Below are 144,179 nucleotides of genomic sequence, written 5' to 3' on the forward strand. Positions count from 1 at the left end.
GCTAACACCTCCAGTCAATTCACTCTGATCTTCTAATCAAACAAGCCTGCAGAGAATCTGCCAGGCAATTTTTCTGTAAAGTGTTTGAACCTTCCAGGCATATTTCTAGTGCCAAAAATCATTACAGAATTGAAAACCTCTTAGTCAGGTACAGTCAAGTGTGAATCTTGGTCTCTGGGTATATAAATTTTTACATTTAGGGCATGTTAGTGTTAACAATTTGACAGCTTGTCTGAAACAATTAATTTTTAAACCAAAGGGTCTCTCCTGTCAAAACTTTTTACCATTATCATAGAAGTGTTTGAGTTCAGCCTGGCAGCAAGCCATCTGTTTTCTTTAAAGTAAATGGCATTATTATTATTATTACAATTATATTATTTATTTTGTGAAACAGGCACCCAAAATTTGACTAACTTCTGCCAGATTTACACTTCCTTTTAGTAGCGTTATTTTTAAAATTATTTTTTTTCTAAACTTCTGTATTTTTCTGTTGGAAAAATTCCTGCTGATACTTTATATGTGTGCAATCAGTGTGCACATATTTATTCCAAATTTAACAGATAATCAACACTTTTCCGGCATGAAATTGTGTCATCTTGCTAAAAACTTTTCTCATCACTCTCTGGCTGAACATCAATGATAATAAATAAATCTGGTGCTATTGTCAGGTAGCTGTTTGCAACCTTTGTTGTTTTAGAAATGAGACTGACACTTTGGGGCTGTATCAACTATCTGAACAGATGTTTGGATCTTAAAGAGAACTGATGGAAAGAAATATATATCAAATTTTCATTTATTAAGATATGTAAAGTTTTGTTTTATTTTAGTAAGTCTTTTTTTTTTCATCAAGGATGTTTAAATAATTTTCTGAAATCGGCAAATTTCAGTGTTCATATTTATGTCATATCTATGTCAGGTAAGTTCACAGAAACTCAGGCTTTTTAAATATGAGCATTTTCTGAATTTATCTTGTTCTTTGCAGGTTTGCCATGACACCACTGCCTCCTTTAGCCTGGATGTTGTCACCTATGGATTTTGACATGGTGTATCTTTGCATGAATAATTTATTAAGAAATGAGGCTTGCCCCTCAAATCTCTTCTGATAAAAACCTTACTTCCGCTGAAAACAAATTCAATTTCAACAAATACTGAATTAATTTTCCAATTTAATCTTTTGAAAAGATTTTTTTTCTTAATGTTAAACTTAACAAATTGTATAAGTTTACATACGTAAAAGAAAACATAGTGAAATTAAGTAGTCTGGCAGTGTTTGCTTCCTTCAGCTTTCTGTGGAAGCTGTTTCTTATCCTCTTTTACTCATGTCATCTTATTTTTAATGCAGATTTGCAAGACAAGGATATTGTTAGCCTAAATTTGGAGCTCATTGAACATTCTATAAACAAACATATTACTAAAACTGGAGAATTAATGGCACTGACTTAATAGATTAAAAGTGGATCGAGAACAGAGGTGCTGATGTTGTGCATTCCTGTTCCTCTGCCCCAATATACGTCTGTTTTCTGTGAACACCTTTGTACCCATTACTGTAAAGTCCATTCAGTTCCTTTTTCCCTGTGCCAACACACTCCATGTTGCACTCCCCAAGGCCCTTTTCTGACTATTCCCATTCTCCAGTCTTCCTTTCATATGTGTACTGACAGTTCTTTGGACCGTTCTTGCCTCTTTCAAAATCTGGTTCAAGAGGAGGGAGCAGCTTGACCTGCAGATATGCTCACATTCCTGGTTTTGACAGGATTGACTTCCACTCATATTAACTTCATTGACATCTGTGGACTCCCAAAACTCTTGCTAGGGTGCCCAAAATGCAGAGTTAGGAACTCCTTTGTAGGGACTGTGGTCAGTATTTTCTTTCACGACTGACTTAAAGTCACAGAGGGCTTTGGTAGCAAACACAAGCTAAGAGCTGCTCTCTGGGTGTTGCCTCCTCTATCACTCTGTCTCTCTTGCTGACGGCTGTAACTATTGGTTCAGGATGATTTCAGTGGCCTTGAGATCAGCAATATTTATCTCTGACAACACTGAGATGTGAATTATTATTGATGCTGAGGCAGACCCTGCATTTGTGGGGGGAGATTGTTTCAGGGTTACACCACTGTAACAATGAGAGAGTTGTCAGACAATATGATTTCTGATGCATCTTAAGTTCTCTAATTGTTTATCATATTGACCTTGGGAGATCTTGCAATCTCCTGTCTGTAACATTAATCAGCTGACATCATCCTGTGCTCTGAAAGGACATTATCAAATCCAAAGACAGGAATACATCTTCAATGAGAAGGGCAGTGGGGCTTGGTGACCTGAGAAAGGGGATTGAAAAGACCTTTACTTTTTATCTTTGCCATGTGACCTCAGATGAGTCACTCCCATCTTTGCACTGTCCTGTCTTTTGTCTGATGGGGAATTGTCTGAGCTGGTCTGCACACTGCTGGTACACAGGCTGTGCCTGCTACTGTGCCTAACACTGCTCAAACAAGGAGCTTGCACAGGTCAGGTCCATTCTAGGTCCAAGTTATCACCAGAAGGCACCTGCTGTTCTGCAGACAGGCTGAACCTAGGCCAGCACTCCAATTACAACATTCTAGTCATCTCACCATGTTTTAAGAATTATTGTTAGCCAACAGCTATTCCTAAATGGTCTTCAGTGGGAAGATTGCAAAAAATAGGGTTACTCAAAGGTTTAGAGCATTTTTGTTTGGTTGATTTGGGCTTTATTTTTTACTATTTTGGTGGGGGCTTTGTCTTTGTTTTCTTTTTTTTTTTTTTTCCCCGCTTGGTTTCTTCTCTCTTTCCCCCCATCACATTTGTAATGTGAGTTCATATTTGATGGGAAGAAAGGCTGAAGCTCAGTGGAGTCTGGCTAATGAAATACTTCTGCCACAAAACTACACTGCAGCATAATGAATATATAACAAATAACATAGCACTGGAAGGACAAAAGCATTGTGCTTATGAAATGCAAATTATTTACTTAATATTTAAAGGAATATTTCAATAATCCTCACTTGGTTAATGAACTGGTTTTGTTGTGGGATGAAATTCATAAAAGGTGAAGCAAATGTAACCTGCACAGAGATCAATTATTTGATTTCAGCGGCAAATACAATACCTTTCATAAACGGTTTAAATTCACTGGATCCCTGGGTTAAACTGATGGATGTTTACTTTGTATATCAGTAACACAATCCTTTCCAGACAATGATGGATAAGATTAAATGGCCTAGGGCTCTACTGGAAGCAGATACAAAATAATTCTTCAAATTCTCTTTGTGGAATGTAACACTGTGACTCAAAATATTTGACATGACCACTGACTACACTCTGCCCCATCAGGTATAACGTGGGTCTTTGTGTTCCCAAAACCAAGTCTGACCCTTTAGGTACATCAGGAATGCTCAAACTTGTGTCAAAAATATCACTCCCATGGGTTACATTTGGGAGCTTTTTGGAGAGGGTCAGTCCAGGTAATTGTATGGCTCAGGCTTAGTGTAGGGGTTTGACTGAGTCTGACCTGAGTCAGGGGGTATTTGGGAACATCTCCAGCAGGTCTGCAGGGTTTAGGATCATCCCAGAGCTAGGACCCCAGCTATGCTTGAGCTACCCTAGAATAGCAGCATGAACAGAAAGAAATGTTTCTTAAGGCATGAGATTTAAAAAAAAAAATAAAAATCCTAAAATCATACCCAAATTGCTGAGTTAAAAAAATAAACATAAAAAATTCCTTATGTTGGCTTCAAAATTAGCAATTGATCTGACAATTGGTTTAATTTGGGGTGCCTTGAATATGCGATAGATGCTAATTTATGCAGTAGGCCTGAGCTCAGGACTGTGACCAGTGAGGAGCCTTCCAGCTCAGTTTTTGTGCGGTAATAAGCTCCTCATTGCCCAAGTACAACAGGACTGGTGCCATCAGCACCTACTAAGCAGTTGCTTTTCAAACTGAGCTGTTTGGTAGGAATGACCTTCGGTCCTTCAAAAACACAAACACCTGCCCCCTGCTCAGATTAAAAGGAGAAGAAGAAAAAAAAAAAAGAAGAAAAAAGAAAAAAAGAAGCCGAGAGGGAAGGTAGACAGAGGAATATGTACATCTTGATGGGAATCTTTTATTTATTTATATTTTTCAATTAATAAATCCCTGACTACTGCTACAGGTCTGAACCTCTATTCAGGAAGAGTGAGACTGGCAAGATATTCATAAGATAAGAGTTAGCGAGGAAAAAATCTATTAGAAAACTATTCAGCTATGTTGACGTGGTGAGTGGAACAGTTTCATTCCATTAACATGCATTCAACAAAGGAAACTTAATTAGTTCTGAGAACTTCTGATATTTCAGTAAAACTTTGGACTAATTTTCAGTTGGATTTTTTTGCCTTCTGGGGATCCTGTCAGTATTTTCAATTAACAGATTTCCCTGCACAAGCTCTTCAAAGAAATGGTGTTAGAAATAGAGGAGGGCAAGAACTGCATTTTTCATTTCATGGGAAATACACAATTCCTTTCTTGTTACAAAAAGCATTAAAAAAAAAGAAAACAGTCAAGTTTTGGATATAAATTAAGTTTAATAACTCTGAACCAAGTTATACAAATAAATTCACTGTAATATTTTAATATATAAGAACTGAAATTAAAATTCACTGCAACTGCCCCATTCTACCCCATAGTAAGCAACATTCAAAGTCATCTATCTCATTTGTTCCTCTACCAAGCAAAAATTTCCTTATAATTCTTTCTGGCAAAATCCTACATCCTTTGTTGTTTTTTAAATACTTATAAGGGTGTATGTTACCTTCAGCGTTTGCTCTAGCATTAATTAAACAGATTTTTTTGAAAGCATGAAAGCTTTACTGTAGTATTTGTAACCAGAAACTCCAGTCCACAGTGAAAAAATATAGTTTGTCTTTCTTTGCAGGAGTAATCTGATGTTCTTTTAAAGTTATATGTAAGTAATAGATGCTTATGTTCCATATCAGCATTATACATTTATCTACAGTAAACGTGAACTTTGATCTATTATATTAAATGATGACACAAATGCATCAAACAAATGGATCTTTTGTCAACCAAGTGTCTAGTGAACAAGTAATGTAGCTGAATGATCCCTGGGTCTGGTACAAAGGAATTCTTGGTATAGACATTAGACATGTGTCCAGCTTGCTTTTTTTCATGTTTACAGTTAGCCAACAGTACTCATAGGCTGCAGCTTTACTGGCCTGTTTCTGTGTTGGTTTGTCCATCCTGCAATATTGGATTATCTCTTGAGAAGAGCCTGCTATTCTTCAGATATGGTTTTCACTGAATTATGATCATTCCACCATAAAAATCTTGATTTATTCACCAAAACTATATTCTTTATCCTTGTTTCCTCTGCCTCAGTGACAATGAGCTTTCCTCAGCTCTTAGAATTGTGAATATCATTCTCTTTTTCTTCTGTCTTTGGTTGTCTCTTTTCCAGACAGTTATTTTGACTTTTTCTAGTCTTGCCTTCAGGGTTTAAGTTCACTAAAAACTTCCTTCCTTTCAACTAAGGGTTTGTAGCAATTATCAAACAAGTCATAACTCCTAGTTTTCTGTACTCTAAAATTAGTATGTTGGGGCCTATAGATTTATTGTTTTTTCTTTCTTGGTATTTCTAAACAGTTCCAAAGAGCTCTGCTCATAACACTGGCCAGTTCTTCTACACTTGTTCCATCACATACACTCTGAATTACAAGTACATTACTGTTGAGTGCCCATTTCTTCCCTGATTGTGCTTTTGAAGGACTCTAAAAAGCGCATTTGTAATGATTTTTACCTTAGGTATTGTCTAGTTTCAGGTTGTGTAGACTAAAGAACAGGCAAGGAAGGACTGTGGCTCTCATGTGAGATCTGAGCCTCCTGGCTTTCCATAAGACAACTAATTACTGGGCATCTGGAAGAGTTTTTGAGCGGTCTTGGACACTACTCAACCATTCTGCTTCAGCTTCACCCCTCTAGAGGTGAACAGCTTTTGGTTCTTTAGAGAATCTGATGCAGCCAAACACTAGCTTGAAAGAAAATATATGACCTTTCTTCAGGAAAAGACACAGACAGCTTTTGGCATGAGTTTGAAAAAAAATTAACCTTTGCATCATTATTGTGATTTTGGATCATACTATAAACACCACACACTAATGTCATCTCAATCAGTGGAAATAATAGAGCTTATTTATTTCATGTGGTCTAATTTTTGTGAGAGTTTTTAAATAATTAATACCAAATTCTCAACTAGATGTTATGGTAAACAGCTGTAGATTAAGTCAGTTTGTATATATTTTACATTCTCTCTTATCATTTTCGAAGAAAAATGGTGCTGTTGAGAGCAACAGCAATAAAAGAAGATGGGAGTCATACTGTATATAACAGAACTGTTTTACTTTGATCTGTAGATTTGTGCTGTGTGTGGTGGAAAACAGCAATGAAGAAAGAGATACTAAGAAGAAAAGTACTTATAGGACTGTTAGCAAAAATAAATAAACTCCAATATCAGATCAAGCAAAATAATGCAAAGTCAGTTTGGGGGATTATCATGTGAAATGTCAAATCTGATACTCCAGTAATAGAAATTGGTTAAAGGAGATCAAAAAGTCTCCAACAAAAATTGTCTGACAGAGCTTCTAACATCTTTAATGAAAATTGCTTTCTACGGAATGTTTTAATTTTCTAGGACAAATCCCATATATAGAAGCTGGTGCCATAGAATTTTTCAACAGCTTTACTTCAGTTATTTAACACTGATTTGACACTACAAAGGCATAAAGACACCTTTCCCATGATGCTCCCAGAGAGTGAGATGCACGATACGATATCTTCCTTTCACACAGCACAGACATTGATTCATCACATGAGTCAAATTAACACCGAAAAAAAAGTTTAAGGCACCTACTACAATAAACATGATGTGTTTTTAATTCAATTTTAAATCAAATGGATTATAATTTTTTAAAAGTTTCAAATTATCTCTATTTTCTCAAAATTATTGCCAATTAGAAGTATTTTTTCAAAAACTTTTGCATCCTATACTACATCTTATTGTTAAACAAACAAATGAACAAACAAAGAAAACATACCACAAGAGTTTTTGCATTAATTCTGAAGGGAGAGTAAGTTCTATTTCAATTAGATGATTGGTAAAATATAGATTTATCTTTAATTTAAAACGAAAATTTTTAAATGCTGCATATTACCAGAAATAAGCAAAAGTAATTGTCTAATTCAATTAAATTCTCAATACACTGCTAGTATGCATTTCTTTTGAGAACATATATACCTTCCTAGAGGATGGGTTTGGAATTCTGACTCAATATATCTGTTTTTTAGTCTAGATTCTATTTTAAATTTATACCCATATTTAACAATTAGAAATATTTACTTGCCTATATGTATATTTTATGAATGTTTTAATTCTTACATTTCTAAAGCTAGACATTTATATTCACATTTAGAAACTTAAGGTCTAGGCTTCCAAGTCTGAAAGTTTTGGCATAATGAGGATTTCGCAGTCCCAAATGAAGAAGATGGCAGTTCAAAATACAGACCATGCCTGGGATGTTGCAAAATGAGCAGGCTCTTTGTGCCAGGTTTGCCACCTGGAATACAAGAAGAGAAAATCCATGTTTTTTGATTTGACTCATATTGACCACTTGATATAGTTGTGAGCAATTTTGTGGTGTATAATGACACACATTCATCAAATGGTAAGAAATATGTTGGTGCTTTACTACACTGAGAGTGTGACCATATTGGGACCCCAATACAAGACAGCTAAGCCTCAAATTTTTGCTTTGCTTTGCTTCAGGCTTTGTCCTAAACATGGTCTGATGTCGTAACAGTTTAAGCATTACAACAAACAAGATGTCCGACTGCAACTGGGGTTTATATTGACTGATTATTTCTTTACAGAACACTTTGAATGTCAAGAGAAACAGAGTGGAGGTTAAAATACATGCAGGGAACACACATAAAAATATTTTTTGGGGACAAGTCAACTTCAGAAACCTCAAGTTTAGGTGAAAAAAAACTCCAGTGTGGTTCAGTTTTGTCTTCTTTTCCCATGAGAAGTCTCCCAATCTATAGGTGATCTTTGCATCCATCAGTATGGGGAAACTCAAGGTGGTTGTATGTGAACGAATTTGAATCCAGAAGAATGATTACCATGATCATGTGGTGTTACACTCACATTGCTGCCATATCAAGAGGGTCTGCATGCAAGCTGGTTCTGACACACTGCAGTGAGCTCTGCTCTGCTGTTATAGATGTAATAAGTTGGTATCTATTACTGCAGACAACCCTGTGTCCCTTCTGACTGCATATTGCAGTCTTGGTCATTTTTCCTCTGCTAATTGGGAAGCACATGAAATCCTTCAGACCTACCTCTGCTTTCTGTGTGTGTGTGGCAGAGAGAGACAAAGTGAAATTGGATTGCTCCCAAAATGTCAGGTATTTTAATTCAGGTTTCTCACAGGCCACCTTGAGTCACATACCTCTAACACTAATATTTCAGAAGTGTTTTATGCCGTGATTTTGGCCCAGCGCAGCTGCACCTTTCCAAAGGGTTCCTGGATAAGATTTAGCAATTAGACTATTCTAGGGATCCCAGTAGGCAGATTTCAAGCTGTTGAGCTCTTTGGGTGACTGACAGGTCATTAACATAGATGCAGGACTCCTTGCCAGCCTATCTCAGTGTCTTGGGAATGCTTCAGGTTACACGTAGGTTATTGGTGTAGATGTAGCTACAGTGAAAAGACATTTCTCCCTGGATTTCAGATACCTTCCCATGAAAAATTTTACTGAAATATCTATGTTTCAGTGGAAAAGAGCAGTAACTAATGAAACAATAATTTTTTTAAAAAAGAGAGAGAAAAAAGATAAAAAATACCATTGCTTTGATTATCAAATATGCTTGTGACTACAGTAGATATTAGGGGATTATTATGCTCTCAAACACTGAGACTGTGGAGATTGCAACCAGTTATATATCTTTGATAGACTGGAAAAAGTAGTGAACTATTGACTGAGAAATGAGATAATTTTCCTGTGTTACTTAAACTTCTTCAGGGTTTTCTTTTTACTCTGATACTTTGGGTATATGAGGAAATAAGACCTTTTCTGTGTTGTGGTGGGGGAAAGAATACTTTTGCATGACCTGGCTGCAATATGGTGTCCCTGAAGTGTCAGATGATGGGTTGGATTATGGGAATTACTGTATGCAAAGGGGTTTCCAGATTTTCAAAAGTTTTCTCTGTAATAGGACCAACATAGATCAAAATAGTGAGTACTTCTCAAGAACAGTAAGTATCTGTTTTCTCTGACAACTTTCCAGCAAGTCAGAGACTTTCTCTCCAGCTCCCATTAAGAGTATCCATTTGGTAGCTATTATTTCACTTGTTCTGGGCTTCTTTCCTTTTTGCTATCCAAGCTTCTTGGCACCCCTCTGGGTTGACTAAATCACTAGCTTAGTGCTGACAAATAAATATCTCAATGTATGGAAACAGAAGAGGTATAATTTATTTTAGTTTTTCCTTCCTACCCTAGAAAAAATAAATGTGAAAGGTACATTGGGAACAGAAGTTCATGGGTGGAAACAACCCTAAATTGGCAGCTGTTGTTATTTTACTCTGTTTATGCCTCTCTAATGAGGAAAAGTCTATATGACTGATGCTATGAGCAAAGTAGATAATGATTGTAAAACAAAGCACAAAATAACTGTAATATAAGTTACTCTTTCCCTTGTGACAGAATGTAGGATTTCTGGGCATGGATCCATTGTTCATTATATTAGGCGTTGTGCAAACACAGGCCTACTTGCTGGTCCCTCTTTGAAAAGTTTCCAGCTCTTAGAAATGTATTCATCTTTATTTTCATCTGTGTAAAGGGAAAGTTGACATGACATGAGGCTTTGTCAATGCAAGTCAAATTAGGAGCAGACAACTCATTGTGCTGAATTGGTGGAGGCAGAAACCACATGATAAGTCTTTATGCTCCAAGTTTTCCCTCTTGCCCTTGGGATCCTCATTGCAATCAGTGGGTGGTAGGGCATTATCCTTTAGAGATACACCAATCTGCCCAGAAATAGTTGAGGGATCCCTATATGACACTTTATTGTGTTCTGCAGGTACCTTTGTGCCACTGTAGACTTCACTAATGTCTTTAGTATTAAGTGTAATGGGCCTCTGCAGTGCTTAGTAAAGACACTACGTGGTCCTGTAGCATATTAAGAAATTTGTGAAATGGAACCTGTTCTGTCAAGGCAAATAACATCCACAGTATATTCCGAAATATCACTGCTAAATAGAAAAAAAGTCAACAATCTCAGGAGTCTTATGCAGTGGCTCAGGAAACCTGGGATGTTCCTGTTGTGGTCTGTGAGGCAGCAGTTACTTTTCAGCACTCTGCTGGTTGCTAGGTAGGTTTTATTGTCTCCTTAAACACTTCTGTATCTGTGTGCATTCAGCACAGCAGATGCTTCATTACAGTCATGTGCTGACAAAGGCTCCTTCTGCTTTCAGAAATTTTGTCCCATGTTTGTCAGGGATTCATCTTGATGGTGGGATGAACTGCATTAAGGTGAAGCTGGATTTGTTGCTACTGAATCTCATCCATTTTGTCCTGCTGTTAAAGGACTTCTCTGTCTGTCTTCCCTTACTTTCTTTCTCCGTGAGTCTGTGAATCTGTCACACTCAGAAGCCTCACTCCACAGCAAACCCCTACCAGGATAAGGTGACTGAAGTGAGAGTGATGCCAGAAAGCAAAGACTTAGAGAAGTACATTCTTCAGAACAGATGTATTTGTGAGTTTGGAGTAAAATAACAGTAAATAATTGAGCTTGGAAAAAACCTCTGGAGCTCACCTTGTGTAACCCCTCCATTCCAAGAAGTTCAAAATAACCATGTCTTTAGTTCCATACAAACATTTCCAAAGATCTGTATTTGAATGCAAAACATTCTGGTATATACATAACCTGGCAGAAAACAGTACAATCCTGCATATAAGTAGTGTAAAGTCCTCAAGGACTAAGGTAATGCTTCTGGGGAAACAAAGACAAAAATAGCTGCTTTCCAAGATAAAAAATCTTCCAACCAATATTCCAATTTTTTCAAAGACATATGAACATTGCTCTCCTGATTTCTTGGGTAGGACTCTAAAATGATGAACATTTATGCAAAACATTTATCCCATTTATTGTGGGAGCCTTAAGCCACAGGTGTCTAAAGACACAGTGCCTGGAGGCATGTCTGGGTTTAAAATAAAGAGATGGAAGGAAAATGGAATGGGAAAAATGTGATATCTTAGTCATCAACATTTCTTCAATCTACCTCTCTTTAAAAAACAAGTATATGTCTTCTACTCTAAAACAAGAGGCCTCACAGATTTCTGTTTAACAGAACCTCATTTGAACCTACTGATAATTTTTCCTACTCTGTGGGTTTACTTTTTTATCCTTTCTCCTTTTGTCTATCTCTGCACTGTGGTTGAGGTTTCATTAACATTTTAATAGCTGAGACTAAATTAATAACATGAGCTTCTTGTCTCAGAATGCTCTCAGACTTTACAAGTATAGCCCAGCCACATGGTTTGGGTTGGCTGCTCTTGAGTGCCAGTAGTTGAAAATAGGACCAAGAAGTGAAAGTTCACACTTTTTTCTAAGAGCATCAGTTGAAGTTCCATGTCATTAAACTTCAATTAAAATCTGGTCTGATTAGTTACTAAACTGGGCTGGTGATGATCTCAGCTTGTCTTTGGAGACAGAATATCACTGCATCTTTCTTCTGAGATACATAGTGCTCATAACCATATTTTTTTCAGAAAGAGCTGTATTTTCCTGAAGTTTTATTGCTGTTCCTCTTGTTCAGAGTGTGACTCTTTTCACTGGGCAAAAATCTAGTCCTTCAGAAAGTCTTTTTATTCAAGTGCTAAATTTTTTCATTGAGGAACAATTTTCTTTTCGGTATTTACACAAGGTAGTCTAAAGTGTCATTCTCAAGCAGAGGAAAAACAACAACAACAATAACAATAACAATAGCAGTGAGAAAAGAACAGTGAAGTATTCAGGTTAATGCTGTTCTGAGCAAAGTAACATTGAACTCTTCTACCAATTTGAGTTTTAAAGATGAGGATTTGCAGACCTCAGCTTTTATTTCCCATGTGTAAGGCACTGACTGTTGCTTCTTACTTTTACATGTCTTCTTATCAGAGCTTTTTGGTTACCTTTTGCATCTCTAAGCTATGTGAAGAATAAGTTGAACAGCATCGGGAAGTGTCCCATTTCAGTCACTGAATTGTTAGATTAGTCCTTGTTATAGTTTTAGCTCTGGAGAACTGGCACTATCTTAATAAGCTTTGGAGCACAGTTTAGAAGCTTTGCTGGATCTGAAAAGATTCCTAAATATGTTTGGATTTAGCTTTACAGTTTTAGAGTTAAATGAGGTGGATGCAGACGATTCTGTGACAGATGATCTCAGTATCACAGAGTCATCCTGGTAATGTTTAATTTACTAATACCAGTATCTCTTTTGAGATTTATTGTGGTCTCATTCAATTCCCTCTCTTGAGGTGAATGGATTTTTTGTTATAATTTTTATCTGTTTTAATATAATGTGCAGAATTCTATTAACTGATTATTGTATTAGCTTGTATAGAAAAATTAATCCACTGATAAATAAACTAGTATCCCAAAGAGCTTTCAGTCCTGAAAACCAGGAACATAAGTGAATGAAAAACAGAGTGGGAAGGGATGAAGGAGTAGGGCAGGAATATGAAAATAGTACAGGCTAAATTCTTAAGCCTCGGTCATACAGACATTTACATATCTACTTTCTCTTTAATATTATAGTGAAGTTTATGTGTCAGGAATGAGCCTGATTTGGCAATCAAAATAAATGCGTCCCAGAAAATCAGTGGTAGAATAATTCCCTTTTTGAGTCTAGAAGGGAGATGCTGAAACCCTCATAATGCTTTTGGTTTGGTTTCAGTTTGTTTGGGTTTTTTTTCATAGAGACAAAGCATGGTGTAGGTGTTAAGATTATTAACTGGGTTTGAAATATACAGATTCCACTTCTTACTTCACTGTGGATTTTGTTCTTGAGCATGAGCATTACTTACTGTCCATCAGAGAAGGAAAGGTAGGTACTTGGCCAAAACACATAAAGCCATTTAAAAGAAGTACTAAGATGTATTAGTTTCTTCAAATAACCAAAGAAAGAATGTCATCTTTCATAGAGGATGCATCTAAACCTGTGCAAAAAAGAGGTAAGAGAGAGGACTATACTTAGTTTTGTGGAGCTTAGGTATCCAAATAGGTTTGCACGAATGGGCAATTCTGCCTACTTAGGATTCAGACACATCATCTCCTGAAAACAAGTGGTTAATTTGATAAAAATGTTTCTCTCTAAAAGATGACCAGAGGAAATAACACTGAAAATATTTGCTCTATTTAATTTTGCAACTTAGGAGCAAAGATGCTTCTGAGTTCCAAAGCAGTAAAAGTTCCAAGGAGAACTCCTTCATCGCCTGTCCAGGGAGTATGTTGAGGAACATACATAAGTCATCATCAGGGTGACTGGGGGAAACACCTGGAGAACAGAGTGATACAGACAATCAGAATGTGGGTCTGTATTTAAATTCTCCTAAAGTCCAAGTTTAGGTAGGCTTTGAAGCATCAAGAACTCTTGAGTTTCCTGTGTATTATGGGTATCCACCTTCCACAAAGTTTGCTAAAGAAATGAAGGCCTCATGAAAAGCCAAGTACACTTCTAGCCGATCATGCTAAGCACAAGTGTGTCCTCTGTAGGCCTTACTGCTTTTCATATCCTACAATTATGTCCATTTTGCTTTCTGGAAGCTTTCATTTTCACCCCATTTATCGTGTCAATGCCTGATGTGTTGCATGTGCTCTCTTCAGTTTCACACCAAACTTTTGCTTGGCTTTGTAGTTGGCTTCAGCTGTATTTCCTCCACAACAATCCAACTTGCACGTAGAGAAATAGTTCTCAGTCATTTAGACAAAGTAACAATGAATGGGACATGGGGACCTATTCTGAGTATTTGACTTCTCCAGGGGAACTTTCTTCTTCTTTGTTCAGAGTTATCATTCTCTTTATCATTGAACTCTTTTTTGGGATTTGAACTTTGTGCCCTGGTGAAGCACTTAGAAAGTAAAAAGGGATGACAATCTATTGCAGGTCACTGCAGTACCAGAAACAATTCTGACTCCTGCAGATGCTAGTTTGAGTTCCTACTATGAATCAAACATGAAGTGATGAATGTCAAAAAACTACCTCTAAGAAGTGTCTCATAATCTCTCTTTTAGGTGCATTTCTTGGTCAAAAAATCTGTGAGAAGATTTCATTTCAAAAATATTTTTTTGCCTTCAAGTAAACAGTTCACAATACTCCTGGATTACACTGTGTTGGAATTTGGCTAGAAATCCTGCTCTGTTGGACTGGAGACATTATCTGCTGAAATGCCATATTTTGCATGAAATGCAAAGCCAAACCAAGATCCAAGTCCATAGTCATCACTGCAGAACTTTACTCTCCCAGCAAAAAATACAACCAGGACTAAAACATTATGGCCAGAATCCAGGTTTTGTTAATACATTGTGTCAATGTAAATTATTCTTCATGTTCATTTGCTTGCAGGATATCTATGTAGCATTACTGAGAGTTATAAGGCAGAGGGAGGTGAAATTACTCTTATATTTTGGTACCCTGAAATGGATTATAAGTATATAATATGTACAAAACATGATTTTGGTTATTAAATGAGTTTAACATTGAAGTTTTTGTATAAAGATAAAGAAAAAGAAAACAAACAAAGAAGGAAAGTAGGGCTTTTCTCATTGTAGTAAAAAGATGTGTTGTTTAAGATTTGCTGAAAACCAAAAAGACTCCTGCAAAGCAGCAAAGTTGTTCCAAAGAAATCCACTACTTTGATCTATGCTTTCCTTGGTAGCTTTTATTTCAATTTGGTGAGGATGGTATTGGACACTTTTTTGGAAAGTTGTGCTCAGATTTGACTCTCTCTTAGCTGTGGAGACCAGAGTGCCACTGATAAAATGTAGAAAGAAGGTGATGGGGAAGAACAAGTGCTGGAGGGAGTCCTGTTTGCACTGTGCTGTTTTCTTTCAGAGTGCGTAAGGAGGAATAGCTCAGGTAGCAAGTGAAGAGGTAGAATAATGTCCTCCTGGGGAAAAAAAAAATATAGAAGTAACTAGAGTTCTGTGACCTTGGTCCTGATGCAATATAAGAAATGGTGTCAGATGCACCTCTTGATGCAACGTTAGAAATTGCCTCCGACCTTCTCCATCTCTCTTCAGTTTTTCCATCAGTGGTACATCAAAGGCATCATCAAAGCCTTAAGTTTTAATGGGGAGGAAGAATGAAAAATAGGTAATTTATCACACTTATAACTACCAGTGGAGATTTTGATTCCAGTGAGAGCACAGAGAATTGGTTGCAAAGTCTTCTTGAGACTGTCAAGGTTGGCTCTGTGGAAAAACAATTTGGTCTGTCTTTTTTTTTTTTCCCTATTTAGAATGTAAAATCTCTTTGTATGATAAAATCTGCTACTGATTCATCTCTATAAGAAGCAAATATGTTCGTTTCATATATAACTGGAAATTCCCTTAAAAAACTATTGACTCCCTGGGTGTTCACTTGTTGACATTTGGTCATGAAACCATTCTATCTGCATAGTGCCCTCAGTCTGAATATCACTGAAACCTCAAGCACAAAAGCAAATGCCTTTGTTAGAAAGCTGTATAAGCTTTGGTATAAAAATAAGAAAATAAAACTAAAATATTTCATCCAACATAGCAATTCAGAAGGGAGAAAAAAAAAAAGGGAAAAAAAGCCATTACCAGAAATGATTGTGTGTTCAGGACCGCTTACTTCATTGGAAAGTAAAATGGGCCATATCCAGCTCACCAAGCGTGTGGAATATATATCAAACATTAGAACCTGACATCCTCTATTGTCCTGGTTGATGAGAGCATGTGTTTGAACAGAAAGGTCATGCCCAGTCATGTGTGCTAAGTGTTTAGCTGGTAATGCAAAGTCAACACTTTTTTTTCTCTTCCTTCTTTCTTTCTTTAGGCACTGACACAATACTGAGCATTGCTTTGATCTAAAATCCTCAGCTGCAGAATCTTAAAATTTATTTAGATTTACCTTCATGGCGAAACATTTTCTAGCACTGTGTAATCTTACAGTATTCCTTTGTCCAGAGTGTCAATTTTTCAGCAATAGTTTTACTGAGGTACTTCCAGACCCAAGGAAAATCTGTGATGAGGGGCAGTAAATATTTTTGTACTTCATATATAACTACATGTCTGGTTTTGAATCGTCCAGATCTACATGTATTTCTGTTACTTATGCAAACAGAGAGATTGAAAAGCAAGGATGGTGTAGGTGAATAATACTTCCTTCAAATGATAGCAGATAAGAAGTCAGAGAAACAGACATTTTTCCCCCTCCAAACGAAATATTTCTGTCCTTTTACGAAATATACGAAAACTGAGTATTACCAGTAATATAACCCTTTTGACAGGACAGCTGTCTTTCCCAGAAGAAGGGGAAATACTGGGATTTGACATTTGAGACACAATGATCAAATTGAGAGACCATTTGATTTCTGATGGAGCAGAAATTCTATTTTCTCCAATAACAAGTGTTTGAGCCAATGAATTATTATGACCTTAAGCAATTCCAGTTCTGTCACTGATGCTTGAATAGTTCTATGTCCTTATTTCCCCTCCTGAGTTTTGATCATCTCGTCTGATCAAAAAAGGTGAATCTGGACTGTCCTGTATTAAGTATGCATACAATGCTTAGTATAATTAAGTTATTCTGACTCCTAGAATCACAATTCCACATAAATGGTAACAACTCTGACAATTTTTTGATGTTGGTGCTCATTGGAATGATGCAGAACAGAGAAGAAGCTTTGGCCTTGAAAATTGTGATCATAGTTTAAATTATAATTCAAATCTTCATAGATAATGTTCATTTAATCCATTTATTAAGATGTCTTTCCATGGGAAAGCCACTAGGAAGCTTATATCACTCTCAAACCTGTTTGGGTAATAAAGTCTTCTCTTTATTTCCTGGCAATTGCCATCTGTCACCTGAATGTTTTCCCTAGAAAAACAGAAAAATGAAATTTATTATTTGCCATATCAGATGGCAGAGTTCTGTGTTGTGTTCTGTACATTCAGTTACTACTGTTTTTGAAACACTTGAAAGATTCAACACTCATGGAAGAAGTAGAATCTTGTCCAAGTCTTCAGTAAAAACAAAACAATAAAATCTCCATAATATTGAACACTGCTGATTGAATGTTCTTTCTTCATGTTAACTTTTAGTTTTCAGAAATAAGATGTGTAATGCAGATGTGTTCTGTGTGACAGGGGGAAAAATCACTTAGGCATAATTTTGACACAAAAACATTGATTATCAGACATTTCATGTGTAAAGTACCTCAAAGAAAGGATTAGATATTTAAGTAAGGTACTTGAATGGTATTTAAGTTAGAGTAAATACAGTAAGACTTGGTCATTCTTAGTTATTATAGAACAGTGAGCTGTGGTCAACAAGTCTTTTTTGCATTTCCTTTTTCTGTAGGAAGCAATCTCAGAACTACACAGTGCAATAGAAGCCAAGTGTTGGAGAACAAATACCAATTAGGTGAATCCCTGGGAACTCAGATCTAATCCTTATGCAGCTGTATGTGTTTCCTTTGTTTATTGTGTAAATGAAGGATTTATCAATATCATCTCAGTCTATGTCTGTACAGGATTTGGCTTGTAGCTGTCTCAGAGCCTTTGGTAGAAACTGTAGAGCTGGTCATGCTCCTTTCACCTGCCTATTTATCCAGCATGATTTTAGTTACAATTTTTTTTCTACTGTGAACTAGCAAGTGATTTCTCGTTTCCCACTTCTATACCACTCATGATGTTTTGCGTATTTTCTTTTCTATTTGATGTTACTGCTCTGTGTGCAGAATGCTATAACTGAAAGAGTCAGATCTGAAAGCCTCTGATCACTGCTGAGCCCCAGGTAGGCTCCTTGCGAAGGCATAGGGTACAAAACTTTTCCTTAAGGAGGAAAAGTCAAGATATATTCTTGGCATGTTTTATACCAATGCTAAAACTCTTATAATCCAAAGCGTGCTCAGATGAACACATCTGCATGTTAGCTTAAAGTTTGCAACCTCATAAGAAGGAAACAAGCTACTATAATAACAGCAATAACAGCAACGTTACATATTTATATTTACACCAAAATTCAGTGTATTTTACAGTTCTGTAACTTCTTTTTGGAAGCAAACAGAACAATCTGCTCAGGAGGAAATAAATACAGAATGGATTCACTAGGCATAAATTGATGCAAAATGGCTTCTCCAATCAAGACAAAAAAACTTTCATTGTTTTCATCAATAGATGCTAGTAAGCCTCCATTAGGTGTTGTGCATGAGACTTATATCCAAAGGAAGTATTTAATATCACAGACTGGACTGCAAGAATAAAAAAAATTATAAAAAATGACATAAGTTTTCATTATTATAGAAGTAGCAGAAAAAAGAATGAAGAAATCTGAAGAAACAAACTTCCTGGCTCTGATATTTTTCTGTCTTTCCTTTGGTATGTTCTTACTCTTGCTGGCAAAGTTAAATATTAAAGCAGATCCAATTAGCAGTAGGATATTTGTGTATCAGGAAAGGCCATCTAATTGGCCCACACTTGGCAACAGAAAGGTGAATGTTTGTCCAATGCTGTAGAAAACAGATTTTCCAAAGAAAAATGACTCCTCAGTCCACAGTTACAAGATAGAGGTGCTGGAGTGTGTCCAAATGAGAGTAATGAGGCTGGTCTGGAGCAGGTGAGGGAGCTGGGGGTATTTAGCCTGGAGAAACGGAGACACACAGGGAACCTCATCATTCTCTACAACAATCTGAAAGGAGGGTGTAGGCAGGTGGGTGTTGGTCTCTTCTCCCAGGTAACAAGTGATGGTCAAAAGGAAACAGACTCAAGTTACACCAGGAGAGCCTTAGATTGGATATTAGGAAAAAATCCTTCGCTGAAAATGTTGTCTAGCACTGGCACTGGCTGGTCAGGGCAGTGGTGGAATCACTATTTCTGTATGTATTTAAAAGACATGTAGACGTGGCATTTGGGGCCATGGTTTAGTGATGCACTTGGCAGTATTAGTTTAATGGTTGGACTCAATGATCTTAGAGGTCTTTTCCAACTGAAACAATTCTATGATTCCATGATTTATACTCTCTTTGATCAGAGCAAAGGCTAGGAAAGGGGACTCATCAGTGACAGAATATGGTGGGTTTCCATAATCATCACTGGAAATCATAGCCCTCTTTAAAAGAAAAAGTGTGTCTCTGCCAGGCAAATACAAGATTTTCTGTGTTCTTACTGAAGTTGCACAAACACCTCATTTAAAAGAAAGGAAGGAGAAACAAGAATTCAATCTTTAGTTTCTATCTATTTCAATTATGAACCATGTTCTGTTACTCATTTGACTTGTATTAATATTTTCTTGTTCAGCTCAATCACTAAATTCATTCGGACTACATAGTGAGACACTTCTGTCTGAGTAAGAGTGATGTATTTCATCCAGTGGACTAGGTTCCAAAACAGCACACTGATCTCAAAGGGAAGCAGAATTTACCATCTAGATTAATGAAGGACTGAGGTTAAAAGCTTCAGTTTGAGTAGAGCTATCAGCTAAAGCTTCGTACATTGACACACACACACGAGTCAGGAGAGGTTTTGGGAACAGTTTCATGTGTACCTTGAGCCTAGAGACTTGTAGTGGGTCTGGCTGGACCAGAATTTATTTCCCCGTAGTAGCTCTCACAGTGCCGTGCTCTGCATTGGTAGCTAGAGGAGTGTTGATAACACACCCATGTTTTGGCCACTGCTGAGCACAGCACTGTAACATTCCTTCTTCAATCAAGGGCTAGATCCCGGGAGGGGACACAAGTAGGCCAGCTGACCCACACTGACCAGGGGGATATTCCATACCATATGACGTCAACCCAGATGTAAAAGCTGAGGCAAGGACCAAGACAGGAGGCACTCATTGTCTCTGATGGCTGCCTGCTGACAACCCTACACGTGCTGGAGCCCTGTTTCTCAGAGAAGTGGTCGAGCATCGCTGCTTACGGGAGGTAGAGATTAACTGCTGGCTTCTGCTTTGTGTGTGCACACGCTGCTTTTGCTTTCTGTTTTTTGCATAAATATAAACTGCCTTATCACAACCCACGGTTTGTGTTGTTTTCTTTTTCCACCTTACTCTCTCCCCTGTCCAGCTGGGAAGGGGAGGGATAGAGTGGCTGTGTGGGCACTCGGCGTTCAGCCAAGGTGAACCCACTACAAGACTACAACAGCAACTGAAGCAAATCACGTACTAAAATAAATTTTCACTTGACTAATTGTTCTCATCTCAAGTCCTTAAAGAGCTTCTGGTAATGAACAAATCTCAGCATGCGCAGAGTCTGCATGAGTGCAGAAAGCGTCTTATATTGAATTCTTGACATGAGCCTTCAAATGAAGATGACTCACAAATTAGACAAGGAATTCAAATAGGAATTTGAGCTTTACAGAAACACTTCTCCATGCCTGTGAGCCAAACTGTTCTTCCTGTCTGTGTTGCTAAGGGCTATACCTGTCCTACACAGTGAGGCAGACTTTCTCCACTAAGATGAACTGTGGTCATTTTAGTATGTATTTCATATATTTTACTGCAGACGTAATTAAATGCTTCAGGTTGTTGATCTTATAATTACAGAATCATTTAGTTTTTGAATTCATGTGTGAAAGGAGCCACACTTTCAGCATAGTGGCCTCTCACATGTTCAGTGGAAGTTCTTGCACTGTCTTAGGTTAATGCTGAGTAAATGCAGTACATAGAAATATTAGTGTTTTTACATACACAAGGGTCAAGCTGTTCTTCATCATAAAATGACATAAGAACATGGAAGGCAGATTGGGGGGGGAAAAAAGTTCATACTATGCTTTACGAATATTTAGATGATGTGAAGTTACATATAAAAGAATATCAACTGATGTTATAGTCAACATTCCTTCAGATGATTAAGCCACCTAAAGTGCATAAAAATTGTTGTTGTTATTATTAGTAATATTAGGATAAATTTTGTAAAATGTCTGTTTCTCTTTAATGACTGTATAGGGAGACCAGAGAAGTGGTTTAACAGTTAAAATCAGTGAGATGAATCCTACAATAGTGCTGAAGGTGCTGTTGACTATGAAGGGCTTGCAAGAAGGAGACATGCTAACCTATTCAAGACTATAAATTACCTTTAATATGCATTAAAATAATCATAGAATCATTGGAGTTGGAAAAGACCTCCAAGAACATCAAGTCCAAGCTTTGATCAAACACCACCTTGTTGACTAAACCACAGCACTAAGTGCCACATCCAGCTGTTTGTTTAAACACTTCCAGGGATGGTGATTCCACCACTTCACTGGGCAGCCTGTTTCAATACTTAAATACCCTTTCAGTGAAGGAATTCTTCCTGATGTCCAACCTGAACAGCCCCTGGCACAGTTTGAGGTTATGAACTCTCGTCCTGTTGCAAGTTACCTGGGAGAAGAGATCAACTCCCACCTTGCTACAACCTTCTTTCAGGCAGCTGCAGAGAGTGATGAGGTCTTGCCTGAGCCTCCTTTTCTTCAGGCTAAACAGCCCCAGCTCCTTCATCCGCTCCTTATCAGACTTGTGCTTCAAACTCTTCCCCAGCTCTGTTGCCCTTCTCTGGATCCATTCCACCACCTCCATGTCTTTCCTGTAGTGAGGGACCCAAAACTGAACACAGTCCTTTTCTGCTGGGTCTCTTTCCAGCCGCTTTTCACTGAGCCTGGAGTGCTGCCTGGGGTTGTTGTGACCCAAAGGTAGGACCTGGCACTTTGCCTAATCGAACCTCATGCTGTTGGTCTCAGCCTACAATCCAGCCTGTCCAGAGCTTTCCTGCCCTCCAGCAGATCCACACTCCAGCTGAACTTAGTGTCCTGCACAAAGTGACTGAGGGTGCATGTGATCCCCTTGTACAGATCATCAATAAAGATGTTAATCAGGACTGGACCCAACACTGAGCCCTGGGGAACCCCACTGGTGACCGACCACCAACTGGATGTGGCACCATTCATCACCACTCTCCAGGCGTGGTCCTCCAAATAAATAATTAATTATTAATAAATAATGAAACCTTTAATAAAAATGTATACAGAACACATCTCAAAGCTAGGGCAGTTGATAAAGCTCCATACCTTTTGATGACCGTGGCAACTGAAGTTTCCCAATAATTCAGCACCTCTAGGAGTGATTGCAAGGGCAGTGAACAAGAGTCAGATGGCCTGATTCCTCCAACTTTAGAAAAACTAAATGGAAAATCTGATCTACGTTTTTCTTTTGTCAAGAAGTAAAATCTGATTTCCCTGAGAACTGGTAGGATCATTATTGACCATCATTTACTGGGTAACCTTATATAGCAATTTTACATAGCATAAAGGGCTCTTTGGTGGCCTAAACCCCTATTTTTTGAACAAAATAAATGACAAATCTGATAGTATAAATAAAGAAATGGAACTAACATATGTTTCCTTGCTTTAAATAACTCCTTAAGTGAATGGTAGTGTTTCATAATAAAGTGAAAGGTTTCTGTGCTGAAAAAGAGGGGGGGGGAAAGGCTTCAAGAAAGCAACCTCCCTTGACAGAGAAAGAACAGTCTGACACAGAGAAAGAAAATAAAAAAAAAGACCTGACACAATTTTTCCTTAGTCTGGTTCTAAAAAGATTATTTTAATTACCTACCTCTGTTAACGTAAGATATATTAATACAGGAAGATTCATTCATCCCACATACTATCCATTCATCTAGTCTAAATTTTCCCTTCCCTATAATATATTCCAAAGGATGCAGAGTAAATGGGTTCTTGGTAATAGGATCAAATAAAGTAGTATATATGAGAATATTGTGAACAGATTATTTTTCAATTAAATTATCTTTCCATTAGAAGGGTATCTGCTGGATATTTTTCACCTTGGCTTTAATGTGTTTCATTTATTTATTTAATGAAGATATGAATGACAATGCATTCATTCTAAATTTCAGTTTTCATAATGGAGTGGTCTTTTCAGACCTCAGCAGGACCCATAATTTCCTGTGCTGAGGGCTGTACAAACATACAAAAAGGAGATTGCTCTTGCTCTGATTTATTATCTAACAGATAAGCCAGTAGAATACACCTACATGGGCTCTTGGCCTCTGAGCAGACATGAGCTCATTCTGTTTGCATCCAAAGCAGATGGAAATTTTGTCTGCCTGTGCTTCACATTAACTACAAGCCTCGTGAATACAAATAACATGGTGTTTAGTCCAAGCTACCAAGTGCTGATGAAAGATGTTATATCTTGTGTTTAGGGTTTCCTACAGCATCCGCTCAGGAGCATAGGTAAGGTGAGGTCTAGTTTTCTGGAAATTGTTATATATATAACTCTGAAGAATACAAAATAGCAACATGGAAGAGCGTAATATGATCTTTGGAGATGTCTGGACGGGTAAGATAAAGGACAAGAGTAGCAGTTTCTTGGGGAAGGACTGAGTAACTGCACATTCAAGCACAAGGCCCAGTCCAAGGCAGAATCAGTGTGCCTGTGTCTGCTCTAGAGTTAATCACGGTTGAGAGTCATTTAACTCTTGGAGTGAGCATTTAACTGTCTAATTATTAGCTTTATTAACTCAGATAGTCATTTGTATTCCCTCTGGAGTGAATGGAGACAAGTAGACACTCCCAGACAAGTTACCTGCCCAATCATCTCAGACACTTAAATTAAAATGGACTGAATGATCTGCAGATGCTGTTTTTCTCTGTCCAACTGATTACTGAAAAAAGGAAGGCAATTCTCATTTTTAGGTTACAGAACTGCTTCCCCTTGATTTTTAAATGCTTGATGTTTCCTTGAGTCGGCAAAGTCTCTCTGTTCTGACCTAAAACTACATTCAGCTCTTACTGGACACTATTCTCATTTTCCTTCAATTACCTTATTTTCTGGATTTTTTTTTCCTTATTTTCTGCTTCTCTGCTCCGTAGATTCCCACTTGGTTCCCACCAACCCCACTCCAAAGAAAATAAAAAAGAAGCAAGAAAAAAATCAAAGAATAAGAATGGTGAGAAAAATAAAAGTGATTACAAATCCATTTTACACTCACCCTCACTCCAAGCTGAAATTATCCTGTTCACTGAGGCACAGGTGGTGATTTTCCTAGCTTGATTTGGTCATTAAAAATCCTCTAGCTGCTTCAATACTTTCTCCCTGAGGCCCCTATCAGCACTCTCTTCTCCAGTGATTAGAATAGAGCCGATTGGCCTTCTGAACTTATTACAACCCTTTTTCTAATGATCTCATAATGACTGCAAACCTGAGCCCAGCAATCTGACAGATAATGATGTCAATTATGCAAAACTGAAATGAAGGCTTTGAATCTAATAGACTGTACTGGGGGGAGGGGAGGGAGGAGGTTTATTTATAGTTTCACTGAGTAACTGTCATATTGCAAAATATGTCAGTAAAAGTTAACAAAGGAGGGATTGGGTAACACAGAAAGAGATGCTGGTTACGAGACCTTTGAAAAATTTTAAAAAGACAGTAGGTTCTTTTTCTTTCCTTTTTTAAAAATCTTATGGTAGCTTTTGACTCTTGTGCTAATCCAATGAGATTTTACAACTTTAGTCCCCTCTTCCTCTTTTCCAGTGGAATTCCTATGGGAAATCCCAAAGCTTGTAGGTGCATCCACAGTTAATGTCAGTGAACTTGGTTTTAATAACCACTTATCAGTAAAATCATACTCTATAATCACTTAGATATGAGATATTTTAAAAATATTGGTATGCATCTGCTATAATAATTATTATTTTTAATATTTTTTTAATTGTGGCCTAATGACACACAAAGATTTCCAAATCCTCTTGGTTGTGAACAGGAACCTCAGGTCTGTGGCATGTTGCTTTATCATATCCCCACTTGTGAACTAAAACCTGAGCAAGCACCTAAGACAACACTGAGGGGTTTAGCTTTCAGCCTTGAATAACCAAAATTTGTTCTGCATTCTTGGAAAGCTTCTGTAACTTTGCATGAGAGCAGTCTTATGTGAGGTGTGCCAAAAAGCTGAGTTTGAGTCAGGACATCACATCACATATCCAGTGAAAAAAGTGGATTTCATGTCCTAGCCCAGTTTTCTCTTTACTCATCTGCATTGTCCTAGTCCCAATTATTTCCACCTTTCAGTGATCCCCAGAAAACAGCAACTTCCAAGCTCTTAATTCTAGTGGTATTTTCACTACCCCCAGTGAACTGTTCTTTTTAGACCTCAAAGGTTACAGAATCATGGAATTATAGAACCTCAGAGATCACTGAGTCCAGTCATTAACCCAGAACTTTCCTGTTCACCACTAAATCATGTCCTGAGGTGCCACATCCACATGTTTTTTTTGAACATTTCCAGGGATGGTGATTCCACTTCTTCCTGTGCAGCCTGTTCCAATGCCATTACCCTAAATCTAAACCCCCGGTGCTACTTGAGGTCATTTCCTCTTGTCCGCTTACTTCTTACCTGGGAGAAGAGACTGATGTTCCACAGTTCAAAAATGCAATAAATTCTTATCCAAATAGGAATCTGTCCCAGAGTACCTAAAGAAGTCATAGGTTCAGGACATTTTGTGTCATTTTTTGTGTGCAAAAACAGAGCTGCACAAAGGAAATTGCAGTCTTACAGACTTGAAGAAGTCAATGATATGGAGAGTGACACTTATATGATGGGAATAATGGCATTACAGAAGGGGGAATGTGCTTTGGAGTGGTGTTTCTGTATAAGGCTGGACCTGGGAAGTATGGAAATTACATCTTTTTATTCCTAACTTAATATGACCAGGAGGCAGCAATCTTTCAAACTGACATGCTACATTGCCCTTTCTAAAAAAGCAGTGATAATACTGTTGCCAGTTACAGGAGTGGGAATAAAAATACCTGTAATCAATGCAAATAAATGCATAATATTCTGCAGGTCTGATCCAGTACATAATGCAATTGACAGAAGAGCTCCTATTGATTTCCACAATGTTAGACCAAACCTCAGCTGGCAGAGATGTATCCCAAAAGATGATTCAAACTTGGTTATTTTTCTCACCTTATGAAAAAATAAATGCATGGATTTTTCAAAATCAGATGCATTTCACAGGGCTTTAGGATCTAATAATTTGTAGTGAATCATAAGTACTCTTTATATAATTTATTAGAACACATGTTTGCAGATGAATACTTAAATGGTGTTATTTATAGTAGCATAGGAAATGTACTTGTAATGATCTCAGTATTTACCGGTAGAGAGAGATGGTGAGAAATCCTGCATAGAGGCAAACTCAGAAATCAGAACTGAAAAAAAAAAAAGTCTTCCAGCTATCCAACTGAAATAGCTTCTCACCATAAATGTCGGATTTTTCTTTACAGTGGTGCTACTGTGCCATTCGGGTTTTAACATGAAATGTGACAGTTTTCATCACTGATACACACCACTCTCATATGATACTACCTGTCATGGAGAGAAGTGCCCCTTTACTGTGGTTGATCATAGTTCTATTCCATACCAGCCCCACCTTGTGACACTGAGCAGAATATCTGAGATGGGTGACTTCTCAGGGAGATCAACCAACAAAAAACATCCCCAAAAACAACAGACAAACAAAAAACCCCACCCCAAAACACCAAAGACAAGGAAGAGATTAAAAATCTCCTGACCAGGGAGACCAGTCATGGCTATATCTTTATTGCATTGTCAGTAATACGGGAACTTAATACTCCTCTCTCTGTGTATTTTTTCCTAGAGATTAATGGGTGTTGTAAATCTTTAGATGATTTTACTGAGCTCATGGATTTTTGCATATGTTGCCCACAAGTCATCCATTAATAAAACAAACAAGCCAAATGAAATCCATTGTTCTGTTACTCAGCTTGTATATAGATACAGTAATAACAAGGTATTTTTTTACTCTAAAAATATTTTCCTTACTGTTAGATCTCTTTAAACTAAGAGTATTCTTTTTCCTTACTGTATCTCCGATTTTATCACATTTTCCATACAGTGATGCCTCCACCAACGCCTGGGTATTTGCAGGATTTCCTGGGATCAAGGAATATAATTTACCTCTTATTGGTGGCAGCAGTGGGATGGATGACAATTATTGAAGAACTTGCTTTCAGAAAGAAGTTCTAGAGTAATTAACTGAATGGGAGATTATAGATTTTGTGTATAGCTTCATGTTTTTTTCAACTAGAAAACAATTTCATTTTTTATGTGATATTTTTGTTTTAATACTTGGAATTGGATTTAAGATTCCAGAGATATCCTCAGTCATAAACCATCAAGTTACTGCTCATATTTTCATGCCTGCACCCAGTAGAGTGCTACCAAAGGTTTTGTGCTCTTGTAGTGCATGTTCATGTCTAATTTGCTCTTCACTACAACTTCTTAGTGTTTCACTACAATAAGCACACTGACCCAGAAGGTGCTTGCTTGTACTGCAGTGTTTTGGATTTGATAACATCTTTATTTTCTATAAGACAGACTACTACTTTTTGGAGCAGCACCACTTTAAAAAACTTTGACTCAAACACTCCAGTGCAATGACAAAGTATGGCACACACAATAAGTATTGTAGCACTTCAAAAGCAAAGATATTTAATTTCCATCTTCCATTTAACTGATTGTTTAATATTAGCACTTGTTGCTGAGGGGTATGTTGAAAGGAGAATTGACAGTGAAGAAAATAAATTGAACTGAAGATATATCTGTAATATCAATGCTTTTATGTTCTCTACATGCAGTTACATCTTGTGTGATGGACAGGAGTATTACTCTTTCTGTCCGGAGAAAAAGCTGTATAGCAATAGTTATTAAAGAGCAACAGGGGAAATAGATATCACATACTGAATGTATTTGGCACTTTCATATTGTTGGGAAAGAAAAGCAAAATCTCAGGTACCAGGTATAAGTAATGTTCTAGTTCAGTTTCTGTACCCACTTCGCTTAATGTTTTATTTCCAGCTGTAATAGCTTTTTTTTTTTGAAAATCACAAAAGGTTATTAGTTTTCCTATAAACTGTGAAGTCTATCAGGTTTAGGAACAGACCTGTATGTCTCTGAGTATGTGACCAACCCAGACATGGTTTTCTTACCATTTAAAAAAACAGTTGATTGTTACTTACTATTCTCTGTATGCCAAATAGTAAAAGTCCAGGACTTTTAAAGTAAAAACCTACTGTGTTTTGCACTTCAGAAACACATATCAACAGAAAGCCAACCCTGAGAAATTTACAATGCAAAGATAAAACTGAACACAGCAGGTATATATGACAGACAGATGGTGAGAACACAAGGTACCAAGAGGACAGTGATTACCGGTGTCATAAGCAGCAGTCATGACCCACCAGCTGCCTACCTGCTGCAAGGAGTTTCATAGATACCCTTACAGAGATCAGAAGAGGAAAAAGAGTGAGGTGGATGTTGGCTAGAAGTATTACAGAAAGACTTCAATGGGAATTTTGAAATGCTGTTGTATCTCATGACTTGGCAAAGCCCTTGGGCATGGGGGTAAGTAGGATTCTGGATTCACCTTCCCTTAGATCATCCATGGACTGACTGACTTCATGGATTTTGTTTTTCTTGCCTCCCAAGAACAAGACAGCATTATTTATGAGGTACATGGGCATTTCAAATACACCTCACTTAAATTTCTTGTTTGTCAGACTAAAAAAGACATCTGGGACATGGAAAATTGGAACCTTGTAACCAGCAGCAGACACAATCATGAACTTCGAGGGGGCAAAGTACACTACATTCGCTGCTGCTCAATCACCACATGGTTTTGTTATTCTCCCCCCATGGCAAATCCAGACCTTCTGGTGTGTAGAAGAAAACATCTGAGGGTTCATAGATGTCAATAGACTTCAGGGCATGTGTGCCTGGGCAGCTGACTGTGCACTGCCAGGATAGCCCTGGTCCTGGCTGGGCAGTCTCAACAGCACTCCAGCACTCAGGTCATCACTCAGTCCAGGTCAACTATTGAAACTTGGAGAAAGTGTGAGTGACAGTGAATTTCCTTCCCGTATGCTTGCCAGCAGCTAATTATTTCCTCCCTCCTCCAGTCCACAGTGAGAAATGATACCTTAAGCCACAAATAAGAGCAGTTTAATAATAAAAAAGGGAAGTTGGTGACCACAAGTTCTTATGTGGCTTTGCCTAGTGGGATGATAGCTTTTTGAGACAAGCTGCCCTCTAAGAGCTGGTCTTCGTGACAGTTAATTACTTTTGCAATGGAAGTGAAAAAATGAATCAGAACATGCATATAAAAACTCCCAGTGTCTGCTCATGCAGCTCCCTCATATAGCCTGAGGTTATCAAGGAAACTGTCACTTGCACAACCCTCCTGTTGGGAAATGTGCTAGTAGTATAGAGCAACTATTTGGGAAACATATTTTGAGAAACATGAAAAAATGTGCAAAAAGTACTGGAGAATCCACACCCTTCCATCACCATTTTTTTAAGTTCAAGGATGAGATCATCTAGTACTATATTTGCCATAGAAAACATTTTTTTTTCCTGAAGGATAAGTACCTTAGTATTATTTATCATCCAAGACACAAGGGAAAAAAAGTCACTAGTCAAAGGTCAAAAAATAAAAATTGTCTTTGAGTCAAGGTTTCCTTGATCCACAGTAAAACACTGAAGGGAAGTACAAAACACTGAAGATAAAATTATAGCAAACAAACAAAAAGTTGGTTTGGAGGTCCTTTCATCCAACTTCCTGCATGCGTGGAACTGCTGTCCTCAATGGATTTCCAAAGGCTTGCTTAGAAAAATCTGGAAGACTTTCAAGGAGGAAGATTCCACAAGCATGGTTATTTGATCTGAAGAACTGGTTTTCTTTATGTTCTTAGTTTCATAAGTATGACCACCATTTACACAGAGAATATGGGGCTATATGGAACTTTGGTATGACCTAGTAGGACTATTTGCACATTCTTACATGTTCTTCTTATTTTACTTCATTTTCGGTTTCCGTCAATAGCAATGAATTCTTACATTACTAAAGATACTCATTTCCTTTGTCTTTTAATCAAAAGCTCTCTTTGATTTTTAGCTTTAAAATACAAAATTTCAATTGCTCCTTTGATAGAATTTGCATTGAGCTTATGTGTCAATGCTTTGGTAGTGGAAGGGATGCAGGGGTGACTTCTGTGACAAGATGTTCCCATGTCCAAGTGCTGTTCAGAAATAACCAGTAATCTGAAATTTATTTTTTTTTATAACTGTTTTTGCAAAAGAATAAATTTTTCAAAGGAACCCTAAATTATTACAACAACAGCAGTTAAAAAGGAAAACAAACAAATCCGCTGCTAACAATAGTAAGTCAGTATTTCCTATGATCTGCATATTTGGCAGTGGGAATGGGATAAACGGATCCTTCAGTTAAATGAAATAATACATGGTTTACTACATCCGTGAATTAGCTGCATAAAGACAACTGAGGCAGGTAAATGCTGAATTAAACTGGATGATGTACATTAGAGAACCAATTGCGTCTGTTAGCAAATATCCTTTCTATTAGGGTGCCCACTAAGCACTGATGCCAAGCCAGCACTTGAAATGAATGGCTGCAGATCCTAATTTGATAACTGGTATAGATATGCTGAAAGCAATGGAACTGTTGATTTGGGGTACTTAGCAAAGAATAACCGATGCCTTAAAACAGAAACATTATTCTGTAAATGCTGAACATCTGTGTTCTCCCTGTGACTGCCACAACTGAGATGAGATTTTCTTAATCCAATTTTCAGGATGTATTTAAATTGGACAATTAGACCTTCCATCTACTCCATATGGGCCTAAATGTTAAACTTTGGAACCTACAGTTTTTTAGATAGTTAAGGCTATGACACACTCTGGATTACATTCTGAGCCAGAATCTCAGCACAAAACTGTCCAAATTAGAGCTTTGAGGGAATTCCTTTGCCACTTTAACTCAGCTATCCTAAATAAAACCCATCTTAGATGACATCATTGCCCTATACTATCCAAAGAAATTGGGTTTGCTATTAATAGCATTTTTTCCTTCATAGTTTCTCTCTGAGCCACAATGTGGCTGTTCCTGTCACAACCTTGCTGTCACAGAAACCACCATTTTTCTCTTTTATAAAGCATCAGATTACCACAGCAATTTTTGTTCCTAAATACAACAGATTTGTATTGCTAAGGTAGAACAGGAAGTCAGAGAGAATGAACATCTGGGAATTATTAAATGTTGTTTTAAATTAAAAGCTGAACAAAGTCATTTTATGGTCACAGGAGAGAGGCCCTGATACAAGCATATACATATTCTTACTTTTAAATTAACTCCGCCACAAGGTTGTGAGAAGCCTGGCTCCTTTTTCCGGATGATCTCCTTGTGGTTTACTGGGAGCCTGCTGTCAGGTCCTCTGTAGGTGTCCCTTTTTCAGGATGAACAAGATTCTGTCCCTCTAATCCTGATCACCTCAGTGCTCCCCACTGAACTTGTGTCTTGTAGGTGTCTTTCTTGAATGACGGAAGACAAAAGCAGATGCATCATTACAGATGCAGTCTAAAATGTGGACTGATTCCACATGCTTTTTCAGTCAAAAAAGTGATCTGAGACTAAAACTCATCAATAGAGAGTAAGTTTGGGTTGCCTCTCTAGCTCACTGGAAAAGATGCAAACTCACAAATAACACATCACCTGCACTAGATACCTCTCTTCTCTTTCCACTGACTGTAGAGAGCAGTAGAGACTGTAGAGTCTGGTGGTTTAGTTTAGTAGGGATAGGAAAATATTCAATAGTTAAAGGCAAGGAAGATGAATATCATACTTGTAGACTTCTTTGTAATTTCCAGTAAAAATTGATTCTTCAAGTACAAAGTTGAGGGAGCAACTGAAGACTCATAATGGCACATTTTGTTCTTGGTCTGTTGCAGGAATAATGAGAAACCATTAGTTTGCAGTGCTGTCAAGATATGAACCTTTCACTACGATGAAGTTGATGTGGAAACAAAAAGAGTATTTTCTCTTTTTGCTTCAACAAAGGAACTTTGACTTTCAACTCGTGATTCAACAAAGGACTTTGTGTGTCCAGTGAGAGGGATGGACACAAGGAAAACCCAGATTAACAAAGTATCACTTATAATTTATGAAATATTTTCATAACTGAGAGTACAGATCTAGAGATCTCTGTAATAAAACACAGATATAAAATGAAAGAAAAGGAAAGTTAGGATTTCACGAGGTAAGAGATACTTTTGCAGAGAGTGGGCATCGTGCAGCTGACCTGCAGATGTGGAATATCTCTACTGTCTAAATCCCTAACTCTATCTCTTGCCAACATGCTCTTTTCTTCCATTCTGTATTTTTTTAATTTTCTGCTCTTATCTAAAACTGAATGTTTACTCACCTCCTCAATATGGTCACCACTAGCTCATAAGGCTCATAGAACACTGTCAGCCCTCAAAACACTGTACCATTTTCTGTAATTACAAGGTTCCATGAACCACCTGGGAACCACTTACCATGGTTCCATGATCCACAAACACCACTTGGATTTCAGTTAGGGAATCAGTAGTCTGTGTCATTGCATCTTCCATTGCATCTGGCCCAGATTCAGCAAATATTTGTGAGTTCACAATTTGTTAGACTTCAGTGGGCTTGAAGATTGTTTTTAAGGTGGAATGATTTGCTTAATAATGGTTCCATTTTTGTGGTTATGATTGGAGTTTTTTTGTTTGTTCTTTTTTTAAGATTGACTCTATATTTTTCATTTCACTTGAATTTTCTTTTTGAAAATAGTTTCTCCCAGTTTTTGTAAGTACAAAACTTAGAGAATAAACTGGTATGTATAAAGTTCATAAAGACTTAATTCTGCAGTCCACAGGTGGAAAAAATTCAAACTTGTGATACAGCTTATATTTTATTAAAAGCTATGAAGACCACAATTAAACACAGAGAGACCTCTAAACATTCAGTGATTTAATGGAACAAAGGGCACAAAAATCTTTTGAAATAAAGTCATGCCCATTCATTTCATGTTTCAGAAATCAAACTCTCATCTTATTTAGGGGTGTTCTGGAAACACATTCACTTGTTTGTCAAAAGCATATGACCTATAAACTCTATTAAAGAAATCTTTATTCTCATCCACTGTTTCAACATAAAGTCTTTTCTATCCTCAGTTCTCACTCATTGCTCTTTAATCAAACCTCCAATCTTCCCAGTCTTGTTTCACCTTTACTATTGTTTTCCCTCTAAACCAGAAAATAAACCAACCACCCAGCAATTCTTGGAGTTCTACCTGATTGCTTCAACTCTTGGAGCCGGATTTATTCACTCTCAAGACAATCAAACTCACTCAGCTCTAAAAATCATCAGTCTGAAGTAGCAAGGGTGTTAATTACTTTCAGTGTTTGTTGGAGGCTATTAAGAAATTAATAAATTAAACTTGATCATGTTTCCAGGAAATGCTACAGTGCTGATTAACCTCTTGTTAAAATAAGGAACACAGATGAAGCATTTCCATATAATTAATCTTTTCTATTCCTCATTTCTCCCTTATTTATTGAGTAAGATATGCTTCCTGAAGGCAGGATCTATGCCTAGGAACAACAGTGACACAATATCTAGAACTGAGTTAAGCACTTTGCCTACAGATATGTTGTATGTATTTCTTTCTGAAGCACTGTAGAGAGGGATTTGAGGAACAGAGAATTAATCATATTTCATTCTCAAAAGTTTGCAGGTTGGTTAGAAATATTCAGACAAGACATAGAAGACCCAAACAGTTTTGGATAAAGTCAGATCTCCACCTACATAAATCCCCTTCACCGGACCTGCACTGCACTTTAGTATCTCACCATACTTTTTTTGAAGTTCAGCCAAGCAAAGACCAGCACATTTATCTCTGCTATACCCCTAACTCAGAAAGAAGACCTTGTTCCCACAAAGACTTTCTATTAACAATGAAGAATTCTAATTACTCTTTGAAATATACCAGAACTTTGGGATTTACCTAACTTTGATTCAGTCTTTAGGAAAGGTTTACTTCCAGTTATGAAGCCATGGCTTGGGTTCCAGGCTTTCTATGTTCCTATTCAACTTGTCAGATAAAAGCAGCATCAGAATACTCAGAGGAAAGCTTTGCTACCAGCTAATAACAGCCTGGTTATGGCCTAGTGATTCACACTGATATATTGAGAGGTCTTAGATCCTCTGTCAAGCTTCATTTACAGTGAAAATGAGCCAATGACTTTTGTCTATTTTCCTTTCCGGGCTATCAGAGCAGTCATCTCTTGACCATGTTTCCTATCCCTAGGGAAGGGCACAATTACGCTGATAATCACTTTCTTGATTCAGTCTGACACACAATTTCTCTTCTTCTTCTAATCCAACAAGTCCTTTTTTAAACACACTTCTTCCCAAACATGCTTAAAGATTATATCTCCCACACACAGACAGGCATTACCTAAGTGATCCTGGAGTTCATGAATACACCTTTGAACCAACTAAAAAAAATAAAAATTGATTCTCTGCTAGATAATAACATAACTCTGATTGTAGTGTTCCCTCTTATTTCTATCTCCTTGCCTTTGCTTGGGTTTTGCCTGTTCCAAATAGGAGTTCCTCATGACAAAGATGACTCACTTCCTCTAAGTCTGTAAGGCACCTAAACAGCTGGAGTGACAAAAATGATAGCTACGTAATAACAACTAATGAGCACTGCTGGTGTGGGAGTTTTATTGTTGTGTCAGTTTTAATAAATAGAAACAGTTGAAAATTGTTCCACAGAAATTATTTTAGACAGAAGATTTTTTCTTTGACAAGAGGGACATTTTCATGTAATGGGAATGTTTCCTCTAAGGAGAAAAAAAATCAAAAAAAAACAACCCAACAAAAAAACCCACTGTTTAATTCCTGAAGAACTGAACCCCTAAAGCTCTGTCTGAAATCATTACATTCATTCATTCATTCATTCATTCATTCATTCATTCATCCTTTCGGGTTTTGGGTGTTGGGATGGAGAGTAAACAAAATTTGAGATTCTGAGTTCTTTTCAACTTTTAATTAAACAATTGAATATAGAAAGTTTTAATATCTGACTCAGTTGAGACACTGAACTTCAAAGCTGTTGCGTTGCTTTGCCCAATCAATAATGTATGCATACATATATATCTATATGTATATATATATTTGTACACATCTAAAACATAGTGGAGTTAAATTTGGTTGTTTTTCCTCTAATATATGTTTTAAGTCATACATGTACAGATAAGATACCTACTCTTATGTCACATCTGAGCAACCTGGTCTAGTGGAAGATTCCCTGCCCTTGACAGGGAAGGTTGGAACAAGATGATCTTTAAGGTCCTTTTCAACCCAAAATATTCTATGATTCTATATGCATTCTGTCGCAGCAATTTGAAATCTTATCTGTACTAGACTGAGTGGACAAAGTTATTGCAGCTGTTACAGTTGTATACTGTCCCATAGCTCGTTCAGAAGTGATGGTGGTAGCCTGTACAGTCAGTTCTGAATTTCATAAACCCTCATCCTGTCAGCACAATTTAAGTTAATTCTAAAACCTCAAAGGAGGACTTGGGTTTGAAGAGACCATGGGGAATTCCCTTAGTTTTTGAGTTGAAACCATGTAAACCCATCCACAAAAAGAAATTCACCTTTGCATTCATTTAAAACTTGCACCATGTTCCGTTATGACTTTGAAAATACTTGTTGATATCTAAAGTGACACTATTTTATCTTGGGGTTTTCAATCAAAATAAAAAATCTGAAAAAATTTTACTGATTAACGGTTGGCTTAACTGTAAAGAGACATAAATGGTCCCAAACCTATCCATTGTTCTTTTACTTTTATTTGCAGTTACTGGAGCACACACACATGAACAATGCACATTTCTATTTTTCCCTCTTCTTGCTTTTCTGCACCAAATAAGCAGCTGTGTCAAGGGGGATTTCTGTCTGTCTAACCTAAGTTGTTTACGAAGCAAATATCAAAACTTAATTTCTACCTCTGTACTTTGCAGGAAACCTATTTTATGGAGATGACAGTTCATTTCAACTCTTAAAGGTAATGTGGGGGATACATAGATTTTGAAGTCCAGACCCTGAAGGACAGACTTATAAATGGTTTGTAACCAACAGTTTTGTTCACAGTTCACACCATTTAACAGCTCAGCATGAGAAGGGTTGTGTAGTAAGGCCAGGGATAATTTGTTGCAGAGACCTAAGATTAAAATTTTTATTTATGAAATATGTCTTTGCTTCAGTTTGCTCCTACAGGACTTCTAGCTATTGTAAATGTGCCTTTCTGGATTAGCCTGTAATGATTGAAATTATGGCTCCCACTGAAAGTAAGTGTTTAAAACTGAATATGAAATTAAGTACTTAAAATTTTCAGAAAGAAAATTCAATGATAATCACACTTTATAGCATAAAACTACAGGGCCCGATTAAGTCTGACATTAGCACAAACTCTAACAAGACATTACTAAGAAAAATAACACACTCAAATCAGACGATTCAGTTCTTGCCACATTAAGGATGTAATAAACTTCTAATATCCTTACTGCCAGACATAGCAAAAAAAAAAAAAGAAAAGCATCTTTCGTGTCAGATACTTTTTAACATAAAATCTAAACAGATAAAAAAAGAGAGGAAATGTAGTTTAAACAGAAGCAAAGCAAGAATAGCCAGAGGCTGACCTACGTTTGAAAAATAAAAGAACCCAACAGCAGTGCTCACTGCAGTTCCAAGTATCCAATTTCATGTATTTTCCATGCCTTTCTATGAAATGGTGATGATTCAGCCTGAATCAATGCAGCAGCTGCTACAATGCTCTATCGGAATTATCAGCAATAAGTCCAAGAAGAGGTTGAAAATATGTCCCCTGTGCAGCTGAATCCTTCTCACCTTCTGCTGGACAGCAGATCCTTCTTACTCTGCTCCACATGCCCAGAGTACCACAGGGCAATGGAGTTGCCTTGTTATTTTTCCTGATGTCTGAGCAGTATTATTTGATAATGAACTTCAATCAGACTTCATGATTTTTGCAAGTCTATTAGTCAGAGAACCTGCTTTATCTTGCCCCCTTGTAATGGGATTTGCAAAGCAATTATACGTCGCCGTCTCACTTGATGTGCCTCGGACTAAAACCTTACACATGACTGCATTACTTTATCACAGTAACACACACACTCTATAACACACCTCTGCTACATGTCACAACAGTCAAAGAAATTAAAGAAAAAGAGAAAACTGGAAAGATCCCAACTGTTGTTGCTGTAGCCATTTTTCCAGTCAGTTTCAATTAATATCCTTTAAGGGTGAAAATAATCTGTGTTTTCATCCACAAATCTCCAAGTGAATGTGAAAGGTTGGGGATGTGCTGATTATTTTTCTTTTCAGAATAACTGAGAAGAAATAAATTATTTTCTAAACAAACAAAAAAAATCTGAGTTCTTCCGGGCAGGTATCTGGTCCAGCTCCATGCACAGTAATTGACTGCACCCACAGAGCAGTGGATATGTGTGACAAAGACCATCTGTAGAGTCAGTATTTCAGCCAGAGTAACTTTACACACTAAAAAAGTCAAGAAAGATGCTTTGTTGAGCAGTTATTAGGTTTAAATGGAAGTGGAAGAGGTGCTGACTAAACTGATGATGGTTTTTATGAGAGCACATGAAAATAGATTCAAGCAATGAAAGAGTAGTTTAAAGATTTTTCACTAATCCTTGTTCCTTTCAGTCAGAAAAAAAAGCAGTTTGTCAAAAAATGAAATTCATCTTATGTTTTTTTCCAGTTTAGTGGAATGTCTGCAGAGCAGGTTTCTGAGGTCCAGATGGATCAGAGAATAACACAGAAGAGAATATGTCCATGAATGACCGACAGATCAGGGATGTTGAGTCCCAGGTAGTAACCTCTGAATTAGGGAAGAATCAAACCAGATAGAGCCTTGATCCTCAGTTTACTATACTTGTAGACTCTAAATATCTAAGCCAGAGCATAAAGCTTTTTAAAACTATGTTTCTTTTCTCTTTTAACTATTTTTTATTTAGGAGGAGAATGAGGATGAAAATAGCTCTGAATTTATAATGTTTAAAAGTCCAGGTGTAGTAACTTCCTAGTCAGTGTATTTTTCCCTGCTCTCTCTTCTATATGCTACTGTACATCTGTTCCCTTTGGGTTTTTTCACTACAGGCTGGCAGGATTTGTTCCTCCTCCAACATACCAAGTTAAAAAAATAAATATTCCTGCATGGTGTATAAAATGCATTCCCATGAGATCAACCCTTTCCTAAAAAAGTCAGTTGTTTTATTTTTTTTCATATACCAGATCATTTACTGTGAGATGACATTAATTTGCAAATGGAATCACAGTTGACACCTGGCAGTGCACTAAACAATATGGGGCTTCCAATCTGCATCATTAGTTGCTCATGCTTTGCTGAATCTCTCCTCATTAAACTCCAAATCCTGTCTCCAATGAAGTCTCAGCAGCTTGTTGGTCACTGGAGAGTTCCTACTGAAACGGAGACACTTCACCAATGCCACAAAAATCGAGGACTGGAGCAGCTGTCCAAAAGCCTGTGCCTCTGTTTTCGTCTGTTGTGGCAGAAAAGTCTGGATGATATGCATAATGGTAGATCCATCATTTATACTTTCCATTTCCCTTATTTGCACCAAATCCTTGATGCATGTTGGCAGACTCGGCTTTAAAGATGAGTTGGGGATACTCATTACACACACGGTCACCTCCAATCAGCAGAGACGTGTTATCTGTGGTGTAGGAATAGCTATCACTTCCAACAGAGATAAGGACCAAAGGGAGATACTCCCAAAGCTATAAAACCCAAGTTCTTTGATTGTGAGCCATAGAAATACAGCTCTAGAGTCAAGCATCTGTAGAAATCTGCTTTCCTGCCTTACTGCTTTTCAAATTAGCTGTGGACATAATGCGAGTACAACTCAGATCTCAACCATGGGACAAATCTGGGGTACATCCATAGGGGCTGGTACTGTTTCTGTACAAGTTTTGTGGCCATGGAAAGAAACAGATGTTATTTCATTGGAAATTAAGCTCCCTGCTAGATAGGCCTTGTTAGCTTTGTGTTCCAGTATTTGTCTCTGCTGATTGCTTTTGAGAGTAGACCTTGCAGTAACATCAAATCATTTCTTCCATCTGAGAGAAGTTATTGGCTTGGTTGAGAGGTAGTTATGCCTTCACTCATCCAGCAGAATTTTTGACTGTGCACACAGTGTTGCTAGATTAGGTTTACATGAAGGAATATAAAAGAATTACTTATGAAGAAATATAAAAGATCTACTTATGAAGAAATATAAAAGATCTACTTATGCCAGTGTTGACTATAGTCTAAGAAGCATCTTTCCAGCTTAAGCTCTCTCTGGTGTTTTGTACCACTGGGCAGATACAACATAAGTGACAGTAGAAGTAAAATTGGATGAGACTTATTTAATGTGCCCAAGAAATTCTTATTCACAGTAAAAAAGGTAGTTGTATAAAAAAAATAGGAAACCAACAAGAAATTATCAAATATTGATTGCTAAAGATTAGGTTTACATGAAGGAATATAAAAGAATTACTTATGAGGAAATATAAAAGATCTACTTATGTCAGTGTCAACTATAGTCTAAGAAGCATCTTTCCAGCTTAAGCTCTCTCTGGTGTTTTGTACCACTGGGCAGATACAACATAAGTGACAGCAGAAGTAAAATTGGATGAGACTTATTTAATGTGCCCAAGAAATTCTTAATCACAGTAAAAAAGGTAGTTGCATAAAAAAAATAGGAAACCAACAAGAAATTATCAAATATTGATTGTTAAAGTGAAATGGGATTTGGAATGTAGACAGAGGAAGTTTTGAAAGTGCTTTCAATAGCAATGGAGTTATTTGAGGACTAAAGACAACCACAGGTGTTACACTGGCCACCTTCAACCTTGTAAAACTCATCTTTGCAGCAGAGAAGAGACTGGTGATGTTAACTGGACACAGTTCTTGGAAGAGGAGAGAATGGTACTTTGATTAGATTTTGCAAAGAAGCCACAAAGTGTAGGAAGTGAGATGTTCTCTCTGTCTGTGTACTAATATGGGCTGGGAGGAATTTACACGCTCCTGTAATATTCAACAATGGCATTCAACATGGAAGAATCAGCATTGCCTACACTTATAAAGACTGAATTAACTGTCACTGGACTTGTTTTCACTACTAGAAGAACAATAGAATTACTAAATTAGTTTGGGATGAACAGAAAAAGTCACAGATAAGGAAAAAGAGTATTTGCAAGGCTAGTATTCCTTGTGATACTGATAGAAACTGTTTGGTTTTCAATCAATGCTCTGCAAATTCCATGGGGATATAAGAAGTACTTCTATCAGACTCTTGAATGCTAAGAAAATCAAGATTTGTGCTTTTCAATGAAATTTTTTAGGAATCTGTGTACTGAGAAAATGTGGAATAAATTGGTAGGGTAGTTTGATTACAGAAAAAATTGGCTGTAGAAAAATTCCTTTTTTGATCACCTCTTATATTTATTGGTTTTAGAATCACAAGATCATTTGATAGGAAGGAGAAAGAAAGGTTGTTTTCTGATTGTAATACAAGTTTTGCTTTGGCATGTCTTAAGAATTCTAGAAATTCTTACTTAAGATGAATTTCATTATTTGTCTACCTGAGATACCTGTATAATTGCTCCTGACAGGAAAAGACTGGTTTTCTTTAGTTTGTGAATGAATATAAGACCTTGGACAGAGGATGACAGAGGAATGCCCATGCCCATGGCCTTATCTTAGTTCACACTTGCTCAAACTCTTCTGTTTATTTTTGTTATGAGCACAACTGAAAGTTGAAGACCTTTGTTTAATCGACTTTACATAGAGTTAGTTGAATGGGAATATTTTACTTCGGGAAAGAATAAGGACAGCATGGAATAAGAACAGGCAAGATTTTATAGGTGAAGAGCTGTGAGTTATTGATAACTGGACAATAAATAAGTCAGCCAAGACAAGTAATGTTACTGGTTTGGGCTGACATAGTGTTGATTTTCTCCACAGCAGCTCAGATTGTGCCACATTTTGAATTTTTGACCATAACAGTGGGGCTGAGCTGCCTATGGGGTTAAATGACAAGAGTAATCCAGTAAGATAATAAAGAAAACTGCGGAGCAGAACTGCTGCTGGGACTGAGCAGAGATGTTTTACTTACATGGTCATCTTTTGTTACCATCAGTTTTCCATTCCATATTTTCCATTCAACTTTGTGGAGCACTCAGAGCTGTGCCTGGCAATTGGTTCCAGCCTAGTTCTCCGCAAGTAGCAGAGCCATCTGAAACACTTGTTACATACAAAGTGACAAAGATTATAGTTTCAAAAACCCACGGTGGCAACTGATACATTCTCTCTCAGCAATTTCAATTGTTGCTGTTGATGTCAATAAAATGGACTCCTATTGTGGCATTTCTTTCTTTTCTCCATCAGTCTTTGTCTTAAAAATGGGAGTTAGAGTCCTTACATGTCACAGTCTCTACTGTGCAGTTGAAATAACCTCCTATGGATACTGAGATTTAACTGCCTATTATGGCAGGCCTTTTAGGGCCTCTGAAAAGAACCAAGATAGCAGCACAGGTTTCTAGAGAGAAGCTTTGTTCAACATCAAGTTATGCAAGACTCCTGTTATATACTTCGGATCTCATTTGAAAACAAATACTAGCAAGGGAAATTGAAGTAGGCTAAGTATCTTGAGATCTTTATAATCATAACCAAAGCAGTAAATAAGGAGTGAATTTGGCTCTTCCTTTCTGTAGAAAATGTCTCTTTTGAAATCCAGACTTTCTTGAGAGACTTTTTTATAAAATTTAAGAGCTATCTCATAGTCAAATGATTGCTGCAAATTTTCAATAGATCTTACTTCTCTACTCCTGTGATATGGAAATATAAGTAATCTATTATGAATAGCAACCCCACACTCCCCAGACTAGACATGTCTGAAATAATGGGGTAAACAAAAAGCCAAGCCAGAACCTTGTTTACTGAGTTCTGCCTGACTATCATAGCCTGAACAATCATAGCTGATGCAATAGGAATTGTTATTTTGACTTTTTTTAATCTTTCCAGGACAGAATATATCTATTCAGTTCCATAAAGTACCATGTATGATGGGACCTTGACTTGTGAACAACAGATCTGGTTACTATTTCAATATAAATAAACAAATTTTATCCTTTTTCAGTAAGAAATCTTAGCTTTTTTAGAATCTTCCTCCCATAGGATGGATTTCTTTCTAGGTGTGCTGACATTTGATGTGTGATTCACCCTTTTTCAATCATCCAGTTTTCATATTTTAATGCTCTGGTGATGAGCTTTGCTTGCCCATTTGCCACTGTGAGACTAGATTTGAATAACATCCACACACATACTAAAGAGTTATACCTGCACTCACGTGAGGTACCCAGACCTTGGCTCCAGGAACCAGTATAAGTGGATGCAGGAGGTACGAGTTAGGAAGAAATAACTTTCCCTTGAACAAAATGGAAAGGAGGAAGGACTGGTGTTTTGGAAGACGGTGGGTGTTTTGTTCTGTTTTATGGAGGCTGTCTCTAGCCCTTACACCTCTTCCAGCTCCTGGAGAAGTCAATGGATATTTGCTTTTGTTTGCCTCTTAGTTTTCCCTTTCCTGTGTTACTGAGTTATAACTTTAGGATGTATTTTAGAACGTCATGTTCCTGACCACAGTGGTAGAATCTGCATGTAACCTCTCATAATTGTTATCAGTAACAAAGTCTCTGGATGCTATAGGGTATTGTCGGTGTGAAATTGTCTTAGTAAAGGGAGTTACACCGTGTATTCTCGTCTACCAAAGGACAATGTCTTTCACAGGAGAACTTTCTGCACATAAATGGTGTGTCAGAAACATAAAGAAACAGCCAGTCCACATCAGTTAGTTCAGGTTATATTCCAGTGGAACTGGGCTCAGAGATGTGATTATCTGATTGAGAACGTCAATAATCACAATTTTTGGGTGAAGGCAGAATAAGGGTCACAACATACAGCTTACTAACTGCAGCACTGTGGATAAAATATCTAGACTATAGAAACCAGTCAGAAACAGGATGACGCTGACATAATCAAAGACAGTTTTTGTTAATTAGGATTTCTGTTTACATAATCACGCAGGACAGGCAGCACTGTGCTCATCTCAGATTCGGAGGGTGCATATGCATCATAGCCTTTAATTTTTTTGTGTCTTTTTTTTATTGTAATAAGACTTTTTTCTGCTGTGTCTGAGAAAGGCCCTTCCTTTTGAATGATTTAGTTGAATCATAGAGAAGGGGGAAAAGTCACACCAGGTGTGTGAAGATCATTAAAGTACACATTCATGAGGAATGAGGAGTGTAGTTCACTTAAGCACTTGGCTATTTCCTTTTCTTTATCCAACTTTGAAAACTGTTGCAGGTAACAGTTCTGCATTTGAAAATCATTTGAAAGTAATATGAAAGTAATTTTGTCACTGATACTGGTGGCTTGGGCTCTATGGTCTGCTCACTGTTAACAGTATTTCTTGTGATTTTTGTTATCTCTGCCTTGCCCTGTGTGCAGTTGCACAAAAGGCCTTTTGAAGCTCTGCCATGGAGCTTGGGCTCAGTAACAAATGAGTGAGGTTTTGTCATTTGTGTGCCAATATGAGAGATACAATAGCATGCCTCCTTCTGCAGCCATTAGATCTGAAGGCTTCTACCTGTGAGCTGCTCTTCTCATCACAAATGCTTTATTCATATGCTTCTTACTGAACTCCCGATCTAGATTTTCAGGAACCCTCTTACAAATAAACTTTTCTTTAAGAACTCATCTTTGTCTGTATTAATACCCCTGAGTATTCATGCCTCTTCATCTTGTCTTACCTGCAAATGAATTTTTAGTGTAGTTTTCATATTTCATTGTTTCTTTATAATAGTAGCTTAGCTAGTATAAGCTGTGGTGAGCAGTTGGACACCCTGCCCAATATTAACACGGTTTTTGTGTTAGGTGAGTGTCTAGGAGAACTGTCTTTTTTATACCTGTTTTGTTTGCTGATGTCATTGGAACATAACAACCTTCAGTGGTAATAGCAAGAAGAAAGGAGCAATAGAATTCCATATAGTCAGCTTTCTGATGTTCTTACTCATTCAGTAGAAGTACCCAAAGTCCCAAAATTACAGCAAAGTGTTCGTGTGTTTTGCCTTGTACAAATACACAGATCCTAAAATGTTTTGTGTTTGGTTGGTTGGTTGTAGTGTTGAGGTGTGACTTTGTTTTGGGTTCATTTTGCTTTGGTTCATTTTTTAGGGTTTGCAGAATCGAAACAGCTGAAGAAATAAGTAGGGAAAGGATTTTGCCTTTTGAGCCAAATTTGATCATAAGGCTGCTAAAGCCCAAAAACCTTTTTAATTTCTTTGCAGGGGCGTAACAAGGGAGAGGTGAATTTGTGGACCATGGAAATACAACAGCAGCTGTTTCCTTATGGTTTCCTTTTACATCCTTTATCCCCTGTGCAATCAAAATACCTTCTTGCCTTCCACATGTATCAAAATCTTTTACCACTGTTTACACAGGGTTATGTATCTAGAAAAATTCCTTGGGTACCTCACAAAATGTGACTCCTTCTTCAAAATTTTATTTAATTGTCCCTCTCTAACCCTCATATCACACATTCTTATAGGTCAAGAATCAACAAATTACCCTAATCACAGAATTAAATTGACTCAAATTAACTATTTGACTCAGTCTCTACAGAGCCAAGGGGACATAAGTATGTACTTACATTTAAGGACGTACTCAAAAACTTCACTAAATCAGGGACACAGTTAATGATGTTATTTCACTCTTACTGTTTAAAAAAAATACCTTTTCCATAAATCATGGAATCCTGGAAAACCAGGAGCTTTTTTTTTAAATTTCTGTATATTTCCTTTACATGTAGAACACTCTCTTTGTAACTGAAGAGATGAATTACTGTAGAGACACTGATCCTGCTAAATTTCCCTGCAGATTCAACACAACACTTTGTTCTTTAAACAAATATCTCCTTTGAGCTGAGAAATGGCACATTTATTGTTATTAAACTGCCATTGCTCTTGCAGTCACTGCAGTATTTTTCAGGTCCTTGGCCTTGGGACATCTCAATGTATAATACATTGGATTATGGTTCTAACATTTGAGCTACTTACCCCATAAGAGGATATCTGCTGCAGCATTGTGATCTAGGAACAGGGAACATTCTCACAGTTCATAAACAATTATATGTGTCTCTTGCTAAACATTATCACCTCAGGGTATTTGGATACCTAATTTTTTATTATTGTTGCTGTCATTGTTTTCTTCTCAGAAAGGCAATCACCATACTTAAAATGCATAATTAAAAAATAATAATAACGCAACTCTTCTGCCAGAACTTGACTGGCAACCAGAACTAGGTTCTAATGTGAAGAAATCAATATTAACACGCTCATTAGAGCCTCCACACAGAAATATGAGAAAACTAAAATAAGATTTCTGATGCTCAGTGATCTAGTTTTCCCCAGTCTCAAAGATTAATTAGTTTAAGAAATAATATTTGTGTTAAATGACGAAAACAAACTGTCAACAAGAGAGATAAGCAAGGCAACATCCAATCACAGGATCATACAATTTTAAAGGTTGGAAGGGACCTTAATGATCATCTGGTCCTTATTCTCTCTGCCATAGGCAGGGACACCTCCCACTAGACCAGATTGCTCAAGGCCATATCCAACTCAGCCTTGAACACTGCAGGGTTGAGATTCATAAAGTCTAACTGTGATATTTTTCAGACTTTATCCCTGGGGAAGCATCAATTCTGAAGTCTTCTGTTTTTCCTGTACACAGGAAGTCTATAGAGATCTTCTTGGAAGAATCCTATGGGAGACAGTCATGGATGAAAGAAGGGTCCAGGAGAGTTCATTGATTTTTAAGGATCACCCTTCAAGCTCAAGCATAATATATTGGGATTTACAGGAAGGCAAGTACAGGCAGCAGGAATCCTCTACAGATGAAGAAGGAGGTCCTGAAGAATGTCTAATATAAAAAGAAACCACAGAAGAGATAGAAGTAGAGACAAAAGTTCCTGGAGGTATGTATATAAGGGGCAGTGGTAGGGTTGGGAAAACCAAAGCCCAGGTGAAGTTCAACCTGGTGAGAGATATGGACAGTGAAAAGAAAGATATCGAAAGGTATATCAATAGAAAAAAAAAATAAAAAAATAACCAAATTAAAGAAAAGGTGGATCTGCTGCTAATGGGACAGGAAAAAGAACATGGAAAAGGACAAGGAACTCAGTGGCTTTTCTGCCCCATCCTTTACCGGTAAGACAGATTCAGGAATCCCAGGCCACTGAGAGCAAAAGGGAAGTCTGCACTAAGGAAAGCCTACCCTTGGTGTAGGAGGATTAGGTCATATAAACAAACTAGACATACAATATAGTCCATGGTATGTAATGGGACACAGCTTTAGGTGCTGAGGGAGGTCAATTTTGCCAGTGAGATGCCACTATTAATCATATTTGAAAGGCTGTGTCAGGTGGAAGGGATCTATGGAAGAAAGAAAACGTAAATCCTATCTTCAATAAGGGAAAAATAGTAGCCAAGGAATTGCAAGCTGGTCAGCCCCACTTCAGTCCCTGGGAAGGTCATGGAAGTAAAGAGAGAAGGATTCACTGCTTTAGGACTTTATGCAACAGAATTCTCCACACTGGTTAATTTGCACTAAATTTCATAGCTTTATCAGTAACTTTAAATTAGCCAGCTGTTCTCTCCTGTTGAGCACTATCAGAAAGTAGCTGATTGCTTAGTAAATCCAGATTTTCTCTGAATAGATTTAAAGAGATGGATACATTCACTTGCAAAGTTGGCTGTATATTTGACAAGCAATTGGCAGAACTTATTGATTGAACAATGTTTTTTTTCCTATCACAGGAAGAAACAGTCTTTTCCTCTACGCCTGCAGCGTTCTTACACCATTTCTTTGTTACCTTAAACAGGGAAAGACTAAAGGAGGCACCAAATTCTGTTTTCTCTGTCCAAAACCAGAAAGACAAAGCACTGAGGCACTTTGTAGAAACAGGGAGACACTGTTCCAAGGTTAACTTTCTGACATATATAGGTGTGCATGTGTGTGTATCTGTAAAGTGTGCAGCAGAACACTTAGTAAGAGAGTTTAAATATGTTATAGCCTTCAGTGAGACTTTAATGTTGTCTTCTGGCTCTGTGTTTCAGGGCTCTGTTATCCTGTTTCTAATAAAGTGTCCATTCCAGCTGCAGCTTTTCCTCTTGCTGTTATGGGTTGTCTGAAGTGTTTTAATTTTGTTGTTGATCAAAAACTCTGGATATTTCCACAGTGGGATCACTATTTTACATCACTCCCCTTTGTTTGTTGGCTGTTTTAATGAAACTTCTTTGTCCTTTAGAGCTTTGAGATATTTTCACTCTAGATGATTGAAATAGAAAATTAAGTTTTAAAGATATTTGAAGTGAGGACAAGAGAATGATAGACAGATAACACTCAAACTGATCATATAGGCATCATTTGCCTAGGAAAAAGGTTGAAAAATATGACTGTTTTGAAAAAGAAAATTCATAACAACATCACAACTTTTTCAATAAACCTGAATTAATATTTTCAATAGACAATAAAATATGCATAAAACAGTGGCTGATACTTCACTGGGAAACTTGAGACATATAATCTAATATGAACATTGTCTTATATGCTTTTATAGATATATTTGTATTTGAATTTCCTCCTTTTTCCTTATTCAACTCATCTTAAGGTAGACATCTAAAATGGGTTGGATACATTGCATTCTAGAATTGGGCATTTAACACCTGAGATAAATGTCAGGTTCTGGTTGCTGAAACACAGGCATCTTGTGTCATTTGATACTCTTATGAGCATCCAAAAAATTTGTGTGGGGATGGCAGGTATGTACAGAACTCATGTCAGAGTCATTTGTGTTTTTCTGGTGTAAGGTGCTGAAGACAGGTATTTCTGAGTGGACACTAGATGCCCATATTAAGTCATTGAAATCCTACTGCAGGGGTGGGATTTAGCTTGAAACTCAAATATTGAAATGAAGTGTCTTCAATTCAGGTGTCTACACATGAGCCAAGTGTTTAAACTCCCGTCATACTCAACTGAAATTTAGCAAATGCAGTCAGTGAAGCCTTAGAGATATATTTAGCTACAATTGAGATATAAAATCTCCACTTAGACATGTTAATTTTTCTATCTGCATTCTGTCCCAAATGTCACTGTTTGCATGATAGATGCCTCAAGTTTGATCAGAGGAATTTTCAGTTATGGGTCACTGCAGCTGTTGTAGGCTTCTCATGATCTGAGGTCATTCTTCTTCTGTGTCTAAGTAAAGGATGTCACTTCAAAGGCTGTTTTTCTCCCAGCACAATCAGCCAGGATTCCTACCTAACCTCTGAGAAGCCTCTCTGTCTTCAGGCAGTACCCAGTAGTCCTTCCTAACTTCCACAGGATACTCTGACATAAATATCAACTACTATTTTTCCGTAGTTCTTCTCCAAAATCAGCTGTTGTAAACAGAGATCTTCTCTAAAGAATGCATTACTTAGGAAACAGCCTTCCTGGTGCGTCTTTGCTAGCTCATATATATTAAAATGAACCCAATACAACTGACTCCGCTTTCCAAGTGGGAGAGGATTCCCTTTGAGCACATGGATACCTCATGAGGTTCAACAAGGCCAAGTACAAGGTTCACAGTTGAGTCAAGGGAACCCCTTTTGTCAATACAGGCTGGGGGATGAACAAATGAAGAGCAGCCCTGCCAAGAACTTGGGGGTGCTGGTGGATGAGTACACAACAACACACAACAGTGTGCACTTGCAGCCCAGAAAGCCAAACATATCCTGGGCTGCATCCAAAGCAGTGTGGTAGCAGGTTGAGGAAGGGGATTCTGCCCCTCCACTCTGGTGAGACCCCCACCTGCAGTACTGCATCCAGCTCTGGGATCCCTAGCACAGGAAAGACATGGACATATTGGAATGGGTCCAGAGGAGGCCACAAAGTTGATCAGAAGGCTGGAAAACCTCTGCTACAAAGACAGGGTAAGAGAGCTGAGATTGTTCAGCCTGCAGAAGAGAAAGCTCTGGGGAGATTTTCCTGCAGTCTTTTGGTAGCTAAAGGGGGCTTATAATAAAGACTGAGAGACTTTTCAGCAGGATGTGTTGCCATAAGACAAGGGGTAATGGTTTTAAACTAAAAGACTAGGTATAAGGAAGAGGTTTTTTACAATGAGGATGGTAAAACACTGGAAGAGATTGCCCAGAAAAGTGGTAAATGCTCCATCTCTGGAAACATTCAGGGCCAAATTAGACAGGGTTTGAGCAACTCGATCAAGTTGAAGATGTCCCTCCTCATTGCAAAGACCTTGGACTAGATGACCTTTAAATATCCCTTCCAACCTAGACCATTCTCTTTCTATAAAAACTTCTCAAGTCAATGTATTATAGATACTGAAATTACTTTTGCTATGATGCCTACAACATAACTGAAAAGGGCTACAACTCTATTTAGTGTGGAGACTACATAATGAAGCAATGAATTCTTTTGTACTATTTTCTTGTGTTCTCTCTGTTGGAACCTGTTTCTTACCTTGTGTCTTAGATATCAAAATTTTGAGGGCAGGGCTGCTGCCTTGTCCAGCGTTGGTAGAACAAAGGATGCCATCACAGGTTAGCAGGAGGGGCTATGTGAATAATATTGAATATTGTTTTGAGTATTTTTTACGTTGAGTATTGTTAAAAATATGGTTTAAATAAAACAGTGTTTGTTATCATCGAAGTTCCGAAAAAAATATAGGGATGAAGTTTATCTGTTTTGTCAGAGTAGTGAATTATCACGTCTTACAGATAAAGAGGACAAAAAAAGAATATAGGAGGTACAGCAGCACTGGTAAATCCAATCATGGAAGTGTTATTTACTGGGAATTATATCATATTATAAGTTGTGGTTTTCCAGTAGAGTCTACAGAGGTCTCATGGTACATATAATTGTAATCCATTTTCTGTTGATCCTTCTAGTTTTGATGTTTTGTAGTCTCACCATTCCTTTTAAGGATCCCTAATGATGCCCCTTGCTGGCTGCTGGCTTTGAAGTGTAATCCACTTGTTAAGCAGCTCTGCTACTAACCTCCTCTATAATTCAATAGATTAATTTGGTGCGGGATACTTTTAGGTTTCCACCTTTATGAGATATTTGGCTTGGCCAATATCTTGCTTTTTCATCTGGTATGAGCTTTTTCACCTGGGTACCCTGACATTCAGCTGGGCTGCAGCTTGTTTAGCCTCATTGTGCTGGTTGAGATTCACCCCTCCTTCTTTCTCCATTTCACACTTTAATTTAATAGTCATATTTATTGTTGTGTTTATGTCTCACGGAGGCTTTTGATGCAGTTCAGCAGGAGGTGATGCTACTTTTAGCACAGTGTTTGTCTGGTAAGTGAAGCTTGTCTAGACTCCAAAGTTATGCTAAATTTTCCCCTTACTGAGGGTAGTTCTACATTTGCAAAGGCAGAGGCAGGCTTAGGTTCTGAAGTGTGAGCTCCCTTCTTTGTTTCCCTACTCTTCTTGGATCCTCATTTGTGTTATTCTTGTGCTGATTGGACTTTTTGCAGTATATTTGTTTATTCCGTGGCTTATAAATAAGTCATTTTTTCTGAAGTGTGGATGACAAGCTTTTGCAAAGGCCTGATTTTGATCGTAGCACTCTGTATAAAAGTTACTTTGCAAGTGAAAATGGTGCTTGGAAAATGAGCAAAACATACATAAAAACTATTTTCCACTTTAATGTCCGTGCAGAAGAGATACTCAAGGGTACAACCCAATGAATGTGGGACTGTATGAGATCAACTGTAATGCACAAACCTGCCACTTGTGGACTGGGAGAAATGATGTGCTAAACGGTTCATTGCCAGGAGCTGTGCATAAATATTGGATTTAGGTCAATAGTATCTGCAGCTGGTATTTTAGAGGGCATGGTGAATCTGAGAGGGTAGAGGATAAGAAGAAAATTAGAGCTGATAAAAGGAAATGTCTGACCAGCCTATGAAATTTGTGGTCACAAGAGACCAAAGCAAGGGTTTGCAATTAAAACTAAGGAGCCTAATTTTCAGTCAGAAAAGAGACTGACCCAGAAGTTGGAATGTGTGTTTTTCTCCATAACACACATAGAAGAGACTTTTTAACTATTAGACCTGTTTCTTTTGCCAGCTTTCCCAGAGCAGGACTCATTTCTGTCTGCTTTCCAATATTATTTTGGCACAGCTTAGCAGAATTTTTTCTAGGTTTGCATTTAAATTCAGGTTTCCAACCAATGAATCTTTCTCTCTCTTATTTGAGTCCCCACCCTACAAGTGCTAAATATTCCACAACCCTCAGATTCAGTAAAGATATATTATTATGCAGAAAAATGAAATTAAATTAATTCTCCCAGAAAGTCTGTGTTGAGCAAAATTTAATAACAAGCACTTGAAGAATGACATTACACCTGTAATGGTGAGTAAGATTGGTGGATTGCAGTACAGTCCTCCAGGTGAGAAGTCATTTAGAGGGCAATGAATGTCCTTCTGTTGTCTGCTTTGAAATGAGCTTCTTCCTTTTGCTGAAAGGAGATTGGAGAATGTATTTCCTTAAGATGTGAAGATATGGCAGGACCTACAGGCAGCCCTTCAAAGGAATGTACCATGAATGACAATTTTTACAAATGGCTTTCTAGCTGATGTGGTCAGGCAGACAAGGGTTCAATAAGAGACACAGACAAGATTAATTCCTCAATGATATATTTTGGTATTTTGTGTGTTTGAGTCAACAGTTCACATATTTTTCCACTAATAATATACATATACATATACATATACATATACATATATATATTTATTTATTTACAAAAAAGAAAAAAATCCACTAGTGAAAAAATATTTATAATACATTGGGTTTTTATTGATTATTCTGACACATCATTCCCAAAGGGAGAAAAGAAATTATCTTATGTCTTCTACTTGTCATGGTTTTTGTTGAAATGGGTTGAAATATTTATTATGTCTGTTTTATGTGATAAATATTTGATACCACTATGGCATAAGTCTTAAATTTCTGTTTTTCTATTGAAATCCACTATTTTTCAGCCCAAAATTTATTTTAATAGTCTATTTTTTTAAAGATCTCTTAATGTGTTTTCATTTCAAACTTTAAAGAATTGTATGAGAATGTGATTTGTTAAGATAGCTCAGAATATTTGGAGGTAGCTGATTTACTTTAAATATGATTTATAGGTTTTGTTCTGTTTTTTGTGTCTGTGCCTCTAAGGTAGCTCTCATAACATCTGGAGAAGAATTTGATCTAAGAGGTTATTTTTCTTCCAGAATTTGTTTTCTCCTGATGCTTTACCCTGCCCTGTCCAGTCCTTTTTTTGTTCTTCTGTAATGGCAAAGAAAGGGGGAGGTGACACTTACACTGTAAGTGCCATATGCTGCTTTTTATTCTATTTGATATGGAGAGTAAATATCCACAGCACAAACCCAATAGTTGTGTTAAGGCAAATTAGACTGAGAGGAACAAACCATTTCTCAGTGATTTCCATACTAATGGAAAACATCTGGTTGGGTCACAGACCATATACTGCTCCAGCATATGGTACAATTCAGGTCAATGAGGAAGCCCAATATATTGTGCCTCTCTAGACAGCCAATACAGCAGACAAGAAAATGTGGGAAAGGTTCAGGTGCTGGTACTTCAAGAAAGGTGGATAAGATGGTTGAAAACATTGCATTCACTCTTTGGCTGGTTTCTGGTTTGCAGAGGGTGTCCATGTGCCCCTGAGAAGAGGGCAGCTGTACTTGTAAGCTCTGGAAAGGGAAACAGATTATAAAACTGCCAAAGAAAATCGAAAAAAAATAAGAGAAGGAGTTTGCAGCACATACATAAAATAAAATAAATCACATAACAAATTACAAGATCCCATATGTTCATACTCTTCCTGACCCATTTTTGTCCAGTCAACTCTTAAAAATCACTAGCAATGATGATTACACAAGAGTATTCCAGTGCCTCACCATCTCTACCCTTCATCTTTTTCCAGTGTCCAATGTTTGTCCTCCTAACCAGAGAGAGTTTTGTTCTTATGTCCTCCTAACCTGAGTTATGTCCTTTATATTACCTCTTATATTCCAGGTGTGTTTATGTCCACTGTCAGTCTTTTTGTGTTTTTTTTTTTTTTTTTTACTAAACTAAGCAGTTATGATTTCTTCAATCTTTCATTGCAGTTATGATCTCTTCAATATTTCCTCACAGCTCATATTCTCAAGGCCTCTGAACTCTTCTTGCTCACCTCAGACCATTGCCCATCAGTCCTATAACCTTCCTGAATTTTTTTGCACAAAGCAGAACACATAAATGAAGACTCATCATATGGACTTGATTTTACAGACGGAGAAGTGATCATCGAAGCCCCATGCAAAGCAGCAGTGCCAATTTTAGCTACCCACACATATGTGTCCAGAACCAGGCACATAGGCATGAAAAGTTCAGATAATGTCAAATAGAAACTCCCAGTGTCACCCTAAGAACAAATCTTTGCCTAATGTAGATTAACATTGTGCCATTAAAACAATTAATTCAGTGAAACTTTTTTGATTTGTAGCAGTTGAAGAGCTTGCTCACAACTTTCTTTGGCATCATTAATCCTTGCAATCATTTGGAAAATGTAGATAGACCACCTGAACTAAATCCCAGATGAAAGAAATTTGGAAAAAGTGTTCAAATTGACAGGGAGCCTACCTTTATTATTGCAGTGTCCCTCAAACTGTTCAAAGAAATGCTTCATGTCAGAATTCCATTATGAACTCCAGTTTCTGGGTTTAACACCAAGGCTGTTTCAAATTGCCTGTGTGTGAAATGAAAATATACATGTCAATCCATGTGAAACTTTCTTTAATTTAAAAAAAAAAAAAATCTTTAACTCAGTCTTTGAGCAAACAAAAAGAGTGCCCTGCACTCTTCAAAGTGGGTTTAAGGCTTTCTTTATGTCATATCCTAAATCAGTAATAGTCTTCCGCTAGGTAAACTAGAGAGGAAGTGAGCCCTTAATCCTTTTCAAGTCTTTGCATTCTCCTCCAGTTAGTGACATTGCAAAAAAGACAAAAGGGCAAAAATAACATATTTTGACAGTCCTCAGGGGGTTGGTAACTGCTGTACTTTAGTGCATCATTACTGCAACATCAGAGCAGCTCAGGCTGTAGTTTCAGCTGCAGAATCCTTGGTGCTTGGAGGTCTTGAAAAATGCACAGAGTGGTCCAGTGAGTTCCTCATCACTGAGCAGCAACTTGGAGATGATTTTGACACATGGGTACATCCAACCTGTGGCATCCAAGGATATATCTCTATAATACTGGAATCAGGGAGCAAAGCATGGTCATTGGCCCAAGTGGTGTGGAATGCATATGTCTATAAATGTCCTGAATAATCATATCAAGAAAACTAATTAGTTCCCTGTACCTGAGCTAATGTATTCATGGTGTAGGTGATGGGTAGAGTAGGCACACTGGGTGAAACGAGTTCCTTTTGGAATACAATTCTGAATTTCTGTTGGGCAAACTGATGTCATCCTACTATAGCTGGTAGAAGCTATATGGTTTTACGCAAGATAAATAGCTGCCCCAAACATTGGCATTTACTAGTATTTATTATTTATGACTATTTGTATTTATTATTTATCTCTGTAGCCAAGAGGTTCCTGTGCATTTTCCCAGAAAAGGCCACAGTGTTTGATCCCTGCCCCAAGGAACTTGCAAACTGATCTGTAATTACTAAGAAATGGCTTAGTCTGGCAATTACTAATTTTGTGCAAGAGGTTTGTGCAGTCCCTGAAGAGCTTCACAAAGGGAGGTAACAGAGATTGGAAAATGACTAATCCTGAACCATTAAGTATTTAATTCTTTAAGTGAAGTTGTGGGTGTGTGTGTTGCAAAAAGATAAAGTGATTTCTCTATACATTTGGTATTTAAATCTTTTACTTTTTTTTTTTTTTTTTCTGGCTAGGGGGTACCTTCCTCATCATTTGGAAGAGTGAAGTACACTGTGATTGCTAGTATACATGTCAGCAATACACAATTTGTCTCATTTTAAGCTTCAGAAAACAAAGTGAGAGAAGCAGAGAAATGCCTGGCCCCAGACATCTCACTGTGATGCCTTAACTAAAAAATAATACATCTCTGCTCTTATCCCAGAGTGAAGTCTGTGACACTTAGGTTTGCAAAGATCACTTGAAATAACCATGGCATTTCCCAAATTATATTACAGTGGAAAAATATGAATAATGAAAGACTTGGTTTTTTAAACCAGCCAGAACCTTTAGCCAGAACCTTTTGAGGAAATTCTGGCTAAAGGGACACAGAATCTGCGGTCACATCTCAGTCTTCATTAAGTCACCTGGTTTTGATATGAGCAGATATACATGGGCTTAAAAACATTTATTTTTGCAATAGAGGGAAAATTTATATTCCCAGTCTGTGGTCTAACCCTTCAAACAAATATAGGAATATGCTAAAGCATGAGTATAAAACCATAGCAGTATAGCCAAATACGGATGGTTAAAATTTGCTATATTATGCTTTATGACAACTGATAATTGCAGAATTTGTAGAGATTGGGTCTCATTGTCTTTCCACTGTTCAAACACATAAATGTCCATTGTTACAAAAAATATCATTAGGGAAGACTAAGAAAACTAATTTATTTGGGTGTGAATGAGAACAAAACAACATCATTCTGTGTGCGAGTTTAAACATCATTCTGTGCTTTGTTTAAATAATAAGGTCACACATTTGTACAGCCTCTCTTTTTCTCTTCTTTCTTACTGTTTTTGTTTTTCTTTTTCACTCCTTACCTTACATATAAATACAAAGACATGTAAAATGAGACAAGTCTTGATTACCATGAGTGGAATATTATGTGGGACACCGTAATACAAAGACATGAATAATACTGTGACACAAAAAACGACATCACAGATGGAAAACTTTCCAAGGAAAAAGTTAAAAGCTGGCAGAGGATTTCTCCATGACAAGAACATGTAAATATAGTCAATTAGATTTTAGTAATATTGTAATTTCTAAAGTGAAAACACATGAGGTTGAACACAAGCAAGGTGGGAACTGATGATGAGGGAAACAGTAAGCAAATTACAAGAATGTCTCTTGTTTTATAACAGGAAGCTTGGGCAGTGAAGTCATGAGCAATTTACTCATCCCCTATGCAATGTATATTGATTTTTTACTTCACTTTATTTAATCTGAAAATAAATTAATGTATCTCAAATAACTGGAACAGACTAGGATCTCACTTATTACTGTTTGTCCATATAAAATTGCTGGCTTAACAAATGGATGAAGTTTTATCTCCACTCTATAAATAAGGAACTTGGGCACAGAAAGCTAAAATATGAGCTTATACTGCTGCCAAAGGTCCAAGAGAAGCTTAAGTAGTTAAATTTGACCTAATTCTACCTAGCAGAATGCTACTTTTGTTGTGTTTACACAGCTTTTGACGGCAGCATAAACCAACCTTTTGTGATTTATGACAGAAGCTGCCCATAAAACTTCAATCATTTAAAAATCAGACATTTATTGTAAGCTTATTATCAGTGGAGAGGGACATGAGTATATCCCAAGTGCTAGTCAGTTCAATCTAAATCATCACAAGCTTGTACCACAATTGAGTCACCTAACTTTGCATGTCTTAAATCAGTTGTGTCCCCTCCACTAGGAATTTAACTTATCTTTTTAAAAAGATAAGTACTTTGTTTCTGGTGGCAAGGTTTCCAACACACTGTCATTCTCCATATTATATATGCTTCAAGGCTGAATGAAATTTGGGAAAGAGAGTTGTTCTACAGTGCTGCTGTGACTTCCCTGTTGCACTAACACAGTGTGTGTCAAGTGGCCATAGCAAAAGGACTTTTCTGCCTTTGGTTCCTGTCTTTTCCCCATTAAAAAGACCTCTGAGGCTTTCAGCAAGATGAAAGCAAAAGTGCTTTGTGTTCTGAGCTAAATAATGCAATAAACAATGTCTACCCCTTGACCTCTCTGACTTCAGTACCTTGATGGCACTGCATGAATTCTAAAGGTAGACAACTTCATTCCCAGCTCAGTTACAGTCTTCTCAGATGTTGAGTACAAGCAAATATTCCAAGAATTTATTTTTATTTGAAACTGCATTTGTGAAATACCACTACTTATATAATTATTTTCATCTGTGGTTCAGTTCCTGTCACATGGGCACTACCAAAATGTGTCAGGCAAAGTCAGACTCTCTGCTGACTATCAACAGATAGAAATCAACAGATATTGGGACACCTGCCTATACATGCTTAAAGTCAGGCTCCAGTCCCTAGACGTGTTCAAGGCCAGATTGGATGGGGATTTGAGAAGCCTGGTCTAGTGGAAGGTGTGTCTACCCATGACAAGGGGATTGGAATGAGATGATCTTTAAAGGTCCCTTCCATTCCAAACCATTCTATGATTCTATGATTATGATTCAATAAAATAAATTCCATTTTAGAACTTAATTCAGTAACTGAAAGGCACATTTTTACTTCCCTGAAGCACTTGGAATACCAGTGAAAGGGCTGGCAAGTGTCACACCTGTTTTCACTTGGAGGGTTCCTCAGTGTGCCTGAAATGTCTGTGTTGGCACATATGGTACAGGACATTCTGGGGTGGCAGCCAGAGGCTAGGAGAGATATTTTGAGCATCCACATCTGTATCTGGGCAATCCTAGCCCTTGTACACAGTGACATAAGGGTGTGATTCATCTGACCAAATATTTGCATTTACTTTAAGGTAGGATGACTTATACCACGAAGAACATTGCCTTTATTGGCCAGCTCTCCTCCTAGCAAAAGGAATCCAAGAGGGACTTCCAAACTACTACACTGTAAATGCCCACATTTAGCCAGTCAAATGTACCCCATTTTAGCAATTTAAGCATCAGATTTCTAGATATAAGAAGGAATCCTCTTTGGTCAAAAGGCAGAAGCCCAAAACACAAACCCCGTGGTCAAAAAAAAGGAGGAATATATCTGTAAGTGTGGTGTTCTAAGGGCATAGCTCATTATTTATTTTTAATTCTCGGTTCCATTTCCTTCAAATGTCAGTGGGATTTCACTGTCTCTCAAATGTGTCTAGGCATCTACTTTCCTGCATAGGCTCATGATTCCCTACCGGTGTTGTAAGTAAATAAAAATTGTGCAGTACAGTGTTTGGTGCCTACCCACTGTTCAATCTAACAGTCTGTGGTGACCTGCTCTTTACAGAGGCTCTCCCTCTCCTTGGAAGTATTCATTCTCTTGTTTTTGCAGTTTCCTAGTGAAAGGCAAAGCACATTGAACAAACACAAGATTAATGGAATCCTTTCAGTGGGCTTCAACAGGAAATTGATAAGGTGTGGGTAAAGGATAGATAGAGGATACCTCCTGAGCAGAGTTTGAGTGCAGGCATTGGCATGCAGTCTCTTAACAGCAGATAAAAAGAAAAGCACTCATAGCATAGCACCATAAAAAAAGCAGAGTGATGCCTTTACATGTTTGTGTCCTGTTTCCACAAGAATTCACATGCAGAAAGACAGGAGTCTTATTGTGCATGAGTAGCAAAAGTCCAGCTTCCCTCTTCCCAGTTTCCATCCAGCAAATCGGAGCAGCCAGGCAGATGTTAACACAGGGTAGCCAGAGTCTCTGGGGTGTGAGGATGAGAGCACAGTGTTGCAGCTGCAAAAGACCAAAGCTAGGCAGTCAGTGAGTGTGGAAACTGGACACATCTGCTGTATTTAAAAGTCAGTATGTTTATCCTTTCACAAAGAAATTTCATAGAATCTTAAAATCAGAGAATGGTTTGGGTTAGAAGGGACCATAAAGATCATTTAGTTCCAAAACCTCTGCCATGGGTAGAGACATCTTTCACTAGGCCAGGTTGCTCATAGCCCTATCCAACCTGGTCTTCAACACTTCCAGGGATGGGGCATCCACAGCTTCTCCGGGCAACAAATTTTATGTGCTCAGTAAATTTGTGATGTAGCTACCAGAGGAAGTCAGAGAGGCACTATATGAACATGTTTTATGTGCATATTTAAATATATATTTATATTTATATAAAATGTGTCCGCATATATATAGATAGATACACTGTGCTCATTTTCTCAAATATCTGTTTTTCAGACAACAGTTAAGCTCCTGATTAGCAAACCTGACAACAGTTCCTCTTCCATATACTTTCTAGAGGTTGCCTCTAATCAGGATTGCATTCAAAATAATAAACAGTAACTTTCCACTCTACTAGCTAAAACACATTTTTACACAATCTATTTTAAGCAAGTGCGCATACGTAATTCACACTTATTTAAATAGCTTAGGATTTTGTCTAAGAAGTGTTATGCAAAGATTGCTCTGTGACAGATCATCTGTTTTTATGGTATAAATTAGTGCGACTGTTATGTTAGCCATGTAATTATACACCTTTGAAAGAGAAAATTGCGACAGATAAATCCGTGCACACTATAAAAAAAATGTTTTAATGCCTGATACAGTTGCATATTGCTAGAAATCCAAACATTTACACTTTTTTTTTTTTTTTAAACAAAGAACTTTTTGAAATAGAAAGCAGAGATTTACAGGGTTGGTAAAAGTTATGTCTGCTGTTACAAACATTTTAAGGTACTTACATGCTTTACTGTGAGGTTGGTGAGTCACTGGAACAGTTTGCCCAGAGAAATTGTGGATACCCCATCCCTGGAAGCATGGAAGGCCAGACTGGATGGGACATTGAATAACATGGTCTAGTGTAAGGTGTCCCTATTCATGGCAGGGGCTTTGGAACTAAATTACCTTTAAAGTCCATTCCAACCCCAAGCATTCTGTGATTCTACGATTATTCTATAATTACAGGTATTTTGTCATCTGACAAATGATACTACTGTTGAGAGAAAAATGTTGATTGTATTGATTAACTTTTCCAAGACACTATGAGCCATATGCCATTACACTGAATTGTAATTTATTCTGAGAATAAGGTTGTTATTTAATTTTGACTGCTCCAATACTAAAGTAATATGGTGTGTGAGTTGCACTCTGCTGTTAGTTGATTATTTAGCTGCTACTATAGTTAGCATAACTTCTGTTCAGGTTGAGTGTATAACAGCTTTAAATGATAAAAAACTATTGAGCATTTGAAGGAGTGTCCTGCACTACAAGGGTATGATCTCAAAGAGAAAGAGGGAAAGGGAGGGGGAAGGGGAAAGGGAAAGGGATAGGGAGAGCGGAAAGGGAAAGGGATAAGGAAAGCGGAATGGGAAGGGGAAAGGAAAGAAAAGGAAAGGAAAGGGGAGGGGAGGGGAGGAGAGAAAGGAAAGGAGTTGACTAGCACAGCAGTGATCTCATTTATTGTCATGAGCATTTTTGCATTCCATATCTTAAGGAAAGTTCAGAACGTCTTGCTGCTCTATATTTTTTTTTTACCTCAAGAATAACTAGACAATAAATTATACTCCAGGTATCATTATGCTTTTGTTCTCACTGCTGATCAGGTCTGCAGCTGAAACAACTTTGAGGCCACAATCAGTTCTGGGGACTCCTGAGTGAAGCTGTCATCTTACCAATGGCTGTGTGTTTGGCTTAGCCCCAGCAGCACTTATGGGCTGATGCGAGGATCAGTGAGGGGTTTTGTAGCAAGTGTTTGTTGACTGACTCAGGTTCATTCAGATCTTCAAGAGAAGAAAAATGCAGTTGAAACTCACGTAGATTCTCCAAGTATTTTTGCTCCTTTTACACACTAAAGCCTGTCTTTCCTTACAAACTGTCCTTTCACTCTCCAAATCTCAAATGAGAATGACTATTTGCTCTATATTATTTTCTGTTAAATTAACCACACATTTTTTTTTGTAATTTATATTATGTTCTTTATTTTCATTGAAGTCTTTAATAATCAGATTTCTTTGAATTCAAAAAATTTGCATTATCCTCCGCAAATACCTTTACATCCCTCAGACTGTACCTGTGTCATCTTTTAAGTGCCTTTTGGCAGAAGGGTGTAGATGCCTTGCTATGATTTTGTGAAAATAGCAGTGAAGGTGCTAAATGCTATACTGTAAAAACAAGTGAAAGGAACATATAAAAGCACCCATTTGATTAACTAGCATAGTACATTTTAATGATTTTTTCATAAAAGCCTAGTAAACTATTTCTGTTCTATGTCAAGAACTAATAATAGGTATATTGGATATTAAGATGAGTTATGGTAGCTGGAATTATATACAACATATGCCATTAAATGTATATACATACATTTCAAATCATGGTAAGATCTTCTGAAAATCTGAATAAGATTAGGTCACCTCTATAAAAATGAGTGCAAAGTAGAGAGCTGTAAATCTAAAATAAAGATGCTACAGAGTGTTCTGTTTCCAAAAATTTCAGTCATTGTAAATGATCAGTTCAACAATACACTTTTTTTTAAACATGCTTGATGAGGACTCAGCACATTTGTCACAGATGGTTTTAATGGTTCTGAAGAACAGAAAATGCAGATGACAGCATTTCAGAACTACTAGCTGCTGAGAGCAACTATGGCCTGAAGTCCAAGCTTCCAATCCTGATTCCACTGAAGCTAGTAGCAAAATTCCTCTTGACATTAGGAAAGTTGGAATTCCGACTTTAGTGTGAGTTCTCCATAGAATAAAAATATATGTTGTTACATATTTCTTAGAATCATATATATTTTAGGTATAATCACTCAAAGTTCTGGAAGATTCGACTTTTTTTTTTTTTTCTTTGCAGCAATGGGTCTGCAAAACATTGGTTATGTTCAAAACATGACAGATTTGGGTGGATTTGAGGATATATTCTCTGGATACACACATCGGTTTCCCATAGGAGTGCCTTGTAGACTAATTTTAGAGGGAACCAGCTGTGTTGAGGCAGAGGGACCTAAGGTACCCTTGAAAATGATCAAGTATATATTTCCCTATGTAGGCCCTATAATACTGTGCTTGACCAGTCTTATATGTCCCATTTTCTGTTACACAGACAGCATAGAGAAAAAAGAAAAGTAACCAAACTCAAACACGATGTGAATCTCTTCCATGATAACAAACAAGCACTGAAGAATGAGGGCTTAATGTAAACCAGTAAACCAGCAAATCATATTACTTCATGTTACGATTAGAAGACTTTACCATATCATATGCAAAATTCAAAATTTAATAACGTTATCTTAAATAATATCAGCTTTAACTAAAAATGAAATATTGTGTTCCTACTGTTTTGCTGAATATAGCCAACACAGAAACATCTGCTGAACCTGTGACAAACCAGAACTGTAGCTCACAGGGATGTAAAGTACTCTAATTACTTTTAATAAGTTAACATCTCTAATATATGTTGATCAAGAGGTACAACCCATCTGTATTTTCTCCAGGGAGTAGGAAAATAGGGCTGCCATTGCTAAAGAAACATGATTTTTCTGAGATTGTCCTAAGGGTAGATCAAGGATAAATTGTCTCTTCTCTCAGATATTTCCCAGCTGACTTAGAGATGGCACAGGAAAATTTGCACAGAGAAAAGGTATAGAAATGTATGCACAGACATGAATGTTCTCATGGAAAAAACCCATGGCAGAAACTGGTACACACCTTGGTTTGTGTCTTTATTTACATTACTTGATCTTGTGTCAATGAACTGCTAATGTCAATATTCCCTTAGCATTACTTTGCAAAGTAACATTAGAAATCCCTTATTATATCCAAGGACACTACATACTTTACCTGAAGGAATAAGAGACCCTTTCACAAAACAGCTCAAAATTTTTACACCCGTTTTATAGGATATCACATAAAAAATGAAGATTTAAAAAAGGCTCATAATGCTCCCAAGACATTAATTTTCTTAAGAGTTTGTTATTAATATCTGCCATTAATCAGCATATACTTTTTTGTAACACAGATGATCAATAATCTAAAAAAATACATACTAACAGAGGTCAGTAGCTGGTCATTCTTAATTAGGTGTTGCTCATTAACTCACAGTCATGAACAGAAATGCCTAATCTATGTTTTCCCCTGCTATTCTTGAATAATCCCTGCTTCTATTAACTGACTGTGATGAACTCTGCTGCTACTGAATACAACTCTGTGTTTAGATAGATGCAGCTAGGAACAATGTTGGAAAGTGAGAGAGGCAGAGTCAAACAGTATAATGCAGATGAAGGCTGGAGAACATGGAGAGGAGCAAACTGGCAAGTGAGATCAGATTTGAGGATGAGGGGGAAAGACTGGGATGTGTACAGCTTTTGTCTGCGACTATCCAGGTATTTTTATTTGCTACTGAGAAAAAATAAGCTGAAAAAACTGTTTCATGTTGCAGAGCTGGCACTACTTAAAGCAAAGAGTGTACTGCTGGGAGGCTTTACTTGAGTTTTTTCTTTTTATTTCCCTGAAGCATTGTAAGATGTCAGGAAATTTACTGAAGACTAACAGATAAGCTTCTCTTGCAAGTCACAAGATATTCTGCACTTTCTGTAAAGATAGCATGTAAATAGGGATATTAAGATGTCCAAGGAACTTTTTAAATTGGTAATGGTCCCACTCTTTTATCCTGTTGCTATAACAAAAAGCCATTTTGAGGTTGTCTATTTCCTGAGATGTATGATGACACTTACCTAAAAAAACTCCCCCCAGAATCCCAACAAGCCATTTAATGAAATGTGAAAATTAAAAATAGAAAACAGATGTAACAGATTTTGCTATTGCCCAATAGGAAAGAGAAAAGAGGAAAGAAAAATGTCCTCTGTCTTTATAAACCAATTCTCTCTAGGAGTTCCCTGATTCACCATGAATTAAAAAGCAGCTTCTGCCCATAACTGACTGTTGCAAAAACGTTGTCTGAGTTTGGGCAACACGGTCCAAAGTGTCATTGCTATTCTGGTAGACATCTAAATAAGTACAGGAGTGTGGTTTGTCAGCCTTAAGGGGAAGGGAGTACCCAAGATTTGTAGATGCTCATGGTCAAAAAAGCGACAAAAGTCTGAGGGTCTAAGTTTTATGAATAAATTATACACTTGGCATGGAAATTTTGGTATGTTAGTCCCTGGTCTTCTGGTATAAACACATGACAGTGTGATTTGAATTAAAGGGTCGGGTGAAAGGGGAGAGAGAGAAAGAGGAAGACATGGATTATAGAGGGAGAGAGTAAAAAAAAAGAAGAAAGGAAGAAAGAGAGATCACCAGTCCTGGCTCCAGCATTAATCTAGTTGATGGGGTGTCCAGGCTCTCCATGCCTGGGCTTTAAGGGGGTACCTTTTTATAGGTAAATTTTCCCCACTCTAGAGATAAGTTATTTGCTTTCTATGCAAATTAGTTACCATGCACAGTCTGTTCTTCTAGACCTTGTTGGAAACGGGTCAGGGGGCTTCAAGATTCTTGATTCCCACCTACAATCCAGCCCTGCTTCTTGGCCTCATTCCTGTGCATGTGCTGTGCTGTGTTCTGCTGATCTTCAGGAACCAGAACAAGGACATTTGTCTCACATATGGCCCCTTCTCCAGCATATCCTATTCTTTCTCACAGCATGTTCTTTCCAACAATCCTTGGTGGGTTCCACAGCTATGCTGTCAGTGCTTGAGACATACACAGGAAACCCCCCCCCATATTCTAGGCTTATACAGTGAGATAAAATTGTCTTCAGCTGGTTTGACTTCATGTCATTCTGTATGTTTTTGATAGAAATCACAGTCTTTACTGGGGTAGGTACTTCTCTGAACAGTCATCTCCAAGTTCTGTGTGGGTCTGGCATTCATATGGTTGGTCAAAACTATAGTGCCATCAACTATGGCCATGTTCCACTTCTAGTCTGTGTCTTTCTTACCTTAAATCCTTAATAAAATTCTTATAAATGTCTTCAAAGAGAGGATATCACTTGCCTTGTTATTTCCCTTAACACTATGAATGAGGTTTTATTTCCTACTTCATCACCTAGCCTTATTTTGCAATGTTTTATAACTTACAAGGAAAAATGAGGAAATGGAATAAAAAGTCGTACAAATAGATTATAAAGATCAGATTGCTCTCAGTTTGAGAGCAAGAAAAATTAAGCACTTGATGGTTACCAGTCAAAAGTTATTCAGGGCATTACGAGCAAATACGTTAAATATATCCCTTACAAAAGCAAAAATATACATGTTTGTTTAAAAATGGGTCTTATTTGAATTTGGCTGAATATTTTTGAAGAATGCTATATAAAAATAAGCAATTTGAAAGTAGAAGAGCCAATATGTTTGTTAAAAAAGAGAAAATGTTTTAATTTTCATTTTGGAGGTAGATTATAAAGACAGGTTCATTTAGGAAGACAGCTTATCAAACTCCACAACATCTGGGCTGTGACTTATGTGGAAATGAAATGAAAAGAGAACAGTTTCAGGAAAAGAGATACAGATTGGTCTTTGGGCTGCTGTATTAGGATGTTTGGTAGCTATATGCCACATCTTCAGGACAGTTATTCTCTGAAAAATAGTAGTTAAAATAAATATTCTTTAGATTTCAAGGGTGTGGAAAATATATTCTATGGGTAGGATTCAGAAGACATGATAGCACATGAATCCAATCTGAAAAAGGTATCTTGGCTCTCAATTAGAATCAAAGAATGGCTTGGGTTGGAAGTGACCTTAAAGATCTAGTTCCATCTAGTCTAATGAAAGACTACCTATTATTAAGGACAATGCTTACAGTCCAGGTGTAGGCAGTAGAAGTTACAGGTATGGCGTTCAGGACTGCGAAACACCAGCAGTATTTTGTGCTGCTTCCCTTTGTGCTGCTACAGAACACGCGTTGCTCTGGTGCACCAGCTGTCAGTTGCTGATAGTCTGATGCTGTTTTGCATCATAGGGAGCTAAATGCTAAGTGCCATGATTTGAAATTTGCTATTGTATCTGTCCCTCAGACCTAACCTCACAAATAATGCAGTCCTCAATGTGAGCGTTTAAAAACTGAGGTCAATTAGGAAAGCTACATTTTAAGTGGATTTTTTTGTTGTTTTATTCCCAGTGAGAGGCTGTTGAAATGAAGCATATTTGCTTCCAGAGAAATCCTACTAAAGCAAAATTACAGTACTGCTCACTTTTAAATTTCACAGCAAAGTAGCACTTAAGGCTTACTGCAGTGCATTAGATTTAAAACCAATTAAGTACAATGCTAAATCAGTGTAAACCACATTTCTGAATTTATCTACAACATAATGAATAACATCTGCATCTGCAAAGAAAAGATTTACACTGAGCAGCAAAACAAAATGTGTTGACAATTTGAGCAGTTTTCATTCCCTTATGTCATATGTCTTCATTATTTGGTAAAGCTTTACTCCAATCCTTCATTGTTAGAGCAGTAAAAGCGGAAAACATCCAAATCGCAACACATTGAGGTAGAGGCTTCCTCAGTTCATTTCCTCTTCTCAGCAGACGTACATCTTTTTTACCTCGGGAGCTTTTCCAGTCTGAAATGTATTCAGCATTTGACAAGGATCACCGTTCTCCAGGTGTGTTGGAGGATCAGGGGTTGTCTTCTGACCTCCGATGGACATTTCTAGTACTGCCCTTTCCAGAAAACAGACTTCAGTAAAGCCAACCCATTCCATTTATCTTCCTAGATGATAACAGACAGAAAGTATGACAAGGGAACCAAAATGCTCCTCTACTCTTTAAGGCACCAAATACCATCTTCAACATCCCTGAGCTTTGTTGCTAAGCCTGCCTGAAATTTCATGTGTGACCTTTAAGAAATAACTTCAATAGTGATCTGAACACAGTTTGCACAAAATTGTTTTTTCAGGGTTGACTGTTAAAACTTGCCTGCTTCTTATTCTCCACTCTTAAAAGAAGGTAGGAATAGTAGTCTGTTTTACTTTCTTGGCTTGTAGTGTTGTTACCTCTATGTGGCTCCTTCATATTACAGACATGTACAACGCTTGAATCAAGGGAAGGGAGTTTGGTCTGAATATCTGAGCCCTGTGATGCAGGAGGAATTATTTCATGGTTATGAATGTTTTATGAATGTTCTGACAACACTACAGACTGTCCTATTTATTGGTAGTGTACATATTGTAATACACAGCAGACCAGCAAAAGCTTCCACTGCTGCTGCCCTTCAGCTCTCTGGCAGCAACATATTTCTTTGGGTAGGAGAGCAATTTTACTGCCATTTAGTTCTTAGTGTCTGTTATGTTAGAGGGCACAGAAGGAGAGTTGTTCTTAATGCTGAGAGGTTCTGTGAGACAGAATTGATGTCCACAGAGAGGTTACTAGTAAGAAAATATTTGTAAGGCTACCTCTGTGTTTTAAGGATTAGCCTTTTTTGTTCACAAAGCTGAGTCCCAACCTCAAAGAGGCTTTTTGTTGATAGTGCCCTTATTTATTTTCCAAGTTGAGTCCTGGTCCCGTTGTTCTGGGCCTGTAGTCCTCTCATGCTTCTAGAAAATACAGTGCTCTCTGGTGATAATTGAGTTGCATGAAATTTGACCAAAATTGATGTGAAATATTGTTGCAAATCTAAAGTCCTTCATCCTTGATATTCTTACATCTGGAATTTCTACTCTTCAGTGCTGGGATGTAGCTCAAACTCCACAGTGGGAGTTTGTGTTTTCTTGGCATGAAGTAGAAGATGTAATGTCAACAGAAGGTTCATTTAGCAGTCTATTCCTCCTGAATGGCATCCTGTACTGGAAATACATGTCCAAAGAAAAAAGTAATTATGGTACATCTGAAACCCCTGGGGGGTTTCTGAATCTGTAGGGACTAGTGGGCAGGGTGGGACAGGGGTAAAGATCAACCAAACTGTCTTACTAGGGACATTGATTCTTCCTTAGGTTTGAATGGGGAGCAGAAATTTGCTTTTTCTAGTGACTTTTCTTGAATTACACTCTGTTTTATACCTCTGGGGCTTAAGAATTGCTTCATTTACCAATATCAGGTAATTGCTACTGCAGCAATTTGGTACCATAGAAATGAACAGCTGGAAGGTATTGATGTGTTGATAGAAGGTTGTTATTGGTGTTAATTTTCCCTCCCTCGTTTTCATTTTTGGCCAGCCAAACTTGGTATCATGTGCCATTGTTAATGGGTATGTTACCTGAAGCTGTTAGAAAAGTCCATGCCAAGTTCATCCCAATGAATTGAGGAGTAATGTAGTTTTAATTTTAACTCCAATTATATCCAGGAAGATTAATTGTTGGGGGCAAATCCTTGTGTGGGGCCAAAAGGGAGTTATAAATCATTCAGTTAGATTATCAGATAATTTTCAAGCTCCTGTGGGTTTCAGAAAATGGACAAGAATAGCTTAAACCTGTCTCTTTCACAGAGAACTAGTAGCTTGTGATAAATTAGAATCTGTCTTTTTCCTCTCTCCAGCAATCTCCCTGGATGTGGGTGAAATGTCCACTAGTGCTAATTTAATTGCAAGTGGAACCCTCTGCTGCCTGCAAGTAATTCACATTTTTCAGTAACAGATAATGGCAATAGTGAAAGTGTCTCCTTGCTATCAGGTCATTTTATTTTTAAGTCAATGACAATGGAACTATTATGTACCAGCTGATGAGAGCTTAATTTGTTTAAGTATAGAAGAGGATTTATTAGCAGTCATATGTTAGTACTACTATGGCCCTCTACTCATAGCTCTTACATATGCATTAGACAATTTCATCTAATCTAAGCAAACGTAAACTAATCTAGCTAGATGCATAAGTATGGACTTCATTTTCCTTCCATGGAGACAAATGTTAATTAGAAGACACTACCAGACCTAGAGCTGAGTAACTTAGCAGAGAATCAGACCTCATATCTTTTGTCTAATCTGAATACTGCATGAATATGATCATGATTCTAGGCATAATTAGGGTCACGAAACATGACTAATTGCATCCATGAAAGTGAACTCTCCCCCTTAGCAAGGCGTACATCTGTGTCAGCTGTTAAACAGCACTGCTAGAGAGCATCTGTGAATCAGCCCCTCTCTATTACTGCATAAACAACTCTTATTTTAACTCACTTAAATAAATACGAACCAGAAAGAATCCAGGAAAACCTAGAAAAGTTGAGTTGGGGCTGTAATCTGTCCCTCCCAGCCCTTCTGGGCTACTTCTTCCTCCATCTGTCTACTCCAGCGTGGGCCCTTCCCTGGGCTGCAGCTCTTCAAGGACAACGTGTTTCAGTTGGGACCAGATGTGTCTGGTACTCGAAACAGGTTCCTCTAACCTTTCTTGAGGTTTTGATGGTTTGTTTTTTTTCCTTCTGTTTTTGTTTGTTTGGTTTGGTTTGGTTTGTTTTTTTTATGAAAATGGTAAAAGATAAGTAGGAAAATGGAGATCTGGGAGCACAGAAAGCTCTTGAAAACATTCCCACTGTCTGGATCACCAAAACCGCCGATTTGAAAGGAACTTCTGGACACGAGAACAGTTTTAAACAAGACGTAGAGGTGCTGAAAAAGGTACTGACTACTCCAGAGAGGAGTGGATCCATGTGTTTTGACAGTTTGTACTCCTGGATCTTGTTCAAATAAACTTTGAAGTTTTGTGGACTTTTCTAGGCAGAAGCCATATTTGACATCATATTGTGCAATTCATTGTCTATTTTCATTTCAGTTCTCTTTTAAGAAAGTCTGAGCAGTTATAGCAATGATTAAAGGATATATATACAGACATATACATTTATATAGTCATATTGAACCAGTCTTATGTAACTGTACACAAACATACACTTTTGGTTATGAATATTTTATCATATGCTTTTCACCTCAGAATCGAGGTTTGTTTTAAGTGTTGAAACCTAGCCTCTATTGGAACTGTTGTTCTTGAAAATGAACTCCAGAGAGGCTGCTAAGGAATCCCTGAGGCTGATTTGTCTCTCAATGACAGATGACCGATGCAGAACTGGGGGACATATTCTGATATAATTTACTCTCAAGTGAATTTGCACCTTGCTACTCTTGCAAAAATAAGATCAGAATCTTTATCCAAATCCTCTTGTCAATGACTATTTTAGCCTTTTCACAGATGTTTTTGAAGTTACATTGTTGTGTCTATTCAGTAAATAAAAGAGAAGTTCTTTATTCTGTGTTGTCATTTCTATCTTTCACACAATAGTAATCTAAAAGAAAGGAAGGAGGACAAGTAACATCTTGCTAGGCTGCATTCCTGATCCTTTTTTTGGTTATACAATAGATTTTAAAGAGCAACATACTTATTCTGATGTAAAAAGAAGCAAAATTACGAAGTGATTTTTCTAGGTATTCAAACTTTTGAGTATTGGAACATTTACAAGATACATAAAAATCAGACAGTGAATTCTAAAGAAGTAATCAATTTTAAAAGTAAATTGTATGATGCAGTGTAGTAAATTTCTCATTTTCGCTTTTATTTAAAAGGTTTAAGTGAGAAAGCAATACAGACAGGTGATCTTAAATGAATAGACCCCCCTGCTTAAATCTTGATATATTTAAATATATTCTCAGTTATAGATGGATATAGGAGAATGGGCATGGGCACCCCAACACAGTACTTTTTAGTTAAAGGTCAATATTCCATATTCATCTGATAACCAGCTTTTCTTGTTCTTTTTTGCCTTTGCCATTGTTTTCCTCATTCAGTCACGTAATATTTGAATTATCCAATTTCAAGTAGAGAGAGTAAAATCTGTACATTTTTAGGGATAAAATTAACACCAAAATCTCCATTCAGGTAGTCAAATAGGCTTTTTTGGAAGCCTGGCTTCATATTCACACCTAAAGCCCTCTGAAAAGGGCTTTGTTCTTAAACACTCCTATTTATTTAAGTCCTTAAATACTAAGCATTTGGAGAATGAATGTGTGGATGTGTGACTTCTACTTCACTCCACAATCACCAAGAACAGGTATCCCTTCTTTCTGAAAGGAAAAAAATGGAAATAATTTTTAAAAGCTAATTGATCTCTTGTCTATAATTAGAAGTTACTGACCAGTGCAAAGAGAGTCCATAGGCAGCAGAGAAATTGTCTGGAGGATTTCAAAGCTTTTCTTTGTTGAGGAACACATTAGAACAAGAACGCTTTGCATACTGATCCCTCTCTTAAAGCAGACTGGTCAGAGGAAAATCATAGTTTTGATACATCAAAGAATGATACTGTTCCCTGAGCAATGGTGATAGTTGGTAGCTCTTGGGACAACTTGAGTCCATGATTCCCAAGTCTAAATTCAATTTCCTTTCATACTCAAGTTCATACTCCAGGATAGATCAGAATTTCTCAAACTTTTTTTTTTCTTTCCCTTTCTTCCCAATTCAAAAACACACCTAACCACCTAAAAATATATTTATCTTTAAATTAGCAGCTATAGAAATAAAAGTCTGAAGACCATTTTTTTGCACTCTGTTCATTCACATTCAGATAATTTTTTTAGCCATTAAATAAGAAAAGAGGGTCTGAGCTGCTATGTGATGTGTTTTTTTTCTTTCAATGTCTATATATATATATATATATATACACATGCATATTTATACATGGATCACCCTTTGTTGTCAGTGCTCCATGAGTAACACAATGACAAAAACTAAGTAGACTGTAAACCTTGAGACCTTCTCTTATGAATATTGCTCTGAATTGTTGTGACGAAATATGCTGCCTAAAGTTGCACATTTGTTTTTAAATGTCTGTTCTATTCCTAAGAGCACTAAAATGGGTAAAAATAAACCAGGTTAAGGGTTTCACACAGATCCTTTGAATGTCTTAATGTGCACGACAGTTGTGTCACAGCTGACACAAAAGCTTGACCTGAATTCTTATTTTGTATATGCGTGTCAGTTGGACAGTTTTAGCTTTGTCTTAACTCCAAAATTCCCTTTTTTTTCTTTTTTTCCCTGGGCTGTTTTAAGGTCAGTCTTGGCACAAAGTTGGTTATTTTTCCAAGAATGAGTTGCAAATAAGTGCAACTGGGAGAAATCGTATTGCATTCTCCTCGTGCACTGCAGTCTGGGAATCCCAGTGTGACAAAGTGCACAGGGGAAGAATAAAAAATTCAGAGCTCCCTGTTTGGGATAGCATTCTTTGGATTGATTTATATATTCATAATCCTCTTTGGAACTGGGTGAAGTGTGGCATATGTCTAATAGGGGAAGATAAAATATGAAAGCTTTTTAAAAGGATTGAGATGATACACTAAAATGCTAGGAATTGCCACAAGCATAACTCATATTTGCAAGCATTATAATTTCACACTCAAGTCCATACTTCCATGTGGGTGAAGGGAGTCATCCCTGATCCTGCTTAGGAAGCTCTGATACATGTTTAGGACATCATTCTTCCAAGTCATGACAGAACAGAAATGGTTCAGAAGCAGTATTATGTGAACCAATAGGAAAGTCCAGATTTCAAAAGCACAGAGTGACTGTATGAACATTTTTGGCCAAGAAAAAGAGCATGTTTATTTGAATACTTCTGCTTCATTACTTTTTACATGCATTTGTTCCAAGTTTTATCAGTGCTTGTAATCATTTGAACCTAGTGGGACGTACATCAAGATGAGAGTTAAATATTGAAAGGATACGTCATTTTCTTTTGAAAATATATTGCTTAGATCTTTCTTCCTGAAAAGCTTTAAATACTTACATAATGATGTTTACATAATTTTCTTTGGGAAACAAACAAATGAACAGAGGAGACTTTTATCTTTCCCCCCTGCCCCCCCCTTGTTCTTCATCCTGAATGAAATAATTCTGCTTTCTCATTAGTAAGATGATACTTTTAGGCTATCCTCTTACCAATGCTTCTTAGTCTTCATTTATCCTCTTTCCGAATCTTTAATCCTACATTTAAAATAACAACAAACCATGAAATTAATGGACATCATGGGAAACTTTTGCTTTTTCAAAATCCATCTATTTTGCATGATAGAGTGTATCATAGGTCCTCTGATTTTAAGCAGGAAGATTCAAACTATTACAGCTCTGCCTTCAATTTTATTTTTGTTTTCAGTGCCCCTCCACTCCACAAATCTCCTACTGATTTAATTACTTGTTTTCTTTCTAAATTCCTTCCAGTTTTTCCATTTTTTTTTTTCCTCAGAAGGGAAATGTCCAAGTATAGGGGCAAGAGGGGGCAGGATGCACTGCACATGTTCCCCCTTGGTACAATGTAGATCTTTAGACAACTAATAGTTGCTGACGAGAGTAAAATGTGTTAATGAGAATTCTTTGTGTAGACTGAGAAGTTTAAACTGATTAAAAAGTAGCTAATACAGCTAATCAAATCCAAACAGAAAGTTTAGATTTGATTTATTGCAACAGGCAGGGCAACTTCATTATCATATATGCCAAAAGCAGATTTGGGCAGGTTGTTTTGTGAGTAATTTCTCTGTGGAAGGTGGTTGCTTGGCTTTCTTACCAAGGAGGAACTACTTTTTTTTTTTCTTTCTGGTCCATGCTGATCTAATGTCTCTATTTATCTAAAATCAGTAGTGGAATTTGAAATCCATCCTGTTCCTGATGATTTATTAGCAAAAGGAGAAATTTCAGCCCTGAGATTTGGGGATCTATCCACATCTTCAAAATAAGACACTGCCAGGCTGTGACTTAAAAATTAACTATACAATATCAGTCTGTGAGCTGTGGTTAATCTGCTCTATTAACTCCACTATGTGTTCACCGATGCAAGAAAAAAAAGCAGACTGACCGAACTTCCATGACTACTTTGTGGTGCGGATTTTTGTGACACAGAGAGAATTGGAAAGGAACATGGTTGCTCAGAGGAGTGAGAAGTTGAGGTACAATTTTCATTTTAAGAACCCTAGGGAAGCTTTTTTGGCCTTCAGCTGTGGCACCAGAAGGGTATGGCCTTCCATGAGCCTTTATCAGCATCCTGCATGTTAGATACCCCAACTGTCTTAAAAAGCCACTAAGTTTAACCTAATGGACTGATCTTAGTAGTAGGCATCGTCTACTTTGAAATTGAAGCTTAAGATGGAAGTCAAGTCAATAAATCTCATCCCAAGTTGTATACCATACTCACGTTTACATGTAGTAAAGGCTGAAATCATAACATGACCAATCCATATTAATTCCTTTTGATTTAGAAGGTCACTTTGAACTGTGTATTGTTAAGGGAGCTTTTACGTTGTGCAAAACGCAACACAGCAGAATGTCTGAATGCCCCTGGGTCCTCAGCACAGGAAGGACATGGACCTGCTGAATCAAGTCCAGAGGAGGGCCAAGAAGATGATTAGAGGGATGGAGCACCCCTCCTATGAGGAAAAGCTGAGAGAATTGGGATTTTTCATCCTGGAAAAGAGGAGGTTTTAGGGTGACATAACTGTGGCCTTCCAGTACCTGAAGGGAGCCAACAAGAAAGATGAGAGACTATTTACAAGGGCCTGTAGTGACAGGAGAAGGGGAAATGGCTTCAAACTGTAAGAGAGTAGGTTTAGATTAGATATTAGGAAGAAATTCTTTACTGTGAGGGAACTGAGATTGCCCTGAGAATTTGTGGACATCCCATCCCTGGAAGTGCTGAAGGCCAGGTTGGATGGGGCTCTGAGCAATCTGGTCTAAAGGAAGGTGTGAATTGAAACTAAATGATCTTTAAGGTCCCTTCCAATTCAAGCCATTCTCTGATTCTGAATCTGTATGGGAATAATGACTATTAGAACTGGGAAATACTTTGATGAGCAAATACTTCTTAGTTTTTGGGAAAACTTTTCAGGATCTTTATTTATATTTTTCAATTCCTTAACAAAAAAACACAGACAAAAAAAAATAATCAAAGCTATAACGTTACCCATATGTTACTTGAATACAAAAAAATATGGGAAAAGGGCGTAAGGTGAAGTGAAAATCATTGGGTTTTTTTTCCACAAACAAACAAAAAATAATATGCTTTAAACAACATTTCTATTGGTAGTTCTTCCTGAAAACCAAAACATTCTTATTTAAGGATAACATACTCATTTGTAACAGGAAATTCACAGCAAGCACATGACCTTTTTGTATCTACTGTGTTTGATGTTTTTATCATCTTTAAACATAGTTCATAGGAGCAACATAACTGGAAATTTCTGTGAAAGTTCTGAGAGGTTTTCTCAAGGAACTTAAATAAAACCATGATCATTTGAATTTGAGCTCACAAATTTCAAACTTAAATAATCTTATTCTAGGAAATATTTTGTTTGCTTATTTTAGTCATAAAAATAAGTTTAGGAAAGGAACTCAATACTTTGTCAAGTTCCTCCTTGTTCCCTAGGGCAGGATGAACAGTACAAGTACTAATCCTGACAGATGTTGTCTAACTTGTTCCTTGAGACGTCTAAGGAGAACTCCACAACATCCTGAGGGAGTTTCCTTCAGCATTTTATATTTCATCTTAAAAGCTTTCTCAATGTCTGTTCCTGAATCATTCCTTCTTCAGTTTAACCTCACTGTTTTTTATTCACCATAGGCACATAAATCAGGATTTTAATTCCTTTTGTAGCAACAGATATTTTGAGTCTATTTGCATAGTCTCCATCCAGTCTTCTCTCCCTAAAGCTGAGCAGCTCCAGTCATTTCAGTCTTTTCTGGTGGTGAATGATTAACAGTCTGCTGGAAAATCCTTTGCTCCCCCAAACTGATTGACACCTAAATCAAAAAGTGAAGTCCAAAGTGGAAAACCTACTTCAGCTGAAAGCTAAGAACACACCATTAGTGGGACATGTGACTCTCTTGTAAACCATGTTCTTGTTTGTGTCATCCAGTGTTCACTTCATGGACTGTTCATAGGTTAGAACCAGATTTATCAGTTTATAAAATCATTTAACTGTGTTTTATTTTTTATTTATAGAATATTTAGGAGGAATTCAAGGAACTGTTTTTATTTTACCCAAACAGAGTTTTGTGAAGAACTTCTTTAATATCCAAGTTTTTGAGAGGTCTTTTATTTCAGAGTTTCTGAATACACAGATCTGAAATATAAGAGGTCATATTTTTGGATATCAGTCTCCACCCTTTACAAGGTTATTTTTTTTCATTAATTGAATCACTCATGGTGACACTGATGAAATTTTTGGCTTGCTGTGGTTTTGCATTCACTCTGTGAAGCTCTAGCTATAGACCCATGTCCTGAGGAACCTTGACTTGCCTTCTGATGACCTGTAATAAAGACTAAGGAGTTACATTTCCATCACTGCATTTTTGTTATTTGGATCATGTGCACTTCCCTCACATAATGCTGGGGAAATCCTCTCAATTATAAAATACAACCCCCTCCCCCCCAGTAATGTTGGTCTAACAGAGCTCTAAATATAGTCCTGTCATATTCACAACTGTGGAAAAGTTTCCATTCTTCTTTTGCTGTCCTACACATGCAGAAAAAGTTGTACAGCATCCATCTTATCTTTTCAATAATTGTATTTTAAATTATGGTTATTTGTCAAATAGTTTTAAACCTGTAGCTGCAGATCTATAAGTACCATGACCTGTCTCCACTGGAAAGGGCTGATGTAATTAGAAAAAGGCCTATATCAATCACTGAGATAATGGGTGTTCTCTCTCTGTCCCTCTGCCCCTCTCTCCTTCTCTCATCATCAATTATCCTGACTACTTTAGACAAAATATCAGGCAAACCTACCTTCTTTTAGCTACACTGCTCCCATTGCTATTAATGGAATTGAAATTCTTCCGATAGGCGAAAAGTTCCTATGGAGACTATTCTGTAACTGCCAATTAAGGAAAGTCTAATTTATGTAATCTCACAGAATTAGCAATGGATTTAATAAATGTAGTAAAAATTGACATGTCAGATATGGAGTGATTCTTCTGGAAATAGGTATCTGAATTAGGAGTGTTTCCCTTTTTGACTTATTGTGTCTGATATTAAACATCATCCATCAAAATGCCAATGTAAGGTTAAAATAACGTTTACTATTACTGTTATTTCTAATAATACTCCTAAAGATGTTGAAAACTCCAGGCCTAGAAAGTTACTGCATGTCTGCTACTGTCAAGAGGAGATATCCTATCAGTAGTTGCCAGAAATGACTCTTCAACTAACATCTCTCATAAATGGCAGTATAGTAAAAGCATGTTAGAACTGAACCTTTTGCAGAATAAAGACAAATTTAAGTAAAAATTTAAACAGAGTCTCAAGAGAGAAAGTGCTCTTTTCAATATTTAGCTGGTGTAGCCCTGATAACATGAGAGAGAGTAAACAGGACTGTGTTGAACAATTTTGATGATGCGTGTCTTTGAGTTCTTAGAGAACTGGGCCCTGCTACAAGATAAAAAAGGAAAACCTATTGCAGGAAATTATCAGCTCTTCTGAATATCAAAGGCCAAAGAATTTTACTCTGGATTTCCCACATCAAGTCTTATCACTTACAGATAGATGTCTTACCATTTTAATAGAACATAAAACAAATACCACACAATTTGTGTAATGGTTGTAGCACCATGAAAATTGCTTTGCCTAAAAGTTAACATGACTGCAGTCTAATGAAATGAAAACTCTTGTCAGATCTTACTTTAAAGTATGAGTAGGTTTGAATATATTAGTACCAGAGTAGATTTAAGCTCTGGTATATTGTGTGGGGTGAGCCCATGCAGACTGGCCGTGGCCAGAGTCTACATGGAGGTAGTCCAGAAAATGAAGAATTTCCCCCAGGGGTTCTTCGGATAGAAATGGTGTCTACCAGGTGGATGAGAAGAGGCTTCAATTTACCAGCTTCTCTCTGAATTCAAAATACTGCCAATGGTCAGGTATTTGCAGGTCAAGAAAACAAAAGAAATTGATGATTTCTCACTTCCCTCACCCATATTTATTTATTTCACAGGAATGTTCTTAGGATTTGTATTGATTCCGGGATTATTTTCATACAATGACAATATTTAAACAAAGGCACAAGGAAACACTTTCTTCAGATAGATTTTCTTTTTGCAGAGGCTAGGCAAATAAATAGAAATTTCCCTACATTTCTCTGGCTTTAGTTGTCAGCTCTTCAACAGCAGCCAAAGAGATACCTTTAGACTGTTGGCCTGTGTTGGCTCCACTGGTGAGCCAAAACAATCCTTTGACTATGATACAGATTTATTCTTCACACTCTTAGGAGAACAAGGGTCCTACAGCTGCATCATTTTTCAAGAGTGATTTACTCATTGGTGAAGCAGTGCTTGACTTTGCTACACTTCTTATCTTTTGAAAATGTTCTACATTGGTAGGAGTCTTTCCAGGTATGCAGAGGAATGCAAAAGATTAAGAAATACTTGCAGCAGAAGGCTTCTGAATCTCAACATTTCAACCTTTACCAGACAACTGCTACTTATCTCTTACTGATAATGAGCACATTTGTTATCAAACTGCACAAAGGCCACCTTATAAAACATGGTGCAGATGTGTCAGAAATTTGCAATTTGTGGCTTGGCCTATTGACCTTATCTCACTTGGATGTTCTAAGCATTTTCCCCAAGTACAGTGCTATTGATGGTAAATGGATTAATACAGCACTATTTCTCATTTTGTTACTAAATGTTATTTTTTTTTTCATATGGCTTATAATTACATTCAAATAAAATTCAAAACTGATTAAGAATTGGAAATCCTGTGTCTCTTTCCTGAAGTCTGTGTATATATGTGTCTGGGTATGTCTGCATATGTTTCTACAGCATCTGCTGCAATTTATTAGGTTATAAAAACTCCAGCTTTCTGTAATGAACAGAAATAAGCCAAGGGGAAGCATTCAGTGATCTCAGCTTAGCTCTTACTGATATTTTGCATTGAAAAAGTATTAATGACAGTTTCTCAGGACCACAGCACATCTGGAGTATGGATTCATTTAGCAATTAATCTGAATTTCCCAGCTTGTTTTCATCTTACAAACAAGGGCAGTGGAAAACTGTGATTTGAACATCTCCTGGCAGAATTCAGTGATCTGGAGACTGTCAAGAACAGAATGGGCTGTAACCCTAAGTCTTGAAGGTAAAAGACAACTGCCTGGTGAAGTCATTCACTGTTTATTAGAAAAGGGCTTTTCTGATAAATTCCAGTTTAGCTCTTTGTTCACAGAAAGTGTTTTTGCCTACATTCATATAATGGTTTATTAATGAACTTTGACTCTGGATATTGGAGTGTTTTAATGTTGCTTGATTTGAGTGCTGCTCTCTACACTTTTGATTATAATAGCATCCTACTTGATCATGTTTAATGTTCTCTGGGATTAACTGGCTCTACATTTTGAGTTCATTTCTATCTTATTTGTCAAACACATCAGGTTTTTGGTTTTTGTGTTGTTAATTTTTTTTGTCTTTTCCATTAGGAGAGTTCTTTTTGTCTCTCTACTTAGAAGATATTTATGGGAAGGTTCTTTCATCAATTAAGTTCTGAAAACTATATGTCTCTTTTTACATTATTTTCTCTCGATATCTCACTTTGAGTCCACTGACTTTAACAACCACGTGGCTTTACTTTGCATGGTAGTATGATACATCAGCGTAATTCATATTCTACTTGCTGTGTCGTGGCTACCTGACTATGTATTTGTGACATGCAAGTGTCAATTACAATCAATTACAAGAACTCCAGCACACTAACAGAATAAAGAATTTCCAGTAATTTCCAAGGGAAAAACCTACCTTCACAAAAAATCCTAAGAACCAGGAAATAAAAGACAACTGGAAAAAAACCAGAAAATCTTGCCAAGACTGAGGATTGTTATGAGTGAGACAGCAGGAAACAAAAGCTTTCTTAACAGAAAAATGTTCTTCACCCAGAGGGTGGTTGGGCACTGGAACAGGCTCCCCAGGGAAGTGGTCACAGCACCGAACCTGACAGAGCTCAAGAAGCATTTGGATGATACTTCACATTTGGAGGCACATGGTATGACTCTTGGGGATGGTCCTGTGCAGGGCTAAGGGTTGGACTCAGTGATCCTTGTGAGTCCCTTCCAATTCAACATATCCTGTGATTTTGTGATAAAGCAAAAAAAGCAGTATATCACACCTGATACACAGGTAACAAAAACATAGAGACAGATTTTCCTAACAGGTAGATCATAGCTATGTCTTCCTGTCAGGAGCAAGAGACAGTGGTTGTGCTTGGACTTAGGCCAAAAGCCTAAGGGAGAAAAATATGGACACTCTTGACTGTTGTGCAAATAAATGGCTTATTGCAGTCCAGAACCCTTAAGGATGAGTTCAAGCCCTCTACCCTGACCATAGAGTTGTATAACCATAGAATGGTTTGGGTTGGAAAAGACATCTCTGTTGGGGGCAGGGACAACTTCCACTAAACCAGGTTGCTCAAAGCCCCATCCAACCTGGCCTTCTTCTTATTTCAAGAATGGGGCATCCACAACTTCTCTGAACAACCTCTGTCAGTGCCTCACCCCACTCACAGTAAGGAATTTCTTTCTAATATCTAATCTAAACCTGTCCTCCTTCAACTTAATACCATTCCCCCTTGTCCCATCACTACAATATCCTTGTCAAAAGTCCCTCCCAACTCTCTTGTAGGTCTTTCCAGATACTGGAAGTTTCTCCAAGGTCTCCCCAGAACCTTCTCTTCTCCGAGCTGAACAATCTCAACTCTCTCAGCCTTTCTCCATAGGAGAGGTGCTAGAGCCCTTTGAATATTTTCATGACTCTCCTCTGGATTTGTTGGAGTGTCCCATGTGGGACAATGTCAAAAGGTTTGCACAAATCCAGGTAGATGACATCAATTTTTCTTCCCTTATCTACCAATACTGTAAACCTATCATATGATTTTCACCAAAAAAATTATGGGGAGCACAAGGAGAAAGAAATTTATGATTTCTAAAGGGGTGTAAGAGTAGGGTATACTTTGTTTTGAGTTTAAAATGTATAAGGACATAAAGGATTTTATTAGAAAGAGTATGAAATTAATCAAATGCCATATAGCAGAAAATGAAAATTATGGCTTTTAAACATGTGAAAATAATCTAGAAGTATCAAGTCCCTTTCAAAGCTATCCCATGAAACAACTTTGGGTTCAGAGAAATGGATCAATAGACAACAGGCAGACAAGAAAATTCAAAGTCAAGGTACGAGATAGCCAGAATGAACCTTGCCTTGTGATCTGTACTGCATCAGCAAGACACGATGACATGCTAGATAACTGCACTTCTAAAAGGGATTAAATCAATGTGATTTGATCAGTCCTTTGAACTTTTTGAGGTCTTCCTACCTTTCTTTAAAACACTGTCCACACCATGGGAATGATGGATTCTTATGTCCTAATGAATTTGACACTGATGTGTTCCAGCTTTATTCCTCCTTACCATGCTAAAGAGCAGGCTGGGCCCAATTTCTGTTCCCTGGAACAGAGAAGGGAAGGACCACAGTGCAGTTCCAAACAAGTCCGTGTAAAGATATGAGGAGAGGCTACAATGGAAAGTAGGAGGGGATAAAACCCAGTCACAACATGAGATAGACAGTTCATTGCACTTGGCCTCCCATTTGGGTTAACATAAAAGCAGTATTCAATACTGGAATTATGGAGCAAAGGGTCTGAGGGGCTTTGATGCATCTGTGCGGAGCAATGGAATCTTCCCCATGGCAAGGGTGTTTAGAGGGGAGAGAGTATTTCTAAATGTCTCCAATCTTTTTGGAAACTAGTCTGTCTCTGTTTCCCCAGGCTGCCCAGTGTAACCTGCTTCATCAGAGCAGTCATGCATGAGGCTTTCCTCAGATTACTCTTGTGACTGTTTCTCCCTTCAGGTTTTCTAGTTCAAAGATGAACTGAAATTAGGAGATAAAATCAGAGTAAATTTTCCCTTTGAAGGCACAATTAATAGTCTGCTAATGAATTAGACCTGCTTTTAAGCACCTCTGATCTCCACTGTCCTCTTCAGTTTCTAGGTGGCCCAGAAAACTATGCTCCATGGCTTAAGGTGCCTCTTGCTGAGTGAAAAAGGCTTTTGGCACAACAACAGCAGATTAATTTACTGCTGTATTTTCTAGCTTTGTTATTTGCAAGGATAGTGTACAAGAAACTAGTGCAATATGCAGTAGAACTGTGTCCTTTGGAAACATTATTTGGTTAGTTCCAATAATGGTTTGTGCGACTTCCTAACAAATGCTGAATCTTCTGGAGGAATTCACTGGATAAAATACATTACCCTATTTTGTTCTGGCAAGGTTGACTCTGAAAGATGTTGTTTTGACAGTTAGCTCTGTAGGCAGCAAAGTTTTGCAGCGCCCAGTTTCCTTCCATTTGGATTTACTACGCGTCTGATAAGCTTTTTCTGAAAATGGTAGTTTCTTATTTTCTTCCTTTCAGATGGGTTCAGTGCAGAGTGGAACAAAGCTGAGGTACAGCTAAGGCTTTCCTCATGGAAAGCATGAGTTTGAGACTCCTCTCCACAGCAGTTTATTTTCACAAGATATGTAGGAATACAGTATGTTAGAGGACTTTTACTCTGGTTGCATTTGTCAGAAATTGGACAAGGGGATGAGAAGTTGTTAGGAACTGATAGGAAAAGAGCATGGGTTGGGTTTCCTTAGGAAATCAGTCTAAAAATTTCCCTGAATTGCATGGCAGGGGAATGAACTTGTTTATTTTCAGAACTTCTTGTAGTGCAATGTTTTCAAACAGAATATATGATCCTTCTCACAGCCCTTTTTACTGTGTGATTTAGGATAACTGTAACTAAGTGTAATGGATCTGGCTGAGATGGATTTAGCTTTCAAGATGGTAGCCTCACAGCCTGTGCTGTGCACTGGTAGCTAAAATGGTATTGATAACACACCAGTGTTTTGGCAGAGCTGGCACAGCATCAAGGTTGTCCCTCCAACATTTCTCCCCCCACCCAGTAGGTCAGGGGTGGGAAGGATTGTGGGCAGAGACATAGCCAGGACAGGATATCCCATATCATATGGTGCCTACTGAGCAATAAAAGCTAAGACAAAGGAGATAGGAGCTGGAATTCATTACTGTATTTGTCTTCCAGAGAAATCATGATGTGTGCTTGAGCCCTGCTTCCTGGGAAGTGGCTGGACATCACCTGCTCATGGGAAGTAGACAACAAATCTTTTGTTTTCCTTTGCTTTATTAACTCTTAAAATATTACGGGGAAAGTATGTAATGCAGAAACCACATAATTGAAAGACTGAAAATCCTCTGTTGAAAGAACACTTTTCTTAATGCCCAGATTCCTCAGTAATGTACTGTCAAGAGCCACGATGAGATCCTTTCTCTCCTTCTTGTGTAATGACTATGGAATTCAGACATCATCTCAAGTACTTCCCTGTAAGTCAATGTCCAGTGTGGGCAGAGCAGACGACACAACCAAACTCTGGTCCAAACACAGCAGACCTGTCTCACACGTGGTCACGTTTGCTTGCTTACACCTAAAAGCCTCAAGCAAAAACAGGTTAAAACAAGACAGAACACCAAGGAACTGAAAATCAGAAAAGACAGAACATCATCCCCATTTTACGGTGTGAAGACAGAGAAATTAAATTGTTTGTGGTAAAATGAGGACAGAAAGGGCACCTTTGGCAGAGGTAGAAATAAAATCACAGATCACTTTCTTAACCATTAGATTAGCCCTTCCTCCTGGCTTTTTCTTAAATCCATTTGACAGCAATTGACTCAATTATTCTTTGTAATTAATTTCCTGCATATGTAGCCTCTTTTAAATTTATTTTTTGCTCATGTACTGTTTTCAGACCAATCACAGTGTCAATAAATGCATTTTTATTACCATTATGTGAATAGCTTTGGTCAATAATGCTGAGAGAGTAGATGGTAATTTAGTATGAGACAATTAACAGAAAGTGGGAGCTATCAATCCAGCACAAGGTACAGTGTTGCCTTCTTACTGGGGAGGTTCATTGTGAAATGTTAAAACTAAATCAAAGGCAAAGAATAAATACCTCCACTGCATGGGGATCCCTTTCTTTGCATATGTCTTTAGCTATGCACATGTGTACATAAACATCACTGTCTATTCATGAGATGCATGAGAACCCATACCTTTATTTTCCCAGTAGCTCAAAAAACTTGTGGCAAACAGATTCTTATTTAAAAAGGTCATATTGCAGAGTTGAGAAGCATATCAGCTGATGGTGGTGGAACAAGTAGTTTGCACTATCACATATACTAACTTGCACTTGATAGGTTGAAGTTTCCCAGGATAACCTGCAGTAATACTTTGTTCTCTTTGAGAACCTTTGAAAAATACAAAAGGGCACCTAACTTGGATGAATGTCTTGCACATTTCTTAAGGTTCCTGCCAGCTAAGGATGGATGTATGGAATATTTGATCATCAAACGCGAGGCTGAATGGACAAGATTATTCATATTTTCATTCTCCAAATAAGGGGTGAAAAGTATTACATGGCAAGAATTAATCTGATTGTGATTGTATTAAATCAGAATTTTAATTAATTTTTTTGCACAGGAGGCTGTTTGCACTGGTTTGTTTTAATCCACTGTGAGGTTGTAAGGGTTGTGTACACACCTTGGCAAGGTGTCACCATGCTCTTGGAAAGTCCTTCTTATAATTTCTAGTGCAAAACTTTTGCTTCCTGCCGCCTTCTCTTCCTGCATGTGCATGGTCTCCAGCCATTCACCTTCCCTTCCTTTCCCTTCCCTTCCCTTCCCTTCCCTTCCCTTCCCTTCCCTTCCCTTCCCTTCCCTTCCCTTCCCTTCCCTTCCCTTCCCTTCCCTTCCCTTCCCTTCCCTTCCCTTCCCTTCCCTTCCCTTCCCTTCCCTTCCCTTCCCTTCCCTTCCCTTCCCTTCCCTTCCCTTCCCTTCCCAAGCCTTCCCAAACCTTCCCTTCCCAAACCTTCCCTTCCCAAACCTTCCCTTCCCTTCCCAAACCTTCCCTTCCCAAACCTTCTCTTCCCAAACCTTCCCAAACCTTCCCTTCCCAAACCTTCCCTTCCCCTCTTTCTCTCAGCAGGGAGTTTCACAATCTGCAGCAGTTGCAGTGCCAGCACTATGTAAATATGGACACTGTTGGCACCAAGGGAACGTGCCTGTCAGTGGACCGTGTTGTGCCCTGTTAGCAGAGGGAGTGCCCCCAACACACCCAATTCAGTTCTAAAGGAGAGATCTCCCCCGTGTGGGCAGGTAGTTACTGTTGCTCGCTCCCACCCAGAACCTCAATTAGCTAACAGCAGCTTCAGGATATTGCACTTAGTCGCCACCTACACCAAAAAAGCAAAGCTGCAGTGGGCAGGAGTCTGGGTGCTGGTGCTGTTTCCTGGGTAAGTGGGTATAGATCCCAGTGTTGTACTGTTCCTTGACACTTTTAGACCTAGACTTTCCGCTCTTTTTGTAGGTTTCTGGATGTTGAGCAGAACCAATCTCTGCCATCTTCTCAGACGAGCTCTGTCGTCTGCTGTGGACAACAGATGCTGCTCCACCATTCCTCCTACATGCTGCAGTTTTCTATCTGCCCAGTCCACTTAGTGACAATTTAAATTAAGTAATGCATCACCTGTTAGAAGGACGTTCTTTTTCCTCATTTTGTTGCCTCCAGACAGGTTTTTGGGGGTCGACTGCACTACTTAGTAGCTGTGCCTCTCCCCAGTTCTCTAAAGCACTGACTGTACTGCAATATAAAGCATTTTACTTCACACTCACACTCTTTCGCAAAGGATGTGGGGGAATTTCCATTTGTGATGGGGGAAAAAAAAAAGAGAATCTGGGGACGAAAAAGAAGCCACTACCACAGACTTTGCTAATCAACAGGTCACTATGAAATACCTCAGCCCCAAAAACCCCTGTTCAAGCTCACAGAGAACAGATGCCTTCCAAGCTTACCAGGAAGGCATAATGAAGCACAGAATAAAATCTGTCCACAAACTGGTGAGGTACTATATGTGTGAGGAAAGCCCTAAGGTTCAGCCACTGAATCCTCTGTAATCCAAAAAGTAGTAGCTGAAATACCACAGTGAATGAGTTAAAATGGCTTTTTGAATAAAGCAGGAAGAATTGTGAAGAACATTTGTAAAATCAAGACGTTTCAAAAAAAGTTCAAGCATGCAGTTTTAAGATATAGCAAAGGTTTGTTTTGTTTTTTTTTTTTTAATAGTCAGAATTTTTACCTGGGGTATCATGGGAGAATAAAACAGATTAAAAAAAAAAAGCTTTGTTTGGTCACTGCAAAATATCTTGGTGTTTGCACTAGTTTTGGCTATATGATGGAAAATTAATTCCAGTTATATATAACATTGTCAATTAGTTTGCTTTTAACCCCCCAAAATATGAAATGGGTTTCAGCATCAGCAGCTGAGATAAAACTACTTCCCAATAGAAGGGAATAGAAAAAAAATGTCCTTAGGCATTTTTGTTTTGTTTTGTTTTATTAAATTTCTTTTGTACCTCTTCAGGGGAATAAAAAATTAATCTCATTGCATATCATAAGCTACTGGTAAAACTACTTAGGACAAAAATAGCCACTTCATTGCTGAGAGTAGCCAGAATACATAAATGATTCTGTATTTAATTTTAAAAGTGATTATATGACATGGTTCTACTTATGCACAGGAAAATATTTAAGGCAGAAATTATTGCTGTGTCCCCATTTGATGCCTTTCCCAGAACAGCTAACAGCTCCAGAAACAAAATTCCTTTTGCCAAATAATTACAAACTTTAGGGATGGTTACATTAAATAACCAAAAAGCAATTCAGACCTTTCTAATTAAGGAAACTGAAGCTGTCTTTAAAGAATAGCTGTCTTCTATGGAGAAAAGCTAGTAATGAAATTATATAATTACCACAAAGATTAATACAATTTCAAGATATTCTTGGCCAGCAGCTTAATATACAGACTAGAACTGGAAAGTAATTATCCGGCTCCAGAAATATGTACTAGCCTTGTCAAGAACTATAACATGTCAGACATGGAACTAAATGACAAAGGCTTGGAAAAAGCTAAATGCAGAAACAAAAAAGCTACGTATTTTCTAGTGGCGGATGGTTCCTCTTCAGGGCCAGAATTGATACAAATGACAACAATCTGATGTAGGAAAAGCATTTGAAGGGATTTGTAAAGCACATTTCTTTCAGGTTACCACGTGAATTTGTTTCAGTTAAATGCTTGCAGTTTATTTCAGAGAATTTCTCAACATTACCACAGTAATATTTAGTTGAACACTGAGGTAATCACACACCAGCAAATGTATGGGCACAAGTCTTGCTGTTTGTACATAAGCCAGCTCATCACATAATTATTGCAAAGATAGGTTAAACCCTGCCTGTTCATAATTCTAAGGAGGGGAAAGAGGAAGAGGATAGAAGAAAGCAGGAATTTAAATCCTTAACATGTTTCAGAGAAGTCAAAGGGGAAGTGATTAAGAGAGAAAATAATCACCTGATTTTAAGTAAAGCTTAATAGGGATGCTGCTTCCCCCTTTGAAGTGAAAATAAATGGCTACAATTTTTCAAAGACAAAAGTTCTTTTACAGGGAAATTGCTGTCCAACAGGTAGTAGCAGGGTTGAAAGAAAAATTGGCAGTTGTTTTTCCTGAAAGAGCAGCACTAATGAAAGCAGGTTCATGGAATATGTATTATACTAACCATGTGATTACTGGGGTTATAGTGGTTATGTCTGAGGACTGTTTTAATGGTCATATTTAAGGAGCATTTGGGAAATGAGATGCTACATCAGAAAGCTTAGTTATTGCATTACATCTTACATAGCTACCAGCGTTGTACTTGCAGACAGTTGAACTCTACAAAACCAAATGATCAGGAGAATTTATTTGTCTTCTGACATCTTTGAACATTCCTGAAACACTTTAAAGTTCATTTCCTTTTTTCCCCCTTACGTTTATTTTATATAAGGAGAAATACGGATGTCACTGCTCTGCATTCCTAGCAAGCAAAATGTTATTTTGTTGTTTTATGATGTCACTGCTCTGCATATTGCAAAACTGTAACACTATGTAGAATAATATACTGTTGTTTATGACATCATCGGCTTGCTGTTAATTCAATCAGCAGATAGGCTGGTAAATAAGTACTTATCTGTCTGCCCTCCTTATGGATTTATCAGCCTTATTTGAGGGAATCGATCTGCAAAGCTGGGGGTTGTTTCTACAGACACCTCCTCTGATCAAATGGAGACACACAAGCTAAAATTCTCAAAGCAGCCAACTTCTGGGTTTGAAATGCATGGCATTCATGAACTTTATGGGAATATGCACTGCCACACTATAATTTTGTTTGAAAGGTGAAAGCAGAAACTCTTGCATATGATAAGATAGTGTTAGAAAAGCCCTCATATTAGATTTTTGTCTGCGCCTTTGGAGGCAAATGCAGTCTGATCTTTACCTCTAAGTCAGATTTATATTTACCTCTTACATGCTTATTTTTCCCCTGCTGTTTTTCAAATATCATCAGTTGCCTTTACCCCGTGCAGGAGGGTGGTGTGTGTGTATGACTGATACAAGCTATTAGTCTGACCCACAAAGACTGGCAACTCTGGGGAGAAAAAAATTACAGTTTTATTTGGTCTGAGTGATATTCTCTTAGTTTGAACATGTTAACAGTGGTTCTCTTGAAATGGGCTCAGGTGTTCCCTTTATTGTGTTACCAAACAAGTTGTTTTTGAGAAGTTTAAAAGAGTCCTGCTGGGAAGAAGAGGAACATATAAAATTAAAACAAACAAACAAATAAATAAACAAGGAACCTTTTGTACCCTTGGGGTCAACATTGTATTCATGGTTATAATTACAGAAACTATAGGCATCAGAGAGGATTGAAGCCTCATGCACTTCAGGAAGGAAATGACATGGCAACTGAGAACTTGTAGTTGACTGTATCAATTGCTATGGGCATCCAAGAGATAAGAACTATTCTATTTTGAAATTTTCAGAAGAGACCAGGTGGGGTTTTTCTTTTTCAAGAAAACTTTGGGGTTTTTTTAGTAATTTGTTGGACAGAAGTGTGACTTCCCATCGAAAATTCCAACATTTCACACCCAGATCATCTAATCTGAAAGGATTTTGGTGAAAGAAAAAAATGATCCTGGGAGGAGAAGGAGAGGAGGACAGATAATGAAATATTTTCCTAAGAAAATAAGGTTTAAGAAAAAAAAATCTTTCCCACTCACCCCTTGCTCACACATTGGAGAATAACTTCCAGCTCATTCTCTTATCTGTATTTCTAGATCATATTTATTTGCAGTGGTGCCCTGGGGGCGACCTCCAGCTTTGGGACTCCTTCATCCAAAGCATACCCATTGGATAAATCTGATTTGTGTCAGCTCAGACCCACCTGGTTCTGAGAGGTGTAAACACACAGTATTAGCAAGAGACTGGGGTTTTATATCACAGATAAAATAGCAGATACTTGCAAGCCCCTTCTTCAAAGAGTCATGCGAGAAAGTGCACTCTCCAGATCCTGCCTAGAAAGGTGTCCTTCCAAATACTTTCATACTCCCATCTTCTGGTGGATGGTATGGCATCCAATGAGAGAGAATAGGAGGTCTGGAGAGACTGGATATTTTAGTTCTATAGGACACCTTTATTCTTATCTAGATCTGAAGAAAAGAGAGACCATGGCATCCTTTGAAGTAATATTGTCTTGCATTCTTCTGGTTTTTAATAGCACTTAATTGTAATAATTTCTATCTTATCTGAAAAGTGAAATGCCTGGGGTATTTAGTCAGGCAAAAAGAGCTGAAACAAATTAAAACAACAGCAACACACAAACAATTATAGGAGGAAAAATAGAGAAGCTCAGTTCATCAGAAACTATTCCCTGAGCAGCACAACTACTTTTGTTTCTTTGAGGATGTTTTTTTTAATGAAAAGACAGATGCAATCCCATAATGGAAATGGAATGGACTTAGAATATAAGTGATATCTGGATAAAACTATCTTTGCAGTAACGTTATGGCAAATTAGCTAACCCTAATTGACAAGAATAACACTTCCTATCTCATTTTTGCAAATAACACATTTTACCAGGACAAATTTCCATAACTTACCTACATGAATATGTTTGTACCACCTAGATAGATAGATAGGCAGATAGATAGATAATACACTAATTGACTAAGGAAAGAAAATTCATTCTGTTGTGAAAAAAAGTTTTCTCACCACTTAAATTCCATTATCTTTACTGTGACCACATCTCCACAATCTTCAATAATGTTTGAAAAATACAAAGTCATGTGTACTGCTCCCTGAAATCAGAGTCATCTTCAATTACAGTAAAAATTACCTTCACAGGCCACTTGTCATTAAAAACTTAGAGTTTTTATGATAACAAATCTGAGGCAAAATCTTCATCTCATACAAAACAGTTTCGAAGAAAGAAGGGGGCAAAAAAAGGTATTTCTGTGTTGTATTTTAGCTTTTCCTCCCAAACCATAAGCAAAAAAAATTAGTGAAAACAAAGCCACCAAATAGTTATAATTTCCACTGGAAAAGTAAACCATGGTATTGTATCATCTCTAGTGCCATTGGTTTAAATGTCTATCTGTGTATCATCGTTTTGAAGTAAATGGGTGTAAAATGTGAAGCCTCCAACTGAGACTACAAATTCTGGGCCAGGTTCTGTAGTCACACCAACCAGTTTCAGATCTTTTTGAGAGAGAAAAAAATAGTAGTTTTACATGCATTTTCAGTGTATGGAAAAAAAATTCACCAATTTAGCAGATTACTTGTGTTGCCTTTAGTAGGTTCATTGCTATTGTTGTAATTTCTGAATAAAAGAGCATTTCCAGAATTTTCCAGTTCTGAAGCTGCCAGGGGCAAGTAGTTGATCTAGTAAGACTTGTAATTCAGTAGAAGTTCTGCTTGTGATTCAACTGTATAAAGAATAATCCTTCATCCGATTCCATTTGAGTCCAAATAAACTTCACAATAATAACTCATGTTAGGTTCCAATAGAAGAAAAAAATAATGTTGTATTGGTCTGAACTCTTTAGGATTCCCTGGCTATGAGAAGCAGCGTATTAAAGATGGTGAAACACTGAGACTCCATGGCAAGGGTGAGGCCTCACGAGTTCTGAAAAAGGATGTAAAGCTGAAATTGGAATTCGCCAGCTCCTGATAAACAAAACGAGGAAAAGAGAACAACAACAAACCCCAAACACCTTTGTTGTCTGTCAGAAGCACAACAGAAATAAAACAATAGTAATGATCATGTCCAGCAAAGATCTCCTTTTTTTATACATGCACTGTTCTCTATAATATCATATAAAACATTTATACCAACATTTAGGCATTTTGAGAAATATTGTTGAATTTAAACTGACTTGGACAGATGGAATAAAAAAAAATTGCTAAAATGCTATGATTTATTTGGTTGATAGATTCTTTAAAAGGCTCCTGCCTGTCCATGAAAAACAGATCAATTTAGAAATGGAAACAAATAAACAAAGGAGTGAAAGTTGGCTTAATGAACATTTCAGGGATACTTTATTACAATGGATCTAGTTCTCATAGTTTTCTCTCTTTGTGCTGTTTTTCTTGAATAAGCAACCTTTAATTTCATTCTCAGGCTTTTAAAGAAGGATGCCTTCCTCTCCCAACCCCCTCCCCCTCGTTGTTTAAAGGATTGTAATTCCATTAAATCCTAATGCATTTAGTGATTACAGTCACTTAAAAAATCCTACATAAAACACTCATTGTACACTTGGGGACTTGAATGATGGTCATTTAAATCCAGAATATATCTCTTTTATTCCTTTGAATACCTGAGACACAGGCAAAGTGCAACAAACACATAGAGCACCCAAATGAATAGCTTATATTGTCATTACTTAAGATGGTTTATTTTAACAGATGAATTTTTTTTTTCAGTCATTCCCAACCTTCCAGACAGTTTTGAACAATATCAGAAACTAAATCCTAGGATTTGTAACTATGGTCACAGATTCTGATGACAGTGTTTTGGAACAGATTTTTCAATCTTATCTTTCAAAAACGCTGCTCAATTTCTTTCCAAATATCTACCAAAGAACTGGCTGCGGGTTTGACTCCAGGCTCTGCTCTTGTGTACACTTCCAACACAAGGCTGGGGCAAAATGCTGTGCCCTGTTCCCCTCTCAAGTTATTGGCTCTGTTCTGTTTCATTCCTGTTTTGGAGACAGAAACCATTAATTTTATTAGGTGCTCAAATATTGTGTTAACAAGGACCAATAAACACTTCAATTTTACCACTGTGCAAAACTAGCAGGTCAAATAATGATGGAGGAGGATGGTAAGGCTTTTTCATGCATATACGTGGCTAGAGGAGTGAAAGAAATGCTTTGCATAAATGTCCTTTATGCAGTCTTACTTAACCCTGATTAGTAGGTGAAGTCTGTCCCTGAAGATGCTCCAATGAAAAACACAGCCAACACAGCATCATGTAAAAGCCAATCCTCCTTTCTCTCTCTGTTCTATTTCAAAAGAGATGGACTCATGTATAAAGAACATTTTTCTGTGTGAAGCAAAGCCATTCTCTTTCTCTTGGCCCGTGATTGTTTTCTTATAAGCTTTTTTTTTCTCCTTAAAAATTATTTTATTGTAAAGTTATCATAACTAAGCACATTCATAGAATTTGAAAAGCACAGGATATATTCTTGTCTTGTCAATTCACTTTCATCTTACAAGCTCTCCCTGAGGTGTGAGCAGTGAAGGCAACCAACCCAGTTCTGTTCTGAGATCACCCTGGAAAGCAGGGGAACCGGACTCACAACAGATGTAGTTTCTCTAGAGTGTCAACTGAAGTTTTTAAAAGCTGCAAACCATTATGTGAGGCACCAAAGTCTGATGTCACATAGTTTTTAAGCACTACAATTTCTCCTCTCTTAGGTATTATTCCAAATGTCATTTTCGGGGCTCAATTTAAAAAACATCACAATGTCTAGACAGTGGGTATATGTCACAGAAAAATGCATTCTGGCAGAGGAAAGCTCATTCTTTTTACATGCTGATGAAAGAGCTGTTAAAAGTGGTTGATTTTAATTGTTTCGTGTGTATTTCATGTTATACCTTTTACAAGCAAAACTGTCAGTGCCTGCAAGGAGAACACAAGTCTGCTAGGTCACTTTTCTCTGCAACCTCTTGTGGGTTATAAGGCTCTCAGGCACAAAATTCCACAAATCGAATTTTGAAAAACACTGTGCCAGATCCAACTAATAAAAAGAAGAAAACAAACCTCTGGGTGCATGTGTTCAGAACAAAGTGACTGAACCACTTTTTTAGAAAGAAGGAGAATTGAGTTATAAACAAGCCATAGGGTCGAACTCCAACCACCAATGTAAGAAATGGCAGCCTTGAAATAACGTTCTTTCAGTGCAGGTGAAAGTATAAGGTTTGTAAAGTGAACAAGGGAAAAAAGAATCTTCAACCTGAAGGTCAAAAAAGGAAGAATTTAATGATTTGGACTTTAGTAGGAGACTAGTCTGCTGTTTTGATGAATAACAAAATCATTCTGCAGAAGAATGATACACAACCAGATGGGATCTTCCTGAAACAGAGGAACAAGTCAAATGTCTTTCAAAAACACGAGCTGCATAAAGCATTGTCATTCAAGACCAACTGTCCTTCCAGAGGGAAAAGATTAAATACAGGACTAACATGCAATACTAAGTCTATGCTGTTATCTTTGCACTGGAGCTGTTGCTGGCTGCTGTGTTCTAGAAGCCATAGAAACAATTAGAGATCTTGTGTGGGGGAATAGATATGTGGTTTCCTCCTTAAAAACATTGAAGATGAGGGTGGGTAATATGTGTACAGACTAGATATGTGACAATATGATACCTGGGTGATTGCAAATAGTCACTGAGGCAGCAAGAACAGACCTCTCACCAAGAAATCTCAGAAGAATGGGTTGCAGCCTTTTTTACTGAACTGAATCAGCCCAGAATCAACAAGATTGATGAGATTTTCAGATAAATAACACAGTTTCCATGTTGCAGAACTAGCTTGAGTATATCTTTGTTGTCGTTGCGTATCCATTGGTAGGCCTTGGTCTGGGGGGGAAGAAAGACACAAGACACACACTAGGATGATGAGACAGAGAGATGTCTGCCTGCTCAGCCTAACAGGCAGCTTTATTGAGTTCCCTAACTTCTATTTTCCCACACATAAAACATAAACATATTCTTACAAAAAACACCCAGGAATGCAGCACCTGCACTTAGCCAAACAGCTTTAAACTTGTACTCTTTATAACTCAAGGCTGTGTCCATGGGAACTATCTAATTAGCTCCACTGCTCTCATGGAAAATGGCCCAACACTTTGTAATATTCCAAACCCCTCAAGCTTCAGTTGTGGGGCTGTGACTTCATCCCACACTTTGTAGCTCTGCATTGTGCTATATATCTGCCTATATCAACACAGATTAAAAGAAAATAGGTTGTGCTCTTGTGATAACCCTCAAATCATGTTAATTTAATGTTACATGTTCTTTACCTTCAAATATTTGGTAATATAGAAAAAGACTTCACTGCATTTGTTTCATACTCCTACCACTGTTGTACTTTACAGCAGTGCACTCATACCAAGTTTTATAAAAGCCAGAGCATAAGCTATACCTCAAACATATATAAGACAACCAGGGAAATGGTCAAACAAACATGTTCAGGTAGTTAATCCAAATTTAGAGGTGCATACGTATTGGTAGGGGAACACAAATCTGGTGGAAATTAAGACCTGTGGGGTTCTGGTTCTCAATGCTTGAAAGGTTCCCTCAAAAGTCCCTGTAGTGGGGTTAATCTTGGCTGGCTGCCAGGTGTCAACCAAGTTGTTCCCTCACTTCCCCTCCTCAGCAGGACAAGGGAGCAAAACAAGATCAAAAATCTTGTGGGTTGAGAACAATTTCTATCACCAACATGCTACGGCAATTCAGAAAAATTTAGTAATAGGAAGTATCAGTTTGAGAAAACAAACTCAGTGTTGGGATTTTTCCTCATAATTTCAATTAAAAGACAGGTGTTTTGGGTTCTTTTCTTTTCAGAAGTCAAATCTGCAATTCAGGCAGTCCTAAACTTTATGAATTGTAAGGCTATCTATACTTCTACAAGGAAGCAACCAAGTCCTCTTTTTTTCTCTGTGATCAAAATAGTTGCATCAAGCATGTCTGCAGCTTCACCTTTTTTAAATGTTTGATTTCTCATAGAAATACATTTTAACAAGTTTAGTAAATAATAGAATCATAGAATGGTTTGGGTGGAAGGGACCATAAAGATCATCTTGTTCCAAGCGCCCTGTCATGGACAGGGACATCTTCCACCAGACTGGGTTGCTCAGATGCCCATCCAGCCTGGCCTTGAACACTTCCAGGGATGGGACATCCACAGCTTATCTGGGCAACTTGTGGTAGGGTCTCACTATCCTCACAGTAAAAGAATTTCTTCCTAATATCTAATAGAAATCTACCCTTTTTCGGTTTAAAGCCATTCACACTTGTTTTACCCCTACCTGCCCCTCTCAAGAGTTCCTCATCATCACTTAATTTTTTTCATTTTCAACACTACTTTAATTTGAGATTTCTTTTCTACTTTCTTTTCCACTTCTGTTTCTTTCCTACTTTTTGCAAGTCTTTACAACTCTCTCAGTCTAGCTTGCATTATCAATAGATTGGGTTCAAGGCAAATGAAACATATTGATTGCTAAGCCAGCCTCAGGTCCTTTCTTGCTAACTTGTTTTGCTAGGTGGGTCCTGAGATCTTCAGCACTTGCCACTGAGCCTATAAAACACAATTATAAATTATGGAGTGTGTATGATATGTGTGTCTCTTACCTGCATTGACATCTCACTCAATCTAAGCAAATAATGCCAGTATTCTTATCTCGCTGCTCTCTTTAAGATAGTTTTGGGTAAACACCACAGCAGTGCTCTTCCCAGCACCATGATAGGTGATATCAGGGCCTTCCCTTACTGAGAAGAATTCTTGAAATAAGCCTCATTTTAACTCCACAACAATGCATCATCTTTATGAGGTGTGTATACAATCTCCACTTAATGAATAAACACTGTGCTAAGACGAAATTAATCCCCCAGTTATGTCCTTAGTCAGATGTTACCAATATCCCTGATAGTTCCTCTGTTGCTTCCTATGCATGACTAAGTATTTGTCCTGTGTGTAACCTTGGATATTTACCAACAACCAACTTATGACAACTACTCCTCTGTAAAATTTCTAAGTTTCTTGGACCAGTCTTTAAGACACAAAGCTTCCCAAGTCACCAGATTTATACTTCCTAATGTCAACACAGTAAAATATAAGTGGTATTTCTATATGATTATTCCAAATACCAAGTAATTGTTGAGAATAATTAAAATGCAAATCCAGTCAATGATAGAACTTCATAATAGTGTCACACTACCAAACATATGCACATAAACATGACTCATTTGCATATATATGCACAGAAAACCTCATATGCAAATAAGGGGTCCAAAGCATCTGTCCATCTTTATGTTTCTGAGAAACAGATTTCATATGAGCCGAAATTGCATTCAACATTGAAGGCCTTGGGACAAAGACCACCAAAAAAGGTAATAGGAAGTCAGATGCCAAGATTACTGCTTGCCAAAATTCCTAGTCTCAAAGAGAGCAGTGTGTGTCAGCAGAGACAAAGAGAAGAGATAATTCTCAAATTAAAAGTGTAAATTCATTTATAATGAACATGTAGCATTCATTTCTATCACTAAAGAAATGTACAGAGTTAAAAAATAATCTTTGAAATTTGAAAGAGATTCTTTTTTTATGATGAACTTGTTTTTGTAAACAGTATTAAAGAGTATTAATGATATTCATACTTTCATTTTCAAGGGAGACATTTATTTCAGAGTCTTGAATCTCCTATCCTTATTATCATTAAATATTGTAATTTTCTTCACAGGTCTCTTGTCTCCCTTGGACCAGTCCTGGAACCTCCATGGGGAATCCTGCCAATCACTTATGAGATCAGGTTCACTCTTTTTGGTAGGTATATTTATATGAGAAGCTCAGCCAGGTTAGCTTCTTCTAGTCCAATTAAAGGTCTGCTATTGTACCAGCATTATAGTTAGAGTAAACTTCCAAAAAGTATGAGAAACAGAGGCAGGAAAGAATTTCTGCATTGTGAAGAAGTACCTGCAATATAAAAATGAGATATTGTCTCACAGAAATGAGTATCTAAATGTGCAGGCTGTTTGAGGGGAGATAGAGCACCTATAAACAACACCGAAAAGCTTTGATGGAAATAATGCCCTGAGTGTTGCTTCCAGCGCTGTGTTTTAAACTGTCTGCCTCATAAAACACTTCTGAAAGGTAATTAGCACTTCAGTTAATGGTCTATCATTTTTCTGTAACACTTAGTTACTCTCATTCCTTTATCTCTTTTATAATTGTCCAATTACAGGTATTTAGAAGCTTTGACATTTGAAATGGAATAGAATCTGTGTAAAATATGCTCAATAACCACCTCATTTTTACTTCCAAATTACTATTTTGGTGCTTTACATTCAGCTTTATTTTATAAATTCAACTTCTGCTTCAACTTCATGGACCTCACCCATCTGGAGAACTGGTCTAAGAGTTGGACATAACTTCAACAATATTAAATTTGTATTGCAGGTTCACTTCAAGCACAGTGAGAGTCAGTGCTGTGTGTTGGTGGTAGCCATCCTACCAGAATCAGTCACATACCAAGATCTGTATAACATCCATGACACACTTCACTCCACTAAAGAGAGGGTGACATTGGCTTAGAGGATTTTGGAAGTCTCCCTGTTTTCCTGTGAAGCTGAATACACCATCAAGTGCCAGGGTTGACAACTGCTTTTGCCTTCAACAGCCTTTATCTTCCTGATCTCCTGTTTTTCTCAAAGACCTCATGATAGTACTGCCACTAGGTCATGTCATCTTATCCTAGTCAGGAGCTACACACAAAATGCTCATGAGCCACAATTCAGGCACCTATGCAACACCCCATCTCTCTTTATTTACTGTCTATTATACTGCAAGTGGTTTATTAGTCTGAAAGAGACTTGTACAGATTCAGGATGTGCTACTTTTATTTACCCTGAATAATAAACTAAGTCTACCCTATTTCTCTCAGAGGTTCGAGTATTGTCTCAGCACTATTGCAAAGTGCATATTTACTCCTGCACACCTACATAACAAAAGAATAATTGTGGAGCAGAGTCTTGGCATTCTTTCTCAGAAATGATTTTTTTTTTGTGTGAATCCAAGAGGATAGGGGAAATGAGAAAGTTCTGCAAGATTTGAATAGCCATTGTAGACAAAAATTAAAATACCTATGCTACATAATACTACACTACTACAATACATCGCACCTCGCTAGTACAGACGGTTTTGGTCCTACTCTGTATTGCTGAATAAACTTGTTTTGGTAGAGGTGACATCACATCAGGTGTCCTGGTAGCTTTGCAAGCTTTGCAAAACAAGAGGCTTTGCTTTCTCAGTGTGGATTTGTTATCTCAGCGAGTTTAGGCAAAGGCGTCACTGATTTGGCTGCTGAGTATTTCATAATGTTGCTGATGGGGAACATCTATTTCTAAGTTGTGCTTTGGAAGTGATGTGGAGATCAGCATACACATGGATTGTTCTCTCCCATTCAGGGACTGCCAGCAGCCACACTGCGTGGGGTTACTTTGGGACTCAGAGGTTTTCTTAGGTAGCACTTAAGGTGACAGGTTTATGGACTCAGAGCCCAAGAAACCACGATGGAAATCAACAACTAATTGTAAGCTGTGTTTGGTCAGTGTGCTGTGGGCACCCTGTCAGGTTTAAGTGGTTTTCTGCAGTAGATGAAAGAACTCCTGGATTAGGGGTTTTTGTCAGAGATAATTCTCTGTGTTTTGGGATTTGCATTAAGGCATTCATTTGCTATCAGGATAGAAAAACCTCTTTGCCGTGACAAGTAAGAATTCCCCCCATTCCCCTCAGTCCAGAAGTGTTTAAAAGGCTTAGATAGGTCATAAGAACTACTCATAAACCAGGATTTTCCATATTATCATAATACTAAAAAAATTTGTTCTCCCCCACGACCTTCCTAAAAGCCTTCCAAAATACTGCAGATGTCATTTCTTGTTGTAAAAGGTACTGGTGGTAAACAATTTTGGGAAAATATGAATGCTTAAACATGTCTGTAGAAGGACCTCACCAAATGACCTACAACTGAAATCAACCTGATGCTCTGCCTTGTGCTCTTCTGAAACTTCAGTTCTCAATAGATTGGCTCCTCCGTGCATGCAAAGGATAAGATTTTAATCAATTTATCACTAGTCTTTACAATTTAAGCTTTCAGTGTAAGCAGATTCCATGGGTTTCTGTACTTAGTGAGGCTGCAGAAATATTTTTTAAATAGTAATTGCATCCTGTAACGGGTGCCCAAAGTAAGCAAGGTGCATTTGGAGCTACCTATTTTCATTTCTTAAGTACAAAGTCAGCAGCACTAGTTTAGATCAGCCTTCAGGCTGACATTTTGAGACAAAGCAGCATGTGTCACTCAAGCATGGTAAAGCCTGTGTTAACTCCCTTCTGTGATGCCTCCTGGCCATGTGCTCCTGACCAGAGACTGGACAGATTTTGCTCTGTTTCCTGTTGTCTGATTTATTCAACTGTGTGGTATAATTCTTCTTTCAGTGATATAGTCCCTCCATGTTGTAGAAAAAAATTGCTTTCACTAAGCAAAATAATTCACAAACCTTGGGAAAAAAAAAAAAAAAGCACCACCCAAAGGAAAGGAAAAGAACCTCCTTCCAAACAATGTTTTGAAATTCCTCATTTTCTTCCTTCTCTGCATTTTAACTTCAGATAAAGATATTTTTCCTGTAGTCTTTGAATTCATTTCTCAGTCCTTGTACTGTGGTTTACATTATGCATTTTAGCAGTTTGTGTATGCTATAAATAAATGTTATAATTGTGAATATAATTAGATTTGTTCCACACAATTGCATATAAATGTAATTCCAAGGTGTTTTTAGAACTCAGTTCCTTATTGATGGATTAGTAACACAGTCTGTTTAGAAATGGTGTTTTTCTCTGAGGTAATGCTATTCATGAATCCCAGTCCTACTTCCCCCTTATTTTTGCTACAGTTTCTGCCCAGCATTTTGCTGAAACTGGGAGGCATTGGCAAGTGGCTGCCTTGGCAACTGGTAGCAAATTAACTTTTGGTTAGCCTACAAGGCATATTTATTCTGGGCCTTTCAACTTTAAATGAAAGTATGGATCATCTGAAATGTGTTTCTTGGAAATGGAAGAATGAACAGCTGTTTCATGCTCCTTCTTTTAAATCTCTGAGAGTTGGAGCTCTGGTTGTAGGTAGCTTTAAATAACATTTAAAGATGGAGCAAATAGCAGCCTGCTAGTCTACTGTGATTCACTTGCAGAACTGATCTAAAATGCTGGAGGTTTAAATGAGCTGGCAGCCTTTTATCTCAGTGGCGTGAATTTTGATTTTTTTTCTTCTTCATACAAATGATATGTGAAAGCTTATCCTCGATTTTTTCCCCTTCCTTTGTTTTCATTCTATCACAAATGATTCATTATAAACCAGTATTTTTTTTTCCTTTTGGAGAGGATGACAAAACCCCAAAATCTTTTGGGTTTTTTTAATGACAAATAAGGTCTTAACTTCTAGAAATGAAAGATACGTCTCTGGAAAAGCAAATGTTGTGTAGGTAGAGAATGATTTGTGAACTAAATGGTTAATGGTATGATGAATGTTAATCCAAGGAGGCTGAAAAATTAAATATTCTGGTAGCTTTGGATTTATGTCCACTTCCTAAAAGCAATTCTGCCTATACAGCAAAATTTTAACTTTCATAGTTTTATCTATTTGTCCTGCCAAGAACATGCAAGAGAAAGCACAGGAGAGCAGCCCAGACATCACAATGAAAGCAAAATATTTCAGACCTTTTGGGTTCATTATGGCTTCTCTTTGTTGGACCCTTACTGAAAACTGTGATGCATGAGTTGGAATAAATACCAAGAAATCTGCCCTGTTCAATGATTCATGGATACCTGACCTCTTTCAGCAATTTTCAGGGTGATGCTCTAAGATAAACTGATACTCATATTGCTTTCGAGCCTCGTGTTCCACTGGGCCATAGCAAAGCCACATTTGTGCACATTTTCAAGGACTTACAGGTTGAACTGTAAAACCTGGTGCATGTAAAACTCATCTGAGGGGGACTGATATTTCATTCTTGTCCATAAATGTTTAACACATTGATAATCTAATTGTAAAACACAACTGGTAATCTATGTGATGTTTCATTGTTGATTCATACTCTTTTTGGACATCCTAACTTGATGAAGCTTTTGCTTACCTCTTCATCATCTATATCCCTAATTTTTTTTTATTTCGAGCTGTTCAGTAGTCTAGTTCTGGGTAAGCTTGGGAAGCATGCCCTCAATAAGACATTTTTTCAGGCTTTTCTAATGTGTTGAGATGTGAACATCACCCTCCAGAGAGAGAAAAAAGGTCCAGTTTCCTATTTAATTGCATTTTAATGTAAATCATCTACACAAGTGATGCATTTAGAAAAAGAAATTGGACTTGTCAAGAGTCCTTGTTTCAGGGCTGGTTGGTTTGGACATTCTGAAGCTTACAGATAATGTGTCTCTGTGTTAGCTCCGCAAAGGCAGAGGGCAAAGAGCTTTAGTGTTGTATCCGAAGGAAGATTTCACCTAAGTCAAAAGAGCTGTCTCAGATAAATGATAAGATGATGTTTTTGTTTGTTTATTTGTTTTCCCCTCCTTTTTTTCCAGAGAAGAATTCTCCCTAAGTAGTATTTTGACCTATTAGCATCTATTTGCTCTAACCCTTATTTGTTAGAGACACAGATTAGAGTATTGATGCAGGGACGCTTTTGAAAGAAGAATTTGAGGGCAGACACAAAGAACTGATTTGACTGTGTCTTCTTCAAGAGTCAGACAATTCCAGTACATGCCATGAAGTATAACAATGTGGAGTAAGTGCCTGTGTGCAGCTTCATGAGGGAGTAAAACCATCCCCTGTTTGACATTCATACCACGTTCATTGATGCAGTCTGTGAGTATCATACAAGAACATGAAATTGCTTGTCTTCTGTTTTCTGTTCCTTATCTAAACTGTATTTTTCACTCAATAAGGCAAAATTATCTGACCACTATGATGAAATACATTGACAGTGTTGGTCACCAACAACTAAACTTCTACACAATTGTAACTGAATACAAATGAACCTTTTCTTTTCAAAGGAAATGAATTACTTTCTTTTCTGAAAAGCTCATATTAATAAAATCCAAACCATTCATTTATAATATCTCTTTCTTTAATAACACTAAATGAAAAAAGAAGTTTCATGTTGACTTCTTATATCACCATGTACAATATAGAACATTTTTTCATTAATATGTTTTTTTCTTTATTTCTGACTTTGTATTACAGTATAAAAATTCCATGTTCAAAATAAAATTCTTCAGCTGAGTACAAATTCAATGACAAGATCAGAAATGAAATTCTGGGGGGTTTTGTCTCGTTTTGGAATCAAACCCAAGCATAACAATTATAAGTTGGCAAAAATATCTAAATTATTTTATATCTCATGCCAGTATGATACATAGTACAGTCTAGTATGTTTGGTGTTCATCTTCTTTTGCATCAACCTAATCTTCCAGGTGGCTGGAAGAAGTCTCACATGTGCAGGCCCTGATCCTCCTGGGGGGCTTTTAGTCCCACGATATCTGTTTATAGACCAAAACAACAGAGCACAACAATTCTAGAAATTTTCCTGGAGAATATGAGTGAAAATTTCTTGATACAGATGACTGAAGAGTTGATAATGGGAGACAGACTGCCTGACCTCATACTTGCAAACAGTGGCCATGAGATCGTTAGTTCCAGATCTGAAGAGCAGTAAACTGGTCAAAAAAACCCAAAAAACCAAAACAGGACCATGGCCCTGGACTTCAGGAAAGGAGACTTTGACCACTGTAGAGTTCTGCTTGGAAGAATCCCATCAAAAACAGCCCTGAAGAGAAACAGGCCCAGGAGAGCTGGTTGATTTTCTAACATCACCTCCTTCAAGCTCAAGATTGGACCATCCTGAGAAACAAAGCAAAGGTGGCAGGAAGCCCACATGGGTGAACAAGGATCTCCCAACAAAACCTAAACACTAAATGGGAGTGTACAAGTAGCAGAAACAGAGACCTACCCAAGGGCAAAATAGAGAACTGATCCAAGGATGACGTAGTGGTGTGATTAGGAAAACCAAAACTCACCTGAAGCTTAGTGTGATGAGGGGAGTGAAAGGAAACAAGAACTAGCACAGGTTGCTCGAAGTCACTGTGGAGTCTTTATCCTTTGAGATATTAAAAGCCCAAGCAGATGTGGCTCTGAGCAACCTGCACCAGCAGATGCTGCTTTGGGCATGCAAGTTAAACTACACGACCTTCAGAGGTTCTTTCCAGCCTCAACCCTTAAGTGATTCTGTGAAATAAAGGAAAAAGTAAGACCCTTTTTCACTGTGATTCCATTTCCAAAACTGTTTTTTTTTTAATGTTCCTCTTTAATTTTCTGCATCCTCTAGCAGAAAGCCTAGCTCTAGTTGTGAAATTCTCTCTACCTCTCCAGGGAGCTTGAATCTAATCCATAATACCCATTCACAGGCACATCAGATTCTGAAGTTAACTCAAAATGCAGAATTATTCATTAGCTTCCAATCTGTATTCTGGCTTTAGTTTTATTTCAGATTTTTCTATTTAACATTAAGGGAATTATTTTATCCATCCTACTCTCTTTATCTTTCTTCCTGTTTTATCGGTTGCATTTCACGTGAGAAGAAAGGAAAATAATCTGGCAAATCAGTCATCTGATGTTAAAGGAATGCTGAAACATCACAAGTTTCACAATATGGATCAATTCCAGATTAAATAGCATGTCTTGCAATGGGTTTTGACCAGGCCGAGACAATGATATTTTCCTCTCTGTATCAAAGCATAATATTAGGGTCCTAATATTAAAAGTCATAAAAGTACAGATTTACAAATATTCATTATAGAGTCATAGAACTAAAGAATGGTTTGAGTTAAAATGCACCTTCAAGATCATCTCATTCCAATCCCCCTGCCATGGGCAGGGACACCTTCCACTAGACCAGGTTGCTCAGAGCCCCATCTAATCTGGCCTTGAACACTTCCAGGGGTAGACCATCCACAACTTCTTTGGGCAACCTGTGTACTGGCACCTGACAACCTCACAGTTAGGAATTTCTTCCTAATATCTAATCTAAACCTGTCCTTCTTCAGCTTAAAGCCTTTCCACATTGTTCTATCTCTCCATGCCCTTGTAAAAAGTCCCTCTCCCCTGACAGGCTGAAAGTTGAGGCTGTTTATCCTGGAGAAGAGAAGGCTCCAGGGAGGCCTTATAATACCTTTCAGGACTTAAAAAGACTACGAGAAAGCTAGAGAGGGACTCCCCAGGATTGCTCTCAATCCACTCACCTACCAATGTCCACTCATGTTTGAGGTTGCCCCACATCATGGTATCACTGCAAAAGTTCAGGCAAATGTGCTAAGGAACATCCTAAAGAGTACTAGTATTATGTTGCATCCTCTGCAGATACCTCAGAAAAGTTCTTAAAAAAAAAAAAAAAGAAAAGAAAAGCATCTTATGGAATTGAAAGTGTTTTAGAACTACCTTAATATCACAGTTTTAAAGCTGTCACAAAACTGTTCTCCTGGAATGCAATGTACCAACTCACTTATCCAAGATTTACTGTCATCTAAGACATGTAATTTTTTAGTAAATCCTTTCATCTGAGGCTTTCTCCTCCTGAGATCCAGTAGCTCATCATTTCATGCCAGTGGGATGTTTATCTGATCATCAAATAGCATTATTCTTTTTGTTTCTGTGATTCATTGAAAAAAGGAAAAAGGTAAAGAGAAAAAGAAAAGGAAAAAGAAGGTAAAGGAAGAAAATAGAATGCAAGGAAATGGAAGTGAAGGTGAAGGGGTAGCGGAAGGGGAAGGGAAAATGAAGGCAAGGCCAGGCCTTAATAGAAACAGCTGAAGAAAAACATTGTCTTGACAATCTTATTCACTGTTTCTCATCCCAGAGCTCCTTGTTATCTGGATTCAGAGAAAATTGAAATGTGCCTGTTTACTTTTGTATGATTTCAATAAATCTTTTGTTGACTTTTTATTCTTAATCTGCATCTCCTCTTTTATTGTCATAAACATGTAACAACTGATGAACACTTTCTAATTTCAATAACTCTATTACATCTTGTTTTCTTTCTCCTGACAGGTCTAAGAATGATCTTCAAACATGAAATTACATAATTCTCCTTCAATGTTTTTTCAGGGAGGTATTTTATTTTACAGAGTCCAAATAAGCAAATAACTAGTCTGTAAGTACATCACAATTACAGATTATGGACTAATTAGGGAGTTATTTATGCCTGAAGATTACGTGCTAATTATATATGAAGTTATTATGGAAAAACTGGCAAGTGCTATAGAAGCAATTACTATAAAATTATAAGTAGATGCCATTTGATTTTATGATTATTTGCACCATATGAAATAACAAGTTGCCAAAAAATCAGACCAGGCTGGTTTTTTGCATCAGATAACTTTGATTTTTTACTAACATAAAGTCTCCAAGCAAACCAAGAAACACTTTACAAGTGTTCTGAAAGGGCACAGGCATCTTAGTACCTTCCATTAGTACATTAAGTGCCACAACTCTTCTATGTGAGGTTTGTTTCACTTTAATCTTATCCCAAGGAAAAAAAATTTGTGTAGCGTCTTCAGTCAAGTTTCTTTTTCCATTTTTTTCCCCTTTTATTTTCCCTAATTGTTGTTTTAAGATAACCTCTGGTCTATTTGCTTGTCAGAAGTAGCAAGTTTTGCTCTTACTGCTAGGAACAGATGTAGTGATGCTAGTGATAGGTCCAGGATCCTGCTGGAGTTCATTTCAGAGCCTGAGGACCAGCCAAGCAAGGGACTGTTTCCTTCACAAATGACTGACAGCGTCCATTTGCCTGATGGATTTCAATCTCAAGGTTTAAGTGTCTCTCAAAGGAGCCAGACAGTCATCTATTGACAACATCTTGAATAATCAAAAGGCAGAAAAAGGCCTAATACATTAAATTAAATTATACTTCCCGTTTAAATTAACTATGTCTCTTTAATGGAAAAGGCTAATTTCAGTAGAATAGTGAAAAAATTACTCTATAATTTCAATGCTGAGACAAAAACAAATAACATCATACCATCCAAAACTAAAGTGCATGTGAGCATGCATGAGTGTTTGTTTTCCTGCCAAACCTGCAATATTTAAATGAGAGAAAATATTTTGTGAAGCTGAAAGAGAAGTAGTTCATAGATGAATATTTCTAATAAAAATCAGGAGAAGAAAAATTGGACTCTAATGTGCTAGTGATGGTCCATGATGTTCTTCTTAAGACACTTTTTTAACAAACTAAGAAATCCAGTTCTGTACTCATTTGTTCTGGGAGTGAAGTCAACCTCATGATCTCAAGTGACAATGAATTTGTTGCATAAGTTTCTGACTCAATTAGGATTTAAATATTTCATAGCAAATGGGCAGAGTCATTAGGAGAGACTGAGGGACACTCAGACACTTGGGAAGGTTTTATGAGGACACAGGAAAGCTTGTTTCAAACACTTCTGTGGATTCAGACAGAGGACTTGCATAGTGCTGTTCCCAGTAGGCCCAAAACCCATAAACTGGAGAGGTTTAGGAGAGGTTCCTCTCAGTCTTTCCTGTCAGAGCTTTTCTGCTTTGTACCTCTATTTTACAGTTCGTTCTGCTGTGCCTGGTGGTGGTCAAAACACCATCGTGAGGGACAAACTGCCTAGACCCCAGTCCCTTTCCAGTCAATATTTCATACAAAAGAGCTCAGTTGCAAGAGGAAGCACTGGAAACATGAAAAAACCAGCAGTGGTTGGAGCCTTCTCCTTAAGGTTAATGGTAAAAGAGCTCCAAACCATTTAGTGAGAACTAGGACTGGTCCTGTACATGCTGGTCAGTGCTCATTCAGTCACTGGATAAAAGAGAAACAAAGTCTGCTCCAGTTCCATTGTGAATTCAGATGGGAACCGTGTTTTTGTTCTTTCACTAAACCCTGGTTGAAATTATTCACTGAATTAAGGTCAAATTATCAAAGCCATTTTAAGATGCCTATATTGCCATTGTCGTGAAAAATTTATTCTCTGGGGGAAAAAAAAGGTGTTCAGATCTATATTTAACAGATCTTAGATGATAACTGCTTTAAAAGCTTCCCCTTTCCCTAATTCAAAAGAGACGGGTAATAGTGCTACCTTACTGTAAAGGGCAGCTTTCTCTTGATTACTCTTTTTGTCAGATATAAGATGGTTAAAATGTTTTAATACGTTATTCATTCTCTGGGCAAATGGATCACTGTCTTTTGTACTACATAGTAATTATTTCTGGATGTTGTCACTGAATCAAATGGGTCATTTTTACAAAACATTCACTAATTTCCATTGTTCCTGTATTTTGGTATTCCATATGAAGCTGTTTAAAAAGCTGTATTGCTTGGAGCAACAACCAAATACAGCTCCTATTAAGAGTCAGTGAGGGTGATAGTGAGTTAACCTACATTATTGGGTGGTCCTAAAAATATTAACCATATGGGCCAGGTAAATTAACCAGTGTAGATAATTTCAAAGGAGCTTAGTTTCAATTTAGACCAGTTGAGGGTTTAATGAAAGGAGTATTTTCACCTGAGTGAAGTCCTGGAGCAGTGTTTGCCATTTTGAGTAAGCTCCTTCTCCTTATGCCTTCAAGGCTGAGATGTTTAGAAAAAAAAAGATAACACATTAATAGCAGCAAATCTATTTAAAAAAAATCACAGTGGTTTTTCTTGACATTGTTATTACAGTAAAATTGCTTTAACATAAAGCCATACTTATAGAGGTAGAGGTGCTTAATATTATTTCCACAAGCAATTTGTAAGGCTCAGAGAGAGCCTCATGAGAACTAGTTATTTTTATTGTGTTTGATGCATGTAGTAACATTTCCTCTTCTAGTATTTTAGACTTCTCACTGTAACCCAGAAGTGGTGTTCAGCATTATTAAAAAAACCCCAACAAACAGAGACAATATTTACCTCTGTATGCAAGTCCCTCTGCAAGTTAGTACAGAGGAAACTATGTGGACTGGAGTCCTGATCCACTGACAGAGGGGAATTATGAAACCCATTTTCTCCATCTCTAGTGGTTGTTAATGTTTTATGAAGGGAAAAGGAACATTTTGACATTTGGTAAAGACAGTTTCTAATTAAAGTTTGGATAGAAGAAGGCACTTAAGGTCTAATGGGACTTAGACACATGCCTGACTGGAAAACCTGCCCTGCTCTGTCCCAAATTTTCCATCTAACCACAAAACCGCAGAGTCAGTTTCTTTCTTATTCACTCATCTTCTGAGTTCACAAGCTTTTCTCACAGCAACCTGTCTCATGAGGCAGGCTCAGGGGCTATTGCTAGTCAGTGTGTGTTTCCAAGTTTTGTTATACACAATCTACGCTACAGGCACAGTTAGAAATAGCACAGAAAACAAGGGGCACTGGACTAAGTGGTAAAGCCAAATTGCTCACTGAAGGCAGGTCTTCTACGTATTGGGGAAATATATCAACTACCAGGTTGCAGGCTCAGCCTTGCAGACGGTGTAAATACACATATGCCTGGCTGTGCAGCTTTCCCTGGTGAGAATATTGCTGAGCATACTTTTCTAGTGCTCAGTCTGGAAGATGAATAATGTTTTAGGATGCCTTTTGGTAGCATAAGTTGCAAATGTGAAAGACGGTATATTGCAATTTTATAGAATGAGAATCAAATTTCCTTATCTCTGGATGCTGGAAGATTGCACTGCCCTGTTTTCTCTTCAGGGTACTTTATGTTATCATTTTTCTATGTACTATCCTGCAAGTGAAAAAAAAAAAAAAAAGATATTGAAGTGAGCCCTGTTAATGTGGAAAGGCTTACTTCCAGGAAATAGGGAAGACAGAGCTTGAGAGGAAAAGTCAAGATAAACTATGAACTATGACAGAAGGCTGAACAATGCTACTGCTGTTGCTGATGTGTTTTAGGGAGAAGACTGAAATTTTCTCAGTCCTCATACCAGGAGGGGTTGTGCTGCAGATACTAGAGTAGGTTTTTGTTGCAGAAGTGTAAGTTCCAGAAATTTAGTTTTTAGACCCAGTCATTTGGCTTTGTTTACTATTGGCTGACTCGTATCTTCTCCCTCAGAATAAACATATTTCTGAGGTGTTTTGCCTTTCCATTGTTTTGCCTTTCCATTTTTTTGCCAGAGATTCTTTGGAGAACTCTGAATTACTGCCTAGGAGCCTGCTGTCTAAAATCAAGTCACTGTGTTGTTCAGTTTCCCTGTCCATGACAGGGAGGTTGGAACTGGATTACCTTTAAGGTCCCTTACAACCCAAACCATTCTATGATTCTATGATAATTGTAATCTGTTGTTTGCTTACTTTTACTATCTTTGAGCTGTTCCATACTCACTAATTAAAACATTTTCCCTTCTTTCCCAATTCTAATGCCAGTTATATTTAATATTTCTTTTTTAGTCTTTTGGCATTTCAGAAATTTTGAACATAGATCAGTTTATGGTTTCGTCATTTGTATGGAAAAATGAAATCTCTTTTTTACAGTACTTTTAAATATAGTACAACGAAATCCCTTCCATTGTAAAGCTTACATTTGTGCTAGTGAAAAAGGGAATATTAAGACACCATTTTCCAAAGAATATTTTGCAATTCTGGAATATTATAATTATCTCAGATTATGTTATTTTCTGGCCATGTGAATGACAAAAAAAATATTTACAATTTAATGCTCATCAGTGACAAAATCATCTTATTTATTCTGTTAAAAGAGACATTTTGCAGTCTTATATTTGCCAGATGAATAGAAATGTGAGGGAGGTTACTGGTTCATATTTTATGTAATGGAAGCTCACAGAAGAAAGAACAAAAGAAGTCATCTGAAGTTCATCATATTATAATTAAAGGCCAGATGTAATATAGAAAACCTAATTACTGTAAGACATTGCACTGTCCCAAATTACTCTAAGCATCTAATGTTCAAATTGTATCATGTTCACCATAATGTGAGGATCTATACTTCAAAAGCATCTAGTAATTTGGGCAAGAAAATGAAGAAGTCAAAAAAGGATTCACAGAATGCACCATATATTTGGGAATTACTAAGGACAAATTTTCTAAAAATCCTTCCCCTTTAAGAATCACCTTCTGGAGCTTCAAAATAGAGAGATAATGAAGTATCCCTGAAAAGAGCATTTGTCTTCTATTATTTCAGCTGAATTATGAACTTAAACTCCTTTCTATTACTTATGAATATGACTCTCATTAAGGAGTGATATCTAATATCAGAAACATTTTGTAGAATGGTTTGGATTGGAAGGGACCTTAAAGATCATCCAGTTTCAACCCCCTGCTGTGGGCAGGGACACCTTCCACTTGAGCAGTTTGTTCAAAGCCCCATCTAACTTGGCCGTGAACACTTCCAGGGAGGAATTTATGCTTCAGTATTTTATTTTTATTTTATAACTCTTACTGCTTCATCTCAAACACTACATAAAGTCACACTTTGGTAAGTTACAAATTCCTGATGAAAAAGTCATGGTTGCAACTTTCCATGTTATAACATAACATGCCGTTTTTATTCCTTTAACTTCTAGTAATATTTTTCAATAATTTACCATATTTTAAACTCTTATATCTTAACAATACGATTCAAATCTTCTGGGAGAAAACAATGCCATCAGAATTTTTTTCATCAATTCTGGTCACTAGCTTTTTTAAATTGTAAATATTGCCTCCTTCAGATGAGTCTGTACCTTACATTGTGAGCTACTCAGTGAGTACTGTAGCTTTCCTATCAGGTAAACTGATAAAGTAAAAAAAATTTGAGTTCTGGTGTCTGTTGCCTCTGTAGGAATCACCTTACTGCTCATGTCACATTTATTCAATATTGTGTTATGCTCTAAGAACTGTTACATACTCTGCATGTATATCGCAATAGGAAGATGTAGCCCTTTCTTTTTTAAATCTAAAAGTGCAAATAAAACCGTTTTTTTTTTTTTTTCATTCAACACAAAATGTGAGTTACCTGGGTGTCTCTGCTAGGGAAAAATAAAGGAAGAAAACTGTATTTCATATGTGTGACCTTAATGATATATATTACTCTGTCTGGCTTGTGGCTGTTTATGATTGCCTGCAGCTCTTCAGCTATAATTAAAAGAGTTACAGGTCACCCAGTCTGCATTTTTAATCCTTACAGCTTCAGGGTGCTCATCATAGGGAAAGATTGTGTTATGCGGAAGAGGATTTAACACTTAATGTTTTTTGCCTTTTATTTACCACCTAAACAAAAAAAGGCTTTCTGTTTGCTTTTTTGGTTAATTCTTGGGATGAAGAGAATAAGTAACATCTTTAACAATAATAAAATTATTTACCCAATGAGAAAATACTTGTGGTATGGAGATTTTCCTGAAATTTCTTAGGAAAAAATAAAACAAAACAAAACCCGACAAGAGACTTGTCAAATGTAGGCACAGAAAATTATCCTCAGCTGAACAAAGTCTTTTCTTTGCACCCTTACACATAATAAAAGCTTGAAGGGAATATTCTTCAGTTTGAGGCCTTTTACACCATAAAACACAGCAGCAACCTCAAGGAGGTGGGCAACTCCTTCATTGCTAAATCATCTGTGAAGGATTGAGCAAGTATGTATTGCAAGGTAGTGAAAACAGTCTTCTATGTCTTAGTTTTTATCATCAGCTGAAGAGAAAAGCAGCATAAGGCAGAAAAAAAATTCCCCAAACAAACAAACAAAAACATAAGAAGTGATAAGAATTTTCATTTAAAAGCCCTTTTCCTTCATTTCCTTGATATTCTTGATATTTTCTTTTCCTTAAACTATGTCTATCAACAGTCACACTTCACATAGGTTTGGGAAGCTCTCACCACCTAGTCTTGGTCTGGGTGAGAGCCACCTGACTGAATTTGAAAGTTCAGAGTGAGTGTTCCCTTTTTTCCATGAGAAGAAAGTCACAGTGAACAGCACTTTGACCAGCAGAGAAAATGAAGCTGAGGATCCTTCTGAAATACCTTTTTCATCCAGGGAATCTCATCCTAAGTAGCAGTAGCAGTACTGAATGAATTTCTAGTTGTCCCTCAGATGTAATGGAAGTCCAGATGGCAAACTTACATAAAGAGACACGCAAGGGAATGTAAAGGGGAGAAACTGATGTCCCCACAGTGGCATCTGGTGCCACTTCTGTATTTCAGAGATATCTCATGCAACTACCAGCTGCTGCTCCAGAACAATGAGGATCTGCCCTAGATCCAGTGTCACATTGCACAGAACCATGCAGAGATCTTGAATTTCCTAAGTTAACTCATAAGGCACTAGATTTAAAATCTTAGGTAAAGTCCCTTAGTTTAGGCAAGATGAGTTTGACATCTTCTGGAAAGAAACATGTCCACACCTCCAAAAGCTCTTTACATAATGTAGGCATATAGAATAATGTTTTGGAAAAGAGGGGAACATTTTGAGAATTTCCAGATTACACTAACCCTCTTTGTCCAATCTACTGTGGCCATTTTATTTCATTTCATTAAAAAAAAAATAAAATCCAAAACTGTGGTAAAATAAGAGCAAAATACCTTTACAACAAGCACAGATACTCTAACATTGATTTGAGACATTAGAAAGAATCTTATTTGCACTAAAAGAACAGAATTAAGCAAGAAAAAAAGACAGAAATAACCTCTTGTTTATAACCATTCAAAAAACAAATGTACCATTTCTTTCTGCTTAAGAAGACACATCAGAAAAGCCAAACATTAAGAGCTGAGCCAACTGTGGTAGTTGCTGGAGCTGCAAAACTCAATTTCTTGACTGATGGAAGTCAGTAGTTAAACCCAGGGCAGGAAAACTGAGTTTGAAGATGAATTTGATGTGGTATGGAAGAGGAGGGTGAAGAGACGGAGGCGGACAGGCTGTATGTAAAGTGAGCTCTAAACAGTACAGAGGGAAAAAAAGGAACACAACAACACCCCAAAACCCAAACAAAAAAAAAATGAAATTGAAGAAAAAGGGAAGAAATAACCAGATGGCCACAAACCTCCAAGTTTGTCATCTGCAAGGTGAATCATCATAGTCACTTTGGAGCCCTGAAGGTGAACGTGTCAATGTAATTCAGAAGTTGAGAACATTGGTTCAAAAACAGTTCTTGAAGGATCCAGAAAAGGGCTTTTCTCCAAGTTTAAATGTTTATTTACAGAGAAAAATGTGTCAGCAAAGTAAAATAGCGTTATTTATATATATACCATTATGTCAAATTCCCTAGTTACAATAGTTAAGAACTGCAGTATGAGACTCTCTGTATGTCTAGTGACTTTGAAAACACAGAAATATTAATACTCAAAACACCACTGAACTGTAAGCAATTACTAGCATCCCTTCCTTACCATGAGAAATGAGTAATACAGAGGAGATAGACTTTGCCTGAACTTACATGGGGAACTCTGGAGACTTGGGAGGGAAGAGTGAGCACAAAGGTTAGAACATAAAGCCAGGATTAATGCAGGCCTGTGGAGGAGTTGAAATGGCTTTGAAGCAACCTGCAGAATGCAAACTCAGTCTGGAGTGACCCACACAGCCCAGATTTCTGATACAGAAAACAATTCTGATAGTTCCCACTCTATCTAAGTGGTCTGCACTGTGAAGCTTCCAAATCAGATATTTTCTCAGCAAGACTAGAAATGTCAAGTTGCCTGATTTGAGCAAATAATTCCTTATATAAGTGAGAAACAAACATCTTTCCACCACAAGGACCTTTTCTTGAAATTCTTCAGTCTTTATTACTTATCAGTCTCGACAAACTATCATCATGGCATCTTTTTGCCCACTATGGGCAAGGTGTGCACACAGAGGATTTGGCCTCCTTGGTATAGCACAGAGGACTTGGCTCCTCCCCTGTCCCTGCTTTGAAGCTGGGCAGTGGTATAGTATTTTTGAGGAAAGGGTGGGTGGGTGGGTTGCGATTTCTGTGGCCTAAAAATAATAGCTTTTAAATTGATGCTGAGGAGGTGGAAAGACATGACAAAAGAACACATGTGAATACTCTGTAAGAAACTGGAAACTGAAATGGAGAGATACGACCTGACACACAGAATCAGCACAACTGGCACATGATTTATTGATTATGGCCTGTCATATGAGAGGGCCTCAGCTAGCTGAAAAGCACAAAGCAAAGTAGTATTTTTCTCTCTATAGAATTTGGCATTTGGAAATTGCATACACTTTACCTTTAGAGTGATTACTCCCTCCACACAAAGGAATATGTGGCTTTGCTTTTCAAGGCTGGCATGGTGCAAATTGTGTGCTTTTTTAGCTGTCAGCACAAAAAGCTTTGGATTATACTATTGATTCACGCAGATAACTTAGAGGGACAGAAAAATACTTGATGGGGAGCAGATGAGTGCAAAGTCTGCATGTTTTTGTGGATATGGAGCAAGATATTGCAAGACTGCAAAAAATACCACCGCAAAGAAAACATTCTTTTAACGCACTGGTTCTGTCTGCACGAACTTTTGAGTCACTCTTTTGAGATCCTACCTTCTTTCATGGTTTGGACAGTAAAATATACAGCCTGTAGCCCTAACCCCAAAATATGACCTCAGGAGAAAGAGGTAGCAACTGAGACCAAAAATAGTCACACAGTGAGTGATCCAAGGGAAATTTGACTTCCAAAATCCTTGATCTAGCATCAGTAAATCACAGGAAACTCAGGAAGATGCTGGGGCTGGAACACACAGCCCGTGAGCAGAGGCTGAGGACCAAGTGGTTGTTCAGCCTGAAGAAGAGATGGCTCTAGGGAGACCTACCAGCAGCCCCCATACACTGTGAGGAGGTCACCAAGAAGATGGAGCCGGGCTTTTCAGAGAAGTGTGTGTTGAAACGCTGAGAGACAGTGGACCTAAGATGAAAAAAAAGATTCAGATTGGATATAATGAGAAAAAATTTTCCCTTAAGGACAGTCAGACTGTAGATCAGGTGTTACCTCCATCCCCAAAGGTTTTCAAGACTCAATAGGATAGAACCCTGAGCAACCTGACCCCATAAGTGACTCTGTTGGAGAAGAAGTTTGGGCTAGGGACCTCCTGAGATCCCTTCACACCTGATTTGTCTTATGATCTTCATACCTCAGTGCTTCAAGAACTCATGTTACCTCAAGGATATGTTAGTGGTATGCATATTTACTAAAACATTTAATATAGAAATAACATTAAAAAATGTACATGGGGGTTTTATGGTTTATTTTTTTAATCTTCACAAGGCTATGTCAAACTTCAGTATTGGAATGTTTTATTAAAATATACTCAATTTGTAGGAGGGAATGTGAGCAACCTAGTGAAGAAACTAGTTTTTCAGAGAACAAGTCTAACTGGTAGGTGCTGGTGCTTGGGCATTTGTATGTATGTGGGCTTTAAAGAAGGCTGCTCTCTCTTATTTATGGCAATGAAGCTTTCACATATATAACTGGTATCCTAGAAACTATTGCAGACTGACATTTATGCATCACATATAAGAAAACTAAAACCTTCTTTACAGTTACCTTTTTTTTTTTAACTTGAGAAGAAAAATAATGATTTCAAATTTTTGAATAAGATTTTTTATAAGGAATCCAACTATTTCTTGGAGCATGATAGAATTTATATACTATAAATCCATTAATGCTTTAAACTCAGAATAACTTATAATGTTTTAATAAGTGTCTTTGGATGAACTTGCTGGATATTATGGATCTCCTTCTAAGCTGTTAATGGGCCAAACTACTGGTATTCAACTTGTGTGCATAGGACAAGAAAGGATATCTTACTATCTCACAGTGTAATGCACTGCAAATTTGGCCAAAGAGATCTATCGGGATCCTGAAGATATCTCTACAAGGTTCAGGGCATTCTTCTTTGTCTCCACACTGCTGTTAACTAAACAAAAAGTAGCCTAAATATCAATTAGTCAAAGTAATAATTTTAATTTACTTTCTTATAGTCTGAAACACCATTTTAATGGGGTCTAATTAAGACTACAAATAAAGTAAACAGGGAAGTATTTCGCAGAATGCTTATCCCATAAAATATTTGTGTTATTTTCTTTTTAATTCACTATCATTTCTACTTACATATCCTTAGAGGACTTTTTTCCTTTGTATCCATTTGAATTATGTAGGCCTGGTTTCAGTGTCTCCTATTAGTCTGGAGGCCCTCTGTTCATATGAGTGATTTAATGGCTAGATGATTTAGAGCTGAATCCTGTCTCATACAGCTGACAAGTCTTAAATTCCAGTTTTTGAAATTTAGTGCCTACTTCTCTAGCCAGACCTGCAGACTTCTACTGAAATGATTTCTTAGGAATAGTTCTAATGGATAACCCTTAGCTCTAGAAAGCTATTTCAAGATGATGCAATTGTCCACCACTAAGTCTTGATACAGAAAAGTTAATGAAAGGCCATGAAAAAGTGGTAGCATTTCCTCAGCATTTTCTCAGGAGCGCAAAATGAAGAATAACAAGTCACAGGCTCAGCACCAAAGGATCAGTTTTCCTCTATAATTAATCAAAGGATCAGAAAGACCCATTAATTACTGTGTCCATAGCATTTTGAATCACTATCTGACAGGTCATCTAGACAAGTAGGAAGAAACTACATGTTGGCTAAAAATTACAGAGCACAGTAGAATTCATCCTCAGTGTGAAGAAGCAACCAGTGTTATTATCTTCCACCTCTACCTCTTCCTGTATTATTTTCCATTTTTTAAACTGTGTATGTAGTTTAGAGGACATTTTCCTCTTTTTCCACCATCTGTTAGTTTAGGGGTTAGAATGGGGTCAAACATAGTCCTGTAAATCCAACTGGTTTTATTACCTGAGTTTATAGTTTTCTATTCTGTATTTGTTTTTCTACTCAATTTCGGAACTGACCAAGGATTGTGCAGTTTCTAGGGTGTGATGCATTTGGCACAGCATGGCTTAGACTGCCTGGCTATTGCCTCTGCCTATTTCAGCTACAGTTTTTCTGCAAAGAACTATTGAGCTCTTACAGGGGCCCTTAAGGTAGCAGAAATGCTCTGCAGTGAGAATAATAAAAGCATTGATGCAGATTCTGAGCTAACTGAGAATCACAGGATGCAATCTGAAATTAGCACTAAAAATGATAAATTACTATGATCCCACATCTAACAGAAGGCCAACAGTCTTTTCTATCAGTCAACAAAAGCATGGCCTAGTTACAGGCATGCTAGTTGGACAGCAAGAAGGCAGCAGACAAATTCTGACACTTTTTTACACTTTGTTTCCTTTCAGGGCTTTAAGTATATAAATATGTGTTTTAAGAAATTGCAAAAATAAAAGAAAAGTAATTGGAATTTTGCCAGTTTAAGCACTCAGATGTAGCTGTGGATCAAAATAGATGCATGACTTCAGAAAATCAGTTTAAAAGGAAAATGCCAAAATATCTTCAGAATCTCCACTCCAATCTACAAACAATGAACTATGAGAGAAAACTGGCAATAAAAAATATGTGCATCTGGTCTTTGAAAGGTCAGTTTAGAACTAGTGGGTCAGTGGCTACATGGTTATGAGTACAGCACTCTGAAAATAATATATAGGATCTCACTGTGCATCTTCTTTGTGATTGTCATCTCCCCTCAAAATATTCTTGGAATTTACTGTCCAAGTGAAATCTGATTTATTAAAGAGAAACAGACAGCATTTACACTATCTTGCAGAAATATTATGGAAAAGGTGTTTGGAATATACCATTGGGAAGAGCCTGGGAGCTCAACCTTTATTTGGCAGCAAGACAAAATGTTTGAACATCACAAAGAGTTGGTCAGTGCAACAACACACAGGAAATCATGGGAAACTGGAGTTCCATTTGTTCCAGTGCTCATGTGAAGGTTTGGGTGCCATAAGGAAGAGACAAATAGGCTGGGGCAATATATTTTTTGCTCCTGGTCAGTCACTTTGGAAGCGAAAGGAAATGAGGTCTGCATGCCGTACATCTGAGGGGACACAATCATGAATTTTAATTACACATTTATTACAGAAACTTCAGCTGAACTCAGAGGCAATTCCATTAGGCACTGCACAGGTATGTGGTACAAGATATCCTCTGCTTGAAAGTGATTGAAAAACAAAAAAGGGAGAAAAGGTAATGTTAAATAGAGGGAAGAGGAGGAGAGGGCCAAGGTTACATGTAGTGCACTACTAAATTATGTTTGTTTTGTGGTGGAATATGAGTAACTTAAAATATAACCGTTACAACTAATTAACAGGAAAGGAACTGAAGCACATAGAGACAGTCAAAAATTGGAGAAGAAATCTGTACAGAACTAGCACCTCGCCCCCAAATGCCCAACTCTGGTTTTAAAAATAGATTTGCTACCAAACGTTTATGTTTCAGCCAAGGATGCATAGATTCTCCTAGAGCTCAGAGTCTGGATGAGTATGCAAGTTCATTAAATCTGTATGTTTATTCAGACTAACCTTTCAGAATTCATTACATTGCTGCTGCAATCACTAAATTCACTATAAAATTTCATTAAAATGGTTTAGAAAGATATGCCTACCTAATTGCAGAAGGGTAAGGAGTATTGAAAACAAACTTGCCTACATAACCTGACAACTGTATCATTCCAAACATTCCCAGTGTTATCTTAAATATTACTATTCCATGCTCTGGCTTTAAAAAGAGAACATTTATCCGAGTTTGGCTTTTATTTTATGTTCTTCCTCTCCAAACAATGCATAACCCACTAAAAAAAAAAAAAAGAAAGAAAGAAAAATGTATAAATTATCCTTTCAGACAAAACTTCTACAATCAAAAAATAAAGCTATAACACAGTGAGTTTTATTTTATTAGTCTGAAACCACAAGCAGCAGCCTGTATATGGTATAATAGCTTAACCAAAGATTTCAATTGCTTCTGCAATTCAGTGACTTAAAAGTTTTCTCTCAACACCACAGCTACGCTTCCCTACAACATCATCTTGAACATTTTCCTTTGTCCTTTTTTTCTAGTCTTTAATCATCGTTAGTCTGACAAACCTAAGAAAATAACTTGAAAGATCAACTTAAAAACATTTCCATATTCTGCTTTGATTTCTATTCTGTAGTTTGCCAGAAGCCTGATACTACTTAAATGCTGCTCATGTAACTTGTCTTGAAAAAATGATACCCCCCATATATATCTCTGAATTCTTTCCTCACTTGTTACCTTCAAAATATCTGGGTGGGTGGAGGATAAGAGCTAGAGTCACAAATGTTTTTTATTCCTTAGGTGTGGATAAAGCAGTTCTTTTTAAAAAGATCAAGTTTTCAGAGAGATCTAAGCCCTCACTGCCATCTCTTTGGTGTCCTAGGTTGTACAGCAAAGCAGAGAAGCAACCCATCATTTCTAGAAAAGGATCACAGAATATTCTGAGTTGGAAGGAACCCACAAAGATCATCAAGTTCAACTTTAAGTAAAGACACTTTGTTTTTCCCTCACAATGGTTGTTTCCTCTAGTTTCAGCAGATGCTAAAGTCACACTGTCAGGCACAGTAGCACAGTGGTTTTTTTGACACAAGGAGATTTTTACCGGTATAATTCTGGATCAGTCAATTTACTTTAAATTGCACTGAGTCTGATTCACAGACTTATTTCACTTCACAGATTTCTCCTGAGACTCTAATCATAACTGCTTATGATTTAGGGTCAGTCCTCTGCTGAAGTATCAGTCTCATGAGATTTTAAAAGGCAACGACCAGATCTTAAAAAGATGTTCAGCAAACATTTAGTAATTTCTTCCAAATTTGCAGCTGGTGTAAACTGAGTTGGTGCCACTGATACGAAGGACTAAATTTACATCCGCTGAGAGTATGGCCCTTGTAATTTTTTCTTTGTTCCCTACTGTGTGAAAGCTTTCCCAGGTGCCAAATTCACAGGTTTATCTCTAGTTATAGAAGGACCAACTAAAGGTCAGAAAATGCTGCCTCCGCAGCACTGATCTGAAACATTAACCGCTTCGTGCTCACACAGTCACCACCTTGTATAGAGATATAAAAAATATGCACATATTTAATTAAAAATTATAGAAGAATACTCCAAAAATATACCCTTTGACTGGTGAAAAATGCCTTCATGAAATTAATTTCCTAAAACTATGATGGAGAGTGATTAAATTATAACAAATGCACTTTGCACCTGAAAAAGTATGAATGATTTAAAAGAGATAAGAACTGAATCTGTTAGAAAGTGGAATCATCATCAGTTAATAGACTTCATTTCACCGAATTGAGCTGAGCTTGAGTTAATTTGCAGTCCATTCACCAAAAACTATAATAGCTTGGCTGTGATGGAAGTGTTTCCATCAGAAGACATAATGCAGTGAAATTGTAAGATTAGGAGAAATAAGGTGAAGGAGAAAATTTGATACACAGACTGGTATACATTCCGATGAATAAAAGTCTTCATCAGGTACTCTACTGAATGGATACTAATAACTTGTCATAAAACACAGAGGGTCCATTTGAAATTCAGGTTTTGCTGTGCTAGAAGCTCTGCACAAATATTTCCAAAAGACAACCAATACATTAGAAAGTTTATAAGTCTAATTTATGATAAAAGCAACAGCTACAGTGCAATCTGTTTCATTATTAAAAAATAATTAAAAAAATAGGGAGGGAGAAGATAGAAGGTACTTGAGTTGGTCATCTACATAGCAAAAAAAGGCATAACAAGGAGCAGTTGTCGTAAGGGAAATCAAAACAAATGGAAATGAGAAATTAGTCAAAAAATCATAATTAAGATAAATAGCCCAAGAAAAAAAAAAGTATTGACAGGAATAGCAGGTTCTCCATCTTTTCAAGCTTTTCAGCTAAATCTGAATTCCAGCAATAACAAGGCGAAGTTTGGTCACAAAGCAGTTAGGTCATTGCCACACCAATTTTTCCAGGCAAGTGTGAGCTTGTGGTATTGAAAGCCATTTACCCAGTTTAACAGAATACACCTCTAAAACTGTGACTGCAATGATCCTGCATCTGTTTGCAAAAGACCATGAGGGGATTGGTAGGAAGGCTGGGACAAGTGTGCTGATGTGGGATTTTACTGTGGGCATTAAACAGGAGGCCAGACCAGGTGGTAGCTGAAAAATAAACCCTACAAGGTAGCAGATTCAAATTAGCAGCTGTAACGAGGGCCATCAGACACCCATTTGCAGCCAAAGGCTGCTTTAGCTAGTTCAGGCCTAGTGAGCAGCTGTATTTTTGTGCTTTGAAGATAAACCTGAAGGAAAGTGGGGACCTTGTAAAGTGGTTTACATCTCAGTCTTCGTTATGTTTTAGTTTTCTCCCAAAGTCACAAAACTGATCATCTTTTATGATTTCAAGAACAAACCTTTGCAAAGCTGTCTAATTTTCCCCTGTTTTGTCAGTGGTTTTATAACTGGCCTTAGTCTTGGTATACAGCATAAGATGTGCAAGTTGTCCATCAAAATACCGGTGGTACCTTCTCAGCTCAATGAATTTTCTTCTCCCATTTTTAGAAACACTTATCCAGGTGTTGAAATGTTTGGAAGAGACTTTTGGAATTTATAGAGTGTACTTCCACAAAAAAAAAAAAAAAAAAAAAGGCAGCTACATTTTTCACCACAAAAAACCAACCAATCAAATGAGAAATCTCACAAGAAAACCAAAACCAAGAAACACACAGGCAACAACAACAACAACAACAATCCCAAAACCAAAGAAAAAAATCAACCCTCCCTGTAGTTTCACAGCCTGAAATTCTACACCTGATGTCACTGATGCCATACAGATAGGTAAAATACTTTCTCTATGCTTTACTTTATATTTCCATACTTTGTATTTCCTTATTTATATTTCCTTACTTTCCATACTTTCCTTACTTTATACTACCATTCCCCTCTTTGGTCCTACCATTAGCTCATCTTCTTTTCATATTCTGTTCCACATATTTGGGATTAACACTTGGAAACTTATTCCTAAATAGTAATTGGAGGTTATAACTTTTCTGGCAGATTCTTTTCTCCACTATTTACTTAAAAAGTCACAAGTTTCAGAAATTGAAATTGATTGGAAAAACACAGGAAAGGAAATCCACACAGAAAATTATCCCAAATCAGGCCAGAGGTACCTCTCAACATTTTCAATTTGGAAATTACAGGGAAAATAGATATCTGTATTTGAAAAGTATCATATTTAAAACAAAAAGACAAACAAACAAAAACCTATACTGTCATTTCTTGTTCTATATTAAGGAATTGTGTTTATTAGCAACAGAAAAAAAGAAAAAAGTTGGAAAAATGTGGCTCAATGGGTTTTGAATTCTTTTCCACACAGAATTACCCAATGCAGTTTTTTTGGTGTCATCTGTGTCCAAAGATCTATGGGACACAACTGCATCATCCTCAAGGTGCAATATTTGGCATGGTATGAAAGGGTCAAGGCTTCTGAAAGAGGCAGAAAAAGGATAACTTGAGGGATGCAAATTCCAAGGCTACCTCTCGATCCTACTACCTAGATTTCCTTCTCTTGCCAGTGCAGTCTCATGGGAAGCTTTGTTGCTGGGGTCAAAAACTTCATGTCACACCCTTGGGAGTGAAGATGTAGAAGGAAATCACAGCTCTTAGTGCTGTCAGCAGTTTTAACCCATGTCTGCACCAGGAGATGAAGTTGTGCCAGTTTCCACTCCCAGCAGGCAGTTTGCCAAAGGCCAACCTGTTTTACTCCCATGGGCATTGGCCTTGTGCATGTCTGAGCTGTTCATGGGAATAGGCAGCACCTCTAAGCCTAATTCCCTGAGGAAGGAAGTCTGAAAGCCTTTAATGGAGTGAAGAGGAGGAAGAGGGACGCTTTTTAATTTAAATTGCTTCCTTTTCTCACTCTTTTCTCTCATCTCCTACCATTTGTCCTCCAACAAAGAGTTGCAGCAACTGTGTAGTTAAATCTAGGGAAAAAATTCAGTAAAAGGGAATTAACACATTAGAACAGTAGAGATAAGACACTATTTCTCACATATTGTTTTCAGTGTAGAAAGTAGTTTCATAAATTCCTTACCATGTTTATTAGATTAATATGATGGCTAATTTTTAGTTTGCACGCGTGGTTTAATATTAATCAATCAAAGAGAATAGTACTGAATATAGACTTAGTGCAAAGGTTTAAAGGCAATTGTAGTAAAATATAGCAACAAATATCCCAGCCTGATCCTCCTCTAATTTGTCAAGGTGGAAGTCAGAAGAATTCCACATTCATGAGTGTAATCATAGTGGAGTAAAACTGACATAAACAAGAGTAAATTCCTTCTGTATAAGGTGAAACAATTTCAGATTCTTCACTAAAATCTGATAAACATGCTACAATACAGCTGTATATTAAATAACCAATTTAGAACAAAAACAAGCCACTAATGCCTACATTTTTCTTCAGACTAATAGGTGGCTGAAACACAGTATTTTTGAAATAAATGACAGGGAGTGTTAGCTTTTGAAACATGTTTTCTTCAGTTGCCTATAATAACAGTAGAAAATGAAGGGAAAATTGCCTTAAATTTACAGAAAAGAATATGCTTTTATGCCAAAGAGACATTGGACCCTGATGTATACAAGGAATTTACGACATCCATGCCAAGATCCATAAAGGTGTTTGGATATATAACTCTGCTACAGAATACCTAAAGCCCAAGTTGGGGAAGCAGGAGAAGGAGGCTACAGGCATGTTTGAATAGGATATCTATGTCCTGAGCTGTGGCTCTCTTTCACAGGAGGATACAAAGTAGAAGCCAAAAAGCAGAGGAGAAGAAGTGTAGTCTGTGCCAAAATCCCACACTAATCAAAACACTGTGTGAAAAGACCTTGATTGTCTTTCTAAGAAGAGCATACCAAAAGTACAAACCAAGCTTTTGTATGGTTCTGCTTTATCTGAACACATAGGAAAGTGAGATTCCCAAAATATAAGGAAATTTAAATTTCCCGTCAGATATGAAAAAGTGAAAGAATCAAACACACAGATATCCTTCCTGACATATATCTTTTTGAGATGCTGCTTTTTTTAAGTCTTAGTCTCAAGCTAAGACTTCCAAGGACGTACTGAACTACAAAAAACTCTACATGCTCTCCAATGAAAACATCTGTTACTCTTGATTTGCAGGAATGATGACGTACTGGGAAGGTACGACTTTATTCCATGTGAAAGCACCCCATTCTTCCTCAAATGAAGCAACCAGAACAAGAAAAATGCAAACCCTCCTTCTCTGCTGCTCTGCCATGACTCATTAATCAAAACACACATACTTTCCAAATAGAGCATTTTCATCATATTGTTGAAATCAAGCTCCTCAAAACTTACTGGCATCTTAGCTCTGATCTCAGTAGCTGAATTTATGCAGATGTCTTAATACAGACCCAGCATCTCATAGAAGCCCATAAACTACTGGTTAGAGCAGTCTTCTGATACAAAGATCTTATCTCCCTTCCAATTAAGACAGGTCTCTGACTCCAGGTATTCCAGTTCCTGAAGAATGATGAGCTGAAGAATGCTGAAGAACTACTGAGCTGTTATACAAAAGACAGCACAAATCTCAGGTTCTGTATTTTAGGAATTTCGGATTAACTTTCTAGAGAGCATTACTATCTCTAGAAGGTGATAATTCAGCTTACTTAAGAAACTATCTCTTCATTAGATACAAAAGAAGCCTTGGTTGTTGGGGCTCCTAACCTCACAGAAATAATGCAGTAATGAACACTAAGTAGGGCTCAATGGTCTTGACTAACCTTGCCTGGATCCATTACCTGCACCATGAGAACAGAAATACTGCTTAAACTTAGGTCATCCAGGGTTTGGATTTTCCTATATTGTTACTCCTCTGCAGCCTTACCAGTGGTTCTTGCACAGACACCAGACCTATACAGTAGGTACCCTTGCCTCCTGGGTAGATTCCCTGTGTGTGCCTTGGAACTCATCTCCAGTCCTGCCTTTGTCCCTGTATCATGGATATATCCTTGGACCTCTGTTTAGCTTTGTCTCCATTCTTGTTTCCAGCTCCATCTCCTTTAGCTCCTGACCAGGCTCACTGGATGAATCCCAGACCTCGTTCATCACGTGCTGTGTCTACCACTTCTTCTGGACCCTGTTACCAGCACCTGGCAGGACACACCCCATGGGTGAGGGCATTGTGTGTGCTGGGGCCACTTTGGGCTCTGAACCCCATGTCCGTAAAGGAGCAACCAGATCCTGCTGCTCCCTTAGGTCACAGGCATTGCCCTTTCCTGTACTGAGCGTGCTAGGAATGTTTGAGCTGTGATCTGAGCAAATGGGCCTTCAGGTGATTTAGGCATTTAAATTTCCAGGTGGCCTTAGGTGGGTGCCCACATGCTCACCTCCACCTAAAATCTGGTGACTCAGTGTCAGAGAACAGCACTTAAAGAAAATAGCCCTCCAAAAATAGAGGTGCAGGAGCCAACCAGTCTCAACAATCTTTAGAGCACAATCTGACACGCACATTTTGTCTCTCTTGTATTTAGCAGAGTTTTGTTTTACATTTTAGCAGTTTTACTTTATATTGTGGTTTTGATGTTTATCTACCTTCTGGACCAAAGCATGTCTTCCTATTCGATTTTCTGACTAGTTCCTGTCAATTAGAGTATTAAGCGTTTTATGGAGAAATTTGTGCTACAGGTGTGTCCAGCATTTACCATTATAATGACTGGTTTTCTGCTGGAGGTCTCCGAGCAGTGCTTTAAGGGGATATAATTATGCCAGTAATAGTGATGATGTCTGAGTGTTGGTTTCAATCTGACTAATGATTTTTTCAAGGACCTGGAACACCTTTTCAGTTTTCTGTGTCTCATACCTCTACACCAGCAAGAGGGAAATCATATCTACGAGGGCCACAGGATAACACAATATAATAAAACTTTCTGAGTGTTGTCTATCACATAAGCAATGCCTTTGAGAAAGAATATATTTCTAGGAGTGTGAGCCCTCAACTTACTTGTGGTTTTAACACTTTGATGGAGAAAGGGGGAGTTGCATTAGATGTGTTTGCACAGATATTCATATTCACATGTGAATCCACACCTATTTATGACTGGAATTGTCAATTTGAAGGGCAAGAAAAATCTGATACAAGTGACAGAATCTGATCTTATCTCTTTTTCTCACAGCTGCTGAAGGAATTTGTAATGCAAAAGACACAGGGTGAAGCAGGTTGGTATATTTGGGATTCAGCATTTCGTTTAAAGCCTGCTCCCAGAACTGCTGTAATGATATGGGTGAATGTTGATTTCTATTAAATACATTGCAAATATGTACAGCATGTTCTGTCCCAGGGTAGATGCCACTAGGAAGAAATATCGCAGCTGAATTGCCAGAGAATTCAAGTGTGATGGGGAGGGGGAGGAGGAAGGAAGGAAGGCACAAAGAACAAAATGTCCCTACAGCCACCCACCAGGACACACTTCTAGTGAGATATGAATCAGCAACAGCTAAGGAAGCCCTGATGCCTAAAGAGGATTATGTAAGAATCTGAGATAAGTGGTGTCACTAGCACCTTTGGGTATTTCTCAGGCATTAAACTGTGTCATTTAACCTGAGAATAGGTACCCTGCACTCTCCTCTAGTCTATGGAGAAAGCCAGGTAGCTTCTGAGGGTGATAACTTCAATAAGGAACCTAGAGCAGACAGGTTTGTAAATTAGGCATCTCAGGTAAATGCTCTTTGGGTGTGCTGAATGCAAGCCTTAAGGTTAAACCAGCTTTAATGCTTTGTGGGAAGCTCTTTACTATCCAATTTTGTAGATCCTGGTCTCCCTGAGAAGGTACAATATCTTCCCCATTCCAGTACACAGGTGCAAAGGATAGAGATCAAAATAATAATGTTAAGGCATAATTGTCATAATGATAAGACATTTCAAGAGTAATCATAAAAGAACAAACTGTAAACTCTTCTCTAAAAAAGTATGTCTCTGTGCTTTCACTGACCTAAACAAAACAGGGATTTCTGTAGAGCCTGGAGACACAAGCATCAGCAATTTTCATTGCTGTGATCTACACAACAAAGTCAGTAGGGATCAAGTTGTGTTCTCGCACACTGATATCTCTTAAGTCAGGTCTCCTTGGCTTATGAGAGTATGAGTCTTTGTAGATCCTTACCTGCTGTACTGGGGAGGTCTAGAGTGACTGAACTATCCAGACTGAGTGCTTGCAAAGCTGATCACAACTGTGATAAATCACAATTGTTACCATATATTTCTGAAAAGGTTATCATAATTTTGATATTCAGCTGCTAATTTTGAAGTCATATTAGGCCTAAAGAGATACTAGGCTGTGTATGATTTGGGTATCAGTACCATAGAAGCACAGTCAGAACAACTCTCAGCAGTACTGCAGTTGCAAAGTCACTTAATTCGTGTGATATTTAGCTTTCCTCTTGAGGGACATCAAACAACAGCCCCTAGGCTCTACAGTTGTCCATACTGTGATTCCAGTTTTCTTCTAGGAGTGGCTGTCCCATACTCTTCTGAAATTTTCTGTGAGTCTGGGCAGTAGAGACAGGAATAGGAAAGCAGAGGAACAGAAATTAAACGAAAGAAGTTTCAGTATTACTGGAAGATCTGCACTGAACATGTCACAGCCATGTGACCTCGCTGTGTGATTTCAGGCTCTGAGGAGCTCAACCACAAGTAGAGTTCCAGTAATTGTGTAGAAAAGAGAGAGTTACAGAGTTGATCACCTCAATGGTCAGTAAGTACACGGGAACAAGGTCATAGTTGCTGAACACTGAGGATTGCTGCTGCTCACTATTTAAGGTAGCCAGTTTCTGCAGCATTTTTGGTCTGGCAGTGGGCTCGTTAAGGAGATGAGCAAGATGGTCCTTACAGAGAAGGTGAAAAAAAACAAAAGCTCATATACACTTGGGAGAATTTGCTTATTTATTAAACATATTACTACAGGTGGAAAAATACAGAGAAATTTCAGTGGAGAGAGGGAAGGGAAAGACAATAAACAGGTGGAAATCCAAAGAAAGGCATCTGAGAAAGTATTATCTCACATAGGAAATTCTATCTCATTTTATACAAGGTACAATATGAGACTTTACACAAGGATCATTCACAAGCAATATATGTTGAAACATTATATCAGCTCAGTGACCTGAAAAAGTCTGATTTTTATATACCTGAAATTATATATCTTGTAGGCAGGGATTTCTCATTTATGGTTGACTATACTCAGACTATTGTCAATGTGCAGAAAGGCTATATACAAATGAAGAGTGAGATGAAATCTTTAAACACAATAAGGAAGACAAGATTTATATTGTTTGATCTTTGCTCTCATTTTTCATTAGTAGTATTATTATTATTTACTTCCGTTTCAATACTTCAAAACGCAAAATGTATAATAAGCTTTACTGCTTTGTTTAGTTGTGTGTGTCCAAGGACTCAAAAAAGTGAGATGAAATGAGATTTTGGTTTTAAGAGGTGTTCACCCTGTTATTGTTTGTATTATCATTTTAGTAGTTGGACTTAGTGTGGATTTAACAAGTTATTTTGTAAAGCCAAAAAGTTAATTTTCCAATTTGAATTTCATTCAATATCTACTCTAGAAATAGTGGTAAGTCAAATAAAACCATGCAAAATAAGAAAAGTCCCGTTTAAGTCATTAGGCTTAAAGTACCAAGCTTTGTAAAGACCCCTAGAAGTACCGGTTCTCTGATGAGTACTCTAATTCCTTGCATATGGCAGGTAGGATTGCAGCCTCTTTCAGATTCCTGAAATCAGAGTGCTGTCTGTTTACAGAGAGCAAATTTTTTCCACTTTTCTTGTTATCTGTGTGTTCCTGGATCAATACCAAAATTTGTTTGAAATGGGAAGTTCAAAGCTACTTAGAAGATTGGACACCCATTCTATTTTAGATGCTAAATATATCATCAACTATTTACCATGGTCTCAGAAATCCACAGGAAATGTCCCCTCTACAACATCTATCCTCCATTTCTTGCAGTTTGCTGTAATCTGGTGTGTAAAGCATGCAAAAGTTGTAGAACAGCCTATTTTGAGAGAACTTGTAAGCAGGAACACATGAATGGGTATCAGGTGCAGCTATGAATTTAATGAATGGTTTGTTGGCAATGACATTAAATAGCAACATCCGTCTGCAGATGAGCTCCGTAATGTCCTTATTTCCAGCCCAGGCAGATGGAGGATTTGATACACATTCCCTGTTTTCTGTTTCACACAGCATTGCTTGCCTGTAAATTCATCCACAATCACATTTGAAAAAATTTGGAGCTCGGCTGTCCAGCCTTTTATTTTTTGCAGCTTCCTCTTCAAAGTAATGACCGGAGGAAGAATGTAACAAGGTTCATCATGAGAATTAAACTGGTCTAGGATTTTGTGCTGCTCCAAAACAAATTACAACTTTTTTTCTTCCTCTCAAACAGCTTTAGCCTGAAGAATGGTGGTGACAGGAAAGCTGTCAGGTTCTTTTTAAAATTGTCCTTAATTTCTGATGTTAAAGTAAATTTAGAAGCTTTATATCAGGAAACCAGAAAGTAGAAATGCCACATCAGGTATCAAGACCAGTAACTTGGTGACATATAGCAAGTCACATCATACAGCTCTTGCAGAGCATCACGGGAAATTAATTTTTAACGGTAAAATAAAAAAAAATCCCAATTTTTTTAATTATCAGCAATTTCAATCCAAATACCTTCTATATTATTTATATATAGCTGTCTACTGGGGAAAGAAGAGATGAAAACACTTTCCCAGAAAATTATTTCTGTAGTACGTGAGTGGATCGACCAGACCAGTAGGTACTGCTTTCTTCCCTTAGTCCTTGCCAAGGATATGAAAGGAGTTAATTCCTTATATATAGTGTGAACTGTAGCCTTTTCTTCCCTATGATTCAGATGAAAAGAATAACAGATTGAAAGGAAGAGCATATTCAATATTGATCTTTTTGTCTCAAACACAAGGAAGTCCATTTTGGCAACGGGTACAAAAAAGAACTGTTTATTAATGATATCCTGCTCCTAAATGGCTTCTGAAAGACACTGATCAGTATTTGGACTACATTTAACCTCCTGCATATAACTGTCATGTCTCTTGCTCTACAAAGTACATAATTTAGACCAAGTTTTTGAAGGACCATGCTACTGATTTGGTGAGACAAGATTTCTCAGAGACATACAAAAGCAGTGGAAAGGTCTGAAAAACGAAAATGTCCGTTGGTAAGATTATACAGGTTAAAATATCAAATGTAAAATATCCTACTATTCAGTTCCAGGTAGAAAAATAGTCTTATTCCCAATCTCTCTCCTACCATGTTAATATAGCTTTATTGACTTCAGAACTACACCCAGTAGACAAATAACATAAATATACAACAGTGTTGAAGTCAAAGGGTCTCTGATGACTCACATCAGTTGGAGGTGCAGTTCAGCTTGTTGTTTGCAGAAAATTTCCAAACTTGGAAACTCTTTTTCACATTTCTAGCAAAGTCAAAATAGGTCTTTGTGAAATAACTGCAGCCAACATTAAATGATGTATGAAATGAGATACCTCATCCATCCCATACATGAAGGATGTGCAGAGGAAGTTTTGCTGCTCCCACCACGCAGTTTCAAATGAGTTGCTGATGCTGAACCATCATTTGCGTGGAGTGATGGGAGGAAGGGGGTGATGCTGTCATTCTTATCTGCTGTCAGGTATGGCACTTCCATACACAGACAGATTTTATCCTTCCCCATTTTATCTAATAAATACTGTCCTATATTCTCTCTAGTAGCTTCCACTGAGGTTGATAGGATTTGAGACTGCAGTACTGGGGATTTATTCAAGACTACACAAATATTTTACATTAAGTTAATTTTTTATATATAACAGATCTGATCTCTTAGCACATGTCTACAGTACGTAGTGAAGTGGTGTGTTAAAGACCCCTAACCTTTCCATCAATAAACTGGCATATTTAATGCATTGATATACAATAATGTTATCTCAGGTGATAAACCCGGTACTGATTTACCAGCTTGGTGACATGGTTGAGCTAATATTGCTTGCAAGGTATTGCTCAAGCAGCACCAGCTCTGCATCATGTAGCTTTCATATCCTTCAGAAAGCCTACATTTCACCTGAATTTCTTCCGTTTTTGAAGTTAGACAGGTGGTTTATGCAACTTACCTAGTTTTTTTGACTAGGCATTGCAAAATAGTAGTTCATCTTAATAAACATAAACACCTATCTGAATAGCTTTTATGAGCTTAATCAGAATAGAAGGAGTGTAAATCATCTCAGTCTAGTGAAGTTAAGTGTGGTGAACCCTCCCTCTATGTAACAAATAATTCAACAGTAATAATAAGATTTGTTCTGTGTACAACAAAAATATTAAAAATAAAATAAAAAATAGTAATAATAATAAAAAACCTCCTATTTGATTCTGTATCGGTACAGTACTAACAAGATCTGAAACTTTAAACAAAGCCACAGCAAGGCTGGAGAAGCTCCTGAAAAAGACCCTTTGTTTAAAAATCTTTCCTCAGTTTTAGTGGCATGAAGTCATGTCATTACATGATGGGCAAGTGACCTTTGCATTATGCTTATGATTTTGAAATTCTGCATCTGCAGATGTTTGAATTTTTTGTTGGTATCTCCGCTATGTTGACCATGTCTGATCCCCACAGGACAGACCTTTAACCAGGATTGTGCAGCTGTTCTCTGCCTATCTCTGCATGGATCAGACCCTCTGTGCTGACTACAAGGGCACTAGTTTCAAGTAACACTCAAGCGATCAGCAAAGCAGCTCATATTCAGAGTTTAAACTTCAGTAGAATTCACGCTGTTTTGGTGCATCACATCTCTAAATTCTTATTCTGTTCTATTATTCATTTGACTGTGAAGGTCTTCTTGGCAGAGATGTGGTAGGAAATTTAGCCATCAGGCTTAGGGTGCTTCTGAATTCCAGTGTGTTCTTCCTGAAGCTTTGTCAGAAACAGTTTGCTTGTCTCTGAAAGCAGGGTGATTTGATCACTCTTGGCAGATACAGTTTCCCCCACGTATTTTGTTTTGTTCCAAGAATGCCAAGAAAATGTTCTTTCTTTCAGAAAATAATCTTCTTCCTGCTGAACTCATATTAAGATATCCTCAGAGGGCTTTGCTGTCACCTTCTGTAGGTCAAAACAACCTCCCTCGCTCCCCCTAACTTTGAAGATTGCACTGGGTTCCCTTTTAAAGATTTTGAGCTGCAGTCTGTTACCTACATGCAGTCAGCATCATGCCAAAGAGCACCATCTAAGAATCTGAAAACTGCATTTGCTTTTTAGTACAAGAGAATCAACATGCAGAATTATTAGCTATCCTCGTTCTCTTCCACTCTGAAGGAGATAGGACTGTGGCTGCTGCTGCTGTGAAGTGTAGACACACCCAAGTTAATGAGAAGCTGGCTTGGTAAGGCAGAAGCAACCATTTAGTCTGTCCATTCCCACATGTCACAAGATTCTCTGTGCTGTTTGGTCCAGTCTGCTTGGGACACAAGCCATCTAATTCCAATGCAGTTCCTGTGCACTTTTACTGGGTGACAGGTACAAGGGTGCAGCTGAGATTCATGGCACGGGGTAAGAAACAGACTTCTATAACTCATTATGTTTATGTATCTCAAGAACACCTATATATCTGCTTCCAAAAGGGATGAAGGAGTTGACAAGCTCGTGCTGACATCTATCAGCTGGCCAGAGCAAGAGCTCCACAGAGGAAATAGGGTGAAGTTGAAGAGTTAAGATGAACATGAGAGAGTGACAGAGCATAAGCAAGGAAACCGTATAGTTCACCATCCCCAGAACAGGTAAAAATAAAAATTATTGCCTCTCTCTGCCATTGGGAATCTACAGGGGCTTTGACAGAAAACGGTTATCACGTATTGATTTACCACCTAAACCTCAGTAGCTTCTTATGGTGAGCAGACTTCACTTCAACCTCTCTTAGCATCTGTTAAAAGATATGAGATTACCTTCAATGCCTTTATGTTGGAGTGAAGATCCATCTTATGGTATTTGGAGAGAAATTTCGCTTAAAAATCTCTCATCTGCATTAGTAGCTAAAACCAGACACGGGATACAGTCGCCATGAGCAGAGAACCCCTCATTCCTTTTTGATAATCATTTCCTGACCCAGAAGCCAGCACATCACTTTTCCAAAATTTTGTGCACTGGAGGACATACACATGGGCACTGCTGCCACCTCAATAATGTCCTTTGAGCTCTTGGTCAACATTTGATACCATCTCAAACACATACCTAAGAAGACAGGAAATTAAGGACAAGATTACTTTTAATACCAAATACACTGTAATAATATATCATATTATCATGTCGTTCAGACACAGAAAGAGGTGAAAAAGCGCCTCTAAGATGTGCTTTCTTACAACTCATGATAAATATGGGGTTAGAGTGGGGTATTGAAGAAAGACAGAGGGAGTTTTTGTTTTTAATTGCCACTTTCAGAGATGTCCCTACAGTAAAAGCATTGTTTCAGTTTGCCAATAGTTAGATAATATAGAAGAATTCAGAGCAAAAAAAAAAATAAATAAAGGAAGAAGTTAGACTGAATATTTAAAAAAAAAAAAAAGAAACAAACACCACAAAAAAACACTTTAAAAAGAGAGCTACAATGAGTTCCAAAGTGAAATGGTGAAAACCTCTGAGCATTCAGGGAAATGAAGTGTATTTCCTACTCTATCTTTTTTATCTCAGGTTTCTATGAATACATCATAAGATAAGATAAGCCAATGGGGGAAAGCCATTGGCTTCAGTGCTCTGCAGAAGAAGAACAACATTAATGCAATTCTGTTATTGAAGACTGAAGATTGTATTTATTTATTTATTTATTTATTTATTTCTGCCAGGTGATAGAAGAATTATAGTTGACAAAGCCTGCGTGGAAAAAAAAATCAAACCAAACCTGAAATATAGCTCTACTACTTTTGTTAACTGATGTTCCCAATCCCAGGTTGAAACACCAGGTTTTTGTGACTATAGCTGAGGGAATATCCATGAAATTACTTCAGGAATTGTGCCCGCTTTTGCTAAGCAGCAGAGCAGGTTCATGTTTCTTTGCAGCTTCACTGTGAATTTTAATCTTCATGTCCATGTATGTCTGGTTAAATACCTTCAAGGCTTTCACCTTATGCTACTTATGACTACATTCCTATTAAATCTGGCATTTCACTGTTGTTTCAAAGAGATTGAATAAAGATTGTCTTATACATGACTTGAACCTTTGATATTTGCATCCAAGTGTGTTCAAGGAATATCATTGTATAGTTAGAGAAATATCCTATGTAACAAACACGCTCTAAGAAAGAAGTAAAGTCTTGGTTCAGAGTCTTTTATTCTCTGAATAGGTGTTTTACTTTTAATACTGTCTTTTTCTTGTTAACTTAGAAGGTTTACAATCATATCTCATTTCAGTAGAAGTGATAATTCAGAGGAGCTGATCACCCTTGACAGTAAAAGGATATTTTATGTGGTCTTCTATAGATATCTTTTATCTCTATCTCAAAGACAAATAAACAAAATCATAAAGGTCCAGCCACACGAATTTCATTTCAACAGAAATATTAGAAGGAAGAATATTTTACCAGTTAGAAATTGTATAAAAAAGTCAGAAAAAATTACAATGTACTATCCAGACAAGTACACTGAGAGTGTAAATGAAAGATTAATAGTTCATATGTTTCTCATTGTGGTACACTGACCCCTTTGACCAAAAGGAGGGAAAATATCCTTCTGTTAGAATTAAATAGTGATTTCTCAGTCAGACAGTTGCACTAGATTCTTAAAGGGGTTAGCCATCAGACAGAGATCAAGACCTACATTTTCCTGAAGTCTGCCATGCAATCACTTTCATAGTGCAAAATAAGTCTAAGGAAGCAATTATATGTCTTAATTCTTTTATGCACATTATTACAGGCTTTCTGTTTTAAAACCGTAGTTCCAAGGAATTATTGGTGTGGTTTTACTAGGAGATATACTCTTGCATATGAGATTTTGCACTAGATAATCATAGAATTCACTTTGTGTTGCCTGTTTATAGGTTTTATTTTACTTTATTAGATCTGGCTATGGATGTGGAGTTGAGCAGCATACCTTTCAAATGGCTCAGGGTCAGATTCATTCAGGGCACTTCAGATGTTTTTCTGTTTTAGTTTTACAAGGAAAGGTAGTGACATTGTAAAAGCAGAGTGTAAACAGGGTGTATTGCACTTGTCTAAGCAGCAGGGCATGTTCCCACGCATGTAGGAGTAGATGTGTCCTCTCCCCTTTGCCGCTGGTGATGTACCAAACCTCTCCTGTGCACCCCCAGGGCTGCAGCACGGATGAACATTGTTCTAGACAAGTGGGTGCCCTGGGGAGACACTCTTTTGGGTCATTTGGTGGCATTCTTTACAACTGAGGTAGTCTAGAGATCCTATGAGTATAATAGACTCCCTGTAACCAAGAGATACCAGGCATAAGCCTGTTTTGGAGGACACCTGGATTCCTGTCCCTGATGCTGCACTGCTAAAGGGTCACTGTGTGCTCACAACTACCAGTTCCTCTCTCTGCCTCACCCAGTAAATGCAGCACCAAGTTCTCCATTGATGGTGGTAGGGAAGAATGGGCCAGAATTGTTCAAAATCACTTTGTGGCCAAATATTGATTTTGGGTACAGAACAAAATAAAAGAAACCTCTCTGTGACCCTAACTTTGCTGTCTGTATCTACAGATCTGAGACTTTTGCATTCCTCTGCATGATGATTCATTCCTCTGTAGAGATTTTCCCTTTGTGGAGTGTTAATATATAATTAGAGGTGTGTTTTGTAGGTTACTATGTTATACTTACTACAAAATACGAAGGTTCAGAGCCTCTCCCATAAAACAGTAAAGCTTCAGGAGAAGCAATAGAGCTACAGTGATCTCATCTTCTCATGCATTTTAATTTCATGATTTTCTTCTTTTTATGTAAAGTACTATTTTCTGAACTCAGATAAGTTATTATTCTAAATTTACCCACCACAATGCTATATTTTTATAGAAATAAATAATTACAGAGAATAGCTACAGTAAACAATAGGAAGTTTAAATATAGAATCTTATGCCATAGCGCAAAAAAAGCAACTGATATGACATCTTGCTCTAATTAAAGCATATTAATTATGGGAACAGATTTATTCAAATTATGCTTCCTATGGGTAAGTGCAATATATAACAGATTTTTAAATATTTTTGCAAGTATGAAAGGAAGATAATTGAAATCCCTCACCTTATGTTTCAGTTAGCCAATTCCCATTTCCTGATGCCATATACGAAACACTATGTTACAAATAAAAAGCTAAGTGAAAAAGATGAGCCACTGATTTTAATCTAGAAGAATGATTGTAACACTGTGGAATCAACAGGAACAATGCAATCTTAGTATCACTGTTTTCCAATTTGGGAGATTTCCAAAGAAACTGAACTGAAAGAAAGCTTTCAAAGAAAGCTTCAGTCATTTGTACTGCCTTGGGCACCATCTCTGTTTCAGGGCGCTTTGCTATATGTGTGTACTGGATGACGTGGTCTGGAAGGTGGGCTGTGATAGTACCAAGACAGATAATTTTAGGGCCATAACCCATTGCCACAGAGTTTGTCTGATGTAGTCCTTCCGTGGATGTGAATGGACTTAGGGGAAATCAGGTCTCAGTTGCTTAAACACAGGCAGCTGGTGTCATTTTGAATGTACTTGGGCGTCTGAGGCATCCAAATAGTACTACTTGATAAGAACCCATGACTTTCAGGTGTGACAGCTAAATCTGGACCTGTGGGATCCCCTCAGGCACAGCAAACAGAACTAAGTGCCTCTGTGTGGACAACTGAATTGAGCCCTCAGGGCTGAATTCATTTTCCCCAAGTAACCTTACACAATGAATATTTCTACATCCCAGTTAGTTTCCCTGTTGGACTTTTACTGACAGGAATAGGTACAGTGCATTTGACTGGGATGAGATGTCCCCGATTCTCTTCTCTGGCTCTGAAAATATTTCAGAGAACTCAGTTATTGGCATCTTCACTGTAGATACCTTGGCTTGATGTAGCGCTCTAAATACAAACATGAAGGGGTGCCTGATTACCGAGTAGGTCATGTTAGTGATCATCTGTTTACCCTTCAGAATCTACCCTGCAGATCTACCTGCCTGCAGGATTAGTGTCCCAAAAGTCTTACAAATCCAATTAAACCAAAGAGAATGTTTGTGGCAAATTCAGACCTCTGACTCCATCCTTTTGACCAGTACCCAGGTTTTCTATACACTTTTCCTCTGATAATTAGTCACAGTCCACCACAGGAAGAAGGTTCTTGTGGTTCTATTATTTCACAGCTTTCTGCCTCCGGCTGAGAAGAAGAAAGTGGTATTGGTACCATAAGATGTTAATTTAAGGCAGCAAGATGGTAATTGGAAGCTTTCCACTAACTTTAATGAACTTTGGACAGGAATCATAGAGAAAAAGTCTCAACAAACACCTTCACTGAGAAAGTGACTTGTTGAAATAAGTCATAGAAAGTTGATCAATGATTTCACACTGTTCACAATACCTTGTGTGCCTTCAAGTTTCTCAGTATGATGCAATCTCTTCACACTCTCCCATGGCTGTGGGGGATTTGACTGTGTTTTGATCTCCATTTGAATTGTGAATCTTCACTTCTCTGAAGTAAAGGTCTGCTGTGGGTTGGCCTTGGCCAGCAGCCACACACCCACACAGCCACTTGATCACTCCCCTCTCCCTCCCACCTCCCTACAGGATGGGGGAGGGATTAAGAACAAACGTGAGAAAAGTTGTGGGTCGAGGTAATGACAGTTTAATAAGTGAAGGAAGGATTTAAAAAAAAAAAAAAGTATAGAGAAAAAAAGGTGATGCAAAAGCATTCACTTACCACCTCCCACCAACAGACCCATGCCCAGCCACTCTCTGAGCATCAACCACCTTGGAAATCAAACACCCACCTCTCGCCCCTTCTTCTTCTGCTCCAGTTCTTCTTGCTGAGTGTGACACTATGTGGAATGGAATAGATCTTTGACCAGCTCAGGTCAGCTGCCCAAGTTGTGTTCCCTTCCAGTCTCTTACCCATCCCCATCCTACTCACTCCTCAGGCAGAGTGAGGAAAAAGGAAAGCCTTACTATTGTGAAAGCACTACTCACTAATACCCAAAATACCATTGTGTCATTGTAGTGAACTATTTGGACCTTGCAGCTAAATTTTGCCTTAATTAAGCTGTTTTCTAACTAAAGGTGAAACCACTGTTAAGCAGTGGATCCTGCAAAGGCTGGGTAATGTTTTGGGTTTTTATGCTGGTTTCTGTCCCACCACTGCTCAGCCACAAAACTCAGAGTAGTTTACTCAGAAACTTTGTTCAGAAACTTTTTCATGCATGCCCAGTCACACAGACACACACATATTCTGCCTTCCCTCTCAACCCAGAAAAAAGACTACACATGCCCAGAACTCCTCCTGCAGAAGGTATTGGGGCATTTACTGGAAGAAATGGGGTTATGAAAACCCCAATTTCTGGCATATACAGAGGCCCCACCTCTGACAGACCAGGACTGCATAATACAACCATGGGCTACAATCACATGACATCTCTGGAGTCACGTGTGGTGGCATCTTTCTATTTCTCTTCCTCTCTCTCTTTCTCTACTTTTCTCTTTCCTATTTTCCTCTCTTGGTGTGATCATACAGTCCAGAAGAGCTATACGCCCCTTTTCTAATCCATTATGTTTTTTTCCCAGTTCAGTTGTTCTAATGAAATTTTTTGTCTTTGATTGCACATCCTTTCCCTCCTGCTCTAAATAGATGGAAAGCATCACTACATTTTACTGAACATTTGCCAAAAGAAAGTGCTGGTTTGTATGGGAAGTGTTGGAAACATCTCAAAATATAGGTTGTAGAGCAGAAAACTCAGCTTTTAAATTGGTTTAGGATTTTTTTTCCCCCTGAAAAGTGTCATATTGGCACACAAAATATCTCTCTGTGGAATAGACACCCAATTAGCAACAAGCTGGTTCTTAGTCCATCGATAGTTGAAGTGTTTTGTTTGGTCTTCCTTTTTGGTTGGATTGTTTATTTTTTTCAGTTGAAGAATCTATTGTTATCACACCATGGAGGGAACAGTGGTGCCAACTGTCCCAAATATTATTTGCTTACAGCCTCACTGGCACTTATTTAATTGTTGTCTCATTCCATTTAAACTACATTCTGTCAGAACATTTTGTACTTTAAACCATAGAGAACACTTGGGAACGTTTTTTACCCCTTATAAATAGAGCCTCGGAAAAAAATAGGGGCACCTGGATGCATCTCTCATTTAATATATGATTAATTGTATTACTTTATAAGAAAGATTTTGCTTCAGAACATTTAATGTATCCAGGAGGTTTTTATATAATTACTGATTTTTCAAAATACAAGGGTTTCATACTGATACTCCAACTTTTTCTTTTGGGCTGAGGAATTAACTGAAACTGTACACTGAAACTGTACATTGATTTTTAGTAGATTTATCTTCCTCTTTGCTTGCATGATGACAGCAAGTCAGAGGCTATAACTGTAATCTGGTGTGAGTGAGTTTGGCTAGATTGTCTCATTATTATTATAGAGACTGAGCCAAAATGCTGGATTCAGACATTTTTGTATTTTGGTTAATTTAAAATGAATATGCACATTTTAACGTGTCCTCATCTTTACAGACATTTGTCAACTCAGTGGAGGAAAAAAAAATAATTGTATTTGTGGACAAGTAATTGTTCATCTATAGTGATTAAAAGCTCTTCTCTGTAAAATCAGGTGTTTGGTGACAACTTAGAGAGCACCACAGTTCCTCCTGCCTGTCCCAGGCTGTGTATCTATCATGAGAGGTGATCTCCATGCTTACACTGAGTGGATCACTGTGCCCACATAGCACTGTGCAACAGTGGGAGGAGGTGTTAACTTGTTCCCTTAAAATGCTACGGGTACGTAAACAGGAGGTGACTGAACCAATAAATCTTTCCTCTCAGGGCATTGTAAGTGTGAGCACCATATTAACATGACAAGGTTTCACTGCATTTTGCTGAAGGAAATCTGTATCAAGCTTCACTGAGTCCTTGGAACATGACCCTTTTTCAAGCACCTCTCTATGCTTGGGAAAAACTTTCTATTTTGTCTTTTTTTTCTCCAAGTTGCCCATATATTTGTCACAAGACACAGGGGCTAAAGCACAATTACAGAGCAGAATGCCAACTCATTTACCTGAAACATGGAAAGTGCTCTATCCCTCACTGATGAAGAAGCAGCAGCTGAGAAATAAAACTATAAATGAAAGAAAAACAAATCTGTCCAACTTAGTAATAGGAAAATAAAGGATTCATAGATGGCAATTGAATGCTTAGAAAATATTGAAGTTTCATCAGCTTGGCCCAGGAGGAGTAACAAACTGTAATTCTTAATGTGAAAGAATTATTATTGTATTCATCTGAGGTGCTGATGAAGTACCACTGAGAAAATAAGAAGCAAAAGCAAATATCACAAAGAATTTTCATCTTAGGAATTAAGACATTTGGTGAGAGCATTTACTTCACTGTATTTCTGTTATCCTTCAGGTTTTGTATGCATTTGCCCGCTTCTCTTCTATATCCTTTATTGTCTGCATTAGGGACACAAATAAAGGAACATTTACCTGTGTCAGGTTTTCTTTTGTTCTTCCCAAAGTGAATTCAAAATAGTGTTTTTTTGTAGTATCTCAAGTTTTCCCTTCTGGTCTATGTGTGGGAAGTGTGTCAGTAAGCAGAGCTCAGTGGTCACTTGAATTTTAATACTTCAATTTATTAAACACGATCAAAAAGTTTGACATCATTTGGACAAGATGGGTGATTCCATGCCTTCTGACTGTTAATGAAGTACTGCAAAGCTCAGGAGAGATATAATTACACTTTTCTGTTAAAAAAATAATACACAGACATTTTTAGAACAAATGACAACTACGAGTTATAAAACAGATAGAAAGCTCTAGAAAGAACTTACCAGGACCCTGGAAAAACAGAAATGAAATGGGTAAGTGTTTTTACAGGGCAGAGAATGATGTGCCAGACAAAAGAGAGTTAAACTGACCTCACAGCTTAAGCTGTTTGAACATGTGAATGGTAAAGGTTTTGTCATATGCCTTTGTGCTAATGGGTGTCTCCATGTCATGCTGTGCTGCCTCTCCCCACAGGACTGCGCTTCTGAGTGGTGTTTAAAATAAAGCCAATGGTACACTATGTTGATCCTGAGAGGATCGACGTCCCTGAATTCGGGGGTGAGATTACCTTTTCTTGGCCAAGAGAGATAAAATGCAAGCAAGAAAGGATTCGTGAGATGTTTTTGAGTCAGTAAGGGTCAAAAAGAATTGTACCCAGCTTTTTCCCAGAAGATTTGTCTTCTCCTATAACGTGACATTTAATCTTTATGTGAACTTTTGCAAATATGTCAGATTGAAGAAGATTGTGTAAATATTTTGTCCCCAAGGAAGAAAATACACCCAATCCTTCCCTAACATAATGTAATTAATTAGTGTATTGCTCTTTATCAGAAGAATCTCTCTGGCTGTTTTGCATAATTATGACTGGGTTCATATTTATCAGAAACCTCTCTAGAACAGCCACAAACAAGATTTGCTTTCCTAAACCCACATCTCATTATGAGAGTGGAGAGATCACCTCTTGGTGGAATTCATGATCTCTGGGGATATAGGCCAGGCAAAATTTGTAGACATAACCCCAAACCTTAGGAAAGTGAACTTTTAGTTTTTTAAAGAACTAGTAGATTGGACCTCCTGGAAAACTGCCCTCAGGGACAGAGGAGCAGAAGAAAGCTGGAAGCTATTTAAAGATATTTTTCTTAAAGCACAAGAGCTCTCAACTCCCACATTCAAGAAATTGGAAAGGGAAAGCAGGAGACCAGTGTAACCAGGTAGGGACTACCTGGTCAAACTCCAGCACTGGAGGGAAGTGCACAGACAGTGAAAGAAGGGACAGACATTCTGGGGAGAACAGAGGGATTGCTATCCTTACTTCCGGGGACTGTAAGGATGGGATCAGGATTGATAAGGAACAGCTAAAGACAAATTTGGTAAAGAATGTGGGGAATAATGAGAAGGGCTTCTACAGGTACATTAAGCAGAAAAAGCAAGACAAAAGAAACTTTACCGTGGGGATAAGTGGGACAGGGAACCTGATGGCAACTGACATGGAGAAGGTCAAAGGAGCCGACAAATTTTTTGCCTGATTTTTCACTGAGAATTTCTCTTCCCACAGCTTTCAAGACATCGGGGAAATAAGTTCCCAGCCATGACAGGAAAAAATGTAACAGTTTTAAACTGAATGTAGATTCAGACTAAATACAAGGAAAAATTTTTTTTTGCTATGAGGGTGGTGAGACACTGGAACAGATTGCCCAGGAAGCTGTGAATGCCCCATCCTTGGAAGTGTTCAAGGCCAGGTTGGATGGGGCTCTGAGCAACCTGGTCTAGTGGAAGATGTCCCTGCCCATAGCAGAGGGGTTAGACTAGGTGATCTTTAAAGGTCCTCTCTATGAGTCTATGATCATGTAGTTTGTTATTCTTTCTGTCTGTCTGCCTTTGAGCACTCATTCACAGCTTTAAGGTTATATAAGAAACCTTAGGGCACAATCTGTTTGTTTTTATATTAACACTAAAGGCTGTGTCAGAAGAGCTGGTTTTAGAGGGGGCTGGCAAGTGACTCAGCCTGTCTGGGGGATGCTGCATATGAATTCCTGAACTTACAAAGAGGAGCACGATATCACAACACTGAGTTGTCATCTTTGGGGCATCTCTTCGATACAAACGGATCTGCAGTTGACACTACTGTTCCCACTTTCTGACTGTTCTTATTAGGAGCACTGGTATTATACATGAAGTAGTAACTTAGCATTTAGGAGTCCTGGATTAAATTTCTGGTACCTCTGCATACTTTTTTGTCACTTTGGACAAACCTTTTAGGAAAAGATATTTAAAGGTACCGGACACTTACAGCTGTAAAGTTGTGCCTAATGTTTTAAATGGGACATGGGTGTATTTGAAAAAATAAATATAAAATATTTAATATTTAGTTATGAATAATTATAATAAATTAAAACATACTGAAGTGTATTAATTATATTTATTTATTAATATTTAATATTGAAAATAGAAATATCACAGAACATCAAATAAATAATTTTCAAATTTTTTGGTTTAGTCTTTTTGTTTCTCAGTTGCTCATCAGTAGGCAGGAGATAAGAGCACTCTCCTGTCTCGTGGGATAAAAATCTATCAAGATTTTGATTTTCCTTTTTCTCTTTCATGTAAGAAATACGACAGTAGAAACATTTGATGCAGCTGTGAGATGGAATTTTAGTATCATCTGAAAAATTACAGATTACCGTGGTACTTATTTTATCATAGCAGGACAACTTTGAAATATCCAAGTTGCGTATTTATCAAATAATGCAATTGTATAAAGAAAACTGTCTGCTACTCTAGGAATGCTACGGTGAGAATTCTCAAGGGCACATGTATTCATTTAGGTATAAATATATACTAAATGGCACACTATAAATTCATAGGTATATAACAGAAAATTACAGCCAAAATAACATCAGGAGATGGTACTGACACCTGTAGCACAGGTCTAAGAACAAAACAACCACGTCAGATACAAAATCCATGTGTACAAGAAAGTTATTTGCCTGATCAGATGTTTTGGTCTGTAG

The sequence above is a fragment of the Manacus candei genome, unplaced genomic scaffold (assembly GCF_025592945.1).
Source record: "Manacus candei isolate 608988 ecotype Guabito, Panama unplaced genomic scaffold, ASM2559294v1 h1tg000013l, whole genome shotgun sequence".
Classification (NCBI taxonomy): domain Eukaryota; kingdom Metazoa; phylum Chordata; class Aves; order Passeriformes; family Pipridae; genus Manacus; species Manacus candei.